Raw genomic sequence first — 144179 nt, forward strand, 5'->3', positions numbered from 1 at the left:
AAAACGCTGTGCTTGCCGCTTTGACGAGTTTGAGATTTTTGTAAAGGCCATTCAGTCCTCGGCCGATTAATGGTTGCGGCACAACTGATACATAGATGTCATTATGGCATAGTAGGCCTTGTCATTTCGCACTGTACTTTTTATTATTTTTCATACGAGTGAACTGGCAACATGTCGAGCCCGTGAGTAACTAGGTTTTTCCTATGGAAAAATAGCAAATCACAGTAAAATCTTGTAGCCAGAACAACAACAACAGCATCTGGATCAAGGGCAACGAGTTCCTCTGCCGCGTGCCCATCGACTACATTCAGGAGACGTTCAACCAGATGGGCCTGGAGTACTTCACCGAGACACTGCAAGTGATCCTGAATCCGGTGTTCGACAGTTCCTTGGACTGGGTCTTCGGCGATGAGGAGAAGTGGTACGGCATGATCCCCGCCCGATACATCATGTCGGAGAGAGGCGCGGATGATATGCGCCAAAAGTATGAGAGAGGGGACTTCGAAGTGTGTCCAAAGCTCTCCTGTAGGCAGAAAACCCTTCCTGTGGGCCCCAGCGACGTGTGTGGCAAGTCCAACGTGAAAATCTTCTGCCCTCGCTGTAACGACTTTTACGAGCTGCGATCCGATAAACAGCTGGACGGAGCAATGTTCGGGACCAGCTTCTCGCACAACTTCTTCGCGCAGCGGCCGAACTTGAGACCACAGCCGCCCCTGGACGTCCACCGGTAAGTAATTCTCCGAATTTAGTCCTGGTTTTTTTCTACACAAAGCGCTTGCATTTGCAGTCTATTTGGCTTCCGGTTTTTACGAGACGGCCTTGATGAAGCTCGAATCGCCTGAGTCCTCGCCCAAGAATATCGGATCCTCGGTCAACAAGTCCCAATGAATAATCTCTCCCACACGAGGGAGAGCAGAAATGGTTGTCCTATATATCAGTCAGCTTGTACCCACTCCAACACACACGACAAACCTAAGCCTTTTCTATTGACCACGCGGACTGCGGCGCATGTTTTTCCTTCCCTTCACAAAAGGTTATGCGTGCACCAAAGTTCACGGGCCAGGCTGGCCAATGCTTGCTGCATAGCGGCATCTCCACAGCAACGACGTTACCAGCACCACTGAAAGCAGAATCAGGATTACTATAGGCAATGCGCAGGAACAGTAAGCACAATTATTACAATAAGAAATAACACGCGAGTTTTCTGCTTCGTTTTCGCGTGGGAGAGGAGAAACCAGTTTCCCGAAATGCCATTGACACTGACAAACGCGAGTAACTGGCGGGAAAAATACTAGAATCCCAAAAATACTAACTTGAACAATTCTAGTATTTTTGCCCGATAGCCAGCTGGCGGAGAAAAAAGATACTAGCCGATAAGCCCGCCAAAAAGGCTGGCCGGAAAATTACTGGCATATCGATCATCCGCCGTGCCTTTGAGCTATCGAAAAAGCCCGCCTACGTGCCTAGCCCAAAGCTGCAAGTCAGTTGAGATTATAATCGTCATGGCCAAGACGGCAGTCATGACAAAATTATCTCACTCAAACAAAAGGTGGGCAACGGGTGGATATTGAAAGGACACGGGATCCGGTCCAGTGCTACAGATGCCAGGGCTTCAGGCATGCCAAAAATTTATGCATGAGGCCGCCAAGATGCATGAAATGCACTGGCGATCATCTGTCCTCCTGCTGCACCAAGCTAAATAAAAACTGCTCTGGAGAGCATATTAGTGCGTACAAGGCGGTTTCTGGCGGCAAGCAACATTGACATAAACAACATAAGGACAATTAAAGACGCAACAAATAACATTTATAGACGACAAGGCCCCCTCCACGCAATAATACCCCTCGTCTGCCGAACAGCTCAGCAATCCTGAGCATGTCAATCGGTGAAGCTCGCCAGGAGGCCGCCAGAAAGGCGATGCTAAATCCTTTTCGGCAAAACTTGAACGACAGAAGACCACGTTTCTCCTCCCATGACACGGCCATTCAGAAGCGACTAGCTTTAAGCCAAGAATCATTGACGAAAACACACCATCGCCAGGCGATTCCAACCCATATTTACAGAAAAGCTTCGCGGACGACCCCACCACAAACCTAGCTAAGATAGTCGACAAGCTAAGAGAGTGACGGCCAAAATTGCTCTCTGTCCGCTCGCTTACGCTGAGAGCGTAAGAAATCTAAAAATAGAATTTGCTTGCTCGTGTGAGTAAAAACAATAGACGAGATCGTGTGTATGTGTGCGTACTTGTGCTGAAAGACGATTTTCGGGTCGAAATCAATTCTGATCGAAGAAACGAATCTACATATATGGAGTTTTGGCAATATAATGAAAACAATTAAAATTAATAATTCACGCCCTGAGTATTATAATTTTAAAGTTTTTTAAATTCGTATGTTAAGATCGCCGCTCGAATTAGCTGTCCTTTATGGTACATATTTATATTTATGACGATAATTAATTGTGTAATATATATGTACGTATGTTGATTTTTAAAAATATTTCAAATGCGTATTTTACAAATATTAAAAAAAGATCAGATGGTGCCTTTAGTTTTCCAAAGTATTAAAAATTTAAGTAATAAAAATTTAGAAAATAGAAATAAATAAATATAAATATGAAAAGTTTGTTGCAAGAGTCATATCTTGAGGCACGAAGTGCGGACACAAGCACTCAACAATCATTGCCTTATTAATTTTTCACACGCAAGCTGAATACTCTAATGACAAATATTCTAATATAAATTCATTTTTGAAATTTTTTCGTGATATTATGATTCGGCTATTACTATTTAATACACAAGTTTAATACTATATTATTACTATTTTATTTAAATAAGAATAACGTTAAGGCAATGAAAAACTAGAATTTTTCACATGGTGCCAATTGATCAAAAATAATATAGATTTAAAGTCTACCAACTTCCAAGGTGAAGGGAATTTTTTGTCAAATTTACAATGCATGAGCATACGTGTGCACACATACAGTTGTCTGCTATCACTGTATGCGTAGAAAAGAGCTGTTCGCTGTAGCGCTCTTCGCTCGAAAATATTAACAATCGTATACATTGATTTTTTGAAAAAAATGAATAATTTGATTGAAAATGATTTTTGAATGATATAATGAAAATCATTTTCTGTAAACAAATAATCGGTATTTTGATCAGAATTTTTTGAAATGATCCCAGTTCAGAATGTTATGTATAGTTGATTAAAGATCTAATACTTTGTCATTACTAGACTAAGAAAAATTTAAAAAATATTTATAAATAAATTGTATTTTATTTAATATAACTGAGTTATAAGTTTATTAATGAATTTAATGTTAAACATTTTCCTTTGGTTACTATTTATAAAATAATATAAAAACGCTGTGCTTGCCGCTTTGACGAGTTTGAGATTTTTGTAAAGGCCATTCAGTCTTCGGCCGATTAATGGTTGCGGCCCAACTGATACATAGATATCATTATGGCATAGTAGGCCTTGTCATTTCGCACTGTACTTTTTATTATTTTTCATACGAGTGAACTGGCAACATGTCGAGCCCGTGAGTAACTAGGTTTTTCCTATGGAAAAAATAGCAAATCACAATAAAATCTTATAGCCAGAACAAGAACAACAGCAGCTGAATCAGTTTTGTAGTAGGCTAGAGGTACATAAGTGTAATATAGCAACATAGTATATAAACATTAAGTGTATAAACATTAAGTCATGGTTCGCTTTCGGGTGGCATTCTCTCTGTTTCGCAACATCGGCTCTGTAGCAACAAGCATAGATGCAGATCGCTAACGGAGAGGAAGTCAGTCGAATGCTAAAGCTGGAAATGAAAAGTACCGAATAAACTGAAGAGGCTAAATCCTGTGTTCCTGTGTTATTTAAATTAGAGGGCTTATTATACCCCTAAATATGGATTTATTATTGCGTATGACAACCGATGCAGTAAATGAATTTTCGGGAGATACAAGTGCACGCAAATGGATCCTACAGGTGAAAAATATAGCCAGCGTTTATGGAATACATGAACCGTATATAAAGATTTTGATCGTCAGTAAGATAAAAGGAAAAGCATGCATGTGGTTGCATGCAGATCCAGAACGTGTATTGCTACCAACAGAGCAGTTGTCGGCTGAGCTTATATCAATGTTTGGTGAGAGGAAGTCGAAGTTAGAAGCAAGGCGAAAATTTGAGGAACGAAAATGGACAGCGGGCGAAAGCTTTGTTGCTTATGCAGACGATAAGGTGATGCTTGCACATGGAATAAAAATGGATGATGAAGAATTGGTGGCGCTCCTCATTGAAGGTATTCCGAATGAAATGCTACGTAACCAAGCCCGTATCCAATGCTTTGAAGATATCCAGCACATAAAGTTGGCATTTGCGGAAGTGAAACTACCGAAAATGTATGAAGCAGACAAGAAGGTGGCATCGGTGAACAATAATAACAGCACACTCTTGCGTTGTTTCAATTGCAATTCGAAGGGACACTGGGCCAAAGAGTGCAGGAAGCCAAACCGCGAAAAAGGGTCATGCTATGCCTGTGGTGAGATGGGGCACTTTGCAGCAAAGTGCCTGAAAAACAAGAATGGGGATGAAAACAATTACGTAAGATATTTTGAAATTAATTTTATGAACAATTCTAAATCAAAATTTATTACAGCATGCCTCATAGACACGGGAAGCCCCATTTCGTTTATCAAAATTAGTAAAGTACCTAAAGATGTTATTGAAGTACCAGTTTTAAGTTCATTTTACGGATTAAACAAAAGTTCCTTGAAAACATATGGAAAAATATTGTGTTACGTTATGAAAAATTTGAATAAAATACACTTTAATTTAATAATAGTGGCAAACGAGTCTATGAGTCATGATGTAGTATTGGGAAGAGACTTTATGGAAGCATGCAACTTATGCTTGAATCTGGACACCTTGAAAATTATTACAGTGGATAAAATTGGAAGTCGATGTAACAAGAAAAGCGATAAAATGCTAGAAGAAACAAATATGTACAACAATAGTAAAACAGTTAGCGATAATGTTAGTCAAGGTAGTAGTAAAAGTCAAATGATTAGTGACAAGGTTAAAAATAAATTAGAGAAAGCTGTCAATGCTGAAATAAGCACAGCGAAGAGGGAAATGCTTGAAATTAATGTAATAGATGACTCAATTGATTACAAAATAGGTGATCAGGTGGATCATAATATGAAATGTCAATTTATTGAGTTGGTAGAAAACTGTTATGTTAATAAAGAAAGACCGAATGAACCGGAGATTCGGTGTGAAATACAATTAAGATTAAATGACCCGAAACCGTTAGTTGTTCTCCTAGAAGATTAGCATATACTGAAAAAGAAAAGCTGCAGATTATCTTAGATGAGTATCTAAAAAGCGGAATTATTAAACCGAGTGATTCAGAGTATGCATCTCCGATAGTATTAGTGAAAAAGAAAACAGGAGACCTAAGATTATGTGTTGATTACAGAAAACTTAACAAAACAATGGTCAAAGATAATTATCCTTTACCATTGATTGATGATTTGTTGGATAGATTAGTAAATAAAACGATATTCTCGAAGTTAGATCTTAAACATGGCTACTTTCATGTTTTTGTTAATAAGGAATCGATGAAATATACATCTTTTATGACGCCTTTGGGACAGTTTGAATTTTTAAGGATGCCAATGGGGCTGAAAAATGCACCGGCGGTCTTTCAGAGATTTATTAATAGAATTTTCGAGGATATGATAAGGCAGGATAAAGTTATTATATATATGGATGACATTATGATAGCTAGCAAAGGAATTAAGGAACATATGGAAGTACTTAGGGAAGTTTTTGACAGGTTGACGAGGAACAAATTAGAGCTGAGAATGGATAAATGTGAGTTTCTGCAATCGAGTGTACAATATTTAGGATTTTTAATAACAAGTAAGGGAATACAGGCCAATAACAAGGGAATAGAAGCAATTAGAGATTTTCCAGTACCAGATAAGGTGCATGATGTCAGAAGCTTTTTAGGATTGTGTTCATATTTTAGAAGATTCATTAAGGGTTTTTCAACGATAGCAAAACCTTTATATGACTTATTGAAGAAAGACAAAGAATTTTCGTTTGAAGAAAAAGAGTTAGAATGTTTTGAGACACTTAAGAAAAAGTTAGTGGAAGCTCCAGTGTTAGGGTTATATTGTTATAAGGATGAAATAGAGTTACATACAGATGCAAGTGCACAAGGCTTTGGTGCAGTGTTATTGCAAAAGAAAGAGGATATGAAATGGCACCCTATATTTTATTACTCGAAAGCCACAACAAAGGATGAGGCCAAATATCATAGTTTTGAACTTGAAACATTGGCCATCCTGTATGCATTAAGAAGATTTAGAATCTATGTACAGGGAAAGAGATTTAAAATTGTTACGGATTGCAACGCATTAACTCTAACGTTAAATAGAGTAGAATTAAATCCTAGGATTGCAAGGTGGGCATTAGAACTATTAGAGTACGATTTTGAGTTAGTTCATAAAGCAGGAAAGCATATGCAGCATGTGGATGCATTGAGCAGAAATACGAACATATTAGTGATAGAAACTAATAGTTTTGAAGATAATTTAATTATTTGTCAAGCAAAAGATGAAAAGTTGAAAAATATTAGAAAAAAATTAGAGAAAACGGAAGATAAAATTTTTGAAATGAGAAATGGTGTACTTTATAGGAAGGCTATGGTGGAAGATTGTTGTTTTGTGTACCAGAAGAAATGGAAGAAAAAATTTTATATAAATATCACAATGAATTAGGTCACTTAGGGAGAGATAAGGTTATCGATGCTATTGTTAAGACTTATTGGTTTTCGAATATGAAAGAAAAAGTTGTTAGGCATATAGGAAATTGTTTGAGATGTGTGGCATTTTCACCGAAGTCTGGAAAAGAAGAAGGAATGCTGCATAGCATCCCAAAGGGAAATGTGCCGTTTGAGATAATACATATCGATCATTATGGACCGGTAGATAACGGTAGAATAAAGAAACATCTGTTTGTAATAATAGATGGATTCACAAAATATGTTAGGTTATACGCAACAAAAACAACGAACACAAAGGAAGTAATTCTAGCTTTAAAGGATTATTTTAGATCATATAACAGGCCGAAAGTTATAGTATCAGATAGGGGGACCTGTTTTACATCCGAAGATTTTGCAAAATGTATGGAAGAGTATAATATTAAACACATAAAGATAGCGACAGGTTCACCCCAGGCCAATGGACAGGTAGAAAGAGTCAATAGAATAGTAGGGCCTATGATAGCTAAATTAACAGACATTGAAAAGGGATTGCATTGGGATGCAGTTATTGAAGACGTAGAATTTTCTCTGAATAATACCAAACAAAGAAGTGTAGCGGAATCTCCCAGCAAGATGTTGTTTGGAATTGAACAAAAGGGAAAAGTTGTTGATGAATTAAGACAAAAATTAGAAGAGTTAGATAATGTTAGTGAAATTAGAGACCTGAAAGAAATAAGAAGAAAAGGATCGGAATCGCAATTAAAAGCACAGAGGTATAATGAAAAAAGATATAATAATAAGAAAAAAGAAAGTACGCAGTACAAAGTAGGAGATTACATTATGGTTAAGAATTTCGATAGTACAGGAGGAGTTGCTAGAAAGCTAATACCTAAACATAAGGGTCCATATGTAATAGAGAAGGTATTGAAAAATGATAGGTTTTTAATTAAAGATGTTGAAGGTTTTCAATTGGCGCGCAATCCATATCAAGGTGTCTGGAGTAGTCAAAATATTAAACATTGGATAGGGAGTAGAAAGTAAATTTGTATAATTAAAGATAAGAAAAAAAAAAAAAAAAAATGTTTTAAGTAAATAGCGACTAAGAACAATGTAATAAGTATAAGTTCAAAATTTCGACAAGATCAGGTGATCTTAAATGTCAGGATGGTCGAATTGTAGTAGGCTAGAGGTACATAAGTGTAATATAGCAACATAGTATATAAACATTAAGTGTATAAACATTAAGTCATGGTTCGCTTTCGGGTGGCATTCTCTGTTTCGCAACATCGGCTCTGTAGCAACAAGCATAGATGCAGATCGCTAACGGAGAGGAAGTCAGTCGAATGCTAAAGCTGGAAATGAAAAGTACCGAATAAACTGAAGAGGCTAAATCCTGTGTTCCTGTGTTATTTAAATTAGAGGGCTTATTATACCCCTACAGTTTGTTCCTCGGGATCAAGGGCAACGAGTGCCTCTGCCGCGTGCCCATCGACTACATTCAGGAGACGTTCAACCAGATGGGCCTGGAGTACTTCACCGAGACACTGCAAGTGATCCTGAATCCGGTGTTCGACAGTTCCTTGGACTGGGTCTTCGGCGATGAGGAGAAGTGGTACGGCATGATCCCCGCCCGATACATCATGTCGGAGAGAGGCGCGGATGATATGCGCCAAAAGTATGAGAGAGGGGACTTCGAAGTGTGTCCAAAGCTCTCCTGTAGGCAGAAAACCCTTCCTGTGGGCCCCAGCGACGTGTGTGGCAAGTCCAACGTGAAAATCTTCTGCCCTCGCTGTAACGACTTTTACGAGCTGCGATCCGATACACAGCTGGACGGAGCAATGTTCGGGACCAGCTTCTCGCACAACTTCTTCGCGCAGCGGCCGAACTTGAGACCACAGCCGCCCCTGGACGTCCACCGGTAAGTAATTCTCCGAATTTAGTCCTGGTTTTTTTCTACACAAAGCGCTTGCATTTGCAGTCTATTTGGCTTCCGGTTTTTACGAGACGGCCTTGATGAAGCTCGAATCGCCTGAGTCCTCGCCCAAGAATATCGGATCCTCGGTCAACAAGTCCCAATGAATAATCTCTCCCACACGAGGGAGAGCAGAAATGGTTGTCCTATATATCAGTCAGCTTGTACTCACTCCAACACACACGACAAACCTAAGCCTTTTCTACTGACGACGCGGACTGCGGCGCATGTTTTTCCTTCCCTTCACAAAAGGGTATGCGTGCACCAAAGTTCACGGGCCAGGCTGGCCAATGCTTGCTGCATAGCGGCATCTCCACAGCAACGACGTTACCAGCACCACTGAAAGCAGAAACAGGATTACTATAGGCAATGCGCAGGAACAGTAAGCACAATTATTACAATAAGAAATAACACGCGAGTTTTCTGCTTCGTTTTCGCGTGGGAGAGGAGAAACTAGTTTCCCGAAATGCCATTGACACTGACAAACGCGAGTAACTGGCGGGAAAAATACTAGAATCCGAAAAATACTAACTTGAACAATTCTAGTATTTTTTCCCGATAGTCAGCTGGCGGAGAAAAATGATACTAGCCGATAAGCCCGTCAAAAAGGCTGGCGGAAAAATTGCTAGCATATCGATCATACGCCGTGCCTATGAGCTATCGAAGAAGCCCGCCTACGTGCCTAGCCCAAAGCTGTTGAGATTATAAAACCGACAGAGGCGCGCGAGTTACCACTACACATTCCCCACTCCCCTGAAACCGTCCAGATTCCGCTAAATGACAACGGCATCAAGGGCCACAACAACAACAACTCAGTAGTCCACCTACATGAATAAACACATATTATAAAATAAGCTCATACACATGTTACACACACACTTTGAGCATACATGGTCTCGAACATTCTAGGAATAGATTGCACCATAACGATAATGTTGCATCAGCCTCTAATTGTGCGTTGATTGGTCAGTTTACATTTGTAGCTTTAAAAGGACCGTTATAGCGAGGCGTTGTAACCGATGCCTAGCGCAGTTTCGGCGTTAGGCAAAAGAAGTTTTTGCGACGCATTGGCACTCGCATTTTGATGGTACGAAGGGACACACTTAAAACCGGAACACCTTAAATGTAATTTTCAAATAAAATAAGAACATACTCATTTGTTACCTAATCTGTGTTCGGAATTAAAACATATAATTTAACCAACAGTCCACGTGGAGCTACGGCCCATCTATAACTGCAGCAGTCGATAACCAGGAGCGGATTGCATATTCCTGGGGACACAACCTACGACGCTTCTTGAGTAAAAATTTGTGAGTAGAGTGATATTTTAAAAAGACGCAAGAGTTACTTAACTGCACTTAAAAGTAAAACGTAGTTTTTATTTCACCAAATGAAAAAGAAAATGAAACAAAAACGAAAAAAATATATAAATATATCATAATAATAAATATATTATTAAAAACTAAATATCAACAAAAAAATATGTATATAAAAAAATTGAACAAAATGAAAGTCCAAATTTTTACGGGGAAAGCATAACAAGCAGATGCCGCTCTAAATAAGAAGCACTGTGATACAAAACAATCTGCTGCCACTCTAAATAAGAAGCAATGTTATAAAAAAAAAAAGAAGGGCTACATACATACATACATACAGAAAGTAACGAGACTACAGTTAGAATGCAGCGTAGAAGCAGAGATCTGGGAAGTGCTGTGAGAGGGCTGCTAGGCTCGATGCGAACATTATGTTCGAACAAGTCAGTGGTAGATGCTTGATCCCAGTGCCGACATGTAGTGGAGGGAGGTTCCGTCAAGTTGGACGCGAACAATTATGTTCGAACAGGTCACTGATACGCGACGGAACCACACAAACGTACATACGTAACATAAGCTCACAGTAATTTGTGCAAAAACCACAACCTTTAAAGTGGCAACGTGTTGCAAAACACTTGTCGATTTGTAGTGGGGAAGAGGTTCCGTCAAGTTGGACGCGAACAATTATGTTCGAACAGGTCACTGATACGCGATGGAGAGTCAAATACAATGAAATTTTCATTGCGACGTACATATGAGTCGGTTAGTATGTCGTGAATGTGGAAGATAACATATTATATAAAAAATTAAAACGAATCAACACATTAATACAATGTAACCTTGCCTCCATCTTATAATATCAAATGAAATATATTCCACACAATACATATATTAATCCAAGTATCATTTCAGGTATTGAAACTTTAATAAAAGCATTTATCATACACCAAATCACACTGTATATTAGATATATAAGATAATATGTAATTTTTTTTTTTTTTACTTTGCTTTTTTTATTTATTGAATCTTCTTGTATAAGAACTAACAATAAGTTTAAAAATCGTAACTATAACAAGTATTTTTTGAACAGTTGTATTATTTTTCTAATTGTTCTATGATTAAACGGCCCTAATAATTTATTCGCTGGGTTGGTAGGTCCTTTCGCCGGAGACGGGAACGGCTGCTGAGCTGGATTAGACCTCGCGCTAGGTGGTTGGGGTGCGTGTAAAGCTTGCTATGGTATTTTTCCTTAAGTTCCGTGATTGCGTTGGTAACTGAAGGGATATTTAAGTCTCTTTGGATGCTTTCACTCCGAACGTACCACGGTGCCCCAGTGATGGTTCTCAGAATCTTTGATTGTGCTCGCTGTATGATGTCAATATTGCTGTTGCTGGCATTGCCCCATAACTGTGAGCCATAGGTCCAGATAGGTTTCAATATAGAATTGTAGAGCAAGACCTTGTGAGCTAGGCTGAGCGGAGAACCAGAGTTGATGAGCCAGTGTAAGTTGTTGGCTTTGAGTTTAAGTTGGGTTTTTTGGCTTCAATGTGCCTGCGCCATGTGAGTCTTCTGTCAAGGTGTACTCCTAGGTACGCTACCTCATCTGCTTTCGGGAGTGGTATGTTGTTCAACAAGAGCGGAGGACAGTCTTGTCTGTTTAGCGTAAACGTCACGTGCTTGCATTTTTGCTCGTTTACTTTTATTCGCCAGTCAGAGAGCCACTTCTCAATGTCGATGAGGTACAGTGCCAACTGTGCTGTAGCTTTGATAGGGACCTTGAACGGCTAAGGATAGCTGTATCGTCGGCAAATGTGGATACCGTTAAGCGACTATTTGTAGGGATGTCGGCTGTATAGATGAGGTATAAGGTTGGCCCAAGAACGCTGCCTTGAGGGACTCCAGCCTCAATTGTATGATCAGTGGAAGTGGCAGTGTTGCACCGCACTGCAAACTTTCTGTCATAGAGGTAAGACTTTAGAAGTTTGTGTGTGCTTTCGGGTAGGGATGTTTTAATTTTAAACATTAGGCCGTCGAGCCAGACTCTGTCGAATGCTTGGGATACGTCTAAAAATACTGCTGTACAGTATTCGCGATATTCAAATGCAGTTCTTATTTCCGTTGTAATACGATTCACCTGTTCAATGGTTCCATGGCTTTCGCGAAATCCAAATTGTTGGGCTGGGATTATATTGTGGTATATCAGATGTTGATTAAGTCGGATCAGCAGGCATTTTTCGAATAGTTTCGAAATACATGAGAGTAGACTTATTGGTCTGTAAGATGAAGCGACTGACTAATCGACCTCTTCCATCGTTGTGGAAAGTAACCAAGTTTGGTGATGGCATTAAAGAGCTTGGTTATGTAGCGAACTGCAGAATGTGGCATCTGGATGATCATTTCCGGTGTTATAAGGTCGCAGCCGGGGGATTTTTTTGGGCTGAGATTGTCTTTGATTATTTTAGTTACTTCTTTAGGACGAAACACAATTGGGGTGTGTTGCTGGTGGTGGTTTACGGGATAGACGGTAGCGCGAATGTGCTAGTAGCCTGGTTTGGCGTGAACACATTTTGTAGGTGAGCAGGTGAGGGATAATGCAAGATAATATTAAATGTCATCAAAATTTAAGCATAAGACTAAATCTACTAATCATAATTTAACTCGGACTACTAGACAGACAACCAAAACACCCACCCTTATAAGAAACATAACCGAAACTAACCTAACAGACTTAACCGCAAGCTCAAGAATGAGTAACGCTCCTCAAAATACGTCGGGGTCCAGCATATATGAATTGCCTGCCGGGCTCCCAGACGTTATTAAGTACCTTCCGACCTACGACGGTAAGCCTTACGCACTTAAGAGATTCATAGAAAGTGTGGAAGAGATTTTATTGATGTTTAGAGACACAGACCAAACTCCAAGAGGGAAAATGTATTTAGGAGCGATCAGGAATAAAATAGAGGGCAAAGCGAGTGAATTGTTAGATAGATTGAATACCCCATTAGACTGGGATGAAATTAAGAGGAATTTAACAAGAAAGTTACTAGATAACAGGGATGTACTGACCTTAATAGAGGAACTACATGAGGTTCCTTTTAGAAGGCTGCCAAAAACAAAACTGTATGATACCATTTTGGATCTAAAACGAGTATTGACATGCATGGCCGATTCAAAGGAACTACCAGCCTTAGCTATTCTAGAAAAAAAGAATTTCTATATGACTCTTTGCCTGAAAACCTTTATTAAGGGTCTAACCGTACCACTCCGGAATGTGGTCAAAGCTTCTAGACCAAATACGTTGGATGAAGCATTTATATAGCCATTCAGGAGAGGGATGAGTATATGCAGGAGAGACGACGGTACCCAGCAAATCAACATAATAATCGTATTTCAGACTACCAGCAGGGCAGAGGACAGTATAGAGCTCTTCCTTACTCAACCGAGAATCGTTACGGACAGCGCCATCGCTCTAACAACGAGGGTAATGGACATAATAATTTCTCTAGAGCAATTATGCCACCTAAGACAGAATCAACAGATAGCCACTCGCGCCAATATAGAGGTGGAAAATTCGATAGTTCACGTCAGACTAATACTAGCAGATTTAACAATCTGGAAGCCTCTTCGGAGCAACCAGCACTTCACAATTTAGAGGAAACTGTAAATTTTCAAAGACCAGCCTCAGAGAGCAGACAGGGTACCTAAAAAGTTATAAGGATAAACCCGGATCGACACTACCCTATACTTTGATTAATTCACCGTTTGGTAGGAAGTTACGTTATTTAATAGATACAGGGGCATCGAATTCCTTTATCGATCCTAAATTTGTTCCGCTTCAGCAGAGAGAATCCTTAAGCACAAATATAGTCATAAAAACTGTATTAAAGGAAATTCAGGTCACCGAAAAGGTCGAATATCCAGCATTTTCCGAATTTAATTTAAAAGACACTTTCATATTTTTAATCCTCAAATTTCACGAATATTTCGACGGACTAATAGGTCTTGACATCTTATGTACTATAAAAGCAAATATAGATCTTAAAATGTTAATTTTACAAGCCCCTGCGGCAATTATCCCCATTCATATTGAACGAAATAGAGCTACGGATATATTTAAATCGAAGCCAGTTCGGGAATGATAGTGCAGATACAGTCGTATGTGAACAGGGACCATTTTTATGGACGGACCACCTTTCTGACGAAGAAGCAAACCAACTTAAACACCTATGTTTGCAATTTCCCTTCCCTTTTCACGACCCGTCAGATGGATTAACATTCTCAAATACAAACAAACACAAAATAGAAACTACAGACGACATACCCATTTATGCCAAACCCTTTAGATACTCCTACCAAGAACAAAAATAGATCAATGACCAAATCAAAAATATGTTAGAACAAAACATAATTAGAGAAAGCCATTCACCTTGGAGCTCACCTGTTTGGTTGATTCCGAAGAAATCCGAAACACTTTGATTTGGCTAGTGGTTATCATCAAATACAAATGGAACCGAAAGATATTCCTAAAACAGCCTTCACGGCATTAGACGGACACTACGAATTTGCCAGAATGCCATTTGGCCTGACAAATGCCCCTGCAACATTCCAAAGGGTAATGAACAACGTTTTAGGTAACTTGAAAGGGAGATGTTGTTTAGTTTATCTCGACGACATCATAGTTTTTTCTGGTTTATTGCAACAACACATATCAGACTTAAAAGAAGTATTCAGTAAAATAAGTTACGCCAAATTAAAGCTCCATTCACAGAAATCAACATTTCTAAAGAAAGAGACAGAATTTTTAGGACACATTGTTACGGACCAAGGTATTAAACCAAATCCGGGCAAGATTATCGCCATTAAAAAATTTCGCTTTCCTCATTCTAAAAAAAAATTAAATCCTTTTTAGGATTACTAGGCTATTATAGGAAGTTTATTAAAGATATGGCCAGAATAACGAAACCACTTACAGTCCAATTAAAAGGCAATTTAAAGTCTGTTACAATAGTAACAGTAGTAAAGTATATCGATGCATTCGAAAAATGCAAAACCCATCTTTGCAATGATCCCCCTTTCTAAAAGATTTATCTTAACAACAGACGCATGTAACGTTGCCCTATGAGCGGTGCTATCACAAGGTCCCTTGGGTTCGGACAAGTCGGTCTGTTTTGCAAGTAGAACCGATAGTCCGATACAGAACGTAACTATGCCACTGTCGAGAAAGAAATGTTAGCAAAATATGGGCTGTTAAATAATTTCGCCCTTACTTGTTTGGAAGAAAATTCGTTATAGTAACTGATCATAAGCCACCTACATGGCTGATGAGTTTTAAGGAACCGACCTCCAAAATAGTTAGATGGATAATGCAATTATTACAATATGATTACGGAATTTTGTATAAGAAAGGTTCTCAAAACTTGGTAGCGGATGTATTGAGCAGGGTAGAAATCGACATGAACATAAATGATAGTAACTCAATAACGGGGACGTGTGGAGATGCAGTCCACACAACAGACGAACAGATGGATAATCACATCCATATCTCAGAAAAACCCTTAAACGATTTTAACTACCAAGTAATATTGAAATATGGTCCTCCTATAGAATCTAAAACTGAAGTTATATTTACCATAAACGAAAAACGAGACAAGTAATTTCTGAACTGTCTTTTACAGAACAACGAATTACAGATATTTTAAAGTAAACCTTGAAGGCAAACAGGACTGTTGCAATTTTTGCACCCGACGATATTTTTCAACAAATACAAGAGAGTTAAAAAAAATACCAATAACATTTATATAAACATTTATAAAAATAACAATAACATTTATAACATTTTAGGATGTACTATCTTCTTAAACGATTTACTAGAAACACAGGACCAAGAGTTTCAAATTAACAAATATCACATAATAATAATCATGGAGGTACAGACGAAACCGTTGCTCACATGCAAAGACAATTCTATTTTCCAAATATGTACCATTATAATAGTCTCATCGCTCGATACCACGTCATCGCTTAACTATACTATTCACCAACCAGCCCAAGTTCGAGAGGGGTTTTCGAGTAGTTATCAGACATCTCCACCACTCCCAATCCATGCTCGTGGATAGTCCAAGAAATGCTGAAGGTCGGATTCCATGCGCGCTTCGTCAGAGATATGACGAATCCGGCTACAGGTGGCCCCATGCGAATGTTTGAAGTGGAGATCGTCATGGCCAAGGACGGCAGTCATGACAAAATTATCTCACTCAAACAAACGGTGGGCAAAGGGTGGATATTGAAAGGAAGAACAGGGCACGGGAGCCGGTCCAGTGCTACAGATGCCAGGGCTTCAGGCATGCCAAAAGTTTATGCACAAGGCCACCAAGATGCATGAAATGCACTGGCGATCATCTGTTATCCTGCTGCACCAAGCTAAATCTACCCCTGCCACTTGCGTCAACTGCTCTGGAGAGCATATTAGTGCGTACAAGGCGGTTTCTGGCGGCAAACAACATTGACATAAACAAAATACGGACAATTAAAGACGCAACAAATAACATTTGTAGACGACAAGGCCCCCTCCACGCAATATTACCCTTCGTCAGCCGTACAGCTCAGCAATCCTGAGCAGGTCAATCGGTGGAGCTCGCCAGGAGGCCGCCAGAAAGTCGATTCTAAATCCTTTTCGGCAAAACTTGAACAGGATGAACACGTTTTTCCACGTTTCTAGCTTTAAGCCACGAATCATTGACGAATACACTCCATCGCCAGGCAATTCCAACCCATATTTACAAAAAAGCTTCGCGGTCGACCCCACCACACACCTAGCTAAGATAGTCGACAAGCTAAGAGAGAGAGCGTAAGAAATCTAAAAATAGAATTTGCTTGCTCGTGTGAGTAAAAACAATAGACGAGAACATGTGTATGTGTGCGTACTTGTGCTGGAAGACGATTTTCGGGTCGAAATCAATTCTGATTAAAACAAACGAATATACATATTTGGAGTTTTGGCAATATGATGAAAAAAATTAAAATTAATAATTCACGCCCTGACTATTATAATTTTAAAGTTTTTTAAATTCGTATGCTAAGATCGCCGCTCGAATTAGCTGCCCTTTACATAGTTATATTTATGACGATAATTAATTGTGTAATATATATGTACATATAACATTCATTATTTACATTTTAAATTTTTTATTAAATTTTATTAAATTTAAATTTAAAATTAAAATTAATTTTTAAAATTTTATTAATTTATTTAAATTAATTACATTTTTTTATACACATTTGTTTTTTATTATTTTTAAAAATATTTCAAATGCGTATTTTACAAATATTAAAAAAAGATCAGATGGTGCCTTTAGTTTTCCGAAGTATTAAAAATTTAAGTAATAAAAATATATAAAATAATAAAAATTTGAAAGAAGGTTTGTTGCAAAAGTCATATCTGGAGGCACGAAGTGCGGACACAAGCACTCAACAATCATTGCCTTATTAATTTTTCCCACGTCGCAAGCTGAATACTCTAATGACAAATATTCTAATATAAATTCATTTTTGAAATTTTTTCGTGATATTATAATTCGGCTATTACTATTTATTACTATATTATTACTATTTTATTTGAATAAGAATAACGTTAAGGCAATGCAAAACAAGAATTTTTCACATGGTGCCAATTGATCCAAAACAATATAGATTTAAAGTCTACAAACTTCTAATGTGAGGGGAATTTTTTGTCAAATTTACAATGCATGAGCATACGTGTGAACACATACAGTTGTCTGCTATTACTGTATGCGTAGAAAAGAGCAGTTCGCTGTAGTGCTCTTAGCTCGAAAATATTTACAATCGTACACATTGAATTTTTGAAAAAAATGAATAATTTGATTAAAAATTATTTTTGAATGATATAATAAAAATCATTTTCTGTAACTGATACTTTTCATTATTTTTCATACGAGTGAACTGGCAACATGTCGAGCCCGTGAGTAACTAGGTTTTTCCTATGGAAAAAATAGCAAATCACAGTAAAATCTTGTAGCCAGAACAACAACAACAGCAGCTGGATCAGTTTGTTCGTCGGGATCAAGGGCAACGAGTTCCTCTGCCGCGTCGTATGTGTGCAAATTAAAATTGTTACTCTTTATTTATTAAAAAAAAATAAATTTTATTTTTTATTATTTAACATTTATTTGGTGATAAACTTTTTCACTTATACTATTACGAGACACTTGGTAACTTATCTTTAGCTTCGAGCTGTTGACGATCTCGTCCCGATTCAGACTGATCTTCTTATTCTAAGTCCTAATCCAATCAACCTCGGCCAGAAGCTTTTCTTTCGGAAAATTACCGAACTTTCGATAAAAGCTTTATGCTGGAAATATTCCACTGCATTGTGAAATTCAATTATGCTGATCGATGCAGTTTTTGATTGATACGCAATAAGTCGGCCGTGGCTTGGTCTCCAAGCGGAAGCTGTGTTTACGTTAAGTTTGGGTTGCTTATGCTTATGCAATGACAAAAACAAAGGCAAAGGAAATGCCGACGAGATTGAGAATTGAAATTTGTTTATAAACTGTGGAAGGGAGCTATGTTCATGGGTTGGATAACTCTCCCCCTTCTAAAATGACGCGTCCCGCTTCATTATTAATTTCGTTCAAACGTTCATTTAATTCTGTTAAAAATTCTACATCATTATTTGGTTTTTCTGGTTCTGGCCGTTTTTGTTTGGTTACAAATATATAATATCTGAATTTTATTATTAATATAGTTAAGAAATACAAAATGATTAAAATTAATAATATAAATGAAATTGAAATTTTCCAATTGTAAATTTCAATAAATGGGTTTAAAATATTAATGTTGTCAAGAGAAAGTTCTGAATTGTTGGATTTCATATATTCTGATATTTCTAAGTTTTTAAAGTGGTTGGTAGTTATGTATTCAAGTATTTTGTTTTCTGAATTGGTGTATGAAATATTATATATTGTAGTTGTGCTGTTAAGTGTTATTAAATATGACCCGTTTAAATGAGAATCGTTCACAATATTATTTCCATTTATTAGAATGGCACCTTCTTGAATGATATCTATGTTCTTATTTTTTTCTAGAATTTTAGTGCAAATTTATTTTTCTCCATTTAGTAAGCAGGTAAAACAAGTCTTATCTTTACTTATAATACAATAGTTGTTAAAAAGTTCGTTCTTAAAATTAGATATTTCATAAAAGGTATTTTCGCATTTTGCGACCTGATTACTTATAAGTAATTTTCCATCATTATGTGAAATGGATCTGGCATAGTAAATTTCGCATCTGTTTGTTATAACGGGGTATTTTATATAAATTATTAAGAGTTCTTTATGCAATACAATTTTGAATATGGAGATGTCCATTAAGTCTGCAATAAGTACAGGCTGTTGTTCGTGATCTAATAATTCTTTAATGTCTTCATTATTTAAAATTTTTGTGTTGAATAAATCAATTTTGGCCAGTGTAATAGTATCAATAATGTTTTGTAAGTCAAATGTTAATAAACGTAAACGATGTTTTCGTAATGGCAATTCTTGATCGATAAAAATGTTTTTAAAATGATCGGAAAGTGATTTTATCTCTTTAAACAATTTGGAATTAATAATAAATTGTTGGTTATTGTTTTCAATTAAATCATTTATTTTATTCTGTATTTTAATGAAATCATCGTGATCCGGAGTTCCAGCTAACCATTTCCAAACAGTGCCTAACTCATTTATTCCCCTTTTTGATCTAGTTGATATCAGTTGTGACAAAATTAATTCTATTATCTGTATTTCGTAAGTAATTTCCCATTGTGTCCGTATATTTTTATCTTTTCTTACATATCCTGACTCTAGATTGATTATTTCTTTATAAAAACTTAAGTTAGTTACGTGGAATAAGTTAGCATATGATTCATAGGTAAGGACATCCTTTTTGTCCTTGAACAGGAAGAATTCGTGATTGGAGTAATGAATTATTTCTGAAGCGGTTATCATTACGAATGTTATTAGAAGTAATAAGAAATACATTTTCTGTAATTTAATAAAAAAAATATGGTATTTGTTAAAACTTAATGTTGTCTTTGTGAATAGTCCTGTTTCTATTATTGATTATAACTTTGTTAGGTTAGTTTTCCTTAACAACCTGTTTTTTGTATCTAGTTTTTAGCTTATTTCTTTCTTCGTGTTTCTTCTCATAAACAACTTGACCTACATGATATTCTTTTTCTTTACGACCTTTATTGTGTGTTACTAACATTTTTTCTTGTGTGTTCTTTAGAATTCTTGAAATGTTTTCGTGATCAACTTTATTATATAGAATATCAAAAGGTTTTTGGTTTGTTGTAGAATGAATGCTTTGATTAAATTCTTTTGCGGCTCTAATAATTATTTCAGAATAGTCAGTGAGATTAAATTCTTCCTTTATACAACGAGCTAATTCTGTTAATGTTGAATGTGCCCTTTCTACTTGTCCGTTCGAGGTACTGTGTCTGGGGTCGGCGAAATGTAGAGTTAAACCACATCTTTGTGCAAAGGATTTAAATTGAGCAGAGGTGAAGCTCGGTTCATTATCAGTCATAATTACTTTGGCGTGGGGAAAATGTTGGAGTAATTCCATTACTTTATTCTCGATGTTTAGTTTATTTTGAATTTCTTTTACAACCAGGAATTTTGAATATGCGTCAATACAGGTTAAGAAAATAAGACTTTGCGCGTAATAAATGTCGATGTGTAAATTCTCTCCTTCTTTAGTTGGAATAGGAGCTTCCCCAATAGGGATTTTAATAGGATGCCGGTTGTATTTATTTTCGTTGCAAATTGTACAATTTTTTATATATTCCTTTAATTTGATATATAAATTTGGCCAATAAAATAATCTATTGATTTGTTTATAATTTTCGTCTAGTCCTCTGTGAGCACGGCTATGTGTTTCTTCTATTATGATAGCCTTATCTTCATTATTTTTCACGTCTTGTAGAAATATTTTAGTATAAAGAAATTTGTTGGTAAAGTTATTTTTTAATGGTAATTGAATATGATAAAGATCTTCTAAAGTGCAATGAATCCCTACCGTTATGTTTGGTTTTAGATACTCCCTTAATATTTCTATTAAGTTTTCTGGCGTATCGTATTCAATTATATGTCTTGTCTTATCAAAAACATTCAATGACTCATGTATTGTATACCTCCCCTTTGTTAATAACAGTTGTTGTTGGAACTGATTTAACGGTTTTCGGGTCTCTTGTATTACATTTTCAAAACTACTTTCGGCAGAATGCTGTGTATTTTGATCTGAGTTTGATTGTTCTAAGTCGCTGTTAGTAATATTATTTATTTTTATTCGAGATAATGCGTCGGCTACGACATTAGTTGTTCCGGGTTTATATATTATTTTCGGGGTGAAACTTTCTACTTTCTTTCTTTTCATTTCTACGTTCGGGTTTTTATCTGAGATTGTGAAAGATAAAGATTGATGGTCTTTGTATTTCTATACCAATTACACCATATAAGTAATTCCTGAGATTTTTAAGAGCCCAAACTATTGCCAACAATTCCTTTTTATTTGTGGCATAAAGTTGTTCGGTTTTATTTAAAGTTTTGGATATGAAAGTAATTGGTTTATTATCCTGTGATAAAACTGCTCCGATAGCTACTTCTGATGCGTCTGTCGTTAAAGTGAATTTTTTGTTATAATCTGGTTGAACTAATTCCAATTGTGCTATTAAATTATCTTTAAGTTCTTTAACTGTCGTCTAACTGTATTGTAATTTTTGTGGACATTCTCCTAGAAATTTTTCCATTATCTCCTCCTAGGTATTTGGTTAAAGGTTTGGCAATTTTTGCATAATTTCGGACAAATTTACGGTAATAGCCGGTGAGGCCTAGAAAACTACGAAGCTCTCTAATGTTTTGTGGGATCGGATACTTCATAATTGTGGAAATTTTCTCAGGATCTGTTTTAATTACATTGTGAGATACTATATAACCTAGAAATGCTGTTTCTAATTTAAAGAATTTAGATTTTTCTAGAGAAATTTTCATAGTAGCTTGTTGTAAAATATTTATTATTTGAATTAAGTCTGTGTAATGTTGTTCAATTGTATTAGAAAAGATTATTATATCATCCATATAAACATGACAAGTTTTTCCGACTTGTTCTCTCAATATGTCATCCATTGCTCTTTGAAATATTCTAGGGGCGTTTATTAACCCAAATGGCATACGTAAGAACTAAAATTTTCCGTTATTTATAGAGAATGCTGTTTTTTCAATATCTGAATCTTTCATTAAAATTTGGTGGAATCCTGATTCCAGATCAATTGTTGAGAAATATTTTGACTTCCCTAAGTTAGATAATATTACAGACGGATCTTGCATCGGGTATCTGTCAGGTATTGTGCTTTCATTTAATTTTTTATAGTCAATAACTAGTCGATGTTTTGGAGATCCATCTTCGTTTTGACCTTTTTTGGGCACTACTAAGACTGGTGAATTGTAGGGGCTTCTACTTGGTCTTATAATTTGTTCTTTTAGCATTCTATCGATTTCATTATTAACGAAATCTGAGACCGACATGGCATAAGGATATTGTTTGCTATAAATTGCTCTGTCATTGACTGTATTTATTTCTCCTCGAATATCGGTACGAAAAGGAATTTGCGTATTTATTTTATAATGCTCCATTTCAATTTTATTCATAACTTTATTTTCAAATTCTTTTATTTGATTTGAAATTATATTTAGGTTATGAATTTTTTCTTTGTCGGAAAACTCAACGACTGCGTGCTCGGTATTTGTGGATTCCAAGCTATTTGGTTTAAGAATGACGGAATTAACACCGTCGGCTTGTTCAGGATTTTTTAATCCCAAACTGATATATTGTTTATTAGCGGATAAATCTACGCTGGCGTGCTCAGGATTTTCAAATCCCGAACTATTAGTTTTATTAATGACGGATAATTCAACGTCGTTGTGCTCAGGATTCAATGATCCCAAGCTATATAAACTGCCTTCAGCAATTACCGTTTCGGTTTTATATATCTTTTGCTCATCTAAATAGTTTTTAATTATATATTCTTTTAATGGAAGAATATTTTTTTTCCTCAATTAAACACAAATCGTTTTTATACCCCTCAAAGTATTGGAGTTTCTCTTTATTTCCCTTATACTCCATAATTCCTTTCTCAATATCTAATTTAGCTCCAATCTTTCTTAACAAATTGAATCCAATTAATAGATCAGATTCTAAACCCTCAAATTCATAGAATAAATGTTGTTCCCCAAATATATTTATTAAATGATAATATTTTATGATTGAAAATCCATGAACTGTAGATACTCTTTTGTATATTGATAATTCCCTTTTATTCTCATAAATACCCTTTTTTATATAGCACGCGGTGGCTCCTGTGTCTATTAATATTTTGAGTTGTCTTTTAGTTTTTCTGTCTACCCTTGTTATATGAGGCATCCCTCTGTAAGGTGCTGATCTAAAAAATGGCTCTCGTTGATATTATTTACCCTCATTGTTTTTTGAGCTGGCTGGTTGACTGTTCCCGTTGATTCCCGTTTTATCGGGGGGTGTGTTTCGGACTGATTTACTTGACCTGCGCTTGTGTTGTGTTTTTGCGCTGGGTATTGATTATAATTATTTCTTTGGAAATTATTATTAAAATTGTGTCGGTTATTATTATAATTCCACTGGTTGTTATTATTCCTAGGATGATTATAATTTTTATACGGACGATTTTGAACTCTTACGGAGCCGTCTACTTCCATAGGTTCTGCTGGTGGTCCATTATACCTATTTGAGCTCTAAAGTTGTTAGACTCTAATTCCTGACACTTTGCCAAAGCATTTGGTAAGTCTGGTGGGTTAAGAGAGAAGAGTGCTTCTGAGATTGAACCGTTTAATCCAGAAATAAAAGTTCTTAGAGCGATGCTCCTAATTGTTTTATTTGTTTCCTTGGTTATAAGGCTGTCCTTTCCATAAGTCATTATAGTTTTATTTATGAATAACGTCATTTTCTTGTTTACTTCGTTGTAGAATTCTGTAATGGTCATGCGTCCCTGTCTTAAGATGCTTAATTCTGATTCGAGTATATGGATTGGTCTTTTATCGTTATAAATAAAATCCAATCTAGAAAGAATTGTTTGAAAGTTTAAAACGGTACCATGGTTGGTTAGAGCAATTGTTAAATTGTTAAGGCGATAAAATATTGTTCACTTTCTATTTTATATAGACTCATTGCGGTTTCCGCCGCTTCTCTCCAGCCTACATATTGGGTTATTTCACCTGTGAACTTTGGTAAGGAGTAAGAGTTGATACTGAACCTCCGGTTGCCATTGTTAAATTTAAATTATCAAAACTATTTATCAAATCTTCCAGATTGTTTTAAATTAAATTGATATTGTAATATTTAATTTTAATGTAGTATTCTCTGTATCTTAATCTTAATTTTTATTTAGAGACTTAGTGTTGTTTTTATCTGCTCACGATACTTTCCGTGGGAGTTCTTCCTTCAGCGTAGTTGGTGGAGGGTAGGGGTCTTATTTCAATTGGTTGGTCTTAATAATTCTTTGTTGGAGTCTTCCTTCAATTGGGTCGTCTTGATTATAATTTATTGGGGTCTTCCTTCAATTTTTTATATAGCCTTTTTTTTTAATTTGTTTGAATTTCTTTGGGTTCGTAGTTGAGTTCTGAATTTTTATTATTGTTATGTTTATTATTATTATTTTCTCGTAATTTGTATTAAGTATTCAGTCCACCTTTTTCCGTTTTATTTTTAACTTATTATCGTTAATATTTAGAACTTTTAAATACGCCGCCCCACGTTGGGCGCCAATTAAAATTGTTACTCTTTATTTATTTAAAAAAATAAATTTTATTTTTTATTATTTAACATTTATTTGGTGATAAACTTTTTCACTTATACTATTACGAGACACTTGGTAACTTATCTTTAGCTTCGAGCTGTTGACGATCTCGTCCCGATTCAGACTGATCTTCTTATTCTAAGTCCTAATCCAATCAACCTCGGCCAGAAGCTTTTCTTTCGGAAAATTACCGAACTTTCGATAAAAGCTTTATGCTGGAAGTATTCCACTGCATTGTGAAATTCAATTATGCTGATCGATGCATTTTTTGATTGATACGCAATAAGTCGGCCGTGGCTTGGTCTCCAAGCGGAAGCTGTGTTTACGTTAAGTTTGGGTTGCTTATGTTAGCGGGTAGCTGAGTGCTGGCAAAGGCAATGACAAAAACAAAGGCAAAGGAAATGCCGACGAGATTGAGAATTGAAATTTGTTTATAAACTGTGGAAGGGAGCTATGTTCATGGGTTGGATAACTTGCACACGTATGCTCATGCATTGTAAATTTTACAAAATATGCCCTTCACCTTAGAAGTTCGTTGACTTTAAATCTATATTATTTTTTAGCAATTGGCACCATTTGAAAAATTCTTGTTTTGCATTGCCTTAACTTTATTATTATTTAAATAAATCTTAGAAATTGTAATCCGCTCGCTTACGCTGGGAGCGTAAGAAATCTAAAAATAGAATTTGCTTGCTTGTGTGAGTAAAAACAAGAGGCGAGAACGCGTATATGTGTGCGTGTTGTGCTAGAAGACGATTTTCGGGCCGAAATCAATTCTGATCAAAGAAACGAATATGATGAAATAAAATAATAAAACATTATTATCGAATTAGCTACCCTCTTCATATTTATACTTATGTTGATAATTAATTATGTGTAATATATATATATGTCGGGTTAAGAATATCAGGGGCCTCGCCGTCCGTCCGTCCGTCCATATCAGCGTTGCTCATAACTCTTTTCACAATATAATTTTTATGCAGCTGTGCGCAGTCAACGAGTCCACTTGCGTCTGCTTTGGCTTCTCCACGATTAATGCCCTCACTCCCGTTTCGTGCAGCCTGCTTTGTCTCTTCTCAATTTTTGGCATTTCCTTTTCATTATATAGTTTTCCCTTTCTAACCAAGCAGCGCAAGTGGCCACGTTCAGCAACAGCTCTATCGCTCTCGTTTTTGCAAAATCCTAGATAATTCATCTATTCATCCTCACACATTGACAATAAATAGGAACACGCATAATAGCAAAGGGAACATGGAGAAGAAGTAAACGGCGACTAAACGCATTCATTATTTTCGCCACGTGTTCATAAATAGGAACACGCATAATAGCAAAGGGAACTTGGAGAAGAAGTAAACAGCGACTACACGCATACTCATTATTTTCGCCACGACATATACTACTTTTATTTGTGCACTTGATGCTCAACAATAAATTTTTTTATACACATTTGTTTTTTATTATTTTTAAAAATATTTCAAAATCTTTAATGTGTATTTTACAAATATTAAAAAAAGATCAGAAGGTACCTTTAGTTTTCCGAAGTATTAAAAATTTAAGTAATAAAAATATATAAAATAATAAAAATTTGAAAGAAGGTTTGTTGCAAAAGTCATATCTGGAGGCACGAAGTGCGGACACAAGCACTCAACAATCATTGCCTTATTAATTTTTCACACGTCGCACGCTGAATACTCTAATGACAAATATTCTAATATAAATTCATTTTTGAAATTTTTTCGTGATAATATAATTCGGCTATTACTATTTATTACTATATTATTACTATTTAAAGTCTACGAACTTCTAATGTGAGGGGAATTTTTTGTCAAATTTACAATGCATGAGCATACGTGTGAACACATACAGTTGTCTGCTATTACTGTATGCGTAGAAAAGAGCAGTTCGCTGTAGTGCTCTTCGCTCGAAAATATTTACAATCGTATACATTGAATTTTTGAAAAAAATGAATAATTTGATTGAAAATGATTTTTGAATGATATAATAAAAATCATTTTCTGTAAAAAAATAATCGGTATTTTGATCAGAATTTTTGAAATGATCCAAATTTAGAATGTTATGTATAGTTGATGAAAGATCTAATATTTTGTCATTACTAGACTAAGAAAAATTTGAAAAAATATTGATAAATAAATTGTATTTTATTTAATATAACTGAGTTACATTTTCCTTTGGATACTATTTATAAAATAATATAAAAATGCTGTTCTTGCCGCTTTGACGGGTCTGAGATTTTTGTAAAGGCCATTCAGTCTTCGGCCGTTTAAGGCTTGCGGCCCAACTGATACATATATGTGATTATGGCATAGTAGGCCTTGTCATTTCGCACTGTACTTTTTATTATTTTTCATACGAGTGAACTGGCAACATGTCGAGCCCGTGAGTAACTAGGTTTTTCCTATGGAAAAATAGCAAATCACAGTAAAATCTTGTAGCCAGAACAACAACAACAGCAGCTGGATCAGTTTGTTCCTCGGGATCAAGTGCAACGAGTTCCTCTGCCGCGTGCCCATCGACTACATTCAGGAGACGTTCAACCAGATGGGCCTGGATGGGCCTGGATCCTGAATCCGGTGCTCGACAGTTCCTTGGACTGGGTCTTCGGCGATGAGGAGAAGTGGTACGGCATGATCCCCGCCCGATACATCATGTCGGAGAGAGGCGTGGATGATATGCGCCAAAAGTATGAGAGAGGGGACTTCGAAGTGTGTCCAAAGCTCTCCTGTAGGCAGAAAACCCTTCATGTGGGCCCCAGCGACGTGTGTGGCAAGTCCAACGTGAAAATCTTCTGCCCTCGCTGTAATGACTTTTACGAGCTGCGATCCGATACACAGCTGGACGGAGCAATGTTCGGGACCAGCTGCTCGCACAACTTCTTCGCGCAACGGCCGAACTTGAGACCCCAGCCGCCCCTGGACGTCCACCGGTAAGTAATTCTCCGAATTTAGTCCTGGTTCTTTTCTACACAAAGCGCTTGCATTTGCAGTGTATTTGGCTTCCGGTTTTTACGAGACGGCCTTGATGAAGCTCGAATCGCCCGAGTCCTCGCCCAAGAATATCGGATCCTCGGTCAACAAGTCCCAATGAATAATCTCTCCCACACGAGAGAGAGCAGAAATGGTTGTCCTATATATCAGTCAGCTTGTACTCACTCCAACACACAGACAAACCTAAGCCTTCTCTATTGACGACGCGGACTGCGGCGCATGTTTTTCCTTCCCTTCACAAAAGGTTATGCGTGCACCAAAGTTGACGGGCCAGGCTGGCCAATGCTTGCTGCATGCTGGCATCTCCGCAGCAACGACATTACCAGCACCACTGAAAGCAGAAACAGGATTACTATAGGCAATGCGCAGGAACAGTAAGCAAAATTATTACAATAAGAAATAACACGCGAGCTTTTTGCTTCGTTTCCGCTTGGGAGAGGAGAGACCAGTTTCCCTAAATGCCATTGACACTGACAAACGCGAGTAACTGGCGGGAAAAATACTAAAATCCCAAAAATTCTAACTTGAACAATTCTAGTATTTTTTCCCGATAGTCAGCTGGCGGGGAAAAAAGATACTAGCTGGCGGGAAAATTGCTATCGAAGAAGCCCGCCTACGTGCACAGAGCCTACGCCTACCGCCTAGCGCCTACCGACAGAGCCGCGCGCGCAACAGTAGCAATAAGTGAAGCCAGCAGCAACAACAACAACTTATGGACGGCCAGAACGTGAACCAAAGCGGAGGATGGGCATCGGTGTTATCCATCTCATCGGACGATCGTAACTGCTCACCCTCGCCGCCATCTATAATAGTCTCATCGGTGGATACCACGTCATCGCTTAACTATACTCTAAAATTACCAAAACTTTTTTTTCCTATTCCATAAGCTATTTCCTAAGTAACGTAATTTTTAAATTTAAATTCCACACTCGAACCGTGGCGCTCAAAACTGCCGCCAAGCAATTCAAATTTAAATCATAAATTAATACTTGGCGCGCATATCTGCCGCCAAGAAATCCGAAAATGTTATATGCCACAAATTGTCACTATATATTTTTAAGCAAGAATCGGAGGACAGTGAAATGACAGCGTCATTAAACGTTAAAAATATATACAAAAAAAAACAAGATTTTGGTCGACATCTAACTTCGAAACTCCCAGCCTTTTTCCCCCCTCACTATACCCGTTTTCAAAAGCAAAGCAGATCAATCTGTTTACGATGAATCCAAAGCCAGAAGTGGACCCCCCCGCCAGCCGTTACCCTGCAGCATCAATGCTTCTGCTCGTAGCGCAGCATCGCCACCCGGGATGCCCCCCAACACCTTAAAATTCAGATACAAAGCTATGACCGCCTACCTCAAAATTAAAGGAGTCCTGACAGCTAACGGCTTCCCTCTATTCACCAACCAGCCCAAGTCCGAGACTTCCCGAGACTCCCACTCCATTTTCGTGGATAGTCCAGGAGCTGCTGAAGCTCGGACTCCATGCGCGCTTCGTCAGAAATATGACGAATTCGGCTACAGGTGGCCCCATGCGAATGTGTGCAGTCATGACAAAATTATCTCACTCAAACAAACTGTGGGCAAAGGGTGGATATTGAAAGGAAGAACAGGGCACGGGAGCCGGTCCAGTGCTACAGATGCCAGGGCTTCAGGCATGCCAAAAATTTGTGCATGAGGCCGCCAAGATGCATGAAATGCACTGGCGATCATCTGTTATCCTGCTGCACCAAGCTAAATCTACCCCTGCCAATCAACTGCTCTGTAGAGCATACTAGTGTGTACAAGGCGGTTTCTGGCGGCAAACAACATTGACATAAACAAAATACGGACAATTAAAGACGCAAAAAATAACATTTATAGACGACAAGGCCCCCCTCCACGCAATATTACCCTTACAGCTCAGCAATCCTGAGCAGGTCAATCGGTGAAGCTCGCCAGGAGGCCGCCAGAAAGTCGATTCTAAATCCTTTTTCCTCCCATGATACGGCCATTCAGAAGCGAGTGAATAAATGGCGACGGAACACAAATAAGATCCCAAAAAAGAATAGGATCGCTTCAAAAAACAAGGCAAATCCACGACCTTTATCCAAGACAAGCAACCCAGCGCAAAAACATCTGGAAAACTACCAGGACATGCTCCGAAAGGAAAGGAATGAAAAAAATTACCAGGAACCCCACGCGAGTCGGCAATGACAGCCCTCCGACCACCAGCATAGCCGCCAGAGCTAGCTTTAAGCCAAGAATCATTGAACCATCGCCAGGCAATTCTAACCCATATTTACAAAAAAGCTTCGCGGACGACCCCACCACACACCTAGCTAAGATAGTCGACAATAAAAAAGAGAGTGACGGCCAAAATTGCTCTCTTTCCGCTCGCTTACGCTGAGAGCTTAAGATATATAAAAATTGAATTTGCTTGCTCGTGTGAGTAAAAACAATAGACGAGAACGTGTATATGTGTGCGTACTGGAAGACGATTTTCGGGCCGAAATCCATTCTGATCGAAGAAACGAATTTACATATTTGGAGTTTTGGCAATATGATAAACAAAATTAAAATTAACAATTCACGCCCTGACTATTATAATTTTAAAGTTTTTTAAATTCGTCTGTTAAGATCGCCGCTCGAATAAGCTACCCTTTACATATATATATATTTACGAATTCAGACCGAGTGTTTAATAAAAAAAAGAACACAGGAGGTTATTTTATTTATTATTAAACGTTTTATTATTTCCAGTAAAGGAAGAATTAGAGCCTTTGGATTATCACTAGGTTGGATAATGGACTTTGAGGTTGAAGTGGGCTTAGCAGTGTTATCGCGATTGATAACGTACTCAGAACTGAACTAATTTATGGGGACATGTTTGGGTTTATATAGGCGGATTGGGATAGCTGAAGAGCGAAGTTTAAGAGAATAAATTTATCAACGTCTCCCGGAAAGAGAGGTGTCTATTCTCCCGTTAAGAGAGGAGCCCAAAAAATAGGAATAATTTGAGAATCCTGAGACGATTGTGTGGGCGGAAGTTTTTGTTTTTTCAGTTGGCTCGCCAAGTGATGGAATGTTTAGGGGACGTGGATATGGGCTCGCCCCAGAGTCTAGACTTTGGACTTCGGACTTTTGCACTTTGCTGTGCGAAGATGAAAGCTAAGCATAATCGAAGGGCTCTCGATCTTTGAATACATTTCGTACTTAGACATTAATGTGTGTGTGTGATTGTTTACAATAGTGTGTGTGGTTGTGATTGGGGAGTTGTGCGTGTAGATATGTTACTTCCCCATCCTTAAGAAAAAAGCCTGTCCTCAGGCGTTTAGAGTAGGGTACAATACAGGGGTATTGGGGGGTGCAGTATTGTCTGTTTCAGGACTTATAATATTTTCATTTTTTTGCGTTTGATTTTTAAATTTTACAATTAACTTTTGGGGTATAGTTTTATATTTATAGATAAAGTACAATATTACAATAATAACTATCATGATTAATGTTGCAAGTGTTATTATTTGAAAGATATTATTCGTCTGATTGTGTTGTTCGATTATTTCTTTTGCCTGGATGTATTCGAGTGGTTCAAGTTTTGTTACATTATTGTTTACATAGATAGTTTGACTATAGTCTAACATTGTGTTGGTAATTAATATTTCTTCTAATTGGACCGAACAATTAAATGCTTTTATCATGTTATTGCCTTCTATTATAGTTTCTCTATTGATACAGTTTTGGTTTAGGATAGTCTTGGGAAGGTTCCAAGTTGTGATTATATTAGGTTCTACATATTTTATTTCAAAATCAGAATGTGTTTTACTGTAACTACATTGTGTTGGGACCTGGTTTAGTATACCAATTATACACTTATTTACAACTAAGCTTTGAGAACTTGCCGTGTATGTTTGATTATTGTGTGAAAAATATTTGTCATGTATTGTTTCGGTTAGTATGTAACTTTTTCCGTCTGGGTAGGGTATTATTTTAAAAACGGGTGTTTTGGTTATTTCTCTTGGAATTTGGGATATTATCAGGATTTCGTTCGTATCAGATTTAAGACAAGCTGAAGTTTTAATATTAAGAAGTTTTTCAGAATTGACGTGGGTTAATGAGTCGTGTTTTGGATTAAAGATCAATTATTTTGTTTATTATTTTCCGAAATGAATGATAAAACCAAGGAAGACCTAAAGCGCAGTGCCCCGGAGGAGGAGGATGAACCTCAGGGGGAAGCAGTGTCATCCGAAAAAGAGGCGGAAGCCGAGAAGGACGCCTGGATTGGACCCATGCCGTCAGAGCAGAGCGCTCCTGTGCCCGCCAAGAAAAATAAGGTCCTGCCCTATGAACACATCTACCTGGAGAACCTGCCAAATGCTGAGAGCTATGAGAGGAGCTACATGCACCGCGATGTGATCACCCACTTGGTGTGCACGAAGACGGATTTCGTGGTGACCGCCAGTCTGGATGGACACGTCGATCGCAATGGTATTCTGGAATACTGGCAAAACTCCAAGTACGACTACAAGTTTCCACAGCGCCTGGTGAATTTTGACTCCAAGCTAGAAACAAGCCTCTTTGAGTTTGCAAAACAGAAGACTCAAGTCACGGGCTTAGCTGCCACGCCGGATGGAAAGCGTCACAGGATTTAGCCTCTTCAGTTTATTCGGCACTTTTCATTTCCAGCTTTAGCATTCGACTGGTTCCCTCTCCGTTAGCGATCTGCATCTATGCTTGTTGCTACAGAGCCGATGTTGCGAATCAGAGAGAATGCCACCCGAAAGCGAACCATGACTTAATGTTTATACACTTAATGTTTATATACTATGTTGCTATACTACACTTATGTACCTCTAGCCTACTACAATTCGACCATCCTGACATTTAAGATCACCTGATCTTGTCGAAATTTTGAACTTATACTTATTACATTGTTCTTAGTCGCTATTTACATAAAACATTTTGTTTTTTTTTTTTTTTTCTTATCTTTAATTATACAAATTTACTTTCTACTCCCTATCCAATGTTTAATATTTTGACTACTCCAGACACCTTGATATGGATTGCGCGCCAATTGAAAACCTTCAACATCTTTAATTAAAAACCTATCATTTTTCAATACCTTCTCTATTACATATGGACCCTTATGTTTAGGTATTAGCTTTCTAGCAACTCCTCCTGTACTATCGAAATTCTTAACCATAATGTAATCTCCTACTTTGTACTGTGTGCTTTCTTTTTTCTTATTATTATATCTTTTTTCATTATACCTCTGTGCTTTTAATTGCGATTCCGATCCTTTTCTTCTAATTTCTTTCAGGTCTCTAATTTCACTAACATTATCTAACTCTTCTAAATTTTGTCTTAATTCATCAACAACTTTTCCCTTTTGTTCAATTCCAAACAACATCTTGCTGGGAGATTCCGCTACACTTCTTTGTTTGGTATTATTCAGAGAAAATTCTACGTCTTCAATAACTGCATCCCAATGCAATCCCTTTTCAATGTCTGTTAATTTAGCTATCATAGGCCCTACTATTCTATTTACTCTTTCTACCTGTCCATTGGCCTGGGGTGAACCTGTCGCTATCTTTATGTGTTTAATATTATACTCTTCCATACATTTTGCAAAATCTTCGGATGTAAAACAGGTCCCCCTATCTGATACTATAACTTTCGGCCTGCTATATGATCTAAAATAATCCTTTAAAGCTAGAATTACTTCCTTTGTGTTCGTTGTTTTTGTTGCGTATAACCTAACATATTTTGTGAATCCATCTATTATTACAAACAGATGTTTCTTTATTCTACCGTTATCTACCGGTCCATAATGATCGATATGTATTATCTCAAACGGCACGTTTCCCTTTGGGATGCTATGCAGCATTCCTTCTTCTTTTCCCGACTTCGGTGAAAATGCCACACATCTCAAACAATTTCCTATATGCCTAACAACTTTTTCTTTCATATTCGAAAACCAATAAGTCTTAACAATAGCATCGATAACCTTATCTCTCCCTAAGTGACCTAATTCATTGTGATATTTATATAAAATTTTTTCTTCCATTTCTTCTGGTACACAAAACAACAATCTTCCACCATTTGCCTTCCTATAAAGTACACCATTTCTCATTTCAAAAATTTTATCTTCCGTTTTCTCTAACTTTTTCCTAATATCTTTCAACTTTTCATCTTTTGCTTGACAAATAATTAAATTATCTTCAAAACTATTAGTTTCTATCACTAATATGTTCGTATTTCTGCTCAATGCATCCACATGCTGCATATGCTTTCCTGCTTTATGAACTAACTCAAAATCGTACTCTAATAGTTCTAATGCCCACCTTGCAATCCTAGGATTTAATTCTACTCTATTTAACGTTAGAGTTAATGCGTTGCAATCCGTAACAATTTTAAATCTCTTTCCCTGTACATAGATTCTAAATCTTCTTAATGCATACAGGATGGCCAATGTTTCAAGTTCAAAACTATGATATTTGGCCTCATCCTTTGTTGTGGCTTTCGAGTAATAAAATATAGGGTGCCATTTCATATCCTCTTTTTTTTGCAATAACACTGCACCAAAGCCTTGTGCACTTGCATCTGTATGTAACTCTATTTCATCCTTATAACAATATAACCCTAACACTGGAGCTTCCACTAACTTTTTCTTAAGTGTCTCAAAACATTCTAACTCTTTTTTTTCAAACGAAAATTCTTTGTCTTTCTTCAATAAGTCATATTAAGGTTTTGCTATCGTTGAAAAACCCTTAATGAATCTTCTAAAATATGAACACAATCCTAAAAAGCTTCTGACATCATGCACCTTATCTGGTACTGGAAAATCTCTAATTGCTTCTATTCCCTTGTCATTGGCCTGTATTCCCTTACTTGTTATTAAAAATCCTAAATATTGTACACTCGATTGCAGAAACTCACATTTATCCATTCTCAGCTCTAATTTGTTCCTCGTCAACCTGTCAAAAACTTCCCTAAGTACTTCCATATGTTCCTTAATTCCTTTGCTAGCTATCATAATGTCATCCATATATATAATAACTTTATCCTGCCTTATCATATCCTCGAAAATTCTATTAATAAATCTCTGAAAGACCGCCGGTGCATTTTTCAGCCCCATTGGCATCCTTAAAAATTCAAACTGTCCCAAAGGCGTCATAAAAGATGTATATTTCATCGATTCCTTATTAACAAAAACATGAAAGTAGCCATGTTTAAGATCTAACTTCGAGAATATCGTTTTATTTACTAATCTATCCAACAAATCATCAATCAATGGTAAAGGATAATTATCTTTGACCATTGTTTTGTTAAGTTTTCTGTAATCAACACATAATCTTAGGTCTCCTGTTTTCTTTTTCACTAATACTATCGGAGATGCATACTCTGAATCACTCGGTTTAATAATTCCGCTTTTTACATACTCATCTAAGATAATCTGCAGCTTTTCTTTTTCAGTATATGCTAATCTTCTAGGAGAACAACTAAACGGTTTCGGGTCATTTAATCTTAATTGTATTTCACACCGAATCTTTGGTTCATTCGGTCTTTCTTTATTAACATAACAGTTTTCTACCAACTCAATAAATTGACATTTCATATTATGATCCACCTGATCACCTATTTTGTAATCAATTGAGTCATCTATTACATTAATTTCAAGCATTTCCCTCTCCGCTGTGCTTATTTCAGCATTGACAGCTTTCTCTAATTTATTTTTAACCTTGTCACTAATCATTTGACTTTTACTACTACCTTGACTAACACTATCGCTAAATGTTTTACTATTGTTGTACATATTTGTTTCTTCTAGCATTTTATCGCTTTTCTTGTTACATCGACTTCCAATTTTATCCACTGTAATCATTTTCAAGGTGTCCAGATTCAAGCATAAGTTGCATGCTTCCATAAAGTCTCTTCCCAATACTACATCATGACTCATAGACTCATTTGCCACTATTATTAGATTAAAGTGTATTTTATTCAAATTTTTCATAACGTAACACAATATTTTTCCATATGTTTTCAAGGAACTTTTGTTTAATCCGTAAAATGAACTTAAAACTGGTACTTCAATAACATCTTTAGGTACTTTACTAATTTTGATGAACGAAATGGGGCTTCCCGTGTCTATGAGGCATGCTGTAATAAGTTTTGATTTAGAATTGTTCATAAAATTAATTGCAAAATATCTTACGTAATTGTTTTCATCTTTATTCTTGTTTTTCAGGCACTTTGCTGCAAAGTGCCCCATCTCACCACAGGCATAGCATGACCCTTTTTCGCGCTTTGGCTTCCTGCACTCTTTGGCCCAGTGTCCCTTCGAATTGCAATTGAAACAACGCAAGAGTGTGCTGTTATTATTGTTCACCGATGCCACCTTCTTGTCTGCTTCATCCATTTTCGGTAGTTCCACTTCCGCAAATGCCCGCTTTATGTGCTGGATATCTTCAAAGCATTGGATACGGGCTTGGTTACGTAGCATTTGATTCGGAATACCTTCAATGAGGAGCGCCACCAATTCTTCATCATCCATTTGTATTCCATGTGCAAGCATCACCTTATCGTCTGCATAAGCAACAAAGCTTTCGCCCGCTGTCCATTTTCGTTCCTCAAATTTTCGCCTTGCTTCTAACTTCGACTTCCTCTCACCAAACATTGATATAAGCTCAGCCGACAACTGCTCTGTTGGTAGCAATACACGTTCTGGATCTGCATGTAACCACATGCATGCTTTTCCTTTTATCCAGTTCTTTACCACAGTCCTGCCCACGCCTTGGCTCGACAACAAGCACACGGTGTTCTGAAGAGTTTATCGCGGCATGGAGGTGGTTCTCAACATTTGCAATTCCAAGGCGAACCCCAAGACGGACAAGCCCTACGACGACATTAAAATTATTTCAATACACTTAAGTAATTGAGCACCGGGCTTTAATAAAACTTTCAGCGACACTGGTTTTCAAATCTTTGGAGCACCGCAAATGCGCGGCAAAGAAAAAAAAAAAAAAAAAAAAAAGATACCTAAGCGTGACAGTTGCAAACCAAGCTCTATGTCTTCAATGTATTCAGTGAATTGTTGTAAGTTGAAAATTATTAGATTTATCATTTGTTCTCCTTCAAAGTTATTATTTAAATGGTTGGTCAATTCGATTCCTTGGTTAATGACCTTGGAATGATTACGTGGTTAAGTTCTCTTATTTGTACATTATTTTTAGAGAGAAGATGTTCATTTCTCCGTTAAATTTTTCTACTAGATACTGTATTTGTGGTGAGTTATTAATAAGTGATGATATTCGTGGTTTATCGGTAAATCTATTGATCCGGTTTGAAAGATTAGGTAACCGTTTTTGGCCTGGATAGGGGTTACTTCTAGGTATTGTGTGTTAATTGTCGATAGGAGGCATAACATGAGTATCATGCTCGGGAGTAAGCCTGGAATTATCGTTATTATATTTACTTTTATTAATTTTCTTTTTCTTTTTAAACTTAGACTTATAGTGTGTTATATTTCTACCTCTATTTGTTTCTTTGAAATGTTTATCATCTATTTGTCTTACATTTCCTGTCTTTTTGAATGGGTTAGTCGTTTTTGATCTAACTAGAGGGGATTCTTTGAAGTTTGTATCTATGTTAAAGTCGTGTCTGTTTTCATTGAGTTTGTCAATTTTGTGTACTTTATTTTGTTGAGTGTTATAGGCAGGGGCTCCTGCAAAAATGAATATGTCTGCTGGGGTTCGACCAGTTGTGTTGTGTTTTGTTTTGTGATTGTAAATGTAAAGTATTTTTTCAAATTTTGTGAATTGGTTTTCAGGTTCATTTTCGCTTGTTATTATTCTTAATTTTTCATTAACGGTATTATGAAATCGCTCAACGTCAGAGATTCCATTTTTACTTGTTGTTATATTTAAAGTTACTCCTTCTGATTCTAACCAAATTTTAAGTGCAATGCACATGAAGGCGGAGTCTTTGTTGGCTCTTATTTCTATGGGTTTACCCATATCGTTGAATATGCTTAAAATAGCTCTTTTAGTTTCAAGCCAATCTCTACTATTTACTTCTATCAGGGAGGCGTATTTAGAATAAATGTCAATGCATGATAGGAATTGTTTATTGTTTACTAAGTAAAAATCCATGACATACTTTTCTCTGGGACTAAAGGATTCTGGGGTTGTTTCAAGAATTAAATTTGTGTTTCTATGTTCAGTTTTAGCGATGTTACAGATTTTACATTCGTTTATGATGTTTTGGATAAGTTTTTGGTAATCAGGGTAATAGTAAAGTTCTTTGAACTGAAGTGTGAGTTTTTCTATACCATGGTGTAATAATTCTTTATGTGTTTTGAGAATGATTTCCTTGAATTGGGCGTATGTTTGAATGTCTATTAGTTTTCTGCTGGTTTTCATAGTTTTAGTGAAACTGTCGGGACTTATGATTTGAATATACGCATTTTGAAATATTTGAAAGTCGACCTCATCAGGAAAGTAAATAACACTTTTCTTAGTGCAAATGTATTCTTTAATGATATCTTTAGCAAGAGTATCAGTCATTTTTTTATAACTGATTTTAATTCTGGTTTTATGGAAATATTTTATTATTTGGACGTCGTAAAAATTGTCTTTTATGAATTCGAATTGTCTGTTATAATAATTAAGAGGTCTTTCTGTTATTGAAATGTGATTTTGGTTGTCATCTTGTGCACTATGCACAGTAGCTGTTGTGAGCAGGGAAGCTGGGTCATCTTCTCCTCTCTTCTTCTCTAGATAGAGCGTCAGCTACATGATTTTCTTTACCGGGTAGATATTGAATATTATAATCGTATTCGTTAAGTTTTATCTTCCATCTCTGTAATTTCATATTGGGATCTTTTATGTTATTTAGCCATACAAGTGGTCTATGATCACTTAGTATGTCGAACTTTCTACCGAATAGGTAGGACCTAAAATATTTTGTTGCCCATACTATAGCTAATAGTTCTTTTTCTATAGCCGAATAGCTAAGTTCGTGTTCGTTTAGAGTTCTGCTTGCATAGCAGATGGGTTTATGTTCTTGGGATAATACAGCACCTATGGCTATATTACTAGCGTCTGTTGTCAGTGAAAATTTCTTTTCAAAGTTGGGGTATATTAGGATTGGATCGGAAGTGATGAGTACTTTTAGTTTCTCGAAGGCGGACATGTAATCATTATCTTTTGTGTTAATTACTGCTCCTTTCTTTAATTTGGACGTCATAGGTTTTGCTATTTTTGCAAAATTGGGAATGAACTTACGCTAGAATCCGCAGAGTCCAAGGAATGAATTTATTCCTTTTGTGGTTTTAGGAATAGGAAAATAAATAATTGCATTTATTTTGTTAGGGTTTGGTTTTATACCGTCTGTTGTGATAATGTGACCGAGAAATTCTGTTTCTTTCTTCAGAAATTCACATTTATCAAGTTGCAATTTTAGATTAGCTAATCGTAGCTTATCAAATACCTTTTTTAGTGACGTTATGTGTTCTTCCAATGAAGTGGAATAAATGATAATATCATCTAAATAAACTAAACAATCTTTATAAATGAAGTCTTCTAGAAGATTGTTCATGCAGCGTTGAAATGTTGCTGGTGCATTTTTCAGACCAAAAGGCATACGAGTATATTCGTAATGTCCATGTTTTGTTGAAAATGCTGTTTTGGATATTAATTGCTTGTCCATTTGAATTTGATGGAAACCTTCAATGGTTGTGAAGTATTGACAGCGTCCAAGCTTGTCTAATATTTCGTCCATTACTGGAATAGGGAATTTCTCGTCGATGGTTATTTCATTGAGACTACGATAGTCTATGACTAATCGAAATTTTGGTTTACCAGAAGCATCACTTTTCTTTGGCACAATCCAAATTGGAGAACAATAGGGGGACTTAGATTTCCTAATTATTTTTTGTTCTATCATTTCGTTGATTTGCCTGTTGACTTCTTGATCAAACGCTTGGGGGTATTTATATGGTTTTTTATAGATAGGGTTTCGTGTTTTGTATGAATGGAATGTTTAATCGTACTCGTGAAGGTCAAAGTTTCACCTTCTTTGTACTGAATATCACGGTATTCAAGCAAAACGTGGGAAAGTTGCTCCCTTCCCTTCTCCCTCTTCTGTATTTAGATGTTCTAATCTAAATACGTTAGATTCTCTTAACTCGTCATCTAGGGCGTAGTTAGAGGATGTTACTAGAAGGGCTTCTTCTATGTACGGGTTAATAAGAGGGTTTTTCTCAAATTTAGAAGTTTTGGGACACTCATAGGTAGTCTTGGACTCTTCTGGGTTAGATGATCTGGGGCACTGATTGGATGCTGACTCATCTGTTTTTAAGTGGTGTTTCCGCTTAATTTTCTGGAGGTTTTTCTCCTTTTTTTGGATATGTAGAGGGGTTTCCTCTGAATTGGATGATCTGGGGCACTCATTGGTAACCTTTGACTCATCTGATTTTAAGTGGGGTTTCCGCTTAATTTTCCGGAGGGTTTTCTCCTTTTTTGGGGTATGTAGAGGGGTTTCCTCTGAGTTAGATGACTTGGGGCACTCATTGATGGCCTTGGATTCATCTGTTTGGATGTGGTCGTACCACATTTTAAATGTGTAGCCATTTATAGTGACTGTTTGTGTTGAATAATTAATCTGAGTGATAGTTGGTTCTAAATAGTTTCTGCCTAATAGTAAGTCATATTTTTCTGAAAAGTTTTGAATATAGAATGTTTGTTTAATGGGACAAAGTTTGCTTGACTGCAATGAAACGCTTTGATTCAACGTTATAATGCCATTAATAGTGCGGACTTTAACTTTAGAAGGTTTGATTGGGAAATTAAAGAAATTTTGTTTCATAATATTAATTGACGAACCGGTGTCTACTAAGCATTTGAGAGTAATATTATTCATTGTAATTTTTAAGAATGGGTTTCCTCCTCCTCTAAATCGCATCCTGTATCCATTCTGTATTGGGCACTATCACTTTCTCTCTGTCGTTTGACGGGAGGGTATGGGGCACTATTATTTCTTTGTTGAAAATTTAATGGATTCTGGACTCTTCCTGTATTTCATTTTTGTGTGAGTTCTCTTGCTAACCTTGGATTTGGTTCGCAGGGTTTCGGAGTAGTGCTTGGATTTGACTTAGTTGTGTTATGCATAGCATTGCTCACGAAATTTTGATAGTTTCCCTTATTCTTAGAGGTTTGGGGTTGGATTTTGTTAGGATCGGAATAATTTTGGCGTCTTGTTCTGTCATTAAAAGTTATTTCGTATACGCCTTCTTGTTGCGCTATTTGTTTAAGTTTAGATACTGTCGTAATGTCAAATCTAGCAAGAGTCATAAATAACCTATCGGGCAATTTTCTCATGATTACTTCTTTGATTGTATTATTTAATGCATTTGTGTATAATACAGTATTATTGATATCATTTTCTAGCATAAGTTTATTCGATATCGTGAATGATTTTATTTCTAATTCTTCGACGAACTTACGGATACTTCCGTTGAAGGGTGTGTTGTAAATGCGACGGAGTAGTTCTTCACATGGTGTTTGGGTTTTATACTCGCTGATGAGCGCAATCATAAGGGTTGGCAAGGTTGTTGCTCCGGATAACTGGGATACACGTTGAGCATCTCCTGCAAGTTTCATTTCAATTGCGCTGAAGAATACATGCCTTTGCCTGATGTCCGTTGATGGATAGAGCTGAAGTATGAACTCAATCCTTCGGATAAAGGCACTGAGTTCTTGGGTGTTACCGCTGAATATTGGTATTTGCCTAATTTGGCTTAGGGCTTGATTAAGATGGGATTCCGATAACAATTTTACTTGCTCGGTTGCCATGGTTGTTGGTTTTATTATTTTTGGTTTTTTTGTTTTTACACTTTCGTTAACCGTATGCAGTAGGTTTGACTATTATGTGTCAACCACCGATTATACGTAGTTTTTTTGCGGATAAAAAGAGTTAATTGTATTACGATATTATGTTCACTTTAGCGCCGATTCGCGTGGTTCAATCTTAAAAGATACGCTTGGTCGTACAAGGATCTTTTGTCACTAGATTGATATTTGTAAACAACTCGCACAACTTTTTCTATTTATCCTACCGACTGCGCCATTTACGAATTCAGACCGAGTGTTTAATAAAAAAAAAACACGGGAGGTTATTTTATTTATTATTAAACGTTTTATTATTTCCAGTAAAGAAAGAACTAGAGCCTTTGGATTATCACTAGGTTGGATAATGGACTTCGAGGTTGAAGTGGGCTTAGCAGTGTTATCGCGATTGATAACGTACTCAGAACTGAACTAATGTATGGGGACATGTTTGGGTTTATATATGCGGATTGGGATAGCTTAAGAGCGAAGTTTAAGAGAATAAAGTTATCAACGCCTATTCTCCCAGAAAGAGAGGTGTCTTTTCTCCCGTTAAGAGAGGAGCCCCGAAAAATAGGAATAATTTGAGAATCCTGAGACGATTGTGTGGGCGGAAGTTTTTGTTTTTTCAGTTGGCTCGCCAAGTGATGGAATGTTTAGGGGACGTGGATATGGGCTCGCCCCAGAGTCTGGACTTTGGACTTCGGACTTTTGCACTTTGCTGTGCGAAGATGAAAGCTAAGCATAATCGAAGGGCTCTCGATCTTTGAATACATTTCGTACTTAGACATTAATGTGTGTGTGTGATTGTTTACAATAGTGTGTGTGGTTGTGATTGGGGAGTTGTGCGTGTAGATATGTTACTTCCCCATCCTTAAGAAAAAAGCCTGTCCTCAGGCGTTTAGAGTAGGGTACAATACAGGGGTATTGGGGGGTGCAGTATTGTCTGTTTCAGGACTTATAATATTTTCATTTTTTTGCGTTTGATTTTTAAATTTTACAATTAACTTTTGGGGTATAGTTTTATATTTATAGATAAAGTACAATATTACAATAATAACTATCATGATTAATGTTGCAAGTGTTATTATTTGAAAGATATTATTCGTCTGATTGTGTTGTTCGATTATTTCTTTTGCCTGGATGTATTCGAGTGGTTCAAGTTTTGTTACATTATTGTTTACATAGATAGTTTGACTATAGTCTAACATTGTGTTGGTAATTAATATTTCTTCTAATTGGACCGAACAATTAAATGCTTTTATCATGTTATTGCCTTCTATTATAGTTTCTCTATTGATACAGTTTTGGTTTAGGATAGTCTTGGGAAGGTTCCAAGTTGTGATTATATTAGGTTCTACATATTTTATTTCAAAATCAGAATGTGTTTTACTGTAACTACATTGTGTTGGGACCTGGTTTAGTATACCAATTATACACTTATTTACAACTAAGCTTTGAGAACTTGCCGTGTATGTTTGATTATTGTGTGAAAAATATTTGTCATGTATTGTTTCGGTTAGTATGTAACTTTTTCCGTCTGGGTAGGGTATTATTTTAAAAACGGGTGTTTTGGTTATTTCTCTTGGAATTTGGGATATTATCAGGATTTCGTTCGTATCAGATTTAAGACAAGCTGAAGTTTTAATATTAAGAAGTTTTTCAGTATTGACGTGGGTTAATGAGTCGTGTTTTGGATTAAAGATCAATTATTTTGTTTATTATTTTCCGAAATGAATGATAAAACCAAGGAAGACCTAAAGCGCAGTGCCCCGGAGGAGGAGGATGAACCTCAGGGGGAAGCAGTGTCATCCGAAAAAGAGGAGGAAGCCGAGAAGGACGCCTGGATTGGACCCATGCCGTCAGAGCAGAGCGCTCCTGTGCCCGCCAAGAAAAATAAGGTCCTGCCCTATGAACACATCTACCTGGAGAACCTGCCAAATGCTGAGAGCTATGAGAGGAGCTACATGCACCGCGATGTGATCACCCAATTGGTGTGCACGAAGACGGATTTCGTGGTGACCGCCAGTCTGGATGGACACATCAAATTCTGGAAGAAGGGCGAGCTGGGCATCGAGTTCGTCAAGCACTTCCGCAGCCACCTCGTCCCCATCAAATCACTGACCACCAATGACAGCGGCACGCTGCTATGCTCGGCGGCCACGGATCAGACAGCCAAGGTCTTCGATGTAGTCAACTTCGACATGATCAACATCATTCGATTGGGCTATACGCCGCAGTGCAGCGAGTGGATAAATGGGCCGGGAGATGCCGTGCAAGCACTGGCCATCTCGGATTCAGAGAGCAGCCGCATACACATCTACGACGGGCAAGGAGGCGGAGAAGCCCTTCACACCTTGGAGAAACTTCACTCGGCCCCCGTGGTGGCAATGTGCTTCAATGTGGCAATGGAGACCGTCATTTCTGTCGATCGCAATGGTATTCTGGAATACTGGCAAAACTCCAAGTACGACTACAAGTTTCCACAGCGCCTGGTGAATTTTGACTCCAAGCTAGACACAAGCCTCTTTGAGTTTGCAAAACAGAAGACTCAAGTCACGGGCTTAGCTGCCACGCCGGATGGAAAGCATTTTGCCGCCATTTCCACAGATCGCAAGGTCCGCGTCTTTCAGTTCAACACGGGCAAGTTGATCCGGGTATTCGATGAAGCTCTATCTACATACACCCAAATGCAGCAAACGAAGCACGCCCTGCCCAACATCAATGTGGTCACGAATCGGTGCGTCACAATTCTGGGAAAAACCGACAACATACGGCCCCTCCAGGTGGCCTTGTTCCAAGGAAGAATTAAGCGCCAAAAAGCTGCTATAACAATGGAGCAAGAGTCCAGTGAAAACCCAGCACTCCAGAATATCCTCAATGATCCGACAGCCTTTTGCACTGCCTACAAGAAAAGCCGCTTCTACTTGTACAGCCGAAGACTGCCCTCGGATCTGCAGGATGTCGACCGTAATATTTTCAACGAGAAACCCTCGAAGGAGGACATTATCGCCGTGCTGGAAGCCTCAGTCGTGCAACGCATCTACGAGAACGTGGTGCTCCACACCACGAAAGGCGATATCCACATGAGGCTGTTCTTCAAGGAGGTTCCAAAGACGGTTGAGAACTTCTGTGTTCATGCGAATATTCCATATTCCATCGCGTGATCAAGGGCTTCATGGTGCAGACTGGCGATCCCACGGGAACGGGCACGGGCGGCAAATCCATTTGGGGTAGCGATTTCAAAGACGAGTTCGTGCCGAGCCTGAAACACGATCGACCCTACACGGTCAGCATGGCTATCGCGGGTCCGAACACGAATGGCAGCCAGTTCTTTACCACAGTCCTGCCCACGCCTTGGCTCGACAACAAGCACACGGTGTTCTGAAGAGTTTATCGCGGCATGGAGGTGGTTCTCAACATTTGCAATTCCAATGCGAACCCCAAGACGGACAAGCCCTACGACGACATTAAAATTATTTCAATACACTTAAGTAATTGAGCACCGGGCTTTAATAAAACTTTCAGCGACACTGGTTTTCAAATCTTTGGAGCACCGCAAATGCGCGGCAAAGAAAAAAAAAAAATACCTAAGCGTGTCAGTTGCAAACCAAGCTCTATGTCTTCAATGTATTCAGTGAATTGTTGTAAGTTGAAAATTATTAGATTTATCATTTGTTCTCCTTCAAAGTTATTATTTAAATGGTTGGTCAATTCGATTCCTTGGTTAATGACCTTGGAATGATTACGTGGTTAAGTTCTCTTATTTGTACATTATTTTTAGAGAGAAGATGTTCATTTCTCCGTTAAATTTTTCTACTAGATACTGTATTTGTGGTGAGTTATTAATAAGTGATGATATTCGTGGTTTATCGGTAAATCTATTGATCCGGTTTGAAAGATTAGGTAACCGTTTTTGGCCTGGATAGGGGTTACTTCTAGGTATTGTGTGTTAATTGTCGATAGGAGGCATAACATGAGTATCATGCTCGGGAGTAAGCCTGGAATTATCGTTATTATATTTACTTTTATTAATTTTCTTTTTCTTTTTAAACTTAGACTTATAGTGTGTTATATTTCTACCTCTATTTGTTTCTTTGAAATGTTTATCATCTATTTGTCTTACATTTCCTGTCTTTTTGAATGGGTTAGTCGTTTTTGATCTAACTAGAGGGGATTCTTTGAAGTTTGTATCTATGTTAAAGTCGTGTCTGTTTTCATTGAGTTTGTCAATTTTGTGTACTTTATTTTGTTGAGTGTTATAGGCAGGGGCTCCTGCAAAAATGAATATGTCTGCTGGGGTTCGACCAGTTGTGTTGTGTTTTGTTTTGTGATTGTAAATGTAAAGTATTTTTTCAAATTTTGTGAATTGGTTTTCAGGTTCATTTTCGCTTGTTATTATTCTTAATTTTTCATTAACGGTTTTATGAAATCGCTCAACGTCAGAGATTCCATTTTTACTTGTTGTTATATTTAAAGTTACTCCTTCTGATTCTAACCAAATTTTAAGTGCAATGCACATGAAGGCGGAGTCTTTGTTGGCTTTTATTTCTATGGGTTTACCCATATCGTTGAATATGCTTAAAATAGCTCTTTTAGTTTCAAGCCAATCTCTACTATTTACTTCTATCAGGGAGGCGTATTTAGAATAAATGTCAATGCATGATAGGAATTGTTTATTGTTTACTAAGTAAAAATCCATGACATACTTTTCTCTGGGACTAAAGGATTCTGGGGTTGTTTCAAGAATTAAATTTGTGTTTCTATGTTCAGTTTTAGCGATGTTACAGATTTCACATTCGTTTATGATGTTTTGGATAAGTTTTTGGTAATCAGGGTAATAGTAAAGTTCTTTGAACTGAAGTGTGAGTTTTTCTATACCATGGTGTAATAATTCTTTATGTGTTTTGAGAATGATTTCCTTGAATTGGGCGTATGTTTGAATGTCTATTAGTTTTCTGCTGGTTTTCATAGTTTTAGTGAAACTGTCGGGACTTATGATTTGAATATACGCATTTTGAAATATTTGAAAGTCGACCTCATCAGGAAAGTAAATAACACTTTTCTTAGTGCAAATGTATTCTTTAATGATATCTTTAGCAAGGGTATCAGTCATTTTTTTATAACTGATTTTAATTCTGGTTTTATGGAAATATTTTATTATTTGGACGTCGTAAAAATTGTCTTTTATGAATTCGAATTGTCTGTTATAATAATTAAGAGGTCTTTCTGTTATTGAAATGTGATTTTGGTTGTCATCTTGTGCACTATGCACAGTAGCTGTTGTGAGCAGGGAAGCTGGGTCATCTTCTCCTAGGAAGTTTTCCTTAATTTGAACTCTAGATAGAGCGTCAGCTACATGATTTTCTTTACCGGGTAGATATTGAATATTATAATCGTATTCGTTAAGTTTTATCTTCCATCTCTGTAATTTCATATTGGGATCTTTTATGTTATTTAGCCATACAAGTGGTCTATGATCACTTAGTATGTCGAACTTTCTACCGAATAGGTAGGACCTAAAATATTTTGTTGCCCATACTATAGCTAATAGTTCTTTTTCTATAGCCGAATAGCTAAGTTCGTGTTCGTTTAGAGTTCTGCTTGCATAGCAGATGGGTTTATGTTCTTGGGATAATACAGCACCTATGGCTATATTACTAGCGTCTGTTGTCAGTGAAAATTTCTTTTCAAAGTTGGGGTATATTAGGATTGGATCGGAAGTGATGAGTACTTTTAGTTTCTCGAAGGCGGACATGTAATCATTATCTTTTGTGTTAATTACTGCTCCTTTCTTTAATTTGGACGTCATAGGTTTTGCTATTTTTGCAAAATTGGGAATGAACTTACGCTAGAATCCGCAGAGTCCAAGGAATGAATTTATTCCTTTTGTGGTTTTAGGAATAGGAAAATTAATAATTGCATTTATTTTGTTAGGGTTTGGTTTTATACCGTCTTTTGTGATAATGTGACCGAGAAATTCTCTTTCTTTCTTCAGAAATTCACATTTATCAAGTTGCAATTTTAGATTAGCTAATCGTAGCTTATCAAATACCTTTTTTAGTGACGTTATGTGTTCTTCCAATGAAGTGGAATAAATGATAATATCATCTAAATAAACTAAACAATCTTTATAAATTAAGTCTTCTAGAAGATTGTTCATGCAGCGTTGAAATGTTACTGGTGCATTTTTCAGACCAAAAGGCATACGAGTATATTCGTAATGTCCATGTTTTGTTGAAAATGCTGTTTTGGATATTGATTGCTTGTCCATTTGAATTTGATGGAAACCTTTAGCTAAATCAATGGTTGTGAAGTATTGACAGCGTCCAAGCTTGTCTAATATTTCGTCCATTACTGGAATAGGGAATTTCTCGTCGATGGTTATTTCATTGAGACTACGATAGTCTATGACTAATCGAAATTTTTGTTTACCAGAAGCATCACTTTTCTTTGGCACAATCCAAATTGGAGAACAATAGGGGGACTTAGATTTCCTAATTATTTTTTGTTCTATCATTTCGTTGATTTGCCTGTTGACTTCTTGATCAAACGCTTGGGGGTATTTATATGGTTTTTTATAGATAGGGTTTCGTGTTTTGTATGAATGGAATGTTTAATCGTACTCGTGAAGGTCAAAGTTTCACCTTCTTTGTACTGAATATCACGGTATTCAAGCAAAACGTGGGAAAGTTGCTCCCTTCCCTTCTCCCTCTTCTGTATTTAGATGTTCTAATCTAAATACGTTAGATTCTCTTAACTCGTCATCTAGGGCGTAGTTAGAGGATGTTACTAGAAGGGCTTCTTCTATGTACGGGTTAATAAGAGGGTTTTTCTCAAATTTAGAAGTCTTGGGACACTCATAGGTAGTCTTGGACTCTTCTGGGTTAGATGATCTGGGGCACTGATTGGATGCTGACTCATCTGTTTTTAAGTGGTGTTTCCGCTTAATTTTCTGGAGGTTTTTCTCCTTTTTTTGGATATGTAGAGGGGTTTCCTCTGAATTGGATGATCTGGGGCACTCATTGGTAACCTTTGACTCATCTGATTTTAAGTGGGGTTTCCGCTTAATTTTCCCGACGGTTTTCTCCTTTTTTGGGGTATGTAGAGGGGTTTCCTCTGAGTTAGATGACTTGGGGCACTCATTGATGGCCTTGGATTCATCTGTTTGGATGTGGTCGTACCACATTTTAAATGTGTAGCCATTTATAGTGACTGTTTGTGTTGAATAATTAATCTGAGTGTTAGTTGGTTCTAAATAGTTTCTGCCTAATAGTAAGTCATATTTTTCTGAAAAGTTTTGAATATAGAATGTTTGTTTAATGGGACAAAGTTTGCTTGACTGCAATGAAACGCTTTGATTCAACGTTATAATGCCATTAATAGTGCGGACTTTAACTTTAGAAGGTTTGATTGGGAAATTAAAGAAATTTTGTTTCATAATATTAATTGACGAACCGGTGTCTACTAAGCATTTGAGAGTAATATTATTCATTGTAATTTTTAAGAATGGGTTTCCTCCTCCTCTAAATCGCATCCTGTATCCATTCTGTATTGGGCACTATCACTCTGTCGTTTGACGGGAGGGTATGGGGCACTATTATTTCTTTGTTGAAAATTTAATGGATTCTGGACTCTTCCTGTATTTCATTTTTGTGTGAGTTCTCTTGCTAACCTTGGATTTGGTTCGCAGGGTTTCGGAGTAGTGCTTGGATTTGACTTAGTTGTGTTATGCATAGCATTGCTCACGAAATTTTGATAGTTTCCCTTATTCTTAGAGGTTTGGGGTTGGATTTTGTTAGGATCGGAATAATTTTGGCGTCTTGTTCTGTCATTAAAAGTTATTTCGTATACGCCTTCTTGTTGCGCTATTTGTTTAAGTTTAGATACTGTCGTAATGTCAAATCTAGCAAGAGTCATAAATAACCTATCGGGCAATTTTCTCATGATTACTTCTTTGATTGTATTATTTAGTGCATTTGTGTATAATACAGTATTATTGATATCATTTTCTAGCATAAGTTTATTCGATATCGTGAATGATTTTATTTCTAATTCTTCGACGAACTTACGGATACTTCCGTTGAAGGGTGTGTTGTAAATGCGACGGAGTAGTTCTTCACATGGTGTTTGGGTTTTATACTCGCTGATGAGCGCAATCATAAGGGTTGGCAAGGTTGTTGCTCCGGATAACTGGGATACACGTTGAGCATCTCCTGCAAGTTTCATTTCAATTGCGCTGAAGAATACATGCCTTTGCCTGATGTCCGTTGATGGATAGAGCTGAAGTATGAACTCAATCCTTCGGATAAAGGCACTGAGTTCTTGGGTGTTACCGCTGAATATTGGTATTTGCCTAATTTGGCTTAGGGCTTGATTAAGATGGGATTCCGATAACAATTTTACTTGCTCGGTTGCCATGGTTGTTGGTTTTATTATTTTTGGTTTTTTTGTTTTTACACTTTCGTTAACCGTATGCAGTAGGTTTGACTATTATGTGTCAACCACCGATTATACGTAGTTTTTTTGCGGATAAAAAGAGTTAATTGTATTACGATATTATGTTCACTTTAGCGCCGATTCGCGTGGTTCAATCTTAAAAGATACGCTTGGTCGTACAAGGATCTTTTGTCACTAGATTGATATTTGTAAACAACTCGCACAACTTTTTCTATTTATCCTACCGACTGCGCCATTTACGAATTCAGACCGAGTGTTTAATAAAAAAAAGAACACGGGAGGTTATTTTATTTATTATTAAACGTTTTATTATTTCCAGTAAAGAAAGAACTAGAGCCTTTGGATTATCACTAGGTTGGATAATGGACTTCGAGGTTGAAGTGGGCTTAGCAGTGTTATCGCGATTGATAACGTACTCAGAACTGAACTAATGTATGGGGACATGTTTGGGTTTATATATGCGGATTGGGATAGCTTAAGAGCGAAGTTTAAGAGAATAAAGTTATCAACGCCTATTCTCCCAGAAAGAGAGGTGTCTTTTCTCCCGTTAAGAGAGGAGCCCCGAAAAATAGGAATAATTTGAGAATCCTGAGACGATTGTGTGGGCGGAAGTTTTTGTTTTTTCAGTTGGCTCGCCAAGTGATGGAATGTTTAGGGGACGTGGATATGGGCTCGCCCCAGAGTCTGGACTTTGGACTTCGGACTTTTGCACTTTGCTGTGCGAAGATGAAAGCTAAGCATAATCGAAGGGCTCTCGATCTTTGAATACATTTCGTACTTAGACATTAATGTGTGTGTGTGATTGTTTACAATAGTGTGTGTGGTTGTGATTGGGGAGTTGTGCGTGTAGATATGTTACTTCCCCATCCTTAAGAAAAAAGCCTGTCCTCAGGCGTTTAGAGTAGGGTACAATACAGGGGTATTGGGGGGTGCAGTATTGTCTGTTTCAGGACTTATAATATTTTCATTTTTTTGCGTTTGATTTTTAAATTTTACAATTAACTTTTGGGGTATAGTTTTATATTTATAGATAAAGTACAATATTACAATAATAACTATCATGATTAATGTTGCAAGTGTTATTATTTGAAAGATATTATTCGTCTGATTGTGTTGTTCGATTATTTCTTTTGCCTGGATGTATTCGAGTGGTTCAAGTTTTGTTACATTATTGTTTACATAGATAGTTTGACTATAGTCTAACATTGTGTTGGTAATTAATATTTCTTCTAATTGGACCGAACAATTAAATGCTTTTATCATGTTATTGCCTTCTATTATAGTTTCTCTATTGATACAGTTTTGGTTTAGGATAGTCTTGGGAAGGTTCCAAGTTGTGATTATATTAGGTTCTACATATTTTATTTCAAAATCAGAATGTGTTTTACTGTAACTACATTGTGTTGGGACCTGGTTTAGTATACCAATTATACACTTATTTACAACTAAGCTTTGAGAACTTGCCGTGTATGTTTGATTATTGTGTGAAAAATATTTGTCATGTATTGTTTCGGTTAGTATGTAACTTTTTCCGTCTGGGTAGGGTATTATTTTAAAAACGGGTGTTTTGGTTATTTCTCTTGGAATTTGGGATATTATCAGGATTTCGTTCGTATCAGATTTAAGACAAGCTGAAGTTTTAATATTAAGAAGTTTTTCAGAATTGACGTGGGTTAATGAGTCGTGTTTTGGATTAAAGATCAATTATTTTGTTTATTATTTTCCGAAATGAATGATAAAACCAAGGAAGACCTAAAGCGCAGTGCTCCGGAGGAGGAGGATGAACCTCAGGGGGAAGCAGTGTCATCCGAAAAAGAGGCGGAAGCCGAGAAGGACGCCTGGATTGGACCCATGCCGTCAGAGCAGAGCGCTCCTGTGCCCGCCAAGAAAAATAAGGTCCTGCCCTATGAACACATCTACCTGGAGAACCTGCCAAATGCTGAGAGCTATGAGAGGAGCTACATGCACCGCGATGTGATCACCCAATTGGTGTGCACGAAGACGGATTTCGTGGTGACCGCCAGTCTGGATGGACACATCAAATTCTGGAAGAAGGGCGAGCTGGGCATCGAGTTCGTCAAGCACTTCCGCAGCCACCTCGTCCCCATCAAATCACTGACCACCAATGACAGCGGCACGCTGCTATGCTCGGCGGCCACGGATCAGACAGCCAAGGTCTTCGATGTAGTCAACTTCGACATGATCAACATCATTCGATTGGGCTATACGCCGCAGTGCAGCGAGTGGATAAATGGGCCGGGAGATGCCGTGCAAGCACTGGCCATCTCGGATTCAGAGAGCAGCCGCATACACATCTACGACGGGCAAGGAGGCGGAGAAGCCCTTCACACCTTGGAGAAACTTCACTCGGCCCCCGTGGTGGCAATGTGCTTCAATGTGGCAATGGAGACCGTCATTTCTGTCGATCGCAATGGTATTCTGGAATACTGGCAAAACTCCAAGTACGACTACAAGTTTCCACAGCGCCTGGTGAATTTTGACTCCAAGCTAGACACAAGCCTCTTTGAGTTTGCAAAACAGAAGACTCAAGTCACGGGCTTAGCTGCCACGCCGGATGGAAAGCATTTTGCCGCCATTTCCACAGATCGCAAGGTCCGCGTCTTTCAGTTCAACACGGGCAAGTTGATCCGGGTATTCGATGAAGCTCTATCTACATACACCCAAATGCAGCAAACGAAGCACGCCCTGCCCAACATCAATGTGGTCACGAATCGGTGCGTCACAATTCTGGGAAAAACCGACAACATACGGCCCCTCCAGGTGGCCTTGTTCCAAGGAAGAATTAAGCGCCAAAAAGCTGCTATAACAATGGAGCAAGAGTCCAGTGAAAACCCAGCACTCCAGAATATCCTCAATGATCCGACAGCCTTTTGCACTGCCTACAAGAAAAGCCGCTTCTACTTGTACAGCCGAAGACTGCCCTCGGATCTGCAGGATGTCGACCGTAATATTTTCAACGAGAAACCCTCGAAGGAGGACATTATCGCCGTGCTGGAAGCCTCAGTCGTGCAACGCATCTACGAGAACGTGGTGCTCCACACCACGAAAGGCGATATCCACATGAGGCTGTTCTTCAAGGAGGTTCCAAAGACGGTTGAGAACTTCTGTGTTCATGCGAATATTCCATATTCCATCGCGTGATCAAGGGCTTCATGGTGCAGACTGGCGATCCCACGGGAACGGGCACGGGCGGCAAATCCATTTGGGGTAGCGATTTCAAAGACGAGTTCGTGCCGAGCCTGAAACACGATCGACCCTACACGGTCAGCATGGCTATCGCGGGTCCGAACACGAATGGCAGCCAGTTCTTTACCACAGTCCTGCCCACGCCTTGGCTCGACAACAAGCACACGGTGTTCTGAAGAGTTTATCGCGGCATGGAGGTGGTTCTCAACATTTGCAATTCCAATGCGAACCCCAAGACGGACAAGCCCTACGACGACATTAAAATTATTTCAATACACTTAAGTAATTGAGCACCGGGCTTTAATAAAACTTTCAGCGACACTGGTTTTCAAATCTTTGGAGCACCGCAAATGCGCGGCAAAGAAAAAAAAAAAAATACCTAAGCGTGTCAGTTGCAAACCAAGCTCTATGTCTTCAATGTATTCAGTGAATTGTTGTAAGTTGAAAATTATTAGATTTATCATTTGTTCTCCTTCAAAGTTATTATTTAAATGGTTGGTCAATTCGATTCCTTGGTTAATGACCTTGGAATGATTACGTGGTTAAGTTCTCTTATTTGTACATTATTTTTAGAGAGAAGATGTTCATTTCTCCGTTAAATTTTTCTACTAGATACTGTATTTGTGGTGAGTTATTAATAAGTGATGATATTCGTGGTTTATCGGTAAATCTATTGATCCGGTTTGAAAGATTAGGTAACCGTTTTTGGCCTGGATAGGGGTTACTTCTAGGTATTGTGTGTTAATTGTCGATAGGAGGCATAACATGAGTATCATGCTCGGGAGTAAGCCTGGAATTATCGTTATTATATTTACTTTTATTAATTTTCTTTTTCTTTTTAAACTTAGACTTATAGTGTGTTATATTTCTACCTCTATTTGTTTCTTTGAAATGTTTATCATCTATTTGTCTTACATTTCCTGTCTTTTTGAATGGGTTAGTCGTTTTTGATCTAACTAGAGGGGATTCTTTGAAGTTTGTATCTATGTTAAAGTCGTGTCTGTTTTCATTGAGTTTGTCAATTTTGTGTACTTTATTTTGTTGAGTGTTATAGGCAGGGGCTCCTGCAAAAATGAATATGTCTGCTGGGGTTCGACCAGTTGTGTTGTGTTTTGTTTTGTGATTGTAAATGTAAAGTATTTTTTCAAATTTTGTGAATTGGTTTTCAGGTTCATTTTCGCTTGTTATTATTCTTAATTTTTCATTAACGGTATTATGAAATCGCTCAACGTCAGAGATTCCATTTTTACTTGTTGTTATATTTAAAGTTACTCCTTCTGATTCTAACCAAATTTTAAGTGCAATGCACATGAAGGCGGAGTCTTTGTTGGCTCTTATTTCTATGGGTTTACCCATATCGTTGAATATGCTTAAAATAGCTCTTTTAGTTTCAAGCCAATCTCTACTATTTACTTCTATCAGGGAGGCGTATTTAGAATAAATGTCAATGCATGATAGGAATTGTTTATTGTTTACTAAGTAAAAATCCATGACATACTTTTCTCTGGGACTAAAGGATTCTGGGGTTGTTTCAAGAATTAAATTTGTGTTTCTATGTTCAGTTTTAGCGATGTTACAGATTTCACATTCGTTTATGATGTTTTGGATAAGTTTTTGGTAATCAGGGTAATAGTAAAGTTCTTTGAACTGAAGTGTGAGTTTTTCTATACCATGGTGTAATAATTCTTTATGTGTTTTGAGAATGATTTCCTTGAATTGGGCGTATGTTTGAATGTCTATTAGTTTTCTGCTGGTTTTCATAGTTTTAGTGAAACTGTCGGGACTTATGATTTGAATATACGCATTTTGAAATATTTGAAAGTCGACCTCATCAGGAAAGTAAATAACACTTTTCTTAGTGCAAATGTATTCTTTAATGATATCTTTAGCAAGAGTATCAGTCATTTTTTTATAACTGATTTTAATTCTGGTTTTATGGAAATATTTTATTATTTGGACGTCGTAAAAATTGTCTTTTATGAATTCGAATTGTCTGTTATAATAATTAAGAGGTCTTTCTGTTATTGAAATGTGATTTTGGTTGTCATCTTGTGCACTATGCACAGTAGCTGTTGTGAGCAGGGAAGCTGGGTCATCTTCTCCTAGGAAGTTTTCCTTAATTTGAACTCTAGATAGAGCGTCAGCTACATGATTTTCTTTACCGGGTAGATATTGAATATTATAATCGTATTCGTTAAGTTTTATCTTCCATCTCTGTAATTTCATATTGGGATCTTTTATGTTATTTAGCCATACAAGTGGTCTATGATCTCTTAGTATGTCGAACTTTCTACCGAATAGGTAGGACCTAAAATATTTTGTTGCCCATACTATAGCTAATAGTTCTTTTTCTATAGCCGAATAGCTAAGTTCGTGTTCGTTTAGAGTTCTGCTTGCATAGCAGATGGGTTTATGTTCTTGGGATTATACAGCACCTATGGCTATATTACTAGCGTCTGTTGTCAGTGAAAATTTCTTTTCAAAGTTGGGGTATATTAGGATTGGATCGGAAGTGATGAGTACTTTTAGTTTCTCGAAGGCGGACATGTAATCATTATCTTTTGTGTTAATTACTGCTCCTTTCTTTAATTTGGACGTCATAGGTTTTGCTATTTTTGCAAAATTGGGAATGAACTTACGCTAGAATCCGCAGAGTCCAAGGAATGAATTTATTCCTTTTGTGGTTTTAGGAATAGGAAAATTAATAATTGCATTTATTTTGTTAGGGTTTGGTTTTATACCGTCTTTTGTGATAATGTGACCGAGAAATTCTCTTTCTTTCTTCAGAAATTCACATTTATCAAGTTGCAATTTTAGATTAGCTAATCGTAGCTTATCAAATACCTTTTTTAGTGACGTTATGTGTTCTTCCAATGAAGTGGAATAAATGATAATATCATCTAAATAAACTAAACAATCTTTATAAATTAAGTCTTCTAGAAGATTGTTCATGCAGCGTTGAAATGTTGCTGGTGCATTTTTCAGACCAAAAGGCATACGAGTATATTCGTAATGTCCATGTTTTGTTGAAAATGCTGTTTTGGATATTGATTGCTTGTCCATTTGAATTTGATGGAAACCTTTAGCTAAATCAATGGTTGTGAAGTATTGACAGCGTCCAAGCTTGTCTAATATTTCGTCCATTACTGGAATAGGGAATTTCTCGTCGATGGTTATTTCATTGAGACTACGATAGTCTATGACTAATCGAAATTTTGGTTTACCAGAAGCATCACTTTTCTTTGGCACAATCCAAATTGGAGAACAATAGGGGGACTTAGATTTCCTAATTATTTTTTGTTCTATCATTTCGTTTATTTGCCTGTTGACTTCTTGATCAAACGCTTGGGGGTATTTATATGGTTTTTTATAGATAGGGTTTCGTGTTTTGTATGAATGGAATGTTTAATCGTACTCGTGAAGGTCAAAGTTTCACCTTCTTTGTACTGAATATCACGGTATTCAAGCAAAACGTGGGAAAGTTGCTCCCTTCCCTTCTCCCTCTTATGTATTTAGATGTTCTAATCTAAATACGTTAGATTCTCTTAACTCGTCATCTAGGGCGTAGTTAGAGGATGTTACTAGAAGGGCTTCTTCTATGTACGGGTTAATAAGAGGGTTTTTCTCAAATTTAGAAGTCTTGGGACACTCATAGGTAGTCTTGGACTCTTCTGGGTTAGATGATCTGGGGCACTGATTGGATGCTGACTCATCTGTTTTTAAGTGGTGTTTCCGCTTAATTTTCTGGAGGTTTTTCTCCTTTTTTTGGATATGTAGAGGGGTTTCCTCTGAATTGGATGATCTGGGGCACTCATTGGTAACCTTTGACTCATCTGATTTTAAGTGGGGTTTCCGCTTAATTTTCCCGAGGGTTTTCTCCTTTTTTGGGGTATGTAGAGGGGTTTCCTCTGAGTTAGATGACTTGGGGCACTCATTGATGGCCTTGGATTCATCTGTTTGGATATGGTCGTACCACATTTTAAATGTGTAGCCATTTATAGTGACTGTTTGTGTTGAATAATTAATCTGAGTGTTAGTTGGTTCTAAATAGTTTCTGCCTAATAGTAAGTCATATTTTTCTGAAAAGTTTTGAATATAGAATGTTTGTTTAATGGGACAAAGTTTGCTTGACTGCAATGAAACGCTTTGATTCAACGTTATAATGCCATTAATAGTGCGGACTTTAACTTTAGAAGGTTTGATTGGGAAATTATTAATTGACGAACCGGTGTCTACTAAGCATTTGAGAGTAATATTATTCATTGTAATTTTTAAGAATGGGTTTCCTCCTACTCTAAATCGCTTTCTGATTCCGAGGCTGGTTGAAGAAAATTTTCGCATCCTGTATCCATTCTGTATTGGGCACTATCACTTTCTCTCTGTCGTTTGACGGGAGGGTATGGGGCACTATTATTTCTTTGTTGAAAATTTAATGGATTCTGGACTCTTCCTGTATTTTATTTTTGTGTGAGTTCTCTTGCTAACCTTGGATTTGGTTCGCAGGGTCTCGGAGTAGTGCTTGGATTTGACTTAGTTGTGTTATGCATAGCATTGCTAACGAAATTTTGATAGTTTCCCTTATTCTTAGAGGTTTGGGGTTGGATTTTGTTAGGATCGGAACAATTTTGGGGTCTTGTTCTGTCATTGAAAGTTATTTTGTATACGCCTTCTTGTTGCGCTATTTGTTTAAGATACTGTCGTAATGTCAAATCTAGCAAGAGTCATAAATAACCTATCGGGCAATTTGATTACTTCTTTGATTGTATTATTTAATGCATTTGTGTATAATACAGTATTATTGATATCATTTTCTAGCATAAGTTTATTCGATATCGTGAATGATTTTATTTCTAATTCTTCGACGAACTTACGGATACTTCCGTTGAAGGGTGTGTTGTAAATGCGACGGAGTAGTTCTTCACATGGTGTTTGGGTTTTATACTCGCTGATGAGCGCAATCATAAGGGTTGGCAAGGTTGTTGCTCCGGATAACTAGGATACACGTTGAGCATCTCCTGAAAGTTGCATTTCAATTGCGCTGAAGAATACATGCCTTTGCCTGATGCCCGTTGATGGATAGAGCTGAAGTATGAACTCAATCCTTCGGATAAAGGCACTGAGTTCTTGGTTGTTACCGCTGAATATTGGTATTTGCCTAATTTGGCTTAGGGCTTGATTAAGATGGGATTCCGATAACAATTTTACTTGCTCGGTTGCCATGGTTGTTGGTTTTATTATTTTTGGTTTTTTTGTTTTTACACTTTCGTTAACCGTATGCAGTAGGTTTGACTATTATGTGTCAACCACCGATTATGCGTAGTTTTTTTGCGGATAAAAATAGTTAATTGTATTACGATATTATGTTCACTTTAGCGCCGATTCGCGTGGTTCAATCTTAAAAGATACGCTTGGTCGTACAAGGATCTTTTGTCACTAGATTGATATTTGTAAACAACTCGCACAACTTTTTCTATTTATCCTACCGACTGCGCCATTTACGAATTCAGACCGAGTGTTTAATAAAAAAAAGAACACAGGAGGTTATTTTATTTATTATTAAACGTTTTATTATTTCCAGTAAAGGAAGAACTAGAGCCTTTGGATTATCACTAGGTTTGATAATGGACTTCAAGGTTGAAGTGGGCTTAGCAGTGTTATCGCGATTGATAACGTACTCAGAACTGAACTAATGTATGGGGACATGTTTTGGTTTATATAGGCGGATTGGGATAGCTTAAGAGCGAAGCTTAAGAGAATAAAGTTATCAACGTCTATTCTCCCGGAAAGAGAGGTGTCTATTCTCCCGTTAAGAGAGGAGCCCCGAAAAATAGGAGTAATTTGAGAATCCTGAGACGATTGTGTGGGCGGAAGTTTTTGTTTTTTCAGTTGGCTCGCCAAGTGATGGAATGTTTAGGGGACGTGGACATTGGCTCGCCCCAGAGTCTAGACTTTTGACTTCGGACTTTTGCACTTTGCTGTGCGAAGATGAAAGCTAAGCATAATCGAAGGGCTCTCGATCTTTGAATACATTTCGTACTTAGACATTAATGTGTGTGTGTGATTCTTTACAATAGTGTGTGTGGTTGTGATTGGGGAGTTTTGGGTGTAGATATGTTACTATATTTATGTTGATAATTAATTATGTGTAATATATATGTACATATAACATTCATTATTTACATAAAACCATAATGAGAATGCACTACTTTTATTTGTGCACTTAATGCTCAACAATAAGTTTATGTAAGTAAGTAAGTAATGTATGTTTTGGTTATTTTTAAAAATATTTCAAAAAATTTAATGTGTATTTTATGAATATTAAAAAAAAGATCAGATGGTGCCTTTAGTTTTCCGAAGTATTAAAAATTTATGTAATAAAAATGTAGAAAATAAATAAAAACATGAAAACAGTTTGTTGCAAAAGTCTTAACTTGAGGCACGAAGTTCGGACACAAGCACTCAACAATCATTGCCTTATTAATTTTTCACACGTCGCAAGCTGAATACTCGAATGACAAATATTCTACTATAAAGTCATTTTTGAAATTTATTTCGTGATATTATGATTCGGCTATTACTATTTCTAAGCTATATTTAAATACGAATAACGTAAAGGCAATGCAAAACAAGAATTTTTCACATGGTGCCAGTTGATCAAAAATAATATAGATTTAAAGTCTACGAACTTCTAAGGTGAAGGGAATATTTTGTCAAATTGTCAGTGTATGCTTAGAAAAGAGCTGTTCGCTCTAGCGCTCTTCGCTCTCGAACAAAAAGTTGAGAGTGCCTGGAGCCACCTCTAGAGCCACGGCGAAAAAATCGTGTGTCAAAAATTCGTATGGCGTTCTAGTGTCTTTGGTTCCTTGACAGCGGGCACTGTGGATAGTGTACGAGGAAAGACACTAGAATAACAAGATGCGTAACGGCCATACCAAAGACACTAGAATAACAAGATGCGTAACGGCCATACAAATTTTTGGCACGCGATTTTTTGTCCGTGGCTCTAGAGGTGGCTCCAGGCTCTCTTTAGTTTTTGTTCGAGAGAGAAAGAGCGGAGAGCGCTACAGCAAACAGCTCTTTTCTACGCATACAGTGATAGCATACAACTGTATGTGTGCACACGTATGCTCATGTATTGTAAATTTGACAAAATATGTCCTTCACCTTAGAAGTTCGTTGACTTTAAATCTATATTATTTTTTATCAATTGGCACCATGCGAAAAATTCTTGTTTTGCATTGCCTCAACGTTATTATTATTTAAATAAAGCTTAGAAATAGTAATAGACAAATCTATGTACATCACAAAATAAATTTCGAAAATGACTTTATATTAGAATACTTGTCATTAGGGTATTCAGCTTGCGGCGTGAGAAAAATTAATAAGGCAATGATTGTTGAGTGCTTGTGTCCGCACTTCGTGCCTGACGATATGACTTTTGCAACGAACTGTTTTCATATTTTTATTTATTTTATTAATTTTTATTTTCTACTACGTATTATTATTTTTTATGAAATATTATTATGAAATATTATTATTTTTATTATTTATTAATAAAATTATTATTTTTATTATTTATTAATAAAATTATTATTTTTATTATTTATTAATAAAATTATTATTTTTATTATTTATTAATAAAATTATTATTTTTATTATTTATTAATAAAATTATTATTTTTATTATTTATTAATAAAATTATTATTTTTTTATGAAATTAAAAAATAATTATTATTTTTATGAAATATTTATTTCTCAATGTTATGTCTTCTTTTTGGAAAATTTATGTTTCAAATTACAGTAGTTATAATAATTTCCTTTGTATTTGCTTTAATTATTATTATAATAATTATTATAATAGTCAGGGAATTTTTATTTTATTTCATCATATTGCTACGAAATTGCCCACAACTCCAAATATGTAAATTCGTTTCCTCGATCAGAATTGATTTCGGCCCGAAAATCGTCTTCCAGCACAACACGCACACATATACGTGTTCTCGTCTCTTGTTTTTACTCACACAAGCAAGCAAATTCTATTTTTACATTTCTTACGCTCTCAGCGTGAGCGAGCGAAAAGAGAGCAAATTTGGCCTTCACCAAAAAAGTGGCTGCATAGTGCCAAACGAATGTATGGCCGTTACGCATCTTGTTATTCTAGTGTCTTTGGCCTAACTCATTTATTCCCCTTTTTGATCTAGTTGGTATCAGTTGTGACAAAATTAATTCTATTATCTGTATTTCGTAAGTAATTTCCCATTGTGTCCGTGTATTTTTATCTTTTCTTACATATCCTGATTCTAGATTGATTATTTCTTTATAAAAACTTAAGTTAGTTACGTGGTATAAGTCAGCATACGATTCATAGGTAAGGACATCCTTTTTGTCCTTGAACAGGAAAAATTCGTGATTGGAGTAATCAATTATTTCTGAAGTGGTTATCATTACGAATGTTATTAAAAGTAATACGAAATGCATTTTCTGTAATTTAATAAAAAAAATATGGTATTTGTTAAAACTTAATGTTGTCTTTGTGAATAGTCCTGTTTCTACTATTTATTATAACTTTGTTAGGTAAGTTTTCCTTAACAACCTGTTTTTTATATCTAGTTTTTAGCTTATTTCTTTCGCCGTGTTTTTTCTCATAAACAACTTGACCTACGTGATATTCTTTTTCTTTACGGCCTTCATTGTGTGTTACTAACATTTTTTCTTGTGTGTTCTTTAGAATTCTTGAAATGTTTTCGTGATTAATTTTATTATATAGAATATCAAAGGGTTTTTTGTTTGTTGTAGAATGAATGCTTTGATTGAATTCTTTTGCGGCTCTAATAATTATTTCAGAATAGTCAGTGAGATTAAAATCTTCTTTTATACAACGAGCTAATTCTGTTAATGTTGAATGTGCTCTTTCTACTTGTCCGTTCGAGGTACTGTGTCTGGGGTCGGCTAAATGTAGAGTTAAACCACATCTTTGTGCAAAGGATTTAAATTGAGCAGAGGTGAAGCTCGGTTCATTATCTGTCATAATTACTTTGGCGTGGGGAAAATGTTGGAGTAATTCCATTACTTTATTCTCGATGTTTAGTTTATTTTGAATTTCTTTTACAACCAGGAATTTTGAATATGCGTCAATACAGGTTAAGAAAATAAGACTTTGCGCGTAAAAAATGTCGATGTGTAAATTCTCTCCTTCTTTAGTTGGAATAGGAGCTTCTCCAATAGGGATTTTAATAGGATGCCGGTTGTATTTATTTTCGTTGCAAATTGTACAATTTTTTATGTATTCCTTTAATTTGATATATAAATTTGGCCAATAAAATAATCTATTAATTTGTTTATAATTTTCGTCTAATCCTCTGTGAGCACGACTATGTGTTTCTTCTATTATGATAGCCTTATCTTCGTTATTTTCCACGTCTTGTAGAAATATTTTAGTATAAAGAAATTTGTTGTTAAAGTTATTTTTTAATGGTAATTGCATATGATAAAGATCTTCTAAAGTGCAATGAATTCCTACCGTTATGTTTGGTTTTAGATATTCCCTTAATATTTCTATTAAGTTTTCTGGCGTATCATATTCAATTATATGTCTAGTCTTATCAAAAACATTCAATGACTCATGTATTGTATACCTCCCCTTTGTTAATAACAATTGTTGTTGGAACTGATTTAACGGTTTTCGGGTCTCTTGTATTACATTTTCAAAACTACTTTCGGCAGAATGCTGTGTATTTTGATCTGAGTTTGATTGTTCTAAGTCGCTGTTAGTAATATTATTTATTTTTATTCGAGATAATGCGTCGGCTACGACATTAGTTGTTCCGGGTTTATATATTATTTTCGGGGTGAAACTTTCTATAAAGGAGTACCATCTTTTCATTTCTACGTTCGGGTTTTTATCTGAGATTGTGAAAGATAAAGATTGATGGTTTGTTTGTATTTCTATACCAATACCATATAAGTAATTCCTGAGATTTTTAAGAGCCCAAACTATTGCCAACAATTCTTTTTTATTTGTGGCATAAAGTTGTTCGGTTTTATTTAAAGTTTTGGATATGAAAGTAATTGGTTTATTATCCTGTGATAAAACTGCTCCGATAGCTACATCTGATGCGTCTGTTGTTAAAGTGAATTTTTTGTTATAATCTGGTTGAACTAATTCCACTTGTGCTATTAAATTATCTTTAAGTTCTTTAAAAGCTTCAACAGCTGGGTCGTCTGACTGTATTGTAATTTTTGTAGACATTCTCCTAGAAATTTTTCCATTATCTCCTCCTAGGTATTTGGTTAAAGGTTTTGCAATTTTTGCATAATTTCGGACAAATTTACGGTAATAGCCGGTGAGGCCTAGAAAACTTCGAAGTTCTCTAATGTTTTGTGGAATCGGATACTTCATAATTGTGGAGATTTTCTCAGGATCTGTTTTAATTACATTGTGAGATACTATATAACCTAGAAATGCTGTTTCTAATTTAAAGAATTTTGATTTTTCTAGAGAAATTTTCATATTAGCTTGTTGTAAAATATTTATTATTTGAATTAAATCTGTGTAATGTTGTTCAATTGTATTAGAAAATATTATAATATCATCCATATAAACATGACAAGTTTTTCCGACTTGTTCCCTCAATATGTCATCCATTGCTCTTTGAAATATTCTAGGGGCGTTTGTTAACCCAAATGGCATACGTAAGAATTCAAATTTTCCGTTATTTATAGAGAATGCTGTTTTTTCAATATCTGAATTTTTCATTAAAATTTGGTGGAATCCTGATTCCAGATCAATGGTTGAGAAATATTTTGACTTCCCTAAGTTAGATAATATTACAGACGGATCTTGCATCGGATATCTGTCAGGTATTGTGCTTTCATTTAATTCTTATAGTCAATAACTAATCGATGTTTTGAAGATCCATCTTCGTTTTGACCTTTTTTAGGCACTACTAAAACTGGTGAATTGTAGGGGCTTCTACTTGGTCTTATAATTTGTTCTTTTAACATTCTATCGATTTCATTATTAACGCAATCTGAGACCGACTTGGCATAAGGATATTGTTTGCTATAAATTGCTCTGTCATTGACTGTATTTATTTCTCCTCGAATATCGGTACGAAAAGGAATTTGCGTATTTATTTTAGAATGCTCCTTTTCAATTTTATTCATAACTTTATTTTCAAATTCTTTTATTTGATTTGAAATAATATTTAGGTTATGAATTTTTTCTTTGTCGGAAAACTCAACGACTGCGTGCTCGGTATTTGTGGATTCCAAGCTATTTGATTTAAGACTGACGGAATTAACATTGTCGGCTTGTTCAGGATTTTTTGATCCCAAACTGATATATTGTTTATTAGCGGATAAATCTACGCTGGTGTGCTCAGGATTTTTTGATCCCAAACTGATATATTGTTTATTAGCGGATAAATCTACGCTGGCGTGCTGAGGATTTTTTGATCCCAAACTGATATATTGTTTATTAGCGGATAAATCTACGCTGGCGTGCTCAGGATTTATTGATCCCAAGCTATACAAACTGCCTTCGGCAATTACTGTTTCGGTTTTATATATCTTTTGCTCATCTAAATATTTTTTAATTATATATTCTTTTAATGGAAGAATATTTTTTTCCTCAATTAAACACAAATCGTTTTTATCCTCGTCAAAATATTGGAGTTTCTCTTTATTTCCCTTATACTCCATGATTCCTTTCTCGATATCTAATTTAGCTCCAATCTTTCTTAACAAACTGAATCCAATTAATAGATCAGATTCTAAACCCTCAATTTCATAGAATAAATGTTGTTCCCCAAATATATCATATTTATCAAATGATAATATTTTATGATTGAATATCCATGAACTGTAGATACTCTTTTATGTATTGATAATTCCCTTTTATTCTCATAAATACCCTTTTTTATATAACACGCGGTGGCTCCTGTGTCTATTAATATTTTGAACTGTCTTTTAGTTTTTCTGTCTACCCTTGTGATATGAGGCATCCCTCTGTAAGGTGCTGATCTAAAAAATGGTTCTCGTTGATATTATTTACTCTCATTGTTTTATGAGCTGGCTGGTTGACTGTTCCCGTTGATTCTCGTTTTATCGGGGGGTGTGTTTCGTACTGATTTACAAGGCCTGCGCTTGTGTTGTGTTTTTGCGCTGGGTATTGATTATAATTATTTCTTTGGAAATTATTATTAAAATTGTGTCGGTTATTATTATAACTCCACTGGTTGTTATTATTCCTAGGATGATTATAAGTTTTAAACGGACGATTTTGAACTCTTATGGAGTCGTCTACTTCCATAGGTTCTGGTGGTGGTTGAACTTTGGAATTATTATTAAAATTCCAATTGTTATTCGTTCCGAAGTTGTGGTGTGGTGGTGGTTGAACTTTGGAATTATTATTAAAATTCCAATTGTTATTCGCTCCGAAGTTCCCGTTTTGCGGCCAATTATTATTTATCCTATTTGGTGTATTATTAATCTGTCTAGGGGCAAATCTAAGGTTGTTTCCTTGATTTCTGTTTTCACTCCTAAATCCATTATACCTATTTGCAAATTGAGCTCTAAAGTTGTTAGACTCTAATTCCTGACACTTTGCCAAAGCATTTGGCAAATCTGGTGGGTTGAGAGAGAAGAGTGTTTCTGAGATTGAACCGTTTAATCCAGAAATAAAAATTCTTAGCGCGTTGCTCCTAATTGTTTTATTTGTTTCCTTGGTTATTAGGCTGTCCTTTCCATAAGTCATTATAGTTTTATTTATAAGTAACGTCATTTTCTTATTTACTTCGTTGTAGAATTCGTTAATGGTCATGCGTCCCTGTCTTAAGATGCTTAATTCTGATTCGAGTATATGGATTGGTCTTTTATCGCTATAGATAAAATCCAATCTAGAAAGAATCGCTTGAAAGTTTAAAACGGTACCATGGTTGGTTAGAGCATCGTGTGCTGCTCCCATGATTTTATTACGTAAAATTGTTAAAGCGATAAAGTATTGTTCACTTTCAATTTTATATAGACTCATTGCGGTTTCCGCCGCTTCTCTCCAGCCTACATATTGGGTTATTTCTCCTGTGAACTTTGGTAAGGATTTAATTACTTCTAATGTAGTTTCGCATTTTATGGTTCGGTCTATTGTTTGGATCTTATAGTCTTCTACCTCATTTTTGTTAGCGGCTAACTGCTCTTCTAACCCTTCAAGTTTCCTGGTTACTTCACTCAACTGTACATTTATTAATCTGTTTATTAATTCCATTGTCAGATTACTGGCGCTGGATATCCCGCCCGCAGAAAGGGTTGATACTGAACCTCCGGTTGCCATTGTTAAATTTAAATTATCAAAACTGTTTATCAAGTCTTCCAGATTGTTTTAAATTAAATTGATATTGTAATATTTAATTTCAAAGTAGTATTCTCTGTATCTTAATCTTAATTTTTTTAAATTTTATTTAAAGACTTAGTGTTGTTTTTATCTGCTCACGATACTTTCCGTGGGAGTTCTTCCTTCAGCGTAGTTGGTGGAGGGTAGGGGTCTTCCTTCAATTGGTTGTTCTTAATAATAATTTTTTGGTGTCTTCCTTCAATTGGTTGTTCTTAATAATTCCTTTTTGGAGTGTTCCTTCAATTGGGTCGTCTTGATAATTATTTATTGGGGTCTTCCTTCAATTTTTTATATAGCCTTTTTATTTTTGAATTTGAATTTTGAAATTGAAATTGTTTGAATTTCTTTTGGTTTCGTAGTTGAGTTCTGAATTTTTATTATTATGTTATGTTTATGTTATGTTTATTATTATTATGTTCTCGTAATTTGTATTAAGTATTCAGTCCACCTTTTTTATGCTAAATTCTTAATTGGATTATTGCATTTATTGATTTCCAATTAAGTTTTTTTTCACGATCACTTTCACATTAGTTAGGCGTTGTTGTATTGTTGTGGATGTTTTAATTTTTCCACTAAAAATATGTATTGTTGGCGGCGCGAGTTCCGTTTTATTTTTAACTTATTATCGTTAATATTTATTTAGAACTTTTGAATACGCCGCCCCACGTTGGGCGCCAATTAAAATTGTTACTCTTTATTTATTTAAAAAAATAAATTTTATTTTTTATTATTTAACATTTATTTGGTGATAAACTTTTTCACTTATACTATTACGAGACACTTGGTAACTTATGTTTAACTTCGAGCTGTTGACGATCTCGTCCCGATTTAGACTCCCGATTCAGACTGATCTTCAAATTCTAAGTCCTAATCCAATCAACCTCGGCCAGAAGCTTTTCTTTCGGAAAATTACCGAACTTTCGATAAAAGCTTTATGCTGGAAATTTTCCACTGCATTGTGAAATTCAATTATGCTGATCGATGCAATTTTTGATTGATACGCAATAAGTCGGCCGTGGCTTGGTCTCCAAGCGGAAGCTGTGTTTACGTTAAGTTTGGGTTTCTTATGTTAGCGGGTAGCTGAGTGCTGGCAAAGGCAATGACAAAAACAAAGACAAGGGCAATTCCGACGAGATTGAGAATTGGAATTTGTTTATAAATTGTGGAAGGGAGCTATGTTCATGGGTTGGATAACTTGCACACGTATGCTCATGCATTGTAAATTTGACAAAAAATTCCCTTCACCTTAGAAGTTCGTAAACTTTAAATCTATATTATTTTTGATCAATTGGCACCATGTGAAAAATTCTTGTTTTGCATTGTCTACGTTATTCTTATTTAAATAAAATAGTAATAATATAGTAATAAATAGTAATAGCCAAATCATAATATCACGAAAAAATTTTAAAAATGAATTTATAACAGAATATTTGTCATTAGAGTATTCAGCTTGCGACGTGTGAAAAATTGATAAGGCAATGATTGTTGAGTGCTTGTGTCCGCACTTCGCGCCTCAAGATATGACTCTTGCAACAAACTGTTTTCATATTTTTATTTATTTTTATTTTCTAAATTTTTATTACTTAAATTTTTACTATACTTTTGAAAACTAAAGGCACCATCTGATCTTTTTTTAATATTTGTAAAATACGCATTTGAAATATTTTTAAAAATAATAAAAAACAAATGTGTATAAAAAAATTTAATTTAATTTAAATTAAATTGAATTTATTTTAATTTTAAATTTAAATTTATTAAAATTTATGCTCAACAGCATTAAGTGCACAAATAAAAGTAGTGCTTTCTCATTATGGTTTTATGTAAATAATGAATGTTATATGTACATATATATTACACAATTAATTATCGTCATAAATATAAATATGTAAAGGGCAGCTAATTCGAGCGGCGATCTTAACATACGAATTTAAAAAACTTTAAAATTATAATAGTCAGGGCGTGAATTATTAATTTTAATTGTTTTCATTATATTGCCAAAACTCTGTTTCATCGATCAGAATTGATTACGACCCGAAAATCGTCTTCCAGTTCAAGTACGCACACATAAACACGTTCTCGTCTATTGTTTTTACTCACACGAGCAACCAAAATCAATTTTTAGATTTCTTACGCTTTCAGCGTAAGCGAGCGGACAGAGAGCAATTTTGGCCGTCACTCTCTTATCTTGTCGACTATCTTAGCTAGGTTTGTTGTGGGGTCGTCCGCGAAGTTTTTTTGTAGATATGGGTTGGAATTGCCAGGCGATGGTGTGTTTTCGTCAATGATTCTTGGCTTAAAGCTAGTCGCTTCTGAATGGCCGTGTCATGGGAGGAGAAACGTGGTCTTCTGTCGTTCTGGAAGCCTCCTGGCGAGCTTCACCGATTGATCTGCTCAGGATTGCTGAGCTGTACGGCAGACGAGGGGTATTATTGCGTGGAGGGGGGCCTTGTCGCCTAAAAATGTTATTTGATGCGTCATTAATTGTCCGTATGTTGTTTATGTCAATGTTGCTTGTCGCCAGAAACCGCCTTGTACGCACTAATATGCTCTCCAGAGCAGTTGACGCAAGTGGCAGGGGTGGATTTAGCTTGGTGCAGCAGGATGACAGATAATCGCCAGTGCATTTCATGCATCTTGGCGGCCTCATGCATAAATTTTTGGCATGCCTGAAGCCCTGGCATCTGTAGAACTGGACCGGCTCCCGTGTCCTTTCAATATCGACCCACCTTTTGTTTGAGTGAGATAATTTTGTCATGACTGCCGTCCTTGGCCATGACGATCTCCACTTCAAACATTCGCATGGGGCCACCTGTAGCTGGATTCGTCATATTTCTGACGAAAGGAAGGGTGGAGATGTGTGATAACTACTCGAAAACGACTCTCGGACTTGGGCTGGTTGGTGAATAGTATTGTTAAGCGATGACGTGGTATCCAGCGATGAGACTATTATTGATGGCGGCGAGGATGAGCAGTTACCATCGTCCGATGAGATAATAAAACACCGATGCCCATCCTTCGCTTTGGTTCACGTTCTGGCCGTCCATAAGCTGTTGTTGTTGCTGCTGGCTTCACTTTGCGCCTCTGTCGTTTTTATAATCCCAACTGACTTGCAGCTTTGGGCTAGGCACGTAGGTGGGCTTCTTCGATAGCTCAAAGGCACGGCGGACGATCGATATGCTAGCAATTTTCCCGCCAGCCTTTTTGGCGGGCTTATCGGCTAGTATCTTTTTTCTCCGCCAGCTGACTATCGGGCAAAAATACTAGAATTGTTCAAGTTACTATTTTTGGGATTATAGTATTTTTCCCGCCAGTTACTCGCGTTTGTCAGTGTCAATGGCATTTCGGGAAACTGGTCTCTCCTCTTCCAAGCGGAAACGAAGCAGAAAACTCGTGTGTTCGTTCTTATTGTAATAATTGTGCTTACTGTTCCTTCGCATTGCCTATAGTAATCCTGTTTCTGCTTTCAGTGGTGCTGGTAACGTCGTTGCTGCGGAGATGCCGGTATGCAGCAAGCATTGGCCAGCCTGGCCCGTCAACTTTGGTGCACGCATAACCTTTTGTGAAGGGAAGGAAAAACATGCGCCGCAGTCCGCGTCGTCAATAGAAAAGGCTTAGGTTTGTCTGTGTGTTGGCGTGAGTACAAGCTGACTGATATATAGGACAACCATTTCTGCTCTCCCTCGTGTGGAGTTAAACATTCAGATTATTCATTGGGACTTGTTGACCGGGGATCCGATATTCTTGGGCGAGGACTCGGGCGATTCGAGCTTCAACAAGGCCGTCTCGTAAAAACCAGAAGCCAAATAGACTGCAAATGCAAGCGCTTTGTGTAGAAAAGAACCAGGACTAAATTCGGAGAATTACTTACCGGTGGACGTCCAGGGGCGGCTGGGTTCGGCCGCTGCGCGAAGAAGTTGTGCGAGAAGCTGGTCCCGAACATTGCTCCGTCCAGCTGTGTATCGGATCGCAGCTCGTAAAAGTCGTTACAGCGAGGGCAGAAGATTTTCACGTTGGACTTGCCACACACGTCGCTGGGGCCCACACAGGAAGGGTTTTCTGCCTACAGGAGAGCTTTGGACACACTTCGAAGTCCTCTCTCTCATACTTTTGGCGCATATCATCCACGCCTCTCTCCGACATGATATATCGGGTGGGGATCATGCCGTACCACTTCTCCTCATCGCCGAAGACCCAGTCCAAGGAACTGTCGAACACCGGATTCAGGATCACTTGCAGTATCTCGGTGAAGTACTCCAGGCCCATTTGGTTGAACGTCTCCTGAATGTAGTCGATGGGCACGCGGCAGAGGCACTCGTTGCCCTTGATCCCGAGGAACAAACTGAATCAACTGCTGTTGTTGTTGTTCTGGCTACAAGATTTTACTGTGATTTGATATTTTTTCCATAGGAAAAACCTTTTTTAGTCTCTAATTCTATTTATTATGGTTTCAAAAGGAATCGTTCAGTAATTCCTCTGAACTTAACCTAATGTGTGATAAAGATAAATGAGACAAAGTGGTATCTTAATTATAAAGTACAAAAGAAAATGTAATATGTTATGTTATCCTCCTGGTAAGGAGATCGCTGGGGTGTACCCTCTTCAGTCTTCGGAGGGAGATGGGATCAGCTAGGATAGTTGCTAGTCGGTTCGGGTGGGCCATAAGCCTGTCGGCATAACGGCTGCTGTGGAAATTAATCTGATCCCCAAGAAGGGTAAAACCTAGTTACTCACAGGCTCGACATGTTGCCAGTTCACTCGTATGAAAAATAATCAAAAATAAAGTGCGAAATTAAAAGGCCTACTATGCCATAATGCCATCTATGTATCAGTTGGGCCGCAACCATTAATCGGCCGAGGACTGAATGAAATCTCAAACTCGTCAAAGCGGCAAGCACAGCGTTTTTATATTATTTTATAAATAGTATCCAAAGGAAAATGTTTAACATTAAATTCATTGATCGCTACAGCGAACAGCTCTTTTTTACGCATACAGTGATAGCAGACAACTGTATGTGTGCAAATTAAAATTGTTACTCTTTATTTATTTAAAAAAATAAATTTTATATTTTATTATTTAACATTTATTTGGTGATAAACTTTTTCACTTATACTATTACGAGACACTTGGTAACTTATGTTTAACTTTGAGCTGTTGACGATCTCGTCCCGATTCAGACTCCCGATTCAGACTGATCTTCAAATTCTAAGTCCTAATCCAATCAACCTCGGCCAGAAGCTTTTCTTTCGGAAAATTACCGAACTTTCGATAAAAGCTTTATGCTGAAATTATTCTACTGCATTGTGAAATTCAATTATGCTGATTGATGCAGTTTTTTATTAATGCGCAATAAGTTGGCCGTGGTTTGGTCTCCAAGCGGAAGCTGTGTTTACGTTAAGTTTGGGTTTCTTATGTTAGCGGGTAGCTGAGTGCTGGCAAAGGCAATGACAAAAACAAAGACAAGGGCAATTCCGACGAGATTGAGAATTGGAATTTGTTTATAAATTGTGGAAGGGAGCTATGTTCATGGGTTGGATAACTTGCACACGTATGCTCATGCATTGTAAATTTGACAAAAAATTCCCTTCACCTTAGAAGTTCGTAAACTTTAAATCTATATTATTTTTGATCAATTGGCACCATGTGAAAAATTCTTGTTTTGCATTGTCTACGTTATTCTTATTTAAATAAAATAGTAATAATATAGTAATAAATAGTAATAGCCAAATCATAATATCACGAAAAAATTTTAAAAATGAATTTATAACAGAATATTTGTCATTAGAGTATTCAGCTTGCGACGTGTGAAAAATTGATAAGGCAATGATTGTTGAGTGCTTGTGTCCGCACTTCGCGCCTCAAGATATGACTCTTGCAACAAACTGTTTTCATATTTTTATTTATTTTTATTTTCTAAATTTTTATTACTTAAATTTTTACTATACTTTTGAAAACTAAAGGCACCATCTGATCTTTTTTTAATATTTGTAAAATACGCATTTGAAATATTTTTAAAAATAATAAAAAACAAATGTGTATAAAAAAATTTAATTTAATTTAAATTAAATTGAATTTATTTTAATTTTAAATTTAAATTTATTAAAATTTATGCTCAACAGCATTAAGTGCACAAATAAAAGTAGTGCTTTCTCATTATGGTTTTATGTAAATAATGAATGTTATATGTACATATATATTACACAATTAATTATCGTCATAAATATAAATATGTAAAGGGCAGCTAATTCGAGCGGCGATCTTAACATACGAATTTAAAAAACTTTAAAATTATAATAGTCAGGGCGTGAATTATTAATTTTAATTGTTTTCATTATATTGCCAAAACTCCATATATGTACATTCGTTTCTTCGATCAGAATTGATTACGACCCGAAAATCGTCTTCCAGTACAAGTACGCACACATACACACGTTCTCGTCTATTGTTTTTATGGTACTCACACGAGCAACCAAATTCAATTTTTAGATTTCTTACGCTCTCAGCGTAAGCGAGCGGACAGAGAGCAATTTTGGCCGTCACTCTCTTATCTTGTCGACTATCTTAGCTAGGTTTGTTGTGGGGTCGTCCGCGAAGTTTTTTTGTAGATATGGGTATGAATTCCCTGGCGATGGTGTGTTTTCGTCAATGATTCTTGGCTTAAAGCTAGTCGCTTCTGAATGGCCGTGTCATGGGAGGATAAACGTGGTCTTCTGTCGTTCTGGAAGCCTCCTGGCGAGCTTCACCGATTGACCTGCTCAGGATTGCTGAGCTGTACGGCAGACGAGGGGTATTATTGCGTGGAGGGGGGCCTTGTCGCCTATAAATGTTATTTGTTGCGTCTTTAATTGTCCGTATGTTGTTTATGTCAATGTTGCTTGTCGCCAGAAACCGCCTTGTACGCACTAATATGCTCTCCAGAGCAGTTGACGCAAGTGGCAGGGGTGGATTTAGCTTGGTGCAGCAGGATGACAGATAATCGCCAGTGCATTTCATGCATCTTGGCGGCCTCATGCATAAATTTTTGGCATGCCTGAAGCCCTGGCATCTGTAGAACTGGACCGGCTCCCGTGTCCTTTCAATATCGACCCATTACCCACCTTTTGTTTGAGTGAGATAATTTTGTCATGACTGCCGTCCTTGGCCATGACGATCTCCACTTCAAACATTCGCATGGGGCCACCTGTATCCGGATTCGTCATATTTCTGACGAAGGGAGTGGTGGAGATGTGTGATAACTACTCGAAAACGACTCTCGGACTTGGGCTGGTTGGTGAATAGTATTGTTAAGAGATGACGTGGTATCCAGCGATGAGACTATTATTGATGGCGGCGAGGATGAGCAGTTACCATCGTCCGATGAGATGGATAACACCGATGCCCATCCTTCGCTTTGGTTCACGTTCTGGCCGTCCATAAGTTGTTGTTGTTGCTGCTGGCTTCACTTTGTGCTACTGTTGCGCGAGCGCCTCTGTCGTTTTTATAATCTCAACTGACTTGCAGCTTTGGGCTAGGCACGTAGGCGGGCTTCTTCGATAGCTCAAAGGCACGGCGGACGATCGATATGCTAGCAATTTTCCCGCCAGCCTTTTTGGCGGGCTTATCGGCTAGTATCTTTTTTCTCCGCCAGCTGACTATCGGGCAAAAATACTAGAATTGTTCAAGTTAGTATTTTTGGGATTCTAGTATTTTTCCCGCCAGTTACTCGCGTTTGTCAGTGTCAATGGCATTTCGGGAAACTGGTCTCTCCTCTTCCAAGCGGAAACGAAGCAGAAAACTCGTGTGTTATTTCTTATTGTAATAATTGTGCTTACTGTTCCTTCGCATTGCCTATAGAATTCCTGTTTCTGCTTTCAGTGGTGCTGGTAACGTCGTTGCTGCGGTGATGCCGGTATGCAGCAAGCATTGGCCAGCCTGGCCCGTCAACTTTGGTGCACGCATAACCTTTTGTGAAGGGAAGGAAAAACATGCGCCGCAGTCCGCGTCGTCAATAGAAAAGGCTTAGGTTTGTCTGTGTGTTGGCGTGAGTACAAGCTGACTGATATATAGGACAACCATTTCTGCTCTCCCTCGTGTGGAGTTAAACATTCAGATTATTCATTGGGACTTGTTGACCGGGGATCCGATATTCTTGGGCGAGGACTCGGGCGATTCGAGCTTCAACAAGGCCGTCTCGTAAAAACCAGAAGCCAAATAGACTGCAAATGCAAGCGATTTGTGTAGAAAAGAACCAGGACTAAATTCGGAGAATTACTTACCGGTGGACGTCCAGGGGCGGCTGGGTTCGGCCGCTGCGCGAAGAAGTTGTGCGAGAAGCTGGTCCCGAACATTGCTCCGTCCAGCTGTGTATCGGATCGCAGCTCGTAAAAGTCGTTACAGCGAGGGCAGAAGATTTTCATGTTGGACTTGCCACACACGTCGCTGGGGCCCACACAGGAAGGGTTTTCTGCCTACAGGAGAGCTTTGGACACACTTCGAAGTCCCCTCTCTCATACTTTTGGCGCATATCATCCACGCCTCTCTCCGACATGATATATCGGGTGGGGATCATGCCGTACCACTTCTCCTCATCGCCGAAGACCCAGTCCAAGGAACTGTCGAACACCGGATTCAGGATCTCGGTGAAGTACTCCAGGCCCATTTGGTTGAACGTCTCCTGAATGTAGTCGATGGGCACGCGGCAGAGGCACTCGTTGCCCTTGATCCCGAGGAACAAACTGATCCAACTGCTGTTGTTGTTGTTCTGGCTACAAGATTTTACTGTGATTTGATATTTTTTCCATAGGAAAAACCTTTTTTAGTCTCTAATTCTATTTATTATGGTTTCAAAAGGAATCGTTCAGTAATTCCTCTGAACTTAACCTAATGTGTGATAAAGATAAATGAGACCAAGTGGTATCTTAATTATAAAGTACAAAAGAAAATGTAATATGTTATGTTATCCTCCTGGTAAGGAGATCGCTGGGGTGTACCCTCTTCAGTCTTCGGAGGGAGATGGGATCAGCTAGGATAGTTGCTAGTCGGTTCGGGTGGGCCATAATGGTTTTATTTAAATAATGAATGTTATATGTAAGTTATCCAACCCATGAACATAGCTCCCTTCCACATTTTATAAACAAATTTCAATTCTCAATCTCGTTTCGTCGTTCTCAATTTCCTTTGTCTTTATTTTTGTCATTGCCTTTGCCAGCACTCAGCTACCCGCTAACATAAGCAACCCAAACTTAACGTAAACACAGCTTCCGCTTGGAGACCAAGCCACGGCCGACTTATTGCGTATCAATCAAAAATTGCATCGATCAGCATAATTGAATTTCACAATGCAGTGGAAAATTTCCAGCATAAAGCTTTTATCGAAAGTTCGGTAATTTTCCGAAAGAAAAGCTTCTGGCCGAGGTTGATTGGATTAGGACTTAGAATTTGAAGATCAGTCTGAATCGGGAGTCTGAATCGGGACGAGATCGTCAACAGCTCAAAGTTAAACATAAGTTACCAAGTGTCTCGTAATAGTATAAGTGAAAAAGTTTATCACCAAATAAATGTTAAATAATAAAATATAAAATTTATTTTTTTAAATAAATAAAGAGTAACAATTTTAATTTGCACACATACAGTTGTCTGCTATCACTGTATGCGTAAAAAAGAGCTGTTCGCTGTAGCGATCAATGAATTTAATGTTAAACATTTTCCTTTGGATACTATTTATAAAATAATATAAAAACGCTGTGCTTGCCCCTTTGACGAGTTTGAGATAATTTTATAAAGGCCATTCAGTCCTCGGCCGATTAATGGTTGCGGCCCAACTGATACATAGATGTCATTATGGCATAGTAGGCCTTGTCATTTCGCACTTTATTTTTGATTATTTTTCATACGAGTGAACTGGCAACATGTCGAGCCCGTGAGTAACTAGGTTTTTCCTATGGAAAAAATATCAAATCACAGTAAAATCTTATAGCCAGAACAACAGCAACAGCAGCTGGATCAGTTTGTTCCTCGGGATCAAGGGCAACGAGTGCCTATGCGAGAGGCGTGGATGATATGTGCCAAAAGTATGAGAGAGGGGACTTCGAAGTGTGTCCAAAGCTCTCCTGTAGGCAGGGCCTCAGCGACGTGTGTGGCAAGTCCAACGTGAAAATCTTCTGCCCTCGCTGTAACGACTTTTACGAGCTGCGATCCGATACACAGCTGGACGGAGCAATGTTCGGTTCCAGCTTCTCACACAACTTCTTCGCGCAGCTGCCGAACTTGAGACTCCAGCCGCCTCTGGACGTCCCCCGGTAAGTAATTCTCCGAATTTAGTCCTTGTTCTTTTCTACACAAAGTGCTTGCATTTGCAGTCTACTTGGCTACCGTTTTATACGAGACTGCCTTGATGAAGCTCGAATCGCCCGAGTCCTCGCCCAAGAATATCGGATCCTCGGTCAACAAGTCCCAATGAATGATCTGAATGTTTAACTCCACACGAGGGAGAGCAGAAATGTTTGTCCTATATATCAGTCAGCTTGTACTCACGCCAACAGACAAACATAAGCCTTTTCTATTAACGACGCGGACTGCGGCGCATGTTTTTCCTTCCCTTCACAAAAGGTTATGCGTGCACCAAAGTTGACAGGCCTGGCTGGCCAATGCTTGCTGCATACCGGCATCTCCGCAGCAACGACGTTACCAGCACCACTGAAAGCAGAAACAGGATTACTATAGGCAACGCGCAGGAACAGTAAGCACAATTATTACAATAAGAAATAACACGCGAGTTTTCTGCTTCGTTTCCGCCTGGGAGAGGAGAGACCTGTTTCCCTAAATGCCATTGACACTGACAAACGCGAGTAACTGGCGAGAAAAATACTAGAATCCCAAAAATACTAACTTGAACAATTCTAGTATTTTTGCCCGATAGTCAGCTGGCGGAGAAAAAAGATACTAGCCGATAAGCCCGCCAAAAAGGCTGGCGGGAAAATTGCTAGCATATCGATCATTCGCCGTGCCTTTGAGCTATCGAAGAAGCCCGCCTACGTGCCTAGCCCAAAGCTGCAAGTCAGTTGAGATTATAAAACCGACAGAGGCGCGCGCGCAACAGTAGCAAAAAGTGAAGCCAGCAGCAACAACAACTTATGGACGGCCAGAACGTGAACCAAAGTGGAGGATGGGCATCGGTGTTATCCATCTCATCGGACGATGGTAACTGCTCATCCTCGCCGCCATCAATAATAGTCTCATCGCTGGATAGGACGTCATCGCTTAACTATACTCTAAAATTACCAAAACTTTTTTTTCCTATATCATAAGCTATTTCCTAAGTAACGTAATATTTAAATTTAAATTCCACACTCGAACCATGGCGCGCAAAACTGCCGCCAAGTAATTCAAAAATGTCTTCCGCAAATTTAAATCATAAATTAATACTTGTAACCACAAATTGTCACTATATATTTTTAAGCAAAAATCGGAGGACAATGAAAAGCGTCATTAGGCGTTAAAAATATGTAAAAAAAAAAAACAAAAGATTATGCTCGTCATCTTACTTCGAAACTCCCAGCCTTTTTCCCCCCCTCACGGAAGGAAGAACAGGGCACGGGAGCCGGTCCAGTGCTACAGATGCCAGGGCTTCAGGCAGCTAAATCTACCCCTGCCACTTGCGTCAACTGCTCTGGAGAGCATATTAGTGCGTACAAGGAGGTTTCTGGCGGCAAACAACATTGACATAAACAAAATACGGACAATTAAAGACGCAACAAATAACATTTATAGACGACAAGGCCCCCCTCCACGCAATATTACCCTTCGTCAGACGTACAGCTCAGCAATCCTGAGCAGGTCAATCGGTGGAGCTCGCCAGGAGGCCGCCAGATTCTAAATCCTTTTCGGCAAAACTTGAACAGGATGAACACGTTTTTCCTCCCATGACACGGCCATTCAGAAGCGAGTGAATAAATGGCGCCGGAACACAAATAAGATCCCAAAAAAGGAAAGGATCGCTTCAAAAAACAAGGCAAATCCACGACCTTTATCCAAGACAAGCAACCCAGCGCAAAAACATCTGGAAAACTACCAGGACATGCTCCGAAAGGAAAGGAATGAAAAAAATTACCAGGAACCCCACGCGAGTCGGCAATGACAGCCCTCCGACCACCAGCAGAGCCGCCAGAGCTAGCTTTAAGCCAAGAATCATTGAACCATCGCCAGGCAATTCCAACCCATATTTACAAAAAAGCTTCGCGGACGACCCCACCATACACCTAGCTAAGATAGTCGACAAGCTAAGAGAGTGACGGCCAAAATTGCTCTCTTTCCGCTCGCTTACGCTGAGAGCGTAAGAAATCTAAAACTTTAATTTGCTTGCTCGTGTGACTAAAAACAATATACGAGAACGTGTATATGTGTGCGTACTGGAAGACGATTTTCGGCCGAAATCAATTATGATCGAAGAAACAAATTTATGGTACATATTTGGAGTTTTGACAATATGATAAACAAAATTAAAATTAATCATTCACTCCCTGACTATTATTATTTTAAAGTTTTTTAAATTCGTCTGTTAAGATCGCCGCTCGAATTAGCTACCCTTTACATATATATATTTATGTTGATAATTAATTATGTGTAATATATATGTACATATAACATTCATTATTTACATAAAACCATAATGAGAAAGCACTACTTTTATTTTTGCACTTAATGCTCAACAATAAGTTTTTTTTATATACATTTGTTTTTGTTATTTTTAAAAATATTTCAAAAAATTTAATGTGTATTTTATGAATACTAAAAAAAAGATCAGATGGTGCCTTTAGTTTTCCGAAGTATTAAAAATTTATGTAATAAAAATGTAGAAAATAAATAAAAACATGAAAACAGTTTGTTGCAAAAGTCTTATCTTGAGGTACGAAGTTCGGACACAAGCACTCAACAATCATTGCCTTATTAATTTTTCTCACGCCGCAAGCTGAATACCCTAATGACAAGTATTCCAATATAAAGTCATTTTCGAAATTTATTTTGTGATGTACATAGATTTGTCTATTACTATTTCTAAGCTTTATTTAAATAATAATAACGTTGAGGCAATGCAAAACAAGAATTTTTCGCATGGTGCCAATTGATAAAAAATAATATAGATTTAAAGTCAACGAACTTCTAAGGTGAAGGGCATATTTTGTCAAATTTACAATACATGAGCATACGTGTGCACACATACAGTTGTATGCTATCACTGTATGCGTAGAAAAGAGCTGTTTGCTGTAGCGCTCTCCGCTCTTTCTCTCTCGAACAAAAACTCAAGAGAGCCTGGAGCCACCTCTAGAGCCACGGCCAAAAAATCGCGTGCCAAAAATTTGTATGGCCGTTACGCATCTTGTTATTCTAGTGTCTTTGGCTGTACCTTATGGTAGTCAGACCCATACTAACCTATGGAGTAATAGCCTGGGGTGATAGACCACGCCTTAGCACCACTAAGGTGAAACTTCATAAGCTCCAAAGAATGGCCTGCATATGCATTTTTTGCCGTGGTTCCAGGCTCTCTCGAGTTTTTGTTCGAGAGAGAAAGAGCGGAGAGCGCTACAGCAAACAGCTCTTTTCTACGCATACAGTGATAGCATACAACTGTATGTGTGCACACGTATGCTCATGTATTGTAAATTTGACAAAATATGCCCTTCACCTTAGAAGTTCGTTGACTTTAAATCTATATTATTTTTTATCAATTGGCACCATGCGAAAAATTCTTGTTTTGCATTGCCTCAACGTTATTATTATTTAAATAAAGCTTAGAAATAGTAATAGACAAATCTATGTACATCACAAAATAAATTTCGAAAATGACTTTATATTGGAATACTTGTCATTAGGGTATTCAGCTTGCGGCGTGAGAAAAATTAATAAGGCAATGATTGTTGAGTGCTTGTGTCCGCACTTCGTGCCTCAGACTTTGGGAAATTAAAGGCACCATCTGATTTATTTTTTAATATTTGCAAAATATACATTAAAGTTTTCGAAAATATTTTTAAAAATAATAAAAAAAATTTATTGTTGAGCAATGCATTAAGTGCACAAATAAAAATAGTGCCTTCTCATTATGGTTTTATGAAAATAATGAATGTTATGCACATATCTGTTAAACAAACTTATAAAAGTTTTGGTTTTGAAGCATTGCAAGTGGACTGTGATGATAGCTGATAGACAAAAAAAGCAACGTAAAAAATGAGCGATATTTAAATAATTGGCGACTGATAAATGGACGCAAAATATAAAAAAAAAAACAATAGTTACAAAAATAACTTAATTGGGGAAGATGGAAATGTTTTAATGTTAAACATTAAAATATTTCAAGTCGACTCGAAGGCCTAATAAATAAAGGACCCCATTACAATTCTAATGGCCTCCCCGTGGTGTTCCCTGGGTACCGAATATTACATATATTACAAATAATTAATTAACATAACATAATATAAATAAAATAAGAATAAAATATAAATATGTAAACGGTAGCTAATTCGAGCGGCGATTTTAACAAACGAATATAAAAAACTTTAAAATTATAATAGTCAGGGAATTTTTATTTTATTTCATCATATTGCTACGATATTGGCCACAACTCCAAATATCATATGTAAATTCGTTTCTTCGATCAGAATTGGTTTCGGCCCGAAAATCGTCTTCTAGCACAACACGCACACATATACGCGTTCTCGTCTCTTGTTTTTACTCACACAAGCAAGCAAATTCTATTTTTACATTTCTTACGCTCTCAGCGTGAGCGAGCGGAAAGAGAGCAAATTTGGCCTTCACCAAAAAAGTGGCTGCATAGTGCCAAACGAATGTATGGCCGTTACGCATCTTGTTATTCTAGTGTCTTTGGTACAGCCATCAGCCTAGGTTCCCCACGATTTTCCAGCAATTTTCCTACACAGGAAAAGTGCTCTGGTGCACTTATGAATTGTGTTATCGACATGAGTTTTGAAGCTAAGTTTGGAGTTAACCCTCGACTCAAGATACTTAACTTCTTTTCTGGCCTCTATGCGACATTCTGACAGGGTTATTGCCTTCATTCTCTGTAGCTTGTACCTATTTGTGAAAGGAACAATAACAGTTTTGCTAGGATTTAGGCTCAGGCCTACTTCCTTGCACCATTCGCTGGTCATGTTGAGGCCCAGTTGAATGATATCGCAGAGTGTTTCCTCATATTTACTTCTGGCTATAATGACAATATCGTCAGCATAGCCTTGGCAAAGTATACCTCTGCGGGTCAGTCTGTCCAGCAACTCGTCTACCAGCAAGCTCCACAAGAGAGGTGAGAGGACACCCCCTTGTGGTAGATACTGTGGACGACTGTCCTCCTATAGTGGCCATGGCTCGCCTAGATGCCAGTAGTGATTTGATCCATCAACTGGGATGCCAGGGATGCGTTGACCGCCTCATGAGAAGTATTGTCGTATGCACCCTGTATGTCTACGAAGGCACATAGCGCCACTTTCTTATGAGTATGTGAATCCTCAATAAGGCTTTTCAAGTGATATAGGGCAGTATCAGTTGATCTGCCCGCCGTGTAGGCATGCTTCGTCCGTTGGAGCGGATGCTCTACAAGCAGAGTGCTTCTAATGCTGACATCCACTAGCTTTTCCAACGTTTTTAGCAAAAACGATGTCAAGCCGATGGGTCTGAATGACTTCGGATCAGTGATGTCTTTCTTTCCAGCTTTTGGAATGAAGACCACTTTTGCTATACTATACCAGGCAGTAGGTATGTGTCCTAAAGCTAGGCTGATCAGTATTTTCCTGATCGGCACTGCGAGCTGATTTAGCGATCGTTGTAGCAGGATTGGCTGAATGCCATCTGGACCAGGAGATTTGTAGGGCTGGAATGTACCAATTGCCCATCTTAATCTCTCCGTTGTTACTATTGATTTTGATTTGGCCCAATCAGTAGCACACGGTCTACTTTGAGCCGTTACCGGGGCATTCCCATCCGTTTGAAGCGTACTTCCCGGAAAAGGAGTTGCCAGTAGTAGCTCAAGTTTCTCCTTACTTCTTATAGTAAAGGAGTTATCCTCTGTACGTAGTGCCTGATTTGATTTTGGCACTCGTTTGGAGATTGCTCTGTGAAGTCTTGCGCCTTCACATGTGTTTACTATTGCCTCATAGAAGGTTCTATAGTTCCTTCGTTTGGCTTTCCTGATCTCATGGTTATACATAGTCAGTTTATTCCGGTAGGCATCCCAGTTCCCTTCTCTTTTGGCTTTGTTAAAGAGATGCCTGGTCGCTTTCCGTAACTTTTCCAATTGGTCGTTCCACCATGGAGCATATTTTTCCCTCTTGGCTCGACCAAGGGGGCAGTTTTCTCTAATCGCGTTAGTAAGACACGAGTTAATATCTTCTACGGCGACCTCCAGTTCTAGAGTGGTACGGAGTTTCCCGGTTACCCCAGAATCTGGATTCCGCAGTAAGGAGGCATTGAACCCTTCCCAGTTCGTATTCCTGGGATTGCGCCTACCCTCGCTACATTCTAGATTTAGCCCTATGTTAAAACGAATAATTCTGTGATCTGACATGGACTCCTCAGGAGATACGTGCCAGTCGCTTATATGCGAAGCCACTGATCTGCTGGAAAGTGTAATGTCCAGAACCTCAGATCTTACCCTGGTAACAAATGTCGGAACATTGCCGACATTTAGGATTTCTAGATTGTTATTCAAGATAAATTCTAAGAGTGGACTCACATCTTTGATTTACGTTGCTGCTGCCCCATATCACGTGATGTGCATTTGGATCACATCCGATGATGATGGTTAAGTGTCCTCTTGCAGTATTCTGCCAGTGCAGTGATTTCGGGCGGTGGGCACGCCTCGTCAGCGGCAAAGTATACCGATGCCACCACAGTCTTCTTGGCTGCTCCCAAATCTTCTACCACGATCGGTACACAGTCCCGCGTGAGAAATTCTGTAAGTATATAATAAATAATACTTCTACATGCCAGGATACAGGCTCCAGGGCTAGAGGCCCGTTGATCCGAAATTACCTTAGCCTTCTTCACGTACAGACCTTTTATTCCCTGGTTATACCAGGGTTCCTGTACCAGGGCTAGCCCAAGCTGTTGTTTGGTGAACATCCTTGCCAGCACAGCCGAGGCCGCCTTGGCGCGATGGATGTTCACCTGAGCTATCCCTGTACTTCCGACCATTAGATGATCGGCTCCATCGTCGGCGTTGGAGATAACAAAATCACCATCCACGGGTATCGCTTCTTCCTTACTCAGCAGGTCTAGTTCCATGCCTAGGTCCTGAGAGGATGACGGGGTCTGATCCCCCATCTCGACGATGGTCGCATCAAGATCCTCATCATCCGCCAGATCCTCGCTGGATTCGGAGAGCTTATTGGGCTTCTCCTTCTCCGCGGAGACTGGTGGATTTCGAGGAGTCTCGACCTGTCTTGTGCCGGAGTGCAGAGTGCTTCTAATGCTGACATCCACTAGCTTTTCCAACGTTTTTAGCAAAAACGATGTCAAGCCGATGGGTCTGAATGACTTCGGATCAGTGATGTCTTTCTTTCCAGCTTTTGGAATGAAGACCACTTTTGCTATACTATACCAGGCAGTAGGTATGTGTCCTAAAGCTAGGCTGATCAGTATTTTCCTGATCGGCACTGCGAGCTGATTTAGCGATCGTTGTAGCAGGATTGGCTGAATGCCATCTGGACCAGGAGATTTGTAGGGCTGGAATGTACCAATTGCCCATCTTAATCTCTCCGTTGTTACTATTGATTTTGATTTGGCCCAATCAGTAGCACACGGTCTACTTTGAGCCGTTACCGGGGCATTCCCATCCGTTTGAAGCGTACTTCCCGGAAAAGGAGTTGCCAGTAGTAGCTCAAGTTTCTCCTTACTTCTTATAGTAAAGGAGTTATCCTCTGTACGTAGTGCCTGATTTGATTTTGGCACTCGTTTGGAGATTGCTCTGTGAAGTCTTGCGCCTTCACATGTGTTTACTATTGCCTCATAGAAGGTTCTATAGTTCCTTCGTTTGGCTTTCCTGATCTCATGGTTATACATAGTCAGTTTATTCCGGTAGGCATCCCAGTTCCCTTCTCTTTTGGCTTTGTTAAAGAGATGCCTGGTCGCTTTCCGTAACTTTTCCAATTGGTCGTTCCACCATGGAGCATATTTTTCCCTCTTGGCTCGACCAAGGGGGCAGTTTTCTCTAATCGCGTTAGTAAGACACGAGTTAATATCTTCTACGGCGACCTCCAGTTCTAGAGTGGTACGGAGTTTCCCGGTTACCCCAGAATCTGGATTCCGCAGTAAGGAGGCATTGAACCCTTCCCAGTTCGTATTCCTGGGATTGCGCCTACCCTCGCTACATTCTAGATTTAGCCCTATGTTAAAACGAATAATTCTGTGATCTGACATGGACTCCTCAGGAGATACGTGCCAGTCGCTTATATGCGAAGCCACTGATCTGCTGGAAAGTGTAATGTCCAGAACCTCAGATCTTACCCTGGTAACAAATGTCGGAACATTGCCGACATTTAGGATTTCTAGATTGTTATTCAAGATAAATTCTAAGAGTGGACTCACATCTTTGATTTACGTTGCTGCTGCCCCATATCACGTGATGTGCATTTGGATCACATCCGATGATGATGGTTAAGTGTCCTCTTGCAGTATTCTGCCAGTGCAGTGATTTCGGGCGGTGGGCACGCCTCGTCAGCGGCAAAGTATACCGATGCCACCACAGTCTTCTTGGCTGCTCCCAAATCTTCTACCACGATCGGTACACAGTCCCGCGTGAGAAATTCTGTAAGTATATAATAAATAATACTTCTACATGCCAGGATACAGGCTCCAGGGCTAGAGGCCCGTTGATCCGAAATTACCTTAGCCTTCTTCACGTACAGACCTTTTATTCCCTGGTTATACCAGGGTTCCTGTACCAGGGCTAGCCCAAGCTGTTGTTTGGTGAACATCCTTGCCAGCACAGCCGAGGCCGCCTTGGCGCGATGGATGTTCACCTGAGCTATCCCTGTACTTCCGACCATTAGATGATCGGCTCCATCGTCGGCGTTGGAGATAACAAAATCACCATCCACGGGTATCGCTTCTTCCTTACTCAGCAGGTCTAGTTCCATGCCTAGGTCCTGAGAGGATGACGGGGTCTGATCCCCCATCTCGACGATGGTCGCATCAAGATCCTCATCATCCGCCAGATCCTCGCTGGATTCGGAGAGCTTATTGGGCTTCTCCTTCTCCGCGGAGACTGGTGGATTTCGAGGAGTCTCGACCTGTCTTGTGCCGGATTTGATCGCTTTGGCCTTCTTTAGACCACAAACTGAGATGTCTCCAAACCTGAAGCTCAGCTTGTAGTCACTAGAGATAATCTTGGCGCATGAGTTGTCATCAGTGCCAAGGCTGAGGAGCGAGCCACCACCCTCATTTTTCCTTGATATGAGACGCCAATTCTCAGTGTCCAAGTCATTCTGTTTCTTGATCAATTCCATGATCCACTTTGTTGTTTTGTCCCCAGGTGGCCCACCCTGAAGTGGATTCCTCCAAACTTGATTGGAGAATCCCAACCGGAGAGGACTATTTCCTCCAGTAGTGCGTCCTCGAGCTGTGAGAGGTTCTCACTGCTGAGAATGACTTTGGGGTACCCCTCTGGTACGACCGCAACCTTAATGGCCCCAGTTACGGTCGCATGTGATGGCTTGCGTACCTCAGTTGTCTTTGCAGCCCTTGAGGTACTTGGGTCATCGAAGGAAGCAGTCAGTGGCCTGCTCTTCTCCACCTTCTGCCTCTTAGGCGTTTCCGTCGGAGGCGTCAGGGTGGTGTTTGCCCGCTTCCGAGGGTGACTTGCCCTGCTGAAGGTAACGAAGATACCACTTCGTTCTGGCCCCGCTCAGCACCTTACGGTTAGGGTCATCCCGGGCCCCAGGCGGACCAAGTTGCGGTAATGGGTTTTTAGCCCGTCCCGCTTGGCCGGCTTGGACCACATTCGAGTGACTCGGTGTGGCTGCCCGATACTTCCCTCCCGCAACTGGGCGTGCTTGTGCCGTTGGCGCACTCCGTTTAGGAGCATTTTTTTGTGTTAACACCGAAGTAGGCCGCACTCCGTCAAGGATACGGTCCTCGTAATGTCTTGCGACATTTCTCGCAGTCAAAGCCTGCGGTATTTTAAAATTATTTGGTCTATTGCTCATAGTACCCACGAGTTGCAGAGAAATAAAAGGTCCGCCCGGACAGAGATCCGCACTATTCGGGTAAGGCTTACTAGAGCGGGCGGACGCCACTTGCCCGGATTATCCTTTGCCGACTGGGCTAGTTGTTACACTTGCCCCCAACCTGGCAGACTTTCGGCACGGGTCGAATGACACCTTAGTTCGGCCCGGAGGTGTACAAATTTTTGAGAGTTACCAGCTCCAGCCCAACTACGATTAGCCAGCACTCATAGCAGAGACATGACCTAACGAAGAGCCTGTTTCCAGCCGCCCTCGGGTGGAGAGTGTAGTTGCACTTCCAGTAGTGTGTCACAATTACGGCGCGTACCACCGTTGGTGGCGCGTTGATCCCCTTGTGATACCTACTGGCATGGCGGCCGAATTTAATGTTAAAATAATATAAAAACGCTGTGCTTGCCGCTTTGACGAATTTGAGATTTTTGTAAAGGCCATTCAGTCCTCTGCCGATTAATGGTTGCGGCCCACCTGATACATAGATGTCATTATGGCATAGTAGGCCTTGTAATTTCGCACTGTACTTTTTATTATTATTATTATTTTTTTTTTTCGCACGGGTTCCACGGCTACACCTCCCGCCCAACCGACCGAGGGGCGCTGCCGTGTATCGTACGGCTCGATTCGCGAGAAGATATAGACGCGATATAAAAAATAGAATAGTAACGAGGAAATGAATATAATGTGGAATAACTATGTTAATTATTAGTGTTAGTAGGATCTAATTATGTAATAGAAAAGATAAAATCGATTGCTTTAATAGCGGCAGAGAGTCAAGATTACAGATAATAGGATAAAGTCTATTATAGTCAGAACATAAAACTCTGTAAGGGTCATGCAACTTATAATTAGATCTACAATGATTTAAGATAAGGGGTATATAGTTTCTAGTGAATCTACTTGGAACCGAGAAGTTAAGCCGACTAATCAAGTCGGGACTCTCAACATCCCCACGAATAAGCTTACAAATAAAAACTGTTCCAAGCATAGTTCTACGGTTAGCTAGGGATGGTAAATTAATTAAAAGTAGTCTACTGGAATAAGGAGGTAATATATGGTTTGCATCCCAATTTAGGCGCCGCAAGGCAAAAAGTAAGAAGTTTTTTTGGACCGATTCAATGCGGTCCGAGTGGACTGCGTATTGTGGACTCCAAACAGGTGATCCGTACTCGAGAATCGGACGGACTAACGAAATAAATAAGGTTTTAGTCAAGTAAGGGTCATCAAATTCCTTAGACCACCTTTTTATAAAACCAAGCACACCCCTGGCCTTATTGACAATAGACGAAATATGGTCAGTTAATTTTAGTTTTGGGTCCAGAAGAACACCAAGATCATCAACTCGTGTTATTCTGTCCAGAGAGCACCCACTTAGAGTGTAAGTCGTGCGTATTGGGTTGGCACGACAAAAGGTCATAACTTTACACTTGGAGCCATTTAAGTCTAATATGTTATCACGGCACCATGTTTGAAATCGGTCTAGATCGGATTGTAAGTCCAAATGGCAAGAAGTGTCCTTGTACTGGAGGCATAATTTAACATCGTCTGCGTACATAAGTACACGCGAATGCTTTATTATTAAGGGGAGGTCGTTAATGAATAAGGTAAAAAGAAGCGGACCAAGATGGCTCCCTTGTGGGACACCGGATGTGACTCGGAGAATAGAAGATAACGAATTTTTAAAGAGGACTTGTTGTGTCCTGCCATTCAGATAAGATCAAGTTTTTTTATTAGAAGGTAATGATTAACAGAGTCAAATGCTTTACTAAAATCAGTGTAGATGACATCTGTTTGAAGATTATTTTTGAAACCCTGTATTACGAAAGAAGTTAGCTCCAAGAGGTTAGTGGTTGTAGATTTGTGTTTCATATTTTCATACGAGTGAACTGGCAACATGTCGAGCCCGTGAGAAACTAGGTTTTTCCTATGGAAAAAATAGCAAATTACAGTAAAATCTTGTAGCCAGAACAACAACAACAGCTGGATCAGTTTGTTCCTCGGGATCAAGGGCAACGAGTGCCTCTGCCGCGTGCCCATCGACTATATTCAGGAGACGTTCAACCAGATGGGCCTGGACTACTTCACCGAGACACTGCAAGTGATCCCGTTTGCAATACTCATATGTGAAAAAAATATAATTTTATTTCACTGAATGATTACAATTTTTTATTTTGTTGAAGAACACCGACCGATTACAATTAGGTCTCAAACTGAACTCATCTAATTATTCTGATTTGATTGACGTTCAAACCTCGGTATCGAGCTTTTCTGATATGGACTTTGGACTTAAGGGATCTGATCAAGTGAAGAGAAAGAGCTTTGGAGTTGCTGACTTTAATTGTCTTTGGATTTCTCTTGGATTCAAGTGCATTCGCTCTTGGATACAAGTGCTCTTAGATTCGTATAGTTTTGTTTATTGAAATCTAATACTTTTGTTTTCGGGATTGTGAGTCCGAGCTTTGAACGTGGGAACATGACGATGGGATGAGGGCTTAGGCAAGGAATTTTTAAATTACGGGACTGATGTTTAGTCTACCAGTGGGTGACTTATTTGGAGTTGGGAATTTTCCACTCAACCCAGTCGTGAGGATCATATTATTCTTATCTGGAATCCATTAGGTACATCCGGAGTAGTGTAGGGTGTAATTGGGTGTGCTGTGTAGGCATGTGCTTAAGTCTTAGGGACTTATGGATATGTCACTCCCCCAACCTTTGAATTTGGCCTGTCCTCAGGTCGTTAAATATTGTTTCCTAGTTGAATATTATCATTGACATTAGTTTCTAGGTGCTGGTGTTCTTTTTTTTGTTTACAATATTTGACAATAATTTTCTTAGCTATAATTTTAAGATTATATGCTAAATACAGAGTCAAACTAATTATCATGATGACAAATGTTGTAATGCATATAATTTGAAAAAAGTTATAGTGTTTTACATGGGATTTTATCATTTCTTTTGTTTGTAAGTGATTTATTGGTTCTAAACGTGTAACATTGTTGGTGATATAAATTGGTTGTGTAAAATCTGCTAGATTATTAGAAATTAGGAACTCATCTATTTGCATGGTACAATTTTAATTTTATTAATGTTGTTTCCTGAGATTAATATTTTGTTATTTGTACAACCTTGGTTGACAATTGTTTCAGGAATATACCATGTTAAAAGTATGTCGGAGAAGGGAATGATATTTTGAAATAGGCGCCCTATCGATGGTCAACTGTTCACGAGACTTATCGATAGGACGAGTTGTAATCGATTGTGAGATTTCAATAACATTGAGATCGAGTGTGGCCCTGATAGTAGTGTGGCCGTGCGTGGCTATCGAGAAGAGAACGAAGAAAAGCACACACACGCAGCGGCAAGAATCAAAAAGAGGAAAACTACAGGGACTTGCTTCACAATTTGGAATAAATCTACGCTCCGTCATCAGAAGTGGGATTGTGCCTTCGTCTGCACACCATGGAGGACCAACTGCGCATCTTGATGGAGCACCAAAACCAAAGTTTCTTGGAATTGGCAAAAACACTGCAAGCGTCTGTGCGAGAACAAAATGGCGTCGTCACATTGCCAAAGCTTAACGCCGACATTCCAGGCGCCGACGGTACTCAATGGTGCTCTACGGTTGATATTATTGTGGCTGAAAAACCTCTGGAAGTCAGTGCATTAATATTGGCCTTAACAAAATCGCTGGAAGGAAGTGCGTCCCAATGGCTGTCAGAAGTGTGCTATGCTGGTGTGACATGGTTGGAATTTAAGCAGTTATTCCAACAACGCTTTGCAAATGCAGAGACGCCAGCCGCCATGTTTTTACAGTTACTGAACAGTCGCCCAGGCAAAAGTGAATGCCTTGTATGCTGCTACGAGGTGAGAACTTTCCAATTATCTTTGACTCTGGAGCAGAGTGGTCTTTGATTAAAGAGAGTTTTCCTAAAAACATAAGCGGTAAAATAATAAATAACGTAGTAAGCCTGAAAGGTATTGGAAATGCAAATGTTTGCAGTACAATTCAAATCGATAACAATATTCTCATTAATGGAAAAAGTTTAAATGTAATATTTCATGTAGTACCAGATGATTGTATGTCAAATAATATCGTACTGGGACGAGAAGTATTAGCTCAGGGATATGTTGCTGTAGTGTCTTGTAAAGGAGTAGAAATAATTAAGAATGAAACAAAAACTGTTAATTCGTGCTCTAAGTTCATAGAAAACTCATTCGAAATAATAGAAAACAATGTATGCGGTGAAAACAAAAATGAAATAACAACATTGTTGAAATCCTACTCATATTCTTTTATACAGGGAACGCCTCAGACTCGCGTAAATTCGGGAGAAATGAAAATTCGATTGATTGATGAGACAAAAACGGTACAGAGAAGACCATATAGATTGAGCCCCAGTGAGAGAGATGTGGTTCGAAACAAAGTTCAAGAATTATTAGATTGCAAAGTTATCAGACCGAGTAGCTCCCCTTTTGCGAGCCCTGTTCTATTGGTGAAGAAGAAGAATGGATCAGCTAGGCTTTGTGTGGATTATAGAGAATTGAATTCGAATACAGTAGCTGTCAAGTTTCCGTTGCCTTTAATATCTGATCAGATAGCCAGGTTGCGTGGTGCAAAGTTCTTTACCTGCTTGGACATGGCAAGTGGCTATTATCAGGTTCCTATGCATCCGAACTCTGTCGAGTACACGGCATTTGTCACCCCTGACGGCCAATATGAGTTCCTGTCGATGCCATTTGGACTTAAGAATGCGCCATCAGTCTTTCAAAGAGCAGTTATAAAGGCATTAGGCGAGGTCGCTTATTCGTATGTCATTGTGTATATGGACGACATAATGATTGTAGCTCCAACCAAGGAAACGGCACTCGAAAGGTTAAAGATTGTTTTGGATATTTTATCAAAGGCAGGATTTTCATTCAATGTTAAAAAATGCTTCTTTCTGAGGACTTCTGTCCAATATTTAGGATTCGAAGTACGAGCAGGTGAGATTAGTCCAAATACTCGCAAAGTAGAATCTTTGAATGCCTTGCCACCTCCTAGGTCAGTGACAACATTGAGACAGTTCATTGGGTTAGCATCGTACTTTCGTCAGTTTGTTCCAGGATTTTCACAGCTAATGAAGCCTTTATATTTTCTCACCTCAGAGAAAAATAAATTTGAGTGGAATATAGAACATGAGGAAATTCGTAGAAAAATTATTCACATTCTTACTAAGAAACCAGTTTTGATTATCTTTGACCCGCAATATCCAATAGAGTTACACACCGATGCGAGTGCAATCGGATATGGTGCTATACTCTTGCACAGAATTGAAAATAAACCGTATGTAGTGGAATACTACAGTAAGACAACAAGTGTATGCGAATCTAAATATACTTCGTATGAGTTGGAAACTCTTGCGGTGGTAAATGCAGTCAAGCATTTCCGGCACTACTTACATGGCAGAAAGTTTGTAATGTTCACTGAATGTAATTCTTTAAAATCATCACGAAATAAGATTGAGTTGTTGCCTAGAGTCGCTGGTAGGCTTATTTACAGACATTCGATTTTGACATACAGTATAGAGAAGGCAAACGTATGGCTCATGCTGATTTCTTTTCCAGAAATCCACTTTCTCCGGAAAATTCCACTGAATATGCGAAAGTTGTTGAAAAGCGAATCGACTTAACTGAAGTATCTGAGGATTGGATTTGTGCAGAGCAACAGAAAGATCAAGATATCGTAGAAATCGTTGCCAGGCTGAACAATGATGAATGTCCATTCGATTTGGCTAAGACATATGATTTGAGAGCTGGAGTTTTGTATAGAATCATACAAAGAAATGGCAAGACCCTATGTTTGCCAGTGGTGCCTCGTGGATTTAGATGGTCAGTTATTAACCAAGTACATGAATCCATAATGCATCTGGGCTGGGAGAAAACACTTGACAAGGTTTACGATTACTATTGGTTTGAGGGCATGGCCAAATACGTTCGAAGATTTGTTGAAAATTGTATAACCTGCCGAGTGTCCAAATCATCTTCTGGAAAATTACAAATGGAATAACATCCTATTCCCAAAGTAAACATTCCGTGGCATACTGTGGTAAAAGCGATCGTAAAGAATATGTTATTGTACAGATAGATGCATTTACCAAGTATGTTTATCTCTACCACACGTTCACATTAAGTGCAGAAAGCTGTGTAATGGCGTTAAAATCAGCAATTACGTTGTTCGGATTCCCTATTCGTATTGTGGCTGATCAGGGAAGAAGTTTTACAGGTGCTAAGTTCGTTGAATTTTGCTCTTCACAAAAGATAAAATTACATTTGATAGCAACAGGAGCAAGCCGAGGTAATGGCCAGGTTGAGAGAGTTATGAGTACCTTGAAAAATTTATTAACAGCTGTTGAAATGAGTTCTTGATCGTGGCAAGAGGCATTGGGTGACGTGCAATTAGCTATTAATTGTACTGCTAATAAGATAACAAAAGCGAGTCCATTAGAATTATTAATGGGAAAGGTTGCTCGACCTTTAGGCCTTGTTCCCATTCATGAACCAGAAACTGAAATAGATCTGACTAAGATAAGAACCCAAGCTTTAGAGAATATAGAAAGATCAGGAAAGTATGAGAAGGAAAGATTTGATAAAGGCAGAGTTAAGATAGTAAAATTCAGTGTTGGAGATTTTGTGTTGCTAAATAATAGTGAGAGAAACCAGACTAAGTTAGATGCTAAATATAGAGGACCATTTCAGATTATTGAGGTATTGGATAATGACAGATATACTTTAAAGAGTTTGAAAAGTAATAAGCGGTATAAGTATGCGCATGAGAGATTAAGAAGATTGCCAGATGGGCAGGTGCCAAGCGAGCTGGAGATCGATGTTAGCCCGCCAGGTGAAACTGTTGAAAGAGACAGTAGTGATGTTGATGAAAGAGATGAAATGTAAACTGTTGAAAGAGACAGTAGTGATGTTGATGAAAGAGATGATAAGTAAACTGTTGAAAGAGACAGTAAAAGAAGTTGTTGAAAGAAATGGTATGGAAACTATTGAAAGAGACAGTAAGTGAAGTTGTTGAAAGATATGAAATGGAAACTGTTGAAAGAGACAGTAGGCGGAAAGTGTATGGAAGTACACAGTTTATCGATGGCTACGTGGCGGTACCTGACCCTGAGTGGTAAAATGATAATGTTGTTAGAAAATGAGAAAAGATAATGAGAGAAGAAAATAAGAGACGAAAATGAGAGAAGAAAATAAGAGACGAAATGAGAAAAGAAAATGAGAGAAAAAAAAAACAGGCGAAAATGAGAAAAGAAAATGAGAAAATAGAATAAGTAAAGACGAGATGAAAGAAGGAAAATTAATAAAATTTTGATTTGAAAAGAAATTGCTTAAATGAACGAAATAGTCAAGAAATTGAAAAATTCTAAGAAATGAATAATGAATGTTAAAGATCAAGTTAAAAAATTCAAAGTTGTTAATGAATAAGATTGTCACATTAAAAGTACAACTGAAGGTTGAAGGTTGATTTATTGCAGAGGGTAGCTCATACACGAGGGCGTGTAATTTATCAGAATGGCCGTGTCGGAGAAGGGAATGATATTTTGAAATAGGCGCCCCATCGATGGTCAACTGTTCACGAGACTTATCGATAGGACGAGTTGTAATCGATTGTGAGATTTCAATAACATTGAGATCGAGTGTGGCCCTGATAGTAGTGTGGCCGTGCGTGGCTATCGAGAAGAGAACGAAGAAAAGCACACACACGCAGCGGCAAGAATCAAAAAGAGGAAAACTACAGGGACTTGCTTCACAATTTGGAATAAATCTACGCTCCGTCATCAGAAGTGGGATTGTGCCTTCGTCTGCACACCATGGAGGACCAACTGCGCATCTTGATGGAGCACCAAAACCAAAGTTTCTTGGAATTGGCAAAAACACTGCAAGCGTCTGTGCGAGAACAAAATGGCGTCGTCACATTGCCAAAGTTTAACGCCGACATTCCAGGCGCCGACGGTACTCAATGGTGCTCTACGGTTGATATTATTGTGGCTGAAAAACCTCTGGAAGGCAGTGCATTAATATTGGCCTTAAATAAATCGCTGGAAGGAAGTGCGTCCCAATGGCTGTCAGAAGTGTGCTATGCTGGTGTGACATGGTTGGAATTTAAGCAGTTATTCCAACAACGCTTTGCAAATGCAGAGACGCCAGCCGCCATGTTTTTACAGTTACTGAACAGTCGCCCAGGCAAAAGTGAATGCCTTGTATGCTGCTACGAGGTGAGAACTTTCCAATTATCTTTGACTCTGGAGCAGAGTGGTCTTTGATTAAAGAGAGTTTTGCTAAAAACATAAGCGGTAAAATAATAAATAACGTAGTAAGCCTGAAAGGTATTGGAAATGCAAATGTTTGCAGTACAATTCAAATCGATAACAATATTCTCATTAATGGAAAAAGTTTAAATGTAATATTTCATGTAGTACCAGATGATTGTATGTCAAATAATATCGTACTGGGACGAGAAGTATTAGCTCAGGGATATGTTGCTGTAGTGTCTTGTAAAGGAGTAGAAATAATTAAGAATGAAACAAAAACTGTTAATTCGTGCTCTAAGTTCATAGAAAACTCATTCGAAATAATAGAAAACAATGTATGCGGTGAAAACAAAAATGAAATAACAACATTGTTGAAATCCTACTCATATTCTTTTATACAGGGAACGCCTCAGACTCGCGTAAATTCGGGAGAAATGAAAATTCGATTGATTGATGAGACAAAAACGGTACAGAGAAGACCATATAGATTGAGCCCCAGTGAGAGAGATGTGGTTCGAAATAAAGTTCAAGAATTATTAGATTGCAAAGTTATCAGACCGAGTAGCTCCCCTTTTGCGAGCCCTGTTCTATTGGTGAAGAAGAAGAATGGATCAGCTAGGCTTTGTGTGGATTATAGAGAATTGAATTCGAATACAGTAGCTGTCAAGTTTCCGTTGCCTTTAATATCTGATCAGATAGCCAGGTTGCGTGGTGCAAAGTTCTTTACCTGCTTGGACATGGCAAGTGGCTATTATCAGGTTCCTATGCATCCGAACTCTGTCGAGTACACGGCATTTGTCACCCCTGACGGCCAATATGAGTTCCTGTCGATGCCATTTGGACTTAAGAATGCGCCATCAGTCTTTCAAAGAGCAGTTATAAAGGCATTAGGCGAGGTCGCTTATTCGTATGTCATTGTGTATATGGACGACATAATGATTGTAGCTCCAACCAAGGAAACGGCACTCGAAAGGTTAAAGATTGTTTTGGATATTTTATCAAAGGCAGGATTTTCATTCAATGTTGAAAAATGCTTCTTTCTGAGGACTTCTGTCCAATATTTAGGATTCGAAGTACGAGCAGGTGAGATTAGTCCAAATACTCGCAAAGTAGAATCTTTGAATGCCTTGCCACCTCCTAGGTCAGTGACAACATTGAGACAGTTCATTGGGTTAGCATCGTACTTTCGTCAGTTTGTTCCAGGATTTTCACAGCTAATGAAGCCTTTATATTTTCTCACCTCAGAGAAAAATAAATTTGAGTGGAATATAGAACATGAGGAAATTCGTAGAAAAATTATTCACATTCTTACTAAGAAACCAGTTTTGATTATCTTTGACCCGCAATATCCAATAGAGTTACACACCGATGCGAGTGCAATCGGATATGGTGCTATACTCTTGCACAGAATTGAAAATAAACCGTATGTAGTGGAATACTACAGTAAGACAACAAGTGTATGCGAATCTAAATATACTTCGTATGAGTTGGAAACTCTTGCGGTGGTAAATGCAGTCAAGCATTTCCGGCACTACTTACATGGCAGAAAGTTTGTAATGTTCACTGAATGTAATTCTTTAAAATCATCACGAAATAAGATTGAGTTGTTGCCTAGAGTCGCTGGTGGGCTTATTTACAGACATTCGATTTTGACATACAGTATAGAGAAGGCAAACGTATGGCTCATGCTGATTTCTTTTCCAGAAATCCACTTTCTCCGGAAAATTCCACTGAATATGCGAAAGTTGTTGAAAAGCGAATCGACTTAACTGAAGTATCTGAGGATTGGATTTGTGCAGAGCAACAGAAAGATCAAGATATCGTAGAAATCGTTGCCAGGCTGAACAATGATGAATGTCCATTCGATTTGGCTAAGACATATGATTTGAGAGCTGGAGTTTTGTATAGAATCATACAAAGAAATGGCAAGACCCTATGTTTGCCAGTGGTGCCTCGTGGATTTAGATGGTCAGTTATTAACCAAGTACATGAATCCATAATGCATCTGGGCTGGGAGAAAACACTTGACAAGGTTTACGATTACTATTGGTTTGAGGGCATGGCCAAATACGTTCGAAGATTTGTTGAAAATTGTATAACCTGCCGAGTGTCCAAATCATCTTCTGGAAAATTACAAATGGAATAACATCCTATTCCCAAAGTAAACATTCCGTGGCATACTGTGGTAAAAGCGATCGTAAAGAATATGTTATTGTACAGATAGATGCATTTACCAAGTATGTTTATCTCTACCACACGTTCACATTAAGTGCAGAAAGCTGTGTAATGGCGTTAAAATCAGCAATTACGTTGTTCGGATTCCCTATTCGTATTGTGGCTGATCAGGGAAGAAGTTTTACAGGTGCTAAGTTCGTTGAATTTTGCTCTTCACAAAAGATAAAATTACATTTGATAGCAACAGGAGCAAGCCGAGGTAATGGCCAGGTTGAGAGAGTTATGAGTACCTTGAAAAATTTATTAACAGCTGTTGAAATGAGTTCTTGATCGTGGCAAGAGGCATTGGGTGACGTGCAATTAGCTATTAATTGTACTGCTAATAAGATAACAAAAGCGAGTCCATTAGAATTATTAATGGGAAAGGTTGCTCGACCTTTAGGCCTTGTTCCCATTCATGAACCAGAAACTGAAATAGATCTGACTAAGATAAGAACCCAAGCTTTAGAGAATATAGAAAGATCAGGAAAGTATGAGAAGGAAAGATTTGATAAAGGCAGAGTTATGATAGTAAAATTCAGTGTTTGAGATTTTGTGTTGCTAAATAATAGTGAGAGAAACCAGACTAAGTTAGATGCTAAATATAGAGGACCATTTGAGATTATTGAGGTATTGGATAATGACAGATATACTTTAAAGAGTTTGAAAAGTAATAAGCGGTATAAGTATGCGCATGAGAGATTAAGAAGATTGCCAGATGGGCAGGTGCCAAGCGAGCTGGAGATCGATGTTAGCCCGCCAGGTGAAACTGTTGAAAGAGACAGTAGTGATGTTGATGAAAGAGATGAAATGTAAACTGTTGAAAGAGACAGTAGTGATGTTGATGAAAGAGATGATAAGTAAACTGTTGAAAGAGACAGTAAAAGAAGTTGTTGAAAGAAATGGTATGGAAACTATTGAAAGAGACAGTAAGTGAAGTTGTTGAAAGATATGAAATGGAAACTGTTGAAAGAGACAGTAGGCGGAAAGTGTATGGAAGTACACAGTTTATCGATGGCTACGTGGCGGTACCTGACCCTGAGTGGTAAAATGATAATGTTGTTAGAAAATGAGAAAAGAAAATGAGAGAAGAAAATAAGAGACGAAAATGAGAGAAGAAAATAAGAGACGAAAATGAGAAAAGAAAATGAGAGAAAAAAAAAACAGGCGAAAATGAGAAAAGAAAATGAGAAAATAGAATAAGTAAAGACGAGATGAAAGAAGGAAAATTAATAAAATTTTGATTTGAAAAGAAATTGCTTAAATGAACGAAATAGTCAAGAAATTGAAAAATTCTAAGAAATGAATAATGAATGTTAAAGATCAAGTTAAAAAATTCAAAGTTGTTAATGAATAAGATTGTCACATTAAAAGTACAACTGAAGGTTGAAGGTTGATTTATTGCAGAGGGTAGCTCATACACGAGGGCGTGTAATTTATCAGAATGGCCGTGTCGGAGAAGGGAATGATATTTTGAAATAGGCGCCCCATCGATGGTCAACTGTTCACGAGACTTATCGATAGGACGAGTTGTAATCGATTGTGAGATTTCAATAACATTGAGATCGAGTGTGGCCCTGATAGTAGTGTGGCCGTGCGTGGCAATCGAGAAGAGAACGAAGAAAAGCACACCCACGCAGCGGCAAGAATCAAAAAGAGGAAAACTACAGGGACTCGCTTCACAATTTGGAATAAATCTACGCTCCGTCAAGTATATTTAGTTCTATATAATTTTTTTGGTAATTTCTATGGGTATTTGCAATGAGTTTGCTCTTGTTTTATAAGTCCAACAATACATTTGTCGAATATTACTTTATCTGTATCCTTATGAAATACTTGGTTATTGAATATATAAAATTTATCGAATATTTGCTCGGTTAGAATATAGTTATGTTCATCGGGGTACGGAACTATTTTAAATATCGGAACTTTAGTGACCTTGTTAGGAACGTGGGAAATGATCAAACTTTCGTTCGTGTCTGTCTCTAGCCAAGTTGACGTTTTTATCTTTAGCATTTTCTCCGAATTAACGTTTTTCAAATAATCGTGTTTTAGTAATTTTGGGTTAAAGATTCCTAGTCTAGTTAATTGCATACCTAACTCTATATCTTCTATGTATTCTGTGAACTGTTGTAGGTTGAATATAAGTATCGCAATTTGTTGGTTTTGTTCTTTTTCTAACTTGAGCTTATTAATTATGTCAATACCGCTGTTGATTATGTCGACAATCATATTTAGATCATGGGTTTTCACGGAGTCTTCTGACATGTTATTAATTTTTTGTTCTAGCTCTTCCCTGTCGTCTTCATCTAATGTACCGAATAAGTATTTATAAACTTTTCCTACTACGTTTAAAAGACCTATTTTGCTTCGCTGAATAATTCTTAAGCCATTTATTTCCCGTTTTAGTTTATCGACTAAATATTGTATCTGTGGTACATTGGGATAATCATTTGTTTCAGTTACTAGGTTTTCGAACAATAGCATTGTCTTTGTTATGTTTATACTCAAATAATTGTATTCGTAGCTGGTTAGAATTTCCATTGTTCCAGTTTGGAATATAAGATATCAATTTTTAGCGCTTATTGGATTCACTTCGATATTGCTGCATTTAAGCATGGAGATAAATAATAATATGCAACTAAGCATTATTAGGAATGTGCTGTGTATCTTGCTCTTTTGTTGTAACACCCAGTTGAAAGATTGGTTTTCAGTTTTGAATTTACTTTTTATTGATTTGTAGGAGCAGGGAAGGTCCCGCTCCATTCGGAATTAATTCGTGAATAATTTGGCGATCTACATACAATGGTTTCTTAGCCTAAGTCGATGAGCAGCGCTGCCGGCATAGCCTGCAGCGCAGCGACGCTTATATGCGATTCCTACATATATATATATATATTGTCGCCCAGCGACGGTGCTGGAGGAGGGGTGCTATAGGCATACATATTAGCGGTCAGCGCTTGGCCAGCGTGAGTACTGCTGATCATGCAATTTTGGTATGTTGCCCTCGACATACGCTTGGGCTGAACTGTTTATGTACACATTGCAACAGAGTGCTACAATGTGATTGTATATTATGAATACAGTGGTTAACCGATATGTGTGCATACTTCATCTCCCTCCTTTTGAAAAATAACGTAATATTATGAAGTTATTTTAAAGGTAGTTTATACATTATTAAAAATTGTGTTATGATTATTTTTAAGTACATTTATGTAGTGAGAATTTTTAAAAGTGAGAATTTTTTAGTGAGAATTTTTGAAAAAAATTTCAAAAAGAAAAATATATATATATTTATTTTTTTTTATTATTATTATTATTTTTATGCCTATGTATGATCATACTATAAATATTTACGACGTCGCAATTTTTAATCTGTCTTTATGAACAGTTTGCTTTTTATTTTTATTATTAGTTATTATAATGTTATTATTTTCTCCTATTTCCGTTACTTTATACGGACCTGTATATTTGGAGTCTAACTTATGACCTGTTTCGTTTTTTAATAGAACTTAATCTCCTTCTAATATATCTAAATTCCTTGCTTTCTGATCATAAAGTTTCTTATTTTTCTTTTTATGTTCATCTATCATAATTCTAGCTCTTTTATAAGCTACTTCTAATATATATTTACTTTCCTTAGCATAATCATCTACATTATATATGGGTTCTATATTAGTTATGCTATTAAATTGATTTGGCAAATTATTTGTTTTACCAAAGACAAGTTCGTATGGACAATAGTTATGTGCTATTGATGGGGTCGTGTTAAAACAGTATACGAAATATTTAAGCCATACGTCCCAATCAGTTTTATCAACCGATATGTATGAACGTATATATTCATTGAAAGTTCGGTGACTTCTTTCGACTGTTCCAACTGTCTGGTGATGGTGTGCAGTTGATGTTATATTTTTTATTTTTAGATATTTGCACAAGTCATTTATAACTGAATTCTTATATTCTGTTCCCATGTCCGTAATGAACGTCTTCATTGGACCGTATTTTGGAATAAAAGATTCATAAATTGTTTAGCGACAGTATTTGCGCTTTTGTTTGCAACTGGTATGGCAACTAGATATTTAGTTAAATCACATATTAGTGTGATTGCATATTCATTGCCATTTCCTGATTTTGGTAGCGGACCTATAGTGTCCACTATCACCCTGTCGAAAGCTTTTATTGGGGTCTCTGTTATTGTTAAAGGAGTTATTGTATTTCTTGTCACTTTTGATTTTTGGCATTTCTGACATTTTTTAATGTACTCAGTTATATCTTTAGACATACCTTTCCAGTAATAGTATCTTTTGAACTTGGCCAAGGTTCCGTCAAGTATATTTAGTTCTATATAATTTTTTTGGTAATTTCTATGGGTATTTGCAATGAGTTTGCTCTTGTTTTATAAGTCCAACAATACATTTGTCGAATATTACTTTATCTGTATCCTTATGAAATACTTGGTTATTGAATATATAAAATTTATCGAATATTTGCTCGGTTAGAATATAGTTATGTTCATCGGGGTACGGAACTATTTTAAATATCGGAACTTTAGTGACCTTGTTAGGAACGTGGGAAATAATCAAACTTTCGTTCGTGTCTGTCTCTAGCCAAGTTGACGTTTTTATCTTTAGCATTTTCTCCGAATTTACGTTTTTCAAATAATCGTGTTTTAGTAATTTTGGGTTAAAGATTCCTAGTCTAGTTAATTGCATACCTAACTCTATATCTTCTATGTATTCTGTGAACTGTTGTAGGTTAAATATAAGTATCGCAATTTGTTGGTTTTGTTCTTTTTCTAACTTGAGCTTATTAATTATGTCAATACCGCTGTTGATTATGTTGACAATCATATTTAGATCATGGGTTTTCACGGTGCCGGCATAGCCTGCAGCGCAGCGACGCTTATTTGCGATTCCTACATATATATATATATTGTCGCCCAGCGACGGTGCTGGAGGAGGGGTGCTATAGGCATACATATTAGCGGTCAGCGCTTGGCCAGCGTGAGTACTGCTGATCATGCAATTTTGGTATGTTGCCCTCGACATACGCTTGGGCTGAACTGTTTATGTACACATTGCAACAGAGTGCTACAATGTGATTGTATATTATGAATACAGTGGTTAACCGATATGTGTGCATACTACATCTCCCTCCTTTAGAAAAATAACGTAATATTATGAAGTTATTTTAAAGGTAGTTTATACATTATTAAAAATTGTGTTATGATTATTTTTAAGTACATTTATGTAGTGAGAATTTTTAAAAGTGAGAATTTTTTAGTGAGAATTTTTGAAAAAAATTTCAAAAAGAAAAATATATATATATATATATTTTTTTTTTATTATTATTATTATTTTTATGCCTATGTATGATCATACTATAAATATTTACGACGTCGCAATTTTTAATCTGTCTTTATGAACAGTTTGCTTTTTATTTTTATTATTAGTTATTATAATGTTATTATTTTCTCCTATTTCCGTTACTTTATACGGACCTGTATATTTGGAGTCTAACTTATGACCTGTTTCGTTTTTTAATAGAACTTAATCTCCTAATATATCTAAATTCCTTGCTTTCTGATCATAAAGTTTCTTATTTTTCTTTTTATGTTCATCTATCATAATTCTAGCTCTTTTATAAGCTACTTCTAATATATATTTACTTTCCTTAGCATAATCATCTACATTATATATGGGTTCTATATTAGTTATGCTATTAAATTGATTTGGCAAATTATTTGTTTTACCAAAGACAAGTTCGTATGGACAATAGTTATGTGCTATTGATGGGGTCGTGTTAAAACAGTATACGAAATATTTAAGCCATACGTCCCAATCAGTTTTATCAACCGATATGTATGAACGTATATATTCATTGAAAGTTCGGTGACTTCTTTCGACTGTTCCAACTGTCTGGTGATGGTGTGCAGTTGATGTTATATTTTTTATTTTTAGATATTTGCACAAGTCATTTATAACTGAATTCTTATATTCTGTTCCCATGTCCGTAATGAACGTCTTCATTGGACCGTATTTTGGAATAAAAGATTCATAAATTGTTTAGCGACAGTATTTGCGCTTTTGTTTGCAACTGGTATGGCAACTAGATATTTAGTTAAATCACATATTAGTGTGATTGCATATTCATTGCCATTTCCTGATTTTGGTAGCGGACCTATAGTGTCCACTATCACCCTGTCGAAAGCTTTTATTGGGGTCTCTGTTATTGTTAAAGGAGTTATTGTATTTCTTGTCACTTTTGATTTTTGGCATTTCTGACATTTTTTAATGTACTCAGTTATATCTTTAGACATACCTTTTCAGTAATAGTATCTTTTGAACTTGGCCAAGGTTCCGTCAAGTATATTTAGTTCTATATAATTTTTTTGGTAATTTCTATGGGTATTTGCAATGAGTTTGCTCTTGTTTTATAAGTCCAACAATACATTTGTCGAATATTACTTTATCTGTATCCTTATGAAATACTTGGTTATTGAATATATAAAATTTATCGAATATTTGCTCGGTTAGAATATAGTTATGTTCATCGGGGTACGGAACTATTTTAAATATCGGAACTTTAGTGACCTTGTTAGGAACGTGGGAAATAATCAAACTTTCGTTCGTGTCTGTCTCTAGCCAAGTTGACGTTTTTATCTTTAGCATTTTCTCCGAATTTACGTTTTTCAAATAATCGTGTTTTAGTAATTTTGGGTTAAAGATTCCTAGTCTAGTTAATTGCATACCTAACTCTATATCTTCTATGTATTCTGTGAACTGTTGTAGGTTAAATATAAGTATCGCAATTTGTTGGTTTTGTTCTTTTTCTAACTTGAGCTTATTAATTATGTCAATACCGCTGTTGATTATGTCGACAATCATATTTAGATCATGGGTTTTCACGGTGCCGGCATAGCCTGCAGCGCAGCGACGCTTATTTGCGATTCCTACATATATATATATATTGTCGCCCAGCGACGGTGCTGGAGGAGGGGTGCTATAGGCATACATATTAGCGGTCAGCGCTTGGCCAGCGTGAGTACTGCTGATCATGCAATTTTGGTATGTTGCCCTCGACATACGCTTGGGCTGAACTGTTTATGTACACATTGCAACAGAGTGCTACAATGTGATTGTATATTATGAATACAGTGGTTAACCGATATGTGTGCATACTACATCTCCCTCCTTTTGAAAAATAACGTAATATTATGAAGTTATTTTAAAGGTAGTTTATACATTATTAAAAATTGTGTTATGATTATTTTTAAGTACATTTATGTAGTGAGAATTTTTAAAAGTGAGAATTTTTTAGTGAGAATTTTTGAAAAAAATTTCAAAAAGAAAAATATATATATATATATATATTTTTTTTTATTATTATTATTATTTTTATGCCTATGTATGATCATACTATAAATATTTACGACGTCGCAATTTTTAATCTGTCTTTATGAACAGTTTGCTTTTTATTTTTATTATTAGTTATTATAATGTTATTATTTTCTCCTATTTCCGTTACTTTATACGGACCTGTATATTTGGAGTCTAACTTATGACCTGTTTCGTTTTTTAATAGAACTTAATCTCCTTCTAATATATCTAAATTCCTTGCTTTCTGATCATAAAGTTTCTTATTTTTCTTTTTATGTTCATCTATCATAATTCTAGCTCTTTTATAAGCTACTTCTAATATATATTTACTTTCCTTAGCATAATCATCTACATTATATATGGGTTCTATATTAGTTATGCTATTAAATTGATTTGGCAAATTATTTGTTTTACCAAAGACAAGTTCGTATGGACAATAGTTATGTGCTATTGATGGGGTTGTGTTAAAACAGTATACGAAATATTTAAGCCATACGTCCCAATCAGTTTTATCAACCGATATGTATGAACGTATATATTCATTGAAAGTTCGGTGACTTCTTTCGACTGTTCCAACTGTCTGGTGATGGTGTGCAGTTGATGTTATATTTTTTATTTTTAGATATTTGCACAAGTCATTTATAACTGAATTCTTATATTCTGTTCCCATGTCCGTAATGAACGTCTTCATTGGACCGTATTTTGGAATAAAAGATTCATAAATTGTTTAGCGACAGTATTTGCGCTTTTGTTTGCAACTGGTATGGCAACTAGATATTTAGTTAAATCACATATTAGTGTGATTGCATATTCATTGCCATTTCCTGATTTTGGTAGCGGACCTATAGTGTCCACTATCACCCTGTCGAAAGCTTTTATTGGGGTCTCTGTTATTGTTAAAGGAGTTATTGTATTTCTTGTCACTTTTGATTTTTGGCATTTCTGACATTTTTTAATGTACTCAGTTATATCTTTAGACATACCTTTCCAGTAATAGTATCTTTTGAACTTGGCCAAGGTTTTTGTGATGCCTGTGTGACCTCCTTGTATTGGATCGTCATGAAATGTAGACAATATAGCTTCTTTTTCTTTTAATTTTTCTATTAGGGTCACCGGGTTGAGTAGCGCTACTCTCAATGAATTTAATATTTTATTGCCCATTATTTTGAAATTATCAATTGAAATATGTTCAAAGATATTTTCCCGCGGTGCCACTTTGAGTTGGCTGATTTTATTTATACCGGCTTGCATTTCAAGCCTTTGGAAAAAATGACCTAAATCAAGTATTCCATTAGTATATAAATCGCTAACATCATATCTTGCAATAATTTTCTTACCATGTTTAAAGAAACATAGCATATTTTTTATATGCAAGGTCACTACTTTACGTAATTCGTCATTTTTGATGACTTCATATACGTTGGGCTTTGAAGCTTTTTCTATAGATTGCTTAGGCAATTCTATTTCTTTATCTCCTGCGCAGGATTTTTGTCTACTTTGATATCTTGTAGTGACTTTCTTTATATTTCTGGTAATTTCTTGTAGTTCTTTGATGGTTATTCTTGATAACGCATCAGCTACATAGTTGTCTCAACTGTAAAATTATACTCCTCTAATTCAAGTCCAATACGAGTTAGTTTAGAGCTCGGATTTATCATAGAGAACAGGTATGTAAGTGGTCTGTGGTCTGTTTTGACAGTGAAATGTCTACCATAAATATATGGTCTGAAATGAGTTATTGCCCAATGAATTGCTGCCAATTCTTGTTCACCTTGTTTCACCCTTTGTAAACGCTCTAGATGCATATGCCACTGGAAGTTGGAGACCTTTTTTGCATTGAGTTAACACTGCTCCACAAGCTTGCTTACTTGCATCCGTTATTATGCAAAATTCTTTGCTGAAATTTGGGTATTGTAATAAATTGGGATTTACTAGTGCCGATTTGAGATGTTCGAAGGCATGCTGGCATTCAGCTGTCCATTCGAATTTTACACCTTTTTTACATAATCTTGTTATGTGACGAGAATATTCGGCAACATTTTAGATAAAACGTCTATAGTAATTGCAAAATGCAATAAATCGTCTAGCACTGTCCGCATCGTGTGGGACCGGATAATTTTTGATGACGTCATACTTTTTGTCATTCACTGTCTGTGCATTTGTGTCCCAAAAATGTGACTTCATGCATGAAAAATGAACATTTTTCTGGATGTAGCTTTAGGTTGTATTTCCTGCATTTCTCAAAAACATCAGTCAAGTTTTTAACCATATGTTTTTCGGAACAACCAATAACTATTAAATCATCCATATACAGGAATGCTTGAGAAGGTTCAAGTCCAGAGAAAGCTATAGTCATCATTCTCTGAAAAGAATTTGGTGCTATTTTTAGACCGAATGGTAATCGCGTGAAGCGATATGAGCCATTGCTCAAGACGTTACATCTCTTGAACTTTCTTCGAGTTCAATTTGATGAAAACCTGACATTAAGTCTAGGCATGAAAAATATTTTGCTCTACCTAGTTGATCTAAAATATCATCAATTCTAGGGAGTGGGAATTTATCGGACAACAATTATTGTTTTCAGTTTTGAATTTACTTTTTATTGATTTGTAGGAGCAGGGAAGGTCCCGCTCCATTCGAAGTTAATTCGTGAATAATTTGGCGATCTGCATACAATGGTTTCTTAGCCTAAGTCGAGGAGCATCGCTGCCGGCATAGCCTGCAGCGCAGCGACGCTTATATGCGATTCCTACATATATATATGTCGCAGCGTTGGCATTTTCTTGCTCCTGATCTTCCATATTAGCAAATAAACCTTTCGAGTGAAGCGAATTCCAACCGGCGTGCGCGACCGTCTGTATGCAACTGATCTTATTTTCTACGCATCGATCTATCCTTTACACACGCTAGCTGGTCTACACTTGGCGACAGCGCGACAACGCTGTCGCCTCACTCGTAACGGTACTTTGGCGCCAGTCATATTCTACGTTGTGGTCAAATTCTAAGAATGTCCTCACAATATACCAAACTCATTGCGCAGCTGCGTCTTGCAAGCTCAGTGGTCAAACCATGCTAATAATATGACAGACACGTACAGTGGTCAAAATAATGCTGGAGGAGGGCTGCTATAGGCACACATATTAGCGGTCAGCGCTTGGCCAGCGTGAGTACTGCTGATCATGCAATTTTGGTATGTTGCCCTCGACATACGCTTGGGCTGAACTGTTTATGTACACATTGCAACAGAGTGCTACAATGTGATTGTATATTATGAATACAGTGGTTAACCGATATGTGTGCATACTACACTTTATTGGTTGATCTGGAATTATCGTATTTACTCTTATTAAACTTTTTCTGTTTCTTAAGTTTTGATTTATAATGAACGATTTTCCTGCCGCGGTTTGTCTCTTCAAAATGTTTACTGTCCACTTCTTCAATTTTTCCTGTCTTTTTAAATGGATTAGTAATTTTACTCTTTACAAGTGGAGCCTGTCTATATTTTATGTCAACTTCAAATTCAGGCCTATTCTTATTAAGATATTCGATCTTATCGATTTTGTTTTGTTGTACGTTAAAGTCTGGACTACCTGGATATAGAAAACTGTCTGCTGGATATCGTTTAGTACTATTATGTTTGGTTTTGTGATTGTATAAGTATAATATTGTTTCGAATTTTGTACACCTATCTTCAATATTTTGTTCGTTTCCAATGATTCTAAGTTTTTCGTTTACGGTCTTATGAAATCTTTCTTTCATTTTTACTAATTGTTACAGAAATTTCAACACCTTCGGATCTTAACCAGTTTTGCAAAGCTATTCACATAAAAGCTGAATCTTTGTCCGCTTTAATTTCCTGTGGTTTTCCCTTGTCATTGAATATTTTGGTAATGGCTCTTTTTGCTTCTAGCCAATCTCTTCTTTTTACTTCTACTAGTGAGGCAAATTTCGAATAAATATCAATACAAGATAGGAAGATCTGGTTTTCCGTGAGATAAAAATCTATCACGTATTTTTCCCTTGTGTTAAATATTTTGGGTGTTGTTACGTATGTCAGTTTTGTGTCTCGATGTTCTGTTTTTGCCAGATTACAGATTTCACATTCATTGATAATATTTTGGATTAGCTTTTGACTATCAGGGTATAGTATTTTTCTTTAAACCAATTAACGGTTTTTTCTATACCTGGATGTAAAAGTTCCTTATGTTTCTTTAGGATTAAGTAAGCTTATGATTTCAGTAAATGCCCTCTGAAAAATCAGATCTTCATCATTAGGGAAGTAAATTGCACTTTTCTTGGTGCACACATATTCCTTAATGAGGTTCTTGGCGAATTCAAGTGTCATCTCTTTATAGATAATTTTAATCTTTAATTTTGGAAAGAAGTGACTTACACTTGTTGTGTCATTGTCGCCTTTTTCTATCTCTATTTGTCTAGAGAAGAAATTGATTGGTCTCTCCGTTATGGCTACATAATTAAAATTATCTTCATTGGCACTATGTATAGTTGCGTCTGCGCTGTTTGCGACTTCGCCAACCATGACTTCTTCTATCTTTGTGCGGGAAAGAGCATTCGCGACAAAATTTTCTTTGCCTGGAAGATATTTTATTTTATATTCAAATTCATTAAGTTTGATTTTCCATCTTTGTAATTTCATATTCGGTTCTTTGATATTATTGAGCCATACCAATGGCTTGTGATCACTCATTATATCAAATGATCTTCCGAATAAGTTTGACCTGAAATATTTTGTCGCCCAAACTATAGCTAACAATTCTTTTTCAATAGTAGCATAGTTGATTTCGTGGGGCTTATGGTTCTGTAATAGCACTGCACCAATAGCTACATTACTTGCGTCAGTTGTTAGAGAAAAGGGCTTTGAAAAATCAGGGTAGATTAATATCGGGTCTGATGTTATCAAAACCTTTTGTCTTTCGAATGATTCGATGTAGTCTTTGCATTTCATATCTATTACAGCACCTTTCTTTAGTCTGAGGGTCTGGGTTTAACTATTCTTGCAAAGTTAGGAATGAACTTGCGATACAATCCACATAATCCCAAAAATTATTTTATTTGCTTAGGTGTCTTAGGTTGCTTGGGTTAGGTTTTCTGCCGTTTGTTGTGTCAATGTGTCCTAGGAATTCAGTTTCTATATTCATGAATTCACATTTATCTAGCTGCAATTTCAAGTTGGCTTCTCTCAGTTTCTCAAAGACTTCCTTTAGAGATAAAATGTGTTCTTCCAATGAAGTGGAATAAACAATAATATCGTCTAAATAAACTAAACAATCTTTGTAGATCAAATCTTCCAGAAGATTATTTATACATCTCTGAAAAGTAGCTGGAGCATTTTTTAGACCAAAGGGCATACGAGTATATTCATAATGCCCATGCTTAGTGGAAAAAGCAAAAGAATTTTCATCCATCTGGATTTGGTAAAAACCTTTAGCTAGATCTATTGTTGTAAAATATTGGCATCTACCAAATTTGTCCAATATCTCGTCCATTCGGGGAATGGGAAATTTGTCATTAACAGTTATCTCATTTAGATTCCTGTAATCAACTACCAACCTGAATTTTTGTTTCCCAGCGGCGTCTGCCTTCTTGGGGACCACCCAGATAGGAGAACAATAAGGGGATTTTGATTTGCGAACAATACCTTGTTCTATCATTTCTTTGATTTGTTTGTTGACTTCTTGGTCAACGCTCTGGGGGTACTTGTAGGGTTTACGGTATATTGGATCTTCATGATGATGTTGGATGACATGTTTAATGGTACTTGTGAAGGTCAAATTTTCGCCCTCTTTGTACTGAATGTCTCTATATTCGTATAGGACTCTCATTAAACATTCAACTTCCTCTACACTTAAATGTTCGAGTCTATACTCGTTACATTCGCGTAACTCATTGTTAATCTGGAAGTTGACTATATCGTCGTCAACGGACATGGGATCGAGATGTGTTACATCATTGTCCACTGTGTCAGTAACAACATTTGAAATGAGGCATTTAGATGATGGGGTCTCCTTCTTTTGTTGTTGACGCTTTGGTTTAAGGCCCTTAGATGTGGTCTTAACCTTTTGCATCTTTGGATTTATTTTCTCCACTGGGGCAGAATCAATCTTTTGCTGTGGGTCGAGGCATTTGGATGCGGTCTCGCCCTTATTTTCTCCATACAAAAATTTAAATTTTTTTGAGCCTAAAATTACTGTATTATTATCATAGTTTATCTTAGCTTTCGTATCCTCTAGATATTTTCGAACTACCAGGAAATCATAAATGTCGGAAAATTTGTGGATATTGCATTTTTGAACAGACGGACAGACTGAAGTGGGTTTTATTATTGTACTTTTAATTGACCCTTTAATAGTGTACACTGTTAGATTCTCTTCGTTTTCTTTTATATTTTCAAAATTTTTCTTATAATATTTATTGATGATCCTGTGTCGATTATTCCTTTGTAAATATTATTATGATAACTAATTTCTACATAGGGACTGGTACGTCCTTCTGTGTCACTTGCGTGTCCGAGGCAGCTTGATGAAAATTTACATCCATTCTGCTTTGGCCACTTTGACTCTCGCGTTGTCTTTTTACCGTTTTTTGGGTATTAAAATTATTTGAAGTCGAGGGTTGGAAGTTAAAGGGATTATTAAGCGGGTTATTTTGTTGGGCTTGTGCTAAATCCCTTCTATATGTGTAATAATTTCCTCTTAGATAATTTGGTATGAAACGAGGTGAGTTCTGGTTTTGATTTGGTATAAATTGGTTCGAATTTTGAGGTGGTTGTGTATTATTGTTCGGATTCATGCCAGAATAATAATTATTATAATTGTGATTTCTGTACTGTAATATTATTGATTATTATTTTGATTATTGTTTCCCCTGCTCCTACGTTTGTTCACTTCTGATCTATTTGACGGTAATTTTCTAGACTGGCATAATAAATTCATAGCTCCATTGATGTTTGTTTTAATTTATAAATAGTGTCAATATCTTTACGTGCTAATGACATAAATTCTATCCGACAGTTTTCGATCTATTACAGATTTGACAGTCTTATTCAACATTTCTGTATAATTTCATTTATCAACGGGATCATTTTCTAATTCTAACTTATCAAATATAATCCAATACTGTATTTCTAGTTTCTATATAAACTTACAGATGCTTCCGGGTATGATGTTGTCGTTCTTTCCTGGGTTACGACTTCTAATGCTGAATCCACTAGTAACCGCTTCACTACTCCATATACGACGTGTGCTTGACTCGCATCTTGGGTTGGGTATAGATTGAGTAATTGTTCCACTTGATTTACGAATCCAGACGTGCCAGGTGTGCCATCATAGTAGTTAAATTCTTTTATTTGATAATAATTTTTTAGAATCACTGTTTCAATTCGCTAATCTCGGATAGCTAGTTGTATATCATATCCTTCAGTTGATTAGTACCCTACTAAAAGGACTCTTTTATTGGATCCTACCGACTGCGCCAATTAAATGTTTGCAATACTCATATTTGAAAAAAATATAATTTTATTTCACTGAACGATTACAATTTTTTATTTTGTTGAAGAACACCGACCGATTACAATTAGGTCTCAAATTGAACTCATCTAATTATTCTGATTTGATTGACGTTCAAGCCTCGGTATCGAGCTTTTCTGATATGGACTTTGGACTTAAGGGATCTGATCAAGTGAAGAGAAAGAGCTTTGGAGTTGCTGACAAGTGCTCTTAGATTCTTATAGTTTTGCTTATTGAAATCTAATACTTTTTTTTTCGGGATTGCGAGTCCGAGCTTTGAACGTGGGAACATGACGATGGGGTGAGGGCTCAGGCAAGGAATGTTTAAATTACGGGACGTATGTTTAGTCTACCAGTGGTTGACTTATTTGGAGTTGTGAATTTTCCACTCAACCCATTCGTGAGGATCATATTATTCTTACCTGGAATCCATTAGGTACATCCGGAGTAGTGTAAGGTGTATTTGGGTGTGCTGTGTAGGCATGTGCTTAAGTCTTAGGGTCTTATGGATATTTCACTATATATATATGTAGAAAGTTTCTATTATAATGTGTTACTTTATTGTTTAATGACAATTGGTTATGGTACACTTTATATTGTTTGATGACAATAGTTTTCACTTATTATAATTTAATTGTTTGACTCTAGTTGCGTAAGTATACAGCGCGATTGAAAAACTTGCGACTGCTCTCGTTCACCATTCTACTCGAAGTCCTCTTTTTGTCTTTTTCGTTAATAAGCGTTGCTACTGCGAGTTACTCTCTTGCTCTCTGTCTTATCGATCATTTTAGTTCGCTGATCTGGTTCATTTCCCACAATCGGCCCTCCTGATACATCATTCGACCCGAATGAATTTCCCCACGGCTTCATATATTCTGCGACTGTCGATGTCTTAAAAGGTCCATAGCCGTCTCCAAGTTTTTCTACGTCATACCTTCCGTGCTTGTTTACCGTAACAATTTGGTAAGGTCCTAGAAATTTTTCTTTCAACTTTAACCCAGTTCAGTACTGAGTACGCTTAATAGCTACTAAATCATCTATCTTATAAATTATTTAACCTTTGCGCTTTATATCTAAAACCCTTTTATTTTCTTTGTGCAACTGTTTTATGTTTTCGGAAGCTCATGCGCGCACCAGCTCTCTCTCCTCATCCAAATCCATCACTAAGGATTCCTTTATTAACAAATTAAGCTCTAGATCATTCGGAAGACGCATTTCAGTGCCAGTCAAGATTTTAAAAGGCGACACTAAAGTGCTTCTAGGCGGTGTACTATTGATTATTTGCTGCACTTTACTGACATGCTTATACCAGTCTCCTGCACTTTCATGACTTAACTTCGACAACATCCACACTACTGTCTTATGCATTCTCTCAACTTGACCATTTCCACGTGGTACACCTGTTGTAATCACTAGATGCTGAATTTTCTGCTCCTCACAATACAACTTAAATGCCTGTGCAGTGAACGCAGTTCCCCTATCAGAGATAATCCGTAAAGGATTTCCAAAATTAGTAGCCTGACGCTCTAGACAACTTACAACTTCCTCTGTTCCTGTGCTACGGGTGGGATACAATGAAACAAATTTCGAAAAACCGTCAACTATAGTTAAAATGTGGTTGTAGCGCTTGCTCGTCATCTCCATTGGCCTAACATGGTCAATGTGATACGTCATCAACGGCCTATCTCCCTTTTCAATCGGGGTCAAGAAACCTTCTTTCTTCCCAGCTTTCGAATTAAATATAATACACTCCACACAACTGTCCACAACCCGAACAACCTTTTCTTTAAGTTTTGGTATGAAGTAAGATTTCTCAACTAAATCTTGCGTTTTCTTCGCAGCAAAATGTCCTTGCTTATGAGCAATCGTAATTATTTCATTTTCCATCTGCGACGGTACAACAATAAGCTCGCGATTAGGATCTTTAAAAAGTATTTGTTTTTCTATATAAAAATCTTCATATCCTTTATTTTCTACAAGATTTCTCACTACTTTCGTCCATTCATCGAGTAATTGTGCTTGTTTCAAGCGATGTACAACAGTATCGCTCAGCATAAAACACGATACTCTACTCAACGCATCAACATGTCTCATTCTCGTCCCTGAGCGATGTTCTATTTGATAATCACCTCGCTACCCTCAAAGGAACGTCCTTCTTCTTCATCGTCATAGTGAACGCGTTGCAGTCAGTCACAATCTTAAATTTCAAACCCAACACATACACACGCCACTTCATTAATGCACCGATAACTGCAAGAACCTCAAGCTCATAAGAATGATACTTTTCTTCGCATTGGTTAGTCTTACGACTCATGTATTGAACCGGATGAAACAAACAATCTTCTGGGTCTTTTTGTAACAATACACCACCGAAACCATATTTTGAAGCGTCTGTATGGATTTCCGTTTCTAATTTGGGATTGTACAATTTCAATACGGGATTAGAAGTTAGGGCTACCTTCAACTGTTCAAACGCTACCTTCTGCAGCACATCAAATTTAAACTTAGTATTTTGCCTTAAAAGGTCCGACAAACTCTTAGCAGTCACTGCAAAATCTTTGACAAATCTAAGAAAATACGACGTCAATCCTAAGAATCTTTGAACACCTTTTTTATCATTTGGCAACGGAAAATTAACGATAGCACTTGTCTTCTCTCCAGAAGGCTTAATAGTACCACCCTCAACTATATACCCCAAAAAGTTAACTTTCTTTTGCAACACCTGACATTTCGACCAATTTATTTTTAATCCATTTTCACTGGCAACACTCAACACCTTCTCAAGCTTTACCAATCCTTCACAAACATTTTTACTGGGCACAATCACATCGTCCATGTATACTACTACATCTCCACTGTTGATTAGTTCCCTTAAGACTGCCATTATGAATCGAGTAAAAACTGCAGGTGAGTTTGTAATACCAAAGGGCACATACAGAAATTCGTACTGTCCCTTTTGTGTTACAAAGGAGGTATAAGGAAAGAAAACTTATGTATTATGCATTTGGTCGGCGTGGGAATGCTGACCAATTACATAGGCACATGCTACAACATTTTGTTTGGTTGACCAACCACAAATAAAAAACTAATAAAAACATTAAAATACAAAACTTTTACTTGTCAAATACAATCTAAAAAAATATATATTTTTTTGATATTTCTTTACTCATTCATTTCAAATACTAATATACATAATTAAAAAAAAAATATTATATACATATATACTTGAAAATAACTTCATGTTATTACGTTATTTTTCAAAAGGAGGGAGATGTAGTATATACGAAAATAATAATAATAATAATATTAATAATAATTATAATATGAAACATAATAATAAGACAACCAATAAGTAAACTTAAGACCACCCTAGATCCTTAAGTCCATCCTAATCCTAAATATGCAAATTCAGCAATGTACGCCTTTAGGGGTCGCACTTGACTCCCATTGGTTTTAGAGTATGAAATTCCATACATATTACAGATTTTGCTAGTGTCAGCACTTTGCTGCGCACTTTGCACGAGCGATCGGCCTGCAGGCCACGCGAAGTTTCAGTTATAAAATAAGAATACATCAAGAAGTACACGTGGTGAAGAAAACCTAATTACGTTTGGAATTAATTAACTGCAGTAGGCATATTCCTCCCGATGACGGGAATATCATTTGCTTGGGAATAATTATTGATATGCGCGTAACAAAATGCTGGAGGAGCTCGAAAAAGTTAAGCAAAAATTAGGACGAAAACAAATGCTACCGGGTGGAAATTCAGTTATACAATTACCACTGATCTATAAACTTATGAAGGCACAAGATATGTTGAAAGATAATGTCCTATTCATTGAAGCAAATTTGCCGATATATAACAATCAGGAAACGGATCTCTTTGAAGTAATCCTAATACCACTGTGGACAATCGGAACAAAGCTTATTCCGAAATGGAATTCTAAATTTTTTGCGTTCAATACAGAAATAAACGCATATCACCTAATGTCTGAAATGGAATGGGAAGAGGATTCGACATGGCTTTGCGAAAATAATTGGGCACGGAACACTCTAGCGAAATATCACCATTGAAACCAAGCAAGGCACACTCATGCGAAATGATGGAATTCCAAGGCAATTCGTTCATCAAAGAGATAAGTAGATGCAACCGTTGGCTATTTAGACTGTTTCGGATTAAAACAGCTAATATAAGATGCAACGAACAGCATCATGTTATAAGACGCCCAATCAAGGCATTGTACAACTACTTGCAGGATGCACAGCAATGTTAGGGTATACAACAATAATTACTCCTCAATAAGTAATTTCGACAGCGTTTGAAATGTCTATCTTTTCCAGTTTACGAATTATAGACGACAAGGAGACATGGAACGTGGTCCCGCTGAAGCACTGGATTGTCAACAACACTAATGAACTGCAAAATCTTCAAATGCGCATCAAGACTCTGAAAAATAAAAGGTACACATTGATGACTTGATTTTCATTTTATATCCAGAGGCAACGCATAAATGAGAGACGACTACTGGCCGTATTCTTTTCCCCCACGGAGAATGTTTTAATATGTGTTTAGTAAGCAAACTATAAATATGTTCTATTTATCGGCTTCAATAAACATGTCACGGGACAGCATAAGTGGCAACTACAGATAAGTACGATTGCAGCGGCCTATTGCCGGAGGGTCAAGAGATATGACCACGCGGGAGATGACTAGCGCGGTCATAGGCCTCAAACATAGATTTAAGAATAAAACTCAGCTGCATTTATCAACGCAAACTGCGGCGTCTCACAAGCGCTGCATTATATAATTAGATGATAAGAAACTATGTAAAAATGAATAAAATGCGAAGCCCTCTCAGCAGCGAGTCAGTTAGATTCAAACAACAGATTTTATAGTGTGAACAATGTGTCTTACAATTTTTTCTTATATATGTCGGAGCACAATTATTACTTTCCATTTCTTCTCCTCCGAAGGTCTCCTTTCCGAAGGTCTACACACAATTAATTTGTGTCACTCCATTCTTCTCCGTGCTAACCTTCGAACCACACTCGGCGACAGCGACCACACGCTGCCGCCGCGACTGAAACGGGAGATGCTAAATCTACAAAAATACAGCCGACCAATAGCAACGCAGTATGCAATATGATGAAATACCAATGATTTCCCAAAATGATGAAATTACAATTCTTGTGAAATATTCTAGCACATATACTAGCTTACAAAAGTTTTTTTTTTTTTTTTTGATGTATTAATTTAAAACTGTCCTTCGCGGACAATCATTAAATTTGAGTACTAAACTTAACAGTAGAGAATTAATGGATTACATAATTGTTGCGAAACTTTACAATAACTGTCGATATTGTATATATGATGTATATAATAATGTATGTATATAAATTAATTTAATGTGCGTGTCTAATCCCAGAGAGGTCCAAAAGGTGGGATCGGTGCAGCCTCCTGGTGCGTTGTCTGGTGTCCAGAAGGTCTTGTGCCAGGTTGTTTGGGTGGTCTTGAAGCCTCTGCATGTACTGCCTGCTGCTTTTCTTAATCTCATCCTTCACCCAGGGGAAGCTGAGGACCTCGTGGATAGTGGCATTATCAAGGAAAGGGTTTGTGACTGTGCGGAGCGTTTTGTTTTCGAATGTCTGGATAATGTTGATGTTACTTTTCGATGCAGTGCCCCACAGTTGAATGCCATACGTCCAGATTGGCCTTATGATCGCTACAATAACTGTCGATATTGTATGTATGATGTATATAATAATGTATGTATATAATTTAATTTAATGTGCGTGTCTAATCCCAGAGAGGTCCAAAGGGTGGGATCGGTGCAGCCTCCTTGTGCGTTGACTGGTGTCCAGCAGGTCTTGTGCCAGGTTGTTTAGGTGGTCTTGAAGCCTTTGCATGTACTGCCTGCTGCTTTTCTTAATCTCATCCTTCACCCAGGGGAAGCTGAGGACCTCGTGGATAGTGGCATTATCGTGGAAAGGGTGAGCGTTTGTGAATGTGCGGAGCGTTTTGTTTTCGAATGTCTGGATAATGTTGATGTTACTTTTCGATGCATTGCCCCACAGTTAAATGCCATACGTCCAGATTGGCCTTATGATCTCTTTGTAGATAAGGAGCTTAGTGGAAGTCGGTAGCTTAGATTGTCTGCCCATCAGCCAGTAGAATTCACGGACTCGGTTCTCCGCCTGTTTCCGCTTCTTTAGAATGTGTGGTCTCCATGTAAGTCTCCTGTCCAGTGTAAAACCAAGATAATTTGGATTGGCTACCTCTGGGATTGGGAACCCGTTGAAACTGACTGGTGGGCAAGGGCCGCGCCTAGTTGCGAAGGTGGTAGCGGTTGACTTGTCGCTGTTTACCGACTTGTCCTATCACAATGATCTCAAGGACATTAAAGGATAGGGAAATGAACTACGCCACAAATAAAAGAGAATTATTAGCCATCGTTTGGGCGATGGCCAAACTGCGACACACGGTCATGCTGTTTATCAACTCTGGCCTTATCATACTTTGCATTTCTATCAATGTTTTCTTTAGCTTTCTCTCTAGTTGTCTCGAAATCTACTGGAACTTTTTAGTTGATGGTCAACATTCCTATCGGCCTTGTCTCTTTTCCTGTCAACAATACTAAGGGACTGTGTTGAGTCACTCGATTAGTGGTGCAATTTATGGCCAACTGCATCTCACCCAATGCCTCCTGCTACGAACGTTCGCTAGTCTGCATTGCTATTAACATCCCTTTTATTACACTCATTACTCGCTCATAATATTTGATATATTTTCAACGCGCTGCTGCTCGGATACTAGCCATTTGTGTGTGATAGTTGCCAAGTCAACTCGTACTTCCACAGCTTTACTTGTATTTGGCTGTGCTTTTACACCTACAGGATTCCTTGATAAACAATCCACATGAGCCATTTGGCTTCCTTTACGACATACTCGTGGAACTCAAAGAATTGAATGAATGACCACCATCGATGCAATCGCGGGGTCAATACCGCCTTGTCCTGACTCGCCTTAATAGAATTTCAGTCTGCATACACAGTAAACTGTTTACCGATTATGTAATGACGGAAGTGCTTGGTGGCATTAAATACTGCCAATGCTTCGAGCTCATAAGAGTGGTATTTAGATTCTGCTAACGTGGTGCATTTGCTATAATACTCGACTACCATGCGTTTTCCTACTACTTTGTGGAATAACATAGCGACATAACTATTTGCGCTCGCATCCGTATGCAATTCAATCGGAAATTTGGGGTCAAAAATTATTCATACTGGATTACTGATCAGGACTTTAATGATTCTTTGACGAATTTCCTCATGTTGTTTTTCCCATTTGAAATTATTTTATTTCGAAGTTAATTGGTACAATGTCTAGGGAAGAACTGCGTAAAGTAGGATGATAAACCAATAAAATGTCGTATCTGTGTGATTGAACCTGGTTCTGGAAGTTGAGATAATACCTGAATTTTTGGGGATTTGGCTTCATTTCACCCTCCTTTACAACGAAACCAAAGTGTTCAATTTCCTTTCGCAGAAATTGACATTTTTTTACATTGAAAGAAAACACTCTTAGCACTTTCTCCAATCTTTCGAACGCTTCAACACATTATCAATATAGACCACCGCATAGGTATTAACTAAATTCCCCAGGGCACGGACTATGGCACGCTGAAAAACAGATGACGCATTCTTTAATCGGAACGGCATTGCCAATAAGTCATATTGACCTTCAGGGGTCACAAAAGCTGTTCTCTCAACAGAATCGGGGTGAATCGCCACGTAAGCGATCAATCTGGTCTGATATTAACGGCAAAGGATACTTATCTGACACTGTATTTGCGTTCAACTCCGTATCTTACCGGCAAGCTTCTCGCTAATTGTCTCTTTTATAAACGAGCATTCGGAACGAGAATCAAAGAAATATGGAAACCGCTCAACAAACTATATTGCTGTCCCGTTCTGCTGAATTACCGCACACGTCTCGACTCTCCTCTCTATGGTTATATTCGCTGTTGCAGTTCGCGCACGTTGATGCAATATGTCCAACGTTTCCACATTTGAAAGACGTAACTTTAGATCTGCTACCGCTGCTATCGCCTGGTCTCGTCTCGTTTCTCTCGTTCCTTTCTTCTGCTCTTCTCTTTCGGCTTTCCATTGCCTTGTGTCCGAGTTTACCACAACTATGGCATCGAATCGGTGTTTGATTTGTTTTTTAGCTCCGCTCGTGTCTTTACGTTCGTTGTGAAAACCAAATGCTGAAATCTGGGGTCGATTTGCGATGTATGTGCCAAGACCATTGATACCGCAATCTCTTCGTGCGTCATTTCCTTCCACTTGGTCAGTAAAGTTGTAACCAAGTAACGAGTACACCGAAAGGCATTCATGTTGATTTGGGCGTCCATTCAAAATGTTCAGCAACACTGCAGCAGTTGTCTCGTTGCCTTCATAGCGTTACAAGAACAATTCGTTGAACTGCAGCCAGCTCATTCCAGGAAAACAAATTTGAAAAACTGCGACCACACGCTGCCGCCACGCTGATACTCCCTCGCTGCTGTCTATTTCTAAGCTTCTGATGATGTTGATGGCTGTTCATAAGTCCCCAGGCAGTGAGGACTCCAGACTCCTTCGCAGTCCGGGGGGCAGGACTTTTTTGGCTTCGTTAGTGCTGGTGCTGGTGCTGGACGTGCTTTTGGTTTTGGAACTTCAATAATTATTGTTATATTTTTAGTATTTTCTGAGTGAGTTTTCTCGAGTTTTTGGGTCTTCAATTCTTGCTGATATTGCAGCAAGTGTTCTAGCTCTACATGTATCAGAGAGTGGTAGAGCTTTCGACCAAACCGGTGGCGTTTGCTGACAGTATATTAGCCACCTAACGTGGGCTATACGTTTGTTCAGCTTGGTTTTTAGACAGCCACGGTGTTTTCCCATACATCAATACAACTCTAATCACTCAGATTTTTCATAAGTTTGGCAATTGTAATGATGCATTCAATGCTCTATGTAATGATTTCTCGGTATTCTTTCTCAGCCTTCCAGTCCAGTTTTTGTCCGACATGTATTCGTTGTTTCGTCAATTTGTCCATCGACTGTGACGGTCGCCATGTAATGAGTAGGGTCGCCATGTAATATGTAGACATTGATAGAACACGTTTTTTCCTTACAGCCGTCAGGCTACTTAGGTTTTTATTTAATTTTATCTAATTCTTGTTTGACAGTAATGGATCAACCTCTGTACAGTGCCTGTGTTGTGAGTCTTGAATATATATCGTCTAAGGCTACGCCGCGTAGCTGCGCTGCCGGATATGCCAGCGGCGAAGGGGCTTTCTTATGTATATCTTATATATCTATGCTTATCGAGAGAGCGAGATATGAACTTATGTATTATGCATTTGGTCGGCGTGGGAATGCTGACCAATTACATAGGCACATGCTACAACATTTTGTTTGGTTGACCAACCACAAATAAAAAACTAATAAAAACATTAAAATACAAAACTTTTACTTGTCAAATACAATCTAAATAAATATATTTTTTTTTTTGATATTTCTTTACTCATTCATTTCAAATACTAATATACATAATTAAAAAAAAAATATTATATATGTCGGAGCACAATTATTATTCTCCATTTCGCGCAGCGAGTTTCGAATGCACCGAAGTTCTACACACAATTAATTCGTGTCACTCACTTCTTCTCCGTGCTAACCTTCGAACCACACTCGGCGACAGCGACCACACGCTGCCGCCGCGCTGTAACGGGAGATGCCAAAGCTACAAAAATACAGCCGACCAATAGCAACGCAGTATGCAATATTGTAATATGATGAAATACCAATGATTTCCCCGAAATGATGAAATTACTGTACTTCTGGAATATTCTAACACATAATACAATATGCTGACATACCAATGATTTCCCCGAGCTGATGGAATTATTATTCTTATGAAATATTCTAGCACATCCACCAGCTTACAAAAGTATGCGCCGACACGGCCATCCTGACCTTTACACGTCCTCGTGAAATATTACCAAAATGATTCGTTCTCTACAATTTTATTGCAAAACTATTTTTACATCATTTTAAAATAAATATTAGCCAATTGACAAATCAAATATCCAAATTTAAATTTCCGATAAAAATTTCTTTTCTTTAACATAATTCATTTTCTTCTTATTCATATGTAATGCGCAACACGCCATGATCAAGACATTTGCCTTGCACTTGTGCTTACATTATACTTAAAAATTTCATTATTAGCCCTTCAGGCATCCATACTGTCTCTTTCAACAGCTTCAATAATTTCGCTACTGTCTCTTTCAACAGCTTCAACAATTTCGCTACTGTCTCTTTCAACAGCTTCAACAAATTCGCTACTGTCTCTTTCAACAGCTTCAACAATTTCGCTACTGTCTCTTTCAACAGCTTCAACAATTTCGCTACTGTCTCTTTCAACAGCTTCAACAATTTCGCTACTGTCTCTTTCAACAGCTTCAACAATTTCGCTACTGTCTCTTTCAACAGCTTCAATCATTTCGCTACTGTCTCTTTCAACAGCTTCAATCATTTCGCTGCTGTCTCTTTCAACAGCTTCAATCATATACATATATACTTGAAAATAACTTCATGTTATTACGTTATTTTTCAAAAGGAGGGAGATGTAGTATATACGAAAATAATAATAATAATAATATTAATAATAATTATAATATGAATCATAATAATAAGACAACCAATAAGTAAACTTAAGACCACCCTAGATCCTTAAGTCCATCCTAATCCTAAATATGCAAATTCAGCAATGTACGCCTTTAGGGGTCGCACTTGACTCCCATTGGTTATAGAGTATGAAATTCCATACATATTACAGATTTTGCTAGTGTCAGCACTTTGCTGCGCACTTTGCACGAGCGATCGGCCTGCAGGCCACGCGAAGTTTCAGTTATAAAATAAGAATATATCAAGAAGTACACGTGGTGAAGAAAACCTAATTACGTTTGGAATTAATTAACTGCAGTAGGCATATTCCTCCCGATGACGGGAATATCATTTGCTTGGGAATAATTATTGATACTTGTAATACTTGTATTGACCTGTAAAATTTGTAGTTGATAGTCGAATTAGAGTTGCCCACCACCAATAGATATAAAAAAAAAATCCAGCATAGCCACTATTGTTTGCGATTTCAACGATGGTTCATTGTCGCAGTAGATAGCTTTGGCTTTGGGGAAAGCATTCATTAACTGTAGAAGTGGTGGTTTCAGATCCTATATAGTTCTATCGGCTGAACAATAGCGAATTTCGAAAAATTGTCCACTCAGGTGAGGAAGTATTTCTTATCCGTGAAGAAAATATCTATGTGTAAAATTTCTCCTACATGGCCCGGGATTAAAGTTTCCCCCAGCTTTTGTTTCTTTGGATGCCTGTCGTACTTCGCTCTGGCGCAAGTCATTTTCAGGTCATTTTCTGGTCATTTTCGGGGAGTAGTACTCGGAGAGTACCAGCTTCACGTTTTCTTGGGCCGACATGTGAGCTCTGTTGTGCTAGACGGTGAGGTTTTCTTTTTGTCGGTGACCCTATTTTGTGGCAGCGCACGACTGTGGTTCTGGCCATCAACAACGTTGAGTTGTTGCCTGGAGAGTGCACCCGCCACGAGGTTATTTTGTAAAACATTTTTGTAAAACATTCGTGCGCCGGACTCATCGATGCTTGCTTTCCACCTCTTGATCTTAGCGTTCGGATTGGATTCAAGGGTTGGTGGTATATAAAGATGTTTATTTCTTTGACCGCATAAAGATAGTGCCGCAATTTGGCTAGCGCCCAGACTATGGCTAACAGCTCCCTATTCATTGGTTGCGTTAACTTCTATGTCGCACAATGTCCTAGAGATCATTGTAATAGGACGTCCCTCTTGGGACAGCACTGCGCCAATGCCGTAGGCCGAAGCGGATGTCGTTAGATCAAACATTCGGAAAATTCTACTTTGATACTCCTGGACCTGGCTAAGCCCAAGAATGACCTTACCTCAAACACGTTTTTTTTTTCCGGAAATTCCTTTATGTCCTTAACCTTTTCTGGGTCAGTCGCCGCAACATTGTTGGTGACGATGAACCCCAGGAAGCTCACGCTTTTCTTAAAAAAACTTGACTTTTCTGCCGATATTCTCATGTTGGCATCGTACAGGCTCTTCAGAACCTACGTGCTTGACATGGGCATTTTCATCTTCTGAAAAAATGATGACGTCATCGACGTAAACGTAGCTGCTCTAGCAGAATATCGTCAATTGTCCTCTGGAAGATGCTGGCAGCATTCCTGAGTCCGAATGGCAATCTTCGGAACTCATATTTCCCTCCGTTCACTGAGAATGACGTTTTCTCGCGGTCGCGTTCGGCGATCGTGATTTGGTGATCGAGTGTCGTGAAGTAACTCGCCTTGCCGAGATTCAAATCGAGTTATCAAATCAAGTGCGAAACTGGATTGAAGAGGCAGAAAGCCTACAAGCAAAAGCGATCTCAATGATAACGGACATTAGTGAAGGAAGAATCTATCCTACACTAATTGCGCGTAACAAAATGCTGGAGGAGCTCAAAAAAGTTAAGCAAAAATTAGGACGAAAACAAATGCTACCGGGTGGAAATTCAGTTATACAATTACCACTGATCTATAAACTGATGAAGGCACAAACTGATGCCGCGCTCTTTTGCTGTCAACAAAACTAAGGGACTGTGTTGAGTCACCCGATTAGTGGTGCAATTTATGGCCAACTGCATCTCACCTAATGCCTCCTGCCACGAACGTTCGCTAGTCTGCATTGCTATTAACATCCCTTTTAGTACACTTATTACTCGCTTATAATATTTGATATATTTTCATCGCGCTGCTGCTCGGATACTAGCCATTTGTGTGTGATAGTTGCCAAGTCAACTCGTACTTCCACAGCTTTACTTGTATTTGGCTGTGCTTTTACACCTACAGGATTCCTTGATAAACAATCTTCATGAGCCATTTGGCTTCCTTTACGACATTCAACGTGGAACTCAAAGAATTGAATGAATGACCACCATCGATGCAATCGCGGGGTCAATACCGCCTTGTCCTGACTCGCCTTAATAGAATTTCAGCCTGCATACACAGTAAACTGTTTACCGATTATGTAATAACGGAAGTGCTTGATGGCATTAAATACTGCCAATGTTTCGAGCTCATAAGAGTGGTATTTAAATTCTGCTAACGTGGTGCATTTGCTATAATACTCGACTACCATGCGTTTTCCTTCTACTTTGTGCAATAACATAGCGATATAACTATTTGCGCTCGCATCCGTATGCAATTCAATTGGAAATTGAATCAAAAATTATTCATACTGGATTACCGATCAGGACTTTAATGATTCTTTGACGAATTTCCTCATGTTGTTTTTCCCATTTGAAATTATTTGATTTCGAAGTTAATTGGTACAATGGTTTCATCACTTGAAAATCTAGGGAAGAACTGCGTGAAGTAGGATGATAAGCCAATAAAATGTCGTATCTGTGTGATTGAACCTGGTTCTGGAAGTTGAGATAATACCTGAATTTTTGGGGATTTGGCTTCAGTTCACCCTCCTTTACAACGAAACCAAAGTGTTCTATTTCCTTTCGCAGAAATTGACATTTTTTTACATTGAAAGAAAACCCTGACATTGATAACACGCTTAGCACTTTCTCCAATCTTTCGAACCCTTCAACACATTATCAATATAGACCACCGCATAGGTATTAACTAAATTCCCCAGGGCACGGACTATGGCACGCTGAAAAACGGATGACGCATTCTTTAATCGGAACGGCATTGCCAATAAGTCATATTGACCTTCAGGGGTCACAAAAGCTGTTCTCTCAACAGAATCGGGGTGAATCGCCACGTAAGCGATCAATCTGGTCTGATATTAACGGCAAAGGATACTTATCTGACACTGTATTTGCGTTCAACTCCGTATCTTACCGGCAAGCTTCTCGCTAATTGTCTCTTTTATAAACGAGCATTCGGAACGAGAATCAAAGAAATATGGAAACCGCTCAACAAACTATATTGCTGTCCCGTTCTGCTGAATTACCGCACACGTCTCGACTCTCCTCTCTATGGTTATATTCGCTGTTGCAGTTCGCGCACGTTGATGCAATATGTCCAACGTTTCCACATTTGAAAGACGTAACTTTAGATCTGCTACCGCTGCTATCGCCTGGTCTCGTCTCGTTTCTCTCGTTCCTTTCTTCTGCTCTTTTCTTTCGGCTTTCCATTGCCTTGTGTCCGAGTTTACCACAATGGCATCGAATCGGTGTTTGATTTGTTTTTTAGCTCCGCTCGTGTCTTTACGTTCGTTGTGAAAACCAAATGCTGAAGTCTGGGGTCGATTTGCGATGTATGTGCCAAGACCATTGATACCGCAATCTCTTCGTGCGTCATTTCCTTCCACTTGGTCAGTAAAGTTGTAACCAAGTAACGAGTACACCGAAAGGCATTCATGTTGATTTGGGCGTCCATTCAGAATGTTCAGCAACACTGCAGCAGTTGTCTCGTTGCCTTCATAGCGTTACAAGAACAATTCGTTGAACTGCAGCCAGCTCATTCCAGGAAAACAAATTTGAAAAACTGCGACCACACGCTGCCGCCACGCTGAAACTCCCTCGCTGCTGTCTATTTCTAAGCTTCTGATGATGTTGATGGCTGTTCACAAGTCCCCAGGCAGTGAGGACTCCAGACTCCTTTGCAGTCCGGGCGGCAGGACTTTTTTGGCTTCGTTAGTGCTGGTGCTGGTGCTGGACGTGCTTTTGGTTTTGGAACTTCAATAATTATTGTTATATTTTTAGTATTTTCTGAGTGAGTTTTCTCGAGTTTTTGGGTCTTCAATTCTTGCTGATATTGCAGCAAGTGTTCTAGCTCTACATGTATCAGAGAGTGGTAGAGCTTTCGACCAAACCGGTGGCGTTTGCTGACAGTATATTAGCCACCTAACGTGGGCTATACGTTTGTTCAGCTTGGTTTTTAGACAGCCACGGTGTTTTCCCATACATCAATACAACTCTAATCACTCAGATTTTTCATAAGTTTGGCAATTGTAATGATGCATTCAATGCTCTATGTAATGATTTCTCGGTATTCTTTCTCAGCCAGTTTTTGTCCGACATGTATTCGTTGTTTCGTCAATTTGTCCATCGACTGTGACGGTCGCCATGTAATGAGTAGGGTCGCCATGTAATATGTAGACATTGATAGAACACGTTTTTTCCTTACAGCCGTCAGGCTACTTAGGTTTTTATTTAATTTTATCTAATTCTTGTTTGACAGTAATGGATCAACCTCTGTACAGTGTCTGTGTTGTGAGTCTTGAATATATATCGTCTAAGGCTACGCCGCGTAGCTGCGCTGCCGGATATGCCAGCGGCGAAGCGGCTTTCTTATGTATATCTTATATATCTATGCTTATCGAGAGAGCGAGATATGAACTTATGTATTATGCATTTGGTCGGCGTGGGAATGCTGACCAATTACATAGGCACATGCTACAACATTTTGTTTGGTTGACCAACCACAAATAAAAAACTAATAAAAACATTAAAATACAAAACTTTTACTTGTCAAATACAATCTAAATAAATATATTTTTTTTTTTATATTTCTTTACTCATTCATTTCAAATACTAATATACATAATTAAAAAAAAATATTATATACATATATACTTGAAAATAACTTCATGTTATTACGTTATTTTTCAAAAGGAGGGAGATGTAGTATATACGAAAATAATAATAATAATAATATTAATAATAATTTTAATATGAATCATAATAATAAGACAACCAATAAGTAAACTTAAGACCACCCTAGATCCTTAAGTCCACCCTAATCCTAAATATGCAAATTCAGCAATGTACGCCTTTAGGGGTCGCACTTGACTCCCATTGGTTATAGAGTATGAAATTCCATACATATTACAGATTTTGCTAGTGTCAGCACTTTGCTGCGCACTTTGCACGAGCGATCGGCCTGCAGGCCACGCGAAGTTTCAGTTATAAAATAAGAATATATCAAGAAGTACACTTGGTGAAGAAAACCTAATTACGTTTGGAATTAATTAACTGCAGTAGGCATATTCCTCCCGATGACGGGAATATCATTTGCTTGGGAATAATTATTGATACTTGTAATACTTGTATTGACCTGTAAAATTTGTAGTTGATAGTCGAATTAGAGTTGCCCACCACCAATAGATATAAAAAAAAATCCAGCATAGCCACTATTGTTTGCGATTTCAACGATGGTTCATTGTCGCAGTAGATAGCTTTGGCTTTGGGGAAAGCATTCATTAACTGTAGCAGTGGTGGTTTCAGATCCTATATAGTTCTATCGGCTGAACAATAGCGAATTTCGAAAAATTGTCCACTCAGGTGAGGAAGTATTTCTTATCCGTGAAGAAAATATCTATGTGTAAAATTTCTCCTACATGGCTCGGGATTAAAGTTTCCCCGAGCTTTTGTTTCTTTGGATGCCTGTCGTACTTCGCTCTGGCGCAAGTCATTTTCAGGTCATTTTCTGGTCATTTTCGGGGAGTAGTACTCGGAGAGTACCAGCTTCACGTTTTCTTGGGCCGACATGTGAGCTCTGTTGTGCTGGACGGTGAGGTTTTCTTTTTGTCGGTGACCCTATTTTGTGTCAGCGCACGACTGTGGTTCTGGCCATCAACAACGTTGAGTTGTTGCCTGGAGAGTTCACCCGCCACGAGGTTATTTTGTAAAACATTTTTGTAAAACATTCGTGCGCCGGACTCATCGATGCTTGCTTTCCACCTCTTGATCTTAGCGTTCGGATTGGATTCAAGGGTTGGTGGTATATAAAGATGTTTATTTCTTTGACCGCATAAAGATAGTGCCGCAATTTGGCTAGCGCCCAGACTATGGCTAACAGCTCCCTTTCATTGGTTGCGTTAACTTCTATGTCGCACAATGTCCTAGAGATCATTGTAATAGGACGTCCCTCTTGGGACAGCACTGCGCCAATGCCGTAGGCCGAAGCGGATGTCGTTAGATCAAACATTCGGAAAATTCTACTTTGATACTCCTGGACCTGGCTAAGCCCAAGAATGACCTTACCTCAAACACGTTTTTTTTTCCGGAAATTCCTTTATGTCCTTAACCTTTTCTGGGTCAGTCGCCGCAACATTGTTGGTGACGATGAACCCCAGGAAGCTCACGCTTTTCTTAAAAAAACTTGACTTTTCTGCCGATATTCTCATGTTGGCATCGTACAGGCTCTTCAGAACCTACGTGCTTGACATGGGCATTTTCATCTTCTGAAAAAATGATGACGTCATCGACGTAAACGTAGCTGCTCTAGCAGAATATCGTCAATTGTCCTCTGGAAGATGCTGGCAGCATTCCTGAGTCCGAATGGCAATCTTCGGAACTCATATTTCCCTCCGTTCACTGAGAATGACGTTTTCTCGCGGTCGCGTTCGGCGATCGTGATTTGGTGATCGAGTGTCGTGAAGTAACTCGCCTTGCCGAGATTCAAATCGAGTTATCAAATCAAGTGCGAAACTGGATTGAAGAGGCAGAAAGCCTACAAGCAAAAGCGATCTCAATGATAACGGACATTAGTGAAGGAAGAATCTATCCTACACTAATTGCGCGTAACAAAATGCTGGAGGAGCTCAAAAAAGTTAAGCAAAAATTAGGACGAAAACAAATGCTACCGGGTGGAAATTCAGTTATACAATTACCACTGATCTATAAACTGATGAAGGCACAAACTGATGCCGCGCTCTTTTGCTGTCAACAAAACTAAGGGACTGTGTTGAGTCACCCGATTAGTGGTGCAATTTATGGCCAACTGCATCTCACCTAATGCCTCCTGCCACGAACGTTCGCTAGTCTGCATTGCTATTAACATCCCTTTTAGTACACTTATTACTCGCTTATAATATTTGATATATTTTCATCGCGCTGCTGCTCGGATACTAGCCATTTGTGTGTGATAGTTGCCAAGTCAACTCGTACTTCCACAGCTTTACTTGTATTTGGCTGTGCTTTTACACCTACAGGATTCCTTGATAAACAATCTTCATGAGCCATTTGGCTTCCTTTACGACATTCAACGTGGAACTCAAAGAATTGAATGAATGACCACCATCGATGCAATCGCGGGGTCAATACCGCCTTGTCCTGACTCGCCTTAATAGAATTTCAGCCTGCATACACAGTAAACTGTTTACCGATTATGTAATAACGGAAGTGCTTGATGGCATTAAATACTGCCAATGTTTCGAGCTCATAAGAGTGGTATTTAAATTCTGCTAACGTGGTGCATTTGCTATAATACTCGACTACCATGCGTTTTCCTTCTACTTTGTGCAATAACATAGCGATATAACTATTTGCGCTCGCATCCGTATGCAATTCAATTGGAAATTGAATCAAAATTATTCATACTGGATTACCGATCAGGACTTTAATGATTCTTTGACGAATTTCCTCATGTTGTTTTTCCCATTTGAAATTATTTGATTTCGAAGTTAATTGGTACAATGGTTTCATCACTTGAAAATCTAGGGAAGAACTGCGTGAAGTAGGATGATAAGCCAATAAAATGTCGTATCTGTGTGATTGAACCTGGTTCTGGAAGTTGAGATAATACCTGAATTTTTGGGGATTTGGCTTCAGTTCACCCTCCTTTACAACGAAACCAAAGTGTTCTATTTCCTTTCGCAGAAATTGACATTTTTTTACATTGAAAGAAAACCCTGACATTGATAACACGCTTAGCACTTTCTCCAATCTTTCGAACCCTTCAACACATTATCAATATAGACCACCGCATAGGTATTAACTAAATTCCCCAGGGCACGGACTATGGCACGCTGAAAAACGGATGACGCATTCTTTAATCGGAACGGCATTGCCAATAAGTCATATTGACCTTCAGGGGTCACAAAAGCTGTTCTCTCAACAGAATCGGGGTGAATCGCCACGTAAGCGATCAATCTGGTCTGATATTAACGGCAAAGGATACTTATCTGACACTGTATTTGCGTTCAACTCCGTATCTTACCGGCAAGCTTCTCGCTAATTGTCTCTTTTATAAACGAGCATTCGGAACGAGAATCAAAGAAATATGGAAACCGCTCAACAAACTATATTGCTGTCCCGTTCTGCTGAATTACCGCACACGTCTCGACTCTCCTCTCTATGGTTATATTCGCTGTTGCAGTTCGCGCACGTTGATGCAATATGTCCAACGTTTCCACATTTGAAAGACGTAACTTTAGATCTGCTACCGCTGCTATCGCCTGGTCTCGTCTCGTTTCTCTCGTTCCTTTCTTCTGCTCTTTTCTTTCGGCTTTCCATTGCCTTGTGTCCGAGTTTACCACAATGGCATCGAATCGGTGTTTGATTTGTTTTTTAGCTCCGCTCGTGTCTTTACGTTCGTTGTGAAAACCAAATGCTGAAGTCTGGGGTCGATTTGCGATGTATGTGCCAAGACCATTGATACCGCAATCTCTTCGTGCGTCATTTCCTTCCACTTGGTCAGTAAAGTTGTAACCAAGTAACGAGTACACCGAAAGGCATTCATGTTGATTTGGGCGTCCATTCAGAATGTTCAGCAACACTGCAGCAGTTGTCTCGTTGCCTTCATAGCGTTACAAGAACAATTCGTTGAACTGCAGCCAGCTCATTCCAGGAAAACAAATTTGAAAAACTGCGACCACACGCTGCCGCCACGCTGAAACTCCCTCGCTGCTGTCTATTTCTAAGCTTCTGATGATGTTGATGGCTGTTCACAAGTCCCCAGGCAGTGAGGACTCCAGACTCCTTTGCAGTCCGGGCGGCAGGACTTTTTTGGCTTCGTTAGTGCTGGTGCTGGTGCTGGACGTGCTTTTGGTTTTGGAACTTCAATAATTATTGTTATATTTTTAGTATTTTCTGAGTGAGTTTTCTCGAGTTTTTGGGTCTTCAATTCTTGCTGATATTGCAGCAAGTGTTCTAGCTCTGCATGTATCAGAGAGTGGTAGAGCTTTCGACCAAACCGGTGGCGTTTGCTGACAGTATATTAGCCACCTAACGTGGGCTATACGTTTGTTCAGCTTGGTTTTTAGACAGCCACGGTGTTTTCCCATACATCAATACAACTCTAATCACTCAGATTTTTCATAAGTTTGGCAATTGTAATGATGCATTCAATGCTCTATGTAATGATTTCTCGGTATTCTTTCTCAGCCTTCCAGTCCAGTTTTTGTCCGACATGTATTCGTTGTTTCGTCAATTTGTCCATCGACTGTGACGGTCGCCATGTAATGAGTAGGGTCGCCATGTAATATGTAGACATTGATAGAACACGTTTTTTCCTTACAGCCGTCAGGCTACTTAGGTTTTTATTTAATTTTATCTAATTCTTGTTTGACAGTAATGGATCAACCTCTGTACAGTGCCTGTGTTGTGAGTCTTGAATATATATCGTCTAAGGCTACGCCGCGTAGCTGCGCTGCCGGATATGCCAGCGGCGAAGGGGCTTTCTTATGTATATCTTATATATCTATGCTTATCGAGAGAGCGAGATATGAACTTATGTATTATGCATTTGGTCGGCGTGGGAATGCTGACCAATTACATAGGCACATGCTACAACATTTTGTTTGGTTGACCAACCACAAATAAAAAACTAATAAAAACATTAAAATACAAAACTTTTACTTGTCAAATACAATCTAAATAAATATATTTTTTTTTTTATATTTCTTTACTCATTCATTTCAAATACTAATATACATAATTTAAAAAAAAATATTATATACATATATACTTGAAAATAACTTCATGTTATTACGTTATTTTTCAAAAGGAGGGAGATGTAGTATATACGAAAATAATAATAATAATAATATTAATAATAATTATAATATGAATCATAATAATAAGACAACCAATAAGTAAACTTAAGACCACCCTAGATCCTTAAGTCCACCCTAATCCTAAATATGCAAATTCAGCAATGTACGCCTTTAGGGGTCGCACTTGACTCCCATTGGTTATAGAGTATGAAATTCCATACATATTAAGGATTTTGCTAGTGTCAGCACTTTGCTGCGCACTTTGCACGAGCGATCGGCCTGCAGGCCACGCGAAGTTTCAGTTATAAAATAAGAATATATCAAGAAATACACGTGGTGAAGAAAACCTAATTACGTTTGGAATTAATTAACTGCAGTAGGCATATTCCTCCCGATGACGGGAATATCATTTGCTTGGGAATAATTATTGATACTTGTAATACTTGTATTGACCTGTAAAATTTGTAGTTGATAGTCGAATTAGAGTTGCCCACCACCAATAGATATAAAAAAAAAATCCAGCATAGCCACTATTGTTTGCGATTTCAACGATGGTTCATTGTCGCAGTAGATAGCTTTGGCTTTGGGGAAAGCATTCATTAACTGTAGCAGTGGTGGTTTCAGATCCTATATAGTTCTATCGGCTGAACAATAGCGAATTTCGAAAAATTGTCCACTCAGGTGAGGAAGTATTTCTTATCCGTGAAGAAAATATCTATTTTCTCGCGGTCGCGTTCGGCGAGCGTGATTTGGTGATCGAGTGTCGTGAAGTAACTCGCCTTGCCGAGATTCAAATCGAGTTATCAAATCAAGTGCGAAACTGGATTGAAGAGGCAGAAAGCCTACAAGCAAAAGCGATCTCAATGATAACGGACATTAGTGAAGGAAGAATCTATCCTACACTAATTGCGCGTAACAAAATGCTGGAGGAGCTCGAAAAAGTTAAGCAAAAATTAGGACGAAAACAAATGCTACCGGGTGGAAATTCAGTTATACAATTACCACTGATCTATAAACTGATGAAGGCACAAGCTATGTTGAAAGATAATGTCCTATTCATTGAAGCAAAATTGCCGATATATAACAATCAGGAAACGGATCTCTTTGAAGTAATCCTAATACCACTGTGGACAATCGGAACAAAGATTATTCCGAAATGGAATTCTAAATTTTCTTTTTTTTTTTCTTTTTTGCGTTCAATACAGACATAAACGCATATCACCTAATGTCTGAAATGGAAATGAAGTGGAATAGAAAGAGGATTCGACAACATGGCTTTGCGAAAATAATTGGGCACGGAAAAACGCTCTATCAAAATATCACCATTGAAACCAAGCAAGGCACACTCATGCGAAATGATGGAATTCAAAGACAATTCGTTCATCAAAGAGATAAGTGGATCCAACCGTTGGCTGTTTAGACTGTTTCGGATTACAACAGCTAATATAAGATGCAACGAACATCATCATGTTATAAGCCGCCCAATCAAGGCATTATACAACTACTTGCAGGATGCACAGCAATGTTAGGGGATACAAAAATAATTACTCCTCAATAAGTAATTTCAGCGTTTGAAATGTCTATCTTTTCCAGTTTACGAATTATAGACGACAAGGAGACATGGAACGTGGTCCCGCTGAAGCACTTGATTGTCAACAACCTAATAAACTGCAAAATCTTCAAATACGCATCAAGACTCTGAAAAATAACAAGGTACTCATTGATGACTTGATTTTCATTTTATATCCAGAGGCAACGCATAAATGAGAGACGACTACTGGCCGTATACTTTTCCCCCCCGGAGAATGTCTTAATGTGTTTAGTAGGCAAACTATTAATATGTTCTATTTATGGGCTTCAATAAACATGTCACGGGACAGCATAAGTGGCAACTACAGATAAGTACGATTGCAGCGGCCTATTGCCGGAGTGTCAAGAGATATGACCACGCGGGAGATGACTAGCGCAGTCATAGGCCTCAAACATAGGCCTCAACATTAGATGTAAAAATGAATAAAAGGCGAAGCCCTCTCAGCAGCGAGTCAGTTAGATTCAAACAACCGATTTTATAGTGTGAACAATGTGTCTTACAATTTTTACTTATATATTTCGGAGCACAATTATTACTTTCTTCTTTTCTTCTCCTCCGAAGGTCTCCTTTCCGAAGGTCTACATTTAACACTACATTCTACATTTCACAATTAATTTGTGTCACTCACTTCTTCTCCGTGCTAACCTTCGAACCACACTCGGCGACAGCGACCACACGCTGCCGCCGCGACTGAAACGGGAGATGCTAAAGCTACAAAAATACAGCCGAACAATAGCAACGCAGTATGCAATAATGCAATACGATGAAATACCAATGATTTCCCAAAATGATGAAATTACAATTCTTGTGAAATATTCTAGCACATATACTAGCTTACAAGAGTTTTTTTTTTTTTTTTATGTATTAATTTAAAACTGTCCTTCGCGGACAATCATTAAATTTGAGTACTAAACTTAACAGTAGAGAATTAATGGATTACATAATTGTTGCGAAACTTTACAATAACTGTCGATATTGTATATATGATGTATATAATAATGTATGTATATAAATTAATTTAATGTGCGTGTCTAATCCCAGAGAGGTCCAAAGGGTGGGATCGGTGCAGCCTCCTGGTGCGTTGACTGGTGTCCAGCAGGTCTTGTGACAGGTTGTTTGGGTGGTTTTGAAGCCTCTGCATGTAATGCCTGTTGCTTAATCTCACCCTTCGCCCAGGGGAAGCTGAGGACCTCTTGGATAGTGGCATTATTGTGGAAAGGGTGAGTGTTTGTGACTGTGCGGAGCGTTTTGTTTTCGAATGTCTGGATAATGTTGATGTTACTTTTCGATGCAGTGCCCATCAGCCAGTAGAATTCACGGACTCGGTTCTCCGCACGTTTCCGCTTCTTTAGCAGGTGTGGTCTCCATGTAATTCTCCTGTCCAGTGTAAAACCAAGATAATTTGGATTGGCTACCTCTGGGATTGGGAACCCGTTGAAACTGACTGGTGGGCAAGGGCCGCGCCTAGTTGCGAAGGTGGTAGCGGTTGACTTGTCGCTGTTTACCGACTTGTCCTATCACAACGATCTCGAGGACATTAAAGGATAGGGAAATGAACTACGCCACAAATGAATAAGAATTATTAGCCATCGTTTGGGCGATGGCCTAACTGCGACACACGGTCATGCTTTATATCAACTCTGGCCTTATCATACTTTGCATTTCTATCAATGTTTTCTTTAGCTTTCTCTCTAGTTGTCTCGAAATCTACTGGAACTTTTTAGTTGATGGTCAACATTCCTATTGGCCTTGGCTCTTTTCCTGTCAACAATACTAAGGGACTGTGTTGAGTCACCCGATTAGTGGTGCAATTTATGGCCAACTGCATCTCACACAATGCCTCCTGCTACGAACGTTCGCTAGTCTGCATTGCTATTAACATCCCTTTTATTACACTCATTACTCGCTCATAATATTTGATATATTTTCATCGCGCTGCTGCTCGGATACTAGCCATTTGTGTGTGATAGTTGCCAAGTCAACTCGTACTTCCACAGCTTTACTTGTATTTGGCTGTGCTTTTACACCTACAGGATTCCTTGATAAACAATCCACATGAGCCATTTGGCTTCCTTTACGACATACTCGTGGAACTCAAAGAATTGAATGAATGACCACCATCGATGCAATCGCGGGGTCAATACCGCCTTGTCCTGACTCGCCTTAATAGAATTTCAGTCTGCATACACAGTAAACTGTTTACCGATTATGTAATGACGGAAGTGCTTGGTGGCATTAAATACTGCCAATGCTTCGAGCTCATAAGAGTGGTATTTAGATTCTGCTAACGTGGTGCATTTGCTATAATACTCGACTACCATGCGTTTTCCTACTACTTTGTGGAATAACATAGCGACATAACTATTTGCGCTCGCATCCGTATGCAATTCAATCGGAAATTTGGGGTCAAAAATTATTCATACTGGATTACTGATCAGGACTTTAATGATTCTTTGACGAATTTCCTCATGTTGTTTTTCCCATTTGAAATTATTTTATTTCGAAGTTAATTGGTACAATGTCTAGGGAAGAACTGCGTAAAGTAGGATGATAAACCAATAAAATGTCGTATCTGTGTGATTGAACCTGGTTCTGGAAGTTGAGATAATACCTGAATTTTTGGGGATTTGGCTTCATTTCACCCTCCTTTACAACGAAACCAAAGTGTTCAATTTCCTTTCGCAGAAATTGACATTTTTTTACATTGAAAGAAAACTCTGACATTGATAACTCTTAGCACTTTCTCCAATCTTTCGAACGCTTCAACACATTATCAATATAGACCACCGCATAGTTATTAACTAAATTCCCCAGGGCACGGACTATGGCACGCTGAAAAACAGATGACGCATTCTTTAATCGGAACGGCATTGCCAATAAGTCATATTGACCTTCAGGGGTCACAAAAGCTGTTCTCTCAACAGAATCGGGGTGAATCGCCACGTAAGCGATCAATCTGGTCTGATATTACGGGAAAGGATACTTATCTGACACTGTATTTGCGTTCAACTCCGTATCTTACCGGCAAGCTTCTCGCTAATTGTCTCTTTTATAAACGAGCATTCGGAACGAGAATCAAAGAAATATGGAAACCGCTCAACAAACTATATTGCTGTCCCGTTCTGCTGAATTACCGCACACGTCTCGACTCTCCTCTCTATGGTTATATTCGCTGTTGCAGTTCGCGCACGTTGATGCAATATGTCCAATGTTTCCACATTTGAAAGACGTAACTTTAGATCTGCTACCGCTGCTATCGCCTGGTCTCGTCTTGTTTCTCTCGTTCCTTTCTTCTGCTCTTCTCTTTCGGCTTTCCATTGCCTTGTGTCCGAGTTTACCACAACTATGGCATCGAATCGGTGTTTGATTTGTTTTTTAGCTCCGCACGTGTCTTTACGTTCGTTGTGAAAACCAAATGCTGAAGTCTGGGGTCGATTTGCGATGTATGTGCCAAGACCATTGATACCGCAATCTCTTCGTGCGTCATTTCCTTTCACGAGTACACCGAAAGGCTGTCATGTTGATTTGGGCGTCCATTCAGAATGTTCAGCAACACTGCAGCAGTTGTCTCGTTGCCTTCATAGCGTTTCAAGAACAATTCCTTGAACTGCAGCCAGCTCATTCCAGGAAAACAAATTTGAAAAACTGCGACCACACGCTGCCGCCGCGCTAAAACGGGATATGCTAAAGCTACAAAAAAACAGCACGCTGATACTCCATCGCTGCTGTCTATTTCTAAGCTTCTGATGATGTTGATGGCTGTTCACAAGTCCCCAGGCAGTGAGGACTCCAGACTCCTTCGCAGTCCGGGGGGCAGGACTTTTTTGGCTTCGTTAGTGCTGGTGCTGGTGCTGGACGTGCTTTTGGTTTTGGAACTTCAATAAATTTTGTTATATTTTTAGTATTTTCTGAGTGAGTTTTCTCGAGTTTTTGGGTCTTCAATTCTTGCTGATATTGCAGCAAGTGTTCTAGCTCTGCATGTATCAGAGAGTGGTAGAGCTTTCGACCAAACCGGTGGCGTTTGCTGACAGTATATTAGCCACCTAACGTGGGCTATACGTTTGTTCAGCTTGTTTTTTTAGACAGCCACGGTGTTTTCCCATACATCAATACAACTCTTTTTTTTTTTTTTTTTTTGTACTTTTCAAATACAATCTAAATAAATATATTTTTTTTTTGATATTTCTTTACTCATTCATTTCAAATACTAATATACATAATTAAAAAAAAAATATTATATATGTCGCATTACGAATGTATTTTGACCACTGTACGTGTCTGTCATATTATTAGCATGGTTTGACCACTGTGCTTGCCAGACGCAGCTGCGCAATGAGTTTGGTATATTGTGAGGACATTCTTAGAATTTGACTACAACGTAGAATATGACCGGCGCCAAAGTACCGTTACGAGTGAGGCGACAGCGTTGTCGCGCTGTCGCCAAGTGTAGTCCAGCTAGCGTGTGTAAAGGATAGATCGATGCGTAGAAAATACGATCAGTTGCATACAGACAGTCGCGCACGCCGGTTGGAATTCGCTTCACTCGAAAGGTTTATTTGCTAATATGGAAGATCAGGAGCAAGAAAATGCCAACGCTGCGACATCAGAAGTGGGATCTGCTTTGCCTACAAATATCACCGATGCATACCTGGCAGCTTTACAAGTGCAAAACAACAACCTAATGGAGATCATCAAAAATATGCAGACACCAAAGGCATCGGCAACTGATGAAAAGGGAAAACATATAACTCTCCCAAAGTTTCATCCTGAGGGAGCTGGTGCAGATGCCTCAGCTTGGTGTACAACAGTGGATCTTATTTTTGCTGATAAAATGCCCGAAGGTAGCAGCCTGATGATAACTTTAAGTAAGGCGCTAGAGGGAAGTGCATCACAATGGCTGTCCCAAATATGCTTTGCTGGCATCACATGGCCACAATTTAAAGAACTCTTCGTTCAACGCTTCGTTGGCATCGAAACGTCTGCAGCCACACTGATGAAAATTTTGAACGGGCGACCAAAGTCTGGAGAAAGTTACACCGAATATGGAAGCCGAATCGTCACCTTACTTATGTCCAAATTTAAATCTATTGATCTGGAGGAAATTGCAGTTTCACTTACTCTGGCTCACATGGCACAAATTGATGACAAATTGTCGCGCTGGGTTTTTACAAACAATATTAAAACTCGAAATGACATGCAACAACAACTACAAGCGCACACTTTTAAAAAACGGAACCTTGATGACGACGCATCTACAACAGACCAGGAGCGTAAAAAGTCTAAGTATCTCTCTCAAGTGGAATGCAATTATTGTGGAAAGACTGGACATAAATATGCTGAATGTCGTGCTCGGCAGAGGTCACAAAATCAAAGTCACAACGGAAGTTCAACGCAGGGATCAACAGTCAAATGTTTCAAATGCGACGAGTTTGGGCACTTCGCATCCGCCTGTCAAAAAGGACGATCACGAGGAAACGACCAAGTAACCGAGAAACGTGTTGACATCTGTACTGTAGCTCCACCATCAGGAATATTGTGAAGTTCAACCGGTGAGTCCGTTCCATACTTTTTTGATTCCATATTGAAAGGATGAATTAGTGGTGCTGTGCTTATGAGTGGCAAGTTCTAGCTACGTAAAGATTTGTAATTTTAATTTCATAAATAAAAAAGATTCAATATAAGAAATAAGATTCAATGTAGGCGACCATGTCTTGCTCAAGAGTGAAGAGTGGCATCAAACAAAGCTAAACCCAAGGTTTGGGGCCATATGTAATGGTGGAAAAGCTTGATGGTGACCGATATGTGTTGAGATCTTTGACAAGCAAGAGAACGTATAGTAGGCCCACGAATAGTTATGGTCGATGCCTGTTGAGGTAGACGCAGATCAATGTGAGAGATCGCCGACTGAGGAACTCGTAGAGATCAATGTGAGAGATCGCCGACTGAGGCACTCGTAGAGACCAATGTGAGAGATCGCCGACTGAGGCACTCGTAGAGACCACTGCGAGAGATCGCCGACTGAGGCACTCGTAGAGACCATATACTCTGAGTTAATTATTCACAAGGCTACAGCTATGAGGGTCCGGAGAGACCATGACGCATGAGGATGCGTGAGATCGTTGCAAGGAGTGCAGCAAGAGCCTGACAGTGTGACATAATAGAGAAACTGAAGACCGCACCATAGCAGAAGAGACTTGTTATGGCGGGGGTCGTTTGTGTAAAAGGAACTACACAAAATATAAGTTCAGTTTGTGTAAAAGGAACTACACAAAATATAAGTTCAGTTTGTGTAAAAGGAACTACACAAAATATAAGTTAATTATGTGTAAAAGGAACTACACTAAAGATAGGTTTGGTTTGTGTAAAAGGAACTACACAAAAGATAAGTTAATTATTTGTAGAAGGAACTACAAAATATGTTTGATTTGAAAGATTAAGAGAAAAATGTGTTAAAGGAATTACACGAGTGGTATGATTTGTTAAATTTGAGTTGTGTTACGAAAATTTAAGTAATTTAGTCATGTTATGATAAGACTAAAGTTGAAACTAATTTGAATCAGAAAAGGATTGAATGGAAATAATTCTTTGAAATATCCAGGGAGTCTTTGAATCTTGAAGTGTTATCACTTATGTGGTAGATTTAAGACAACACACGAGGACGTGTATTATGTCAGGAAGGCCGTGTCGCATTACGAATGTATTTTGACCACTGTACGTGTCTGTCATATTATTAGCATGGTTTGACCACTGTGCTTGCCAGACGCAGCTGCGCAATGAGTTTGGTATATTGTGAGGACATTCTTAGAATTTGACTACAACGTAGAATATGACCGGCGCCAAAGTACCGTTACGAGTGAGGCGACAGCGTTGTCGCGCTGTCGCCAAGTGTAGTCCAGCTAGCGTGTGTAAAGGATAGATCGATGCGTAGAAAATACGATCAGTTGCATACAGACAGTCGCGCACGCCGGTTAGAATTCGCTTTACTCTAAAGGTTTATTTGCTAATATGGAAGATCAGGAGCAAGAAAATGCCAACGCTGCGACATATACATATATACTTGAAAATAACTTCATGTTATTACGTTATTTTTCAAAAGGAGGGAGATGTAGTATATACGAAAATAATAATAATAATAATATTAATAATAATTATAATATGAATCATAATAATAAGACAACCAATAAGTAAACTTAAGACCACCCTAGATCCTTAAGTCCATCCTAATCCTAAATATGCAAATTCAGCAATGTACGCCTTTAGGGGTCGCACTTGACTCCCATTGGTTATAGAGTATGAACTTCCATACATATTACAGATTTTGCTAGTGTCAGCACTTTGCTGCTCACTTTGCACGAGCGATCGGCCTGCAGGCCACGCGAAGTTTCAGTTATAAAATAAGAATATATCAAGAAGTACACGTGGTGAAGAAAACCTAATTACGTTTGGAATTAATTAACTGCAGTAGGCATATTCCTCCCGATGACGGGAATATCATTTGCTTGGGAATAATTATTGATATGCGACCTGTAAAATTTGTAGTTGATTAATACGTGTTCGAATTAGAGTTGCCCACCACCAATAGATATAAAAAAAAATCCAGCATAGCCACTATTGTTTGCGATTTCAATGATGGTTCATTGTCGCAGTAGATAGCTTTGGCTTTGGGGAAAGCATTCATAACCTGTAGTAGTTGTGGTTTCAGATCCTATAAAGTTCTATCGGCTGAACAATAGCGAATTTCGAAAAATTGTCCACTCAGGTGAGGAAGTATTTCTTATCCGTGAAGAAAATATCTATGTGTAAAATTTCTCCTACATGGCCCGGGATTAAAGTTTCCCCGAGCTTTTGTTTCTTTGGATGCCTGTCGTACTTCGCTTTGGCGCAAGTATTTTCAGGTCATTTTCTGGTCATTTTCGGGGAGTAGTACTCGGAGAGTACCAGCTTCACGTTTTCTTGGGCCGACATGTGAGCTCTGTTGTGCTCGACGGTGAGGATTTCTTTTTGTCGGTGACCCTATTTTGTGGCAGCGAACGACTGTGGTTCTGGCCATCAACAACGTTGAGTTGTTGCCTGGAGAGTGCACCCGCCACGAGGTTATTTTGTAAAACATTTTTGTAAAACATTCGTGCGCCGGACTCATCGATGCTTGCTTTCCACCTCTTGATCTTAGCGTTCGGATTGGATTCAAGGGTTTGTTGGTATATAAAGATGTTTATTTCTTTGACCGCATAAAGATAGTGCCGCAATTAGGCTAGCGCCCAGACTATGGCTAACAGCTCCCTTTCATTGGTTGCGTTAACATCTCTGTCGCACAATGTCCTAGAGATCATTGTAATAGGACGTGCCTCTTGGGACAGCACTGCGCCAATGCCGTAGGCCGAAGCGTCTGTCGTTAGATCAAACGCCTATTTTGTAATCGGGGTATCTAAGGATGGCGTCGTTTTTCGAAGGCACGTTGCTGCGCTTCGGAAAATTCTACTTTGATACTCCTGGACCTGTGTCGGCTGACACTCCCGTTCTCGACCTTCACTTTGATGAAGCATCGATAATAGCTGGCTAAGCCCAAGAATGACCTTACCTCAAACACGTTTTTTTTTTTCCGGAAATTCCTTTATGTCCTTAACCTTTTCTGGGTCAGTAGCCGCGACATTGTTGGTGACGATGAACCCCAGGAAGCTCACGCTTTTCTTAAAAAAACTTGACTTTTCTGACGATATTCTCATGTTGGCATCGTACAGGCTCTTCAGAACCTACGTGCTTGACATGGGCATTTTCATCTTCTGAAAAAATGATGACGTCATCGACGTAAACGTAGCTGCTCTAGCAGAATATCGTCAATTGTCCTCTGGAAGATGCTGGCAGCATTCCTGAGTCCGAATGGCAATCTTCGGAACTCATATTTCCCTCCGTTCACTGAGAATGACGTTTTCTCGCGGTCGCGTTCGGCGAGCGTGATTTGGTGATCGAGTGTCGTGAAGTACCTCGCCGAGATTCAAATCGAGTTATCAAATCAAGTGCGAAACTGGATTGAAGAGGCAGAAAGCCTACAAGCAAAAGCGATCTCAATGATAACGGACATTAGTGAAGGAAGAATCTATCCTACACTAATTGCGCGTAACAAAATGCTGGAGGAGCTCGAAAAAGTTAAGCAAAAATTAGGACGAAAACAAATGCTACCGGGTGGAAATTCAGTTATACAATTACCACTGA

At 38.0% G+C, this 144179-nt stretch overlaps 2 protein-coding genes and 4 pseudogenes across 2 annotated transcripts; 5 read left to right on the forward strand and 1 right to left on the reverse strand.

The window, feature by feature from the left end:
* Positions 1 to 69: 69 nt before the first annotated feature.
* On the forward strand, positions 70 to 695 carry LOC117150091 (stellate protein CG33238-like; the record flags this gene model as incomplete). The annotated part of the gene is made up of 2 exons (XM_033316932.1): positions 70 to 111; positions 243 to 695. Coding segments are annotated over exons 1-2 (495 nt in total), but the record flags the coding sequence as incomplete, so codon positions are not given.
* Positions 696 to 8219: 7524 nt separating this feature from the next.
* LOC117150085 (stellate orphon protein at 12D-like) lies at positions 8220 to 8618 on the forward strand (the record flags this gene model as incomplete). Its single annotated transcript, XM_033316928.1, has 1 exon — positions 8220 to 8618. A coding segment is annotated over one exon (399 nt), but the record flags the coding sequence as incomplete, so codon positions are not given.
* A 9472-nt stretch (positions 8619 to 18090) lies between these two features.
* On the forward strand, positions 18091 to 27804 carry LOC117150084 (annotated as a pseudogene).
* A 15735-nt stretch (positions 27805 to 43539) lies between these two features.
* LOC117150086 lies at positions 43540 to 45339 on the forward strand (annotated as a pseudogene).
* A 6655-nt stretch (positions 45340 to 51994) lies between these two features.
* LOC117150088 lies at positions 51995 to 53794 on the forward strand (annotated as a pseudogene).
* Positions 53795 to 70792: 16998 nt separating this feature from the next.
* Positions 70793 to 71682, reverse strand: LOC117150092 (annotated as a pseudogene).
* Between the last annotated feature and the right edge of the window lie 72497 nt (positions 71683 to 144179).

This window comes from Drosophila mauritiana, unplaced genomic scaffold (genome assembly GCF_004382145.1).
Source record: "Drosophila mauritiana strain mau12 unplaced genomic scaffold, ASM438214v1 Y_31, whole genome shotgun sequence".
Lineage (NCBI taxonomy): Eukaryota > Metazoa > Arthropoda > Insecta > Diptera > Drosophilidae > Drosophila > Drosophila mauritiana.